Here is a 129,176-nt window from a genome sequence, read left to right on the forward strand (position 1 = left end):
AGAATCACCATCATCAGCAATACCACCAACATCAACAGAATCACCATCATCATCAACAGCAGCGCCATCACCATCAGTGGTAACATCATCAACAGAATCACCATCATCAGCAATGCAATCTACACCAACAACACCATCAAACTCACCACAATCAAAATATACACCATCATCACCATCAAACTCAACACTAACACCATCAATACAACCATCAACAACAAGAACAATTATGGAAACAATAGGTATGCCCAGTAAAAAAAATTATCCGAGATGAATTATGTGATGATGGTGAAGATTACTATTAGTATAGAGAGCTCTTGCTTAATTCTTGTGTTGTTGCTGGTGGTGTTTACAGTCAGTAACAATCTGTATTTTGATACAGAGTGAGTTAGTTTATTTTAGATTTTTGGCTTCTAAAAATAAATAGATTCATGAAATAACTGAATGAATATATTGGTTTGCATGTTAAGGGAAACAAATATAGATCCATAAACCATTTGTTTTTTAACTTTAAAATTTGGTTTCATTCAATAATAATAATAATAAAAAAATGAAATTCATATTTTGGTTTTACTAATTGTTTTTGTACGGTAATATTCAACAGCCTCTGCGACAACATCTGCACATACAGGTAAGTTTTGTGAAACTAAATTTAAAATATTGCACAAAAATATTTCATGTCTAAATTACTGCAAAATGATCTTGGTATTGCATTTTTTTTGGGGGGGGGGGGGGGGTCATTTTGCCTACCTCTAGCAACTAGGTAGAATAAGTATTGAGGATTGTCATTTAAACCTATTGTTACAATAGACATAAATGTTCACTCATTTTACAGTTATTGTAATGTCAATGAAAGTATTTGTTGAGTCATTTGACATCAGTCTTACCGACCGTAATGGCAAGACCTACAAAGATTTATCTGGACAAATTGAGTCAGCAGTGAGTATTACATGTTTCATATTTTAAAGAAATATATTATTTGTGTAATTTGTTGATTTGTGAATATATTGTTTAAATCCTATAAATACAATCAACATTTATATTCTATAACATTGTCAAGTACTCATTTTGCTTTTTACAGATTGACACAAGTTATTCTAATAAGTTAACTGGCTATAGTGTTGGTTCTGCTAAAGTCACTGGTTTCAGGTATGATTTACAATTGATTTTTTTTTTTGGCAAAACTTTTCCATTTATTCACACTTTTTCAAACAAATATAATGTTTATACAGAGTCTTCACACTGATGGGGTTTGTGTTTCACTCTAGGCCTGGTAGTGTTATAGCAGACTACACAATAAATGCAACATCCAACACACTTGATTTTGAATCAGCAAACACACAGGTTTTGGAATTTCTAAGAAGCCAAGGATTATCTTTAGCTAATGATGCTTTTACTCTGAGTGGTAAGGGTAGTCAGTGCCAAATCTAATGATCAACATATTTATTTATTTATTTTTTGTTTACTATTGGGTTATTTGAGCTGTATGGTTTTATTTACAGGTCAAAGGGTCCTGACAACAGATCAGTTATATCCTCTGCAAAAGGTGGATCTGAAATGTGAACAGCCAGGCTTTTTAAAAGGACAAATAAAATGGATAGTGAAAAATGATACTGCACTAGACAACACAAGATACTTAATTTCAAATGACAACAGAACTCTCACTGTAATAAATGCTACTAAAAATGACAGTGGTGAGTGACATGAGTTGTTTTTTTTATTATTTTTTTTGTAATGTCTACTATATTTAAGTGTTTGGTGTATCAGTATTGATATACTATAGCATACAATATGCACTCTTAAGTTCTAAACAGTATCATATTAGGCTTCTCTGGTTTGTAACAATACTGGTCTGGTCTTGTCATATGTTGTCACCTCTATTATGGTTTTAGACTAAACAACAACAACAACAACATGTTGTGCCATTTAGATACTTTTATCTTTGAATGTCTATTTCCAGTGAAGTATCTTCACAATCTTCTATGATGCCTTCAAATCCATAATTAATAAACACAGTCATTTAAGATATTATGGGAGGCAATTATAAAAATAATTTTTAAGTTTTGGTTTGCTGGTTTAAGATTGGTTTGCTGGTTTGTCAGGTAATGCTGTCCCATAGCGTAAAGTTACATGACTTTTTTGATGTAGATGGAGGAATTTATTCGCAAAATGCATTTCCATCTCCCCTTATTTGCATTAACACTTTTTCACACTAGTCAAAATCCACGTCAAGTGAGCATAAAAACTTCTCTGCAAATTGCAAAATATTTTTTTTTTTTTTTTTTTTTTTTTTTTGAAATTTCTGTGAACTCCAGGAAATCAATAGTGAGAGGTGTAATAGAGGTGACATTTTTTTCAGGCTGATATGAACCCAAATAAAACTGTTACTAGGCATAAAAAAACTTTAAAGAACCATGTTTTTTAAACCATATATGGCATGGTGATGCACCAATCAACCAATGAAAATTAACCTACAACTGTATTATTATACACTGTATTAGTATTATTTTGAGAGCAAATAAATCTATACATAATTAGTAAGTATGAATCTTAATATAAATGTTCCTTAAATTGAAAGTAGTGGGTTTGTTTTATAAAATGAAAAAAAAAATCTTTGATTTTTCTTCTCTTTTTTTGCCTTTTTCCCTCTACATGCAGGTCAATACTTATGCATCATACAAGGCAATGTACCGTATGTTCAATGGCAAAACATTGCTATTAAAAAACAGCCCATTATTAATGTGGGTGAAAAGGACCACTATTTTCTCTGTGATGGCAGCACTTTCCAACTGAAATGTTCTGTTGATGTTGGCTACAATATTGAGTGGGTCCAGGATGAAAAAGTATTAGTGTCAGGTTCGACAAAAAATTTTTTGTTCTAGAGTTTATATATATATATATATATATATATATATATATATATATATATATATATAATGCTTTTCATACATTTCTTTTGTTTTACCCGATCAGGAAATGACAGTATCACATACAACCATACAATGCAAAATGGAAATTGTGCAGAGGAAATCTTTACATGTCGTCTCAGGGATCTGCCACAACTACTGATCTATGGATATAGCCAGAGCAGTGTTACAGTTAGGACAATCACAGCACGTATGCCTTCAGTTTCTTATTCTTTTCCACATTAAAGTGCTTTTATCCAACTCTTGTGCAGTTAGATACCATTATTTCAGCTCTCTCATTTGTTTTGTTAATTTTAGTAAACAGTAAAAAAAAGAAAAAAAAATGTTGGTTTTGAATGAGGTATATGAATTGTGATTGTTATTGAACAGTATTATATTGAATGTATTTATTGATATGAATTAGTTTTATGTCAACATTTATTACCAAAATTTTCAAAATATGATATTTTGAGAAAAATCTAATTTCCTTATTTTAATCAGCTGCTTCATCAGATGATTTGTGTCAAAATGGTGAAATTGGAGTGGGCAAAACAAATGATGTGAGGACAGGAGTCTGTGGAACTGGCCTGAAAGGCACCATAACTTACAAATGTGGATCACGTTCTTGGAAACCAATAGAGGACAACTGTGTTGTAGAAGTTATCAACACACTTACAAGTACAGTTGAGGTAATCTATTGATCATGTATATACTTATGTATATATCACCTGTGCATTTTAAATGTTTCTAATACCTTCTAACATTTTTGTACTTTACAATTTAGTCCTTGCTTGTGGTGGAGATTCCAGTGTTTATGGCTAACCTCAGTGTTGCCACACAACAGCAAAATATTAGTGTAATCCAGTCTCCTGCTACTGTCCAAGCAATTGTGGATATACTCTCTAAAATCGCTGATTTGTCACAATCAGTTGTTATCAATAAACCAGTAATGAAGGTATGTATTTTACTTTTAAATGGAATTTAACAAGGTGTTATCTTTTACTCAAGTTGTATTGGTATTGGTGACTTGTAACTTGGAATAAATTTCGCTGTAACGTATCTGTACTTTTACTCAACAGCCAACAACAGCCATTCTCTTTATTTTCATTATTTACATCTGTTGATTGTAGCATAGTATAATACTGTATATTATAGTGCAGTTTATTCCACATTTTGTGGGACAAATTTCATCATCATTTTTTTTTTCAACTTTCAGGATTTCCTAAAAACAGTGGATATTATTGTATCAGATAATGCCATTAACACATGGAGCAAACTGACCAAAAACAACACCAGCATTAAACTTCTGCAGGCTATTGAGGATATAAGTGAACATCTCACAGAAGATTTTAATATTTTTGAAATATCCATTCAGCTAACAAGAAAAACAGTTAATAATTCCTTCACTTTAACATCAAGCCTGTCGAACTCATCTACGGAGATTGTGATACCACAGGTTCCTCAGATGACTATCATAACCATCATAATCTTCACGACTCTTGACAACGTCTTACCTACACACGGTGGTAATGACAGCAGGGAATCAGATGTGAGAATCAATGGAGATGTGGTTGTTGTTAAAGTTAATGAGACTCTTAACAACATTTCTTTTACATATGACATTACTTATCAGTCTTTGGGAAATCCTCAGTGTGTCTTTTGGAATTTCAATCTCAACAGTTGGGATTCCACTGGATGTGAAGTAAAGCGGAACAACATTGGCAACATTACATGTGAATGCAACCACACAACCTCTTTTTCAATCCTAATGTCACCGTTTTCCATTGATAACACAGCCTTAGCCTATATAACTTACATTGGCGTAGCTATTTCGATGGCCAGCTTGATTATATGCCTGATTATTGAGACTATTGTGTGGAGGTCAATGACAAGAAATGACACATCCTACATGCGACATGTCTCCATAGTCAACATTGCCGTGTCTCTGCTGATAGCAAACGTCTGTTTTATCATTGGAGCCGCAGTCGCAGAAAGTGAGCAGCCAACCTCAGTGGGTCGCTGCAGTCCAGTGGTTTTCTTCATGCACTTCTTTTACCTGGCTCTTTTCTTCTGGATGTTAATATCAGCGCTGTTGCTCTTTTACCGTACAGTCATGGTCTTGTCTCAAATGTCAAGGGCTAAAATGATGGCCATTGCCTTCATAGTCGGTTATGGTGCACCTTTGCTCATAGCGACAATTACGGTTGCATCAACAGCTGGACCTCAAAATTATGTTTCCAAAAGAAATGCATGCTGGTTGAACTGGTATGAATCAAAGGCCCTTCTGGCATTTGTGGTTCCAGCTCTCACTATTGTAGCCATAAACCTCGTGGTTTTGATTGTGGTTCTGTATAAGATGTTGAGGAGAGGAGTTGGTGCCACAACTCAACCAGATGAGAAACATGCCCTGGTGGTCATTGCCAGATGTGTGGCCATTTTGACTCCTATCTTTGGTCTTACATGGGGATTTGGAATTGGAACCATGGTGTCACAGGAATTAGGCATTCATGTGGTGTTTGCACTCCTTAATTCTCTGCAGGTATTAATAATTTCAATTTTATAGTAAGATAATTGTATTTTATTATTGCAATTTCATATATATAACGTACATTGAATTATTATAAATGTCCATGGTCTTATGAATTTCATGTATTTGTAATTGTGTTCTTTATTAGGGATTCTTTATTTTGGTGTTTGGAACACTTTTAGACAGCAAGGTATGAGTTTACTTCACTTGCTTTGTAAAGAGCTTAAGGAATGCAATTTAACATTTAATGTTGTATTTAACCTAAAGATCCGGCATTATAGACAGACTGTATTAATGTATATTCCTTAAGCCATAAATATTCACATTTCACGTTTATTTAAACTGTTTTTATTCTGCTTAATACACAGCTGCCCACCACTGATATGAAATGCTGAGTGGAGTTTAAGCTTTTGCAAAGAATATAATGTCCTTTTTGAGTCTTGCTCCAACCTTGATAAAAACTCACTTGGCCTGTAGCTTTCTAGTAAACCTTAGACCTTAATTGATATGCTCAAGTCTGTTTGATTAGGGTTGAAGCAGATCTCCAAAAGCAAAATGACCAAAGCTGGCCACCCCAGGCTTAGACTGACCAAAGAAACATCTCCCCTGCAAATATTTCATCAGCAATTTACACTGAAAGTTATGTTCATGTGCGTTCAAGTTTAAAATATGACATTTCTTACATGATTTGAACTTGAACCACAGTGGTAATTAAGAGACTTAAAATTTTGTTAGAGCTGCAGATTTCCAAGTTGGGTCCTTTCAGTGAGAATACATGTCAGACACAATGGGTGTAGCGAGAAGGAGTGACTGGCAGGAAAGTTTCTGGATAGGGGCAGAAGTATCATATAAAGCATTGCCAAGGATGACTGAATATTAGAAAATATCTGACCGCTGGGTGGCATGATTGAAAAATCAGAATCAACTGTTGTGTATAATAGACAGACATTTAAGAAACTGTAAAAAAAAAATTCTATAAGTTAACTAGAGATTTTTAATTGCAGGTTCGTGAGTCACTACCAGGAAAGATGTTGCTACAGAAACTCACTTCTAACCGTACCAATGTAAATGGCATTTTATAACATAACATAAATGTTTACTTTACTTTGGCTCTTTGTGATTTACTTTGACTCATATCTCCTTGCAGCACACCAGTGCAGGGATATCATCCACATCTGGACTGCCTTTCTTGCGGTGGCGGAGGAGTACGTAAATAACTAAAAAAAATGAATATGTATTATTCATCTCAATATGTATATTATTATAATGCATAAGCTCTATCTATAATTTGGTTAAACACTTGTTACATTAAGACAGTGGACAGTTCTGTCAGTAATATACATTTAACTATTTGCAGATGTGTACAATGTGTCAGAAGCCAACCCTTCCTCAGCAATTACATCTTCAGACGGCTCCAGGGGCTCATATGCTGTTTTGAACGACTAAAAGACACTCACAAAGTGTTTTCTCCAATGCAGTTTGTTTTTTCTTTTTTTTTTGTTGAGGAAATGTTTCTACTCTCTCAGACATTACGGTACAAAACTTTCACTGGGGCAGTACCCTTTCAAAATGTATTAAAATGTATTTTTAAAGTAGTAATGTATCATGTGGGAAAATAAGAATGGCCAAAATATGTCTCATTTAGCTTTTGTACCTTAGGGTACCACAGCTTTGTACATTTTGTTTTTTGAGAGTGTTTACTGATAGGATTAGGCTAAAAATAAGGCTACTTGTTTAATGTGTATATATGTTGTGAATGCAGGGTGTGGACTTTGTATTTGTATGCCTACTTCTCCAGTAATACAACTCAAGAAGTGTTTTCTGTTTCACTTTTGTTTTATATCAGACATTTACATACGTTTTTTTCCCTTGTCTTTATTCTAAATGTTTCCAAAGTTTCTAAATGTTACTTCATCACCAATAATTAAATGCCAATTCATATTACATTTACTCAAGTAGCTGTTTTTATTCAGTTCCTGAATATGCCGTTTAAACATAAAATAGTCAAACAAAAATAGTTGAAACTAAATTGTGAAATAACCTCATTCAAAAATTAAGTACTGTACAGATTTAAAATATTTATCAAATGTTCAGCCGAGTAACTATAGGAAAAAAGTACAGGATGTAAAATCACAGGGGTTGTGAATGAGTATTTAGTTTATGGATCAGGATATCATATCATACATTCACTGTTACGTAGCTCTGAGTGGACAGAAAGGGGGCAGCTACACCCTCGTCATGCCATTTTGATTTGTTTTCCTTTAGAGGTAGTTTGGGCTTAAATGTGTTGTTGATTAAGAAGAAAGAACCGTGGAACACACAGGTCTCATAAAGCTAATGCTGATGACTGCCTGTGAGTCTTCTTTTATAAATATCATTCCATAATAATGGCCTGCATGGAAGAACAGTTGAAATGTTGAACAAAGCAGAGTAGGCTTAAGTTCATAGCAGACAGGGTTTCACAGAGCTGACGCTAGAGATAAATCAGATCATGTTTCCTTTCCAGTGTTATTTGAATATCTTTTGTCAAAAGTTGGCATTGTCATAACACTTAACGAAATACATTTTCTGTATTATTGACTGATAACTGTCTCCAATATAATATAATGTATCTTGCAGGTTTAGCTTAAGAATTGTGTTCTGTTTTGTTTGGCTTTGTAAAGTGTTTGCTTGTGAGTTGGCATGTCGTTGGGTGTAATCCAAATTGTGCGCTGTTATCTGATCAGATGATTTGTTATTATTTAACATCTTCTGTGAAATATATGAATATAAAAATAATGTATCCTAACCATAGGTAACACGCAAAATGCATGCCAGTTTAAACAAAAACTAACATACAAAAAACATCATTAAAATAAATTGTGGTCTTTTTATCTAAGTAAAATAGTTTTGAAATAAGAATGCTGTCAGTCAGTAGATTTGTCATTGTTACAGCTTACAGATAGCACAGATAGTTTATCTCTCCAAGTCTTCACCCCTGATAAAACACACCATCTGGGAGACGTCATAGGAGTGTTCTCTGTCACACCAGCACTCAGGAACAGTTTCTTTCCCTCCGCTTTCAGCCTACTTAACTCTTAATTTAAACTCTGAACACTGTATACTCTGCCCAGCTAACACTATTTACAATAAAGCTGAATCTAATCAATAGATTTTATAATCCGAGGTGCAGGAGACTTCCTTTCCTTTTGTCCATTTGTTTCATTTTAAATCCCTTCACCCATCCTTCCTTCCACTCAGTCTGCTTAAAATGATTACATGAAAATGCTAATGAAAGTGAACTAACAGGTGGTATCATTTGAAACATCTCCATGCAACTGGTACAATGATCTCAGTATCACAAAAGTAGAGACCATTGTACCACCTAAGAGTTATTTAGCTTACTGTAATGGGAGTGCCCTTTCCCAGGGTTTTCCACGTAAAGAACCTACTGTTCCCATTGAGGTGTAAACTACCCCGGTCTGGGACTTGAATTAATGCAAATTCCAATTGTTTGTACATGCCTCCATTCGGGGGATGTTTTATTTTGGTTTTGCCAGCAGAAGGGTCGGGGACTTCTGTAGCCAGAATGAGCCTGTGTTCACACACTTCATTCTATGTATTTTTCTAAAGGTAAGGTATGTATCTTACTTTTAGACTCATTTTGAGAATTTACTGTCTTGTATTGATTTGATATGTTTGAACTGGCTATGTCCTTGGCATGATACATATTTACCTGACTGATAATAATGTAAATGTAATTTGTTACAATTGTAATTAAAATCAAATGTAATTTGATTTTATTCTGTTTTACTCTGTAATTATTGACTCCAGTAGATTACGCTGTATCCTTGTTACTGCATTTCCTGCTTCAGGTTAGTAACAGACTAAATTCAGTTGAGATGGAGCATAGGGTACACCAACGGTATCTTTAGAGATCCGGCTAACACTTGGTATTAGTTCAAGTGTACTTAGATTAAGGGCTTGTAGGATATTTCCGTTTAGGTCAGCTGGATGTAGTTCGACCAAACTTAATAGGATGAGCCTAACCTCTGTTTATTGTAGTATTACTCTAGTGGGGGTTAATTAAATACTTTTAAAATGAGCAAGCATAGGAGCGGCCATCTGAAGTATTAGCCAATTACCTCTGTCTAATAACCAAGACTGACGAGAATGTGACCGTAAGATATGCTAAGGGCAAAAGAAATATCTTTGAGCAACATGAACACACCCAAATGAGCGAGTACAATAATTTTAAAGAATAAATAGAATAATCAAATGTCAGAATAGTAATAATTAAATACATACAAACTACCAATTTGCCTTTCAACCCAAATGCAAGGTCATAATCAAATGGTGTCAGATTAGAACTGACTTTAAATTGAATAGCTTTGCGCACTGAAAAGTCTGAACATGTAAGAAACCTTCGGCCAGCACTGGATACCTCCATTAGTCCAAGTGCGCAGACCTTACATATGTAATTTACTTTTTATAATGAAGCCCACAATGCCTTATACTGTTTCTTTTAAAATGCTGCCAGAGAATGCTGCTCTGTTGTGTTCACACAATAGAACAAGGAAATAATAGAGAGAAATCAAACTGGTCTAGCAGGTGACCCACGCAGTCACATTATTGTGGTGACCTGCACAAAGGCATGCTAATTCCAGGAAGATTTTTTAGGCGGATCATTTGACACAAAAAAAAAAAAAAAAAAATTCAGACCCTGAGGAACAAGTTCGGCATCAAGGTTGTTTCCAGAAGCAAGGTAAGAGTGACAAATCAGCCTGTTTCTTCTTTAAAACATAAAACTGCTGTAAACTGCCTATCCGGATTACATTTATTGAAGGAGATGCTTGCCTTATTTTTGAAATGTGCTGTTCAGTGCTGAATTTTTGAAAGTTGTATGTGCTTGAAAACAACAAGAGTTTGACCTAAATTCAGGTGAGCGATTGCAGTTGACTGGAGTGCAACCAATAATTATTTGTGCTTGCAGTTTCTGTCATTGTCATTTATTATTAAATAGTCCTCAGTAAACTGTCTGATTGGTTACAATGGTCTTCCATAAAAGATTCAGCCCTAATGTAAATATCTGCTGTTAAAATAATAGACGCTTTGTTTAAACATATAGTGCTTCAGATGTTTTAAGGTATTGTATTTTGTGAGTCAGTGGAAAGTAGATTTTTATTAATTTCTGCTAATTTATGACAAACACCTTAAAAGTATGATTATTTTGAGGAGAGGTCATTACAAAAGACTTTAAACATCTTTAATCAAAATGTTATTGATCAATTGTACTCTGATATGTATATGACAGAATTTCCAATTTTACAGATGTAAAGTGTCTGGATGAGCCATATAAATGCCTTTTGTTCTGAAGAAATAGATTGAAGTGATTTTGACGGACATACATCAGAGAGAAACATGGCCGGTCAAGGTATAATAAACTACAAATTATCTTTGATTCAATATAATTACTTTTGTCCCAAAAATTATATAATGCGAGACACTGTACTCATTCATCTCAAAACACTTGAGTCTTGAAATGGTTTTAGTTATGATATAATGACAAATATTTGGTGGCTTGATTTACAACATCTTATTGAAATGGATTACATTTGGTTTTCTTGTCCTTCAAAAATGATCATTGTCAGTTTAGTTTTTTTTTGCATTGAAATCAGACAGAATTCCTTTTCCAAGACCTATAATTTCCAGATTAAGTGCAATTAATGTTTAATTTTATTTGTTCATATCATGTATGTTTAAACTTTCATTTTCTCAAATACAGGACAAATATTAAAGTACTGCGTAGGAATTGTTATGGCTGTCCTGCTGACCCATGAATGTGTTGTGGAAACACTTGATTTTCCAGAAACAAGTATAGATTTAGAGGTAGGTAAAGGTTTATTTATATTGTAGGAGCATAAAAAACAAATGATGAAAAACAAGATTCCTGTCTTTTTATGGTATGGAACCCAACAACCCACATGATAAATGTTTATATGTAAATACATTTGTGTGTGTGTGTGTGTATGTTTTTAATTTCAGTTAAGCTATATAGATGGGCAACTGCATCACAGAATACCAAGAGGCGCAGGTCTGATTCACAGTTACACACTTTCCTAATAATAGTTTAATGTTATGGATATATAAATAAAGATTAATTAATATAATATGCTTTATAGTTTTTTTTCTTTCTGATTTTGTCTGTCAAAAGTTCAATCAGTTAAGCCTGCTTAAAATCTCATCCTTTTCCCCAAAGGTTCGGAGCTGTTGGAGTTCATTGTGGTTATTGAGGTGAATGCATCTCAAGCTGTGGTGATTGAACAGATCAGAGCGTCGTTGGCCTCCATCACGTTTCCTCTTCAACTGGACAACAGCACTGAAGTTACTGCTGCAAACATTACAACAGGTGAGCCTGTTAAACTGGTGTTCAGAAATCAAATATGTCATTCTTACTTCTTAATTTTCTTAAATGTTGTGTCAACATTGTGTTATGTTTACATAAGTGTGCCAACCAAATGTGACCGAATACAAGTGCGTTTGTGAAGATGGATATGCATGGTCATACAACAACTGCCAGACATATGAGGCCTGTGGTGACATCCGTTTTTGCTCATGTGGATGTATCAATGGTGTTCCCAGTGATGGAGAGATGTGTGTGCTGGAGAGTGGTAAGAATGATGACCAAACAAGGCAACACCAATTGTACAAAAAAGAAAAATCTGTAAAAATGTTTGTAAAAAAAGTTTAAAAAGCTGCAGTAGGGTCTATAAATAAATAAATTAGCCTAAATAAATAAATACATTTTAATTTGTTAACTGTAAGTTACCTTATACACATAGCTAAAGTAAAAAGTATATTTATTTGCAGTTATAAAATGGTTAGTTCCAGTCCTTGATTCTGATTGGTCAACAAAATGTTGTATGCTTGATATAGCACAACTATGACTGTTTCACCCAAAGGTTCATCATTTCAACACTATTAGCAACCATCCTTCGCAACATGAACAATCAATACAGGGTTAAAACTATTCAATTTATTACCTATTTCAGCAAAATTCACTGTTTAATATTTAATAAATTAGACTGAAAAAAAAACTGCAAACTGGATTTTTGAAAATGCACATTCATTCTCTGCCAGTAGGAGGTGTTTTTGGAACGTCAGAAATATAGTGGTTTCTCTGTAATGAGAAAAGAGTGAAAAAATATAGCTGATAAGAAAAAAACACTGATAAGTTACCAGCATAAGCCTACATTTAATTTTAGTCATTTTAACTTAGGGCTGTCTATCAATTAAAATATATAATTGTGATTTATCGCATGATTATCATGAGTTAACTTGTGATTTAATTTAATCACACATTTTTATCTGTTCTAAATGTACCTTAAATTAATACTTTGCCCCCGGGTTTCACACACAAGGTTTAAGCTAGTCCGAGGCTAAAATGTATGTTTGAGCTATCTCAACTGAAATTATCTTGCTCTGACATATCTTAAAATATGTCAGTGTCATTGTTCTGGGTCAAGATGCACACCTGTAACATTTTATTCTAAGGCATTTTTGTAAAAGTTGCTTAAATATCTTAATTTAAAGAAGGCCTAGACCTGGCTTAAAATAAGACCTGTTTGTGAAACCAGGCCTTCAAGTTTTTAAACTAATCAATATGGACAAATATGGAAGCTTTATGTAATATATTTTAATTAGTAGTGAAACGTCTTGGTTTCGTATGGTAACCCTCGTTCCCTGAAGGAGGGAACGGAGACGCCACGTCGGTGACCGACGAATATGGGATATCGCTTCGATAGACCAATCTACTTCGAGTGTAAACTAAATGAGCCAATGCACATTGGCATGCAATTATTGCATCCAGCTGCCGCTGATCACTGCATGAGTATAAGAGGGCAGCAGGTGCAATGCATACCAGTTTTTCGCTGAGGAGCCGAGCCGGGGACCCGGCAGCTCAGCGGCGGTACAGCAACCATGGCGACGGGACGTGGCGTCTACGTTCCCTCCTTCAGGGAACGAGGGTTACCATACGTAACCGAGACGTTCCCTTTCAGTCGGTCACTCTCGACGCCACGTCGGTGACCGACGAATATGGGATCCCTATCAAAGCGCCATGGGTGCTGCCCCTTCCAGTGCCCTGTGCGAGCCGCCTGCGCCCCTATTAGGTGTAGGCCGGGGCTCTGAACAAGTAGCTCCACTCACCGTTGTCAAAGCACTACCTCACTGGGTGAGATTGGATAACACTGGGAAAACGTACCCGGTCCGCTTGGAGCCGGGACGCTGCGGAAGCCTTATCCTTCCTGAAGGAGGTCTCGGAGGCAAATACACATATAGCATCCGTTTAGGAGTATACGGAGAAATTTGAGGTGATTAGAACCCTCTTGGGAAGGCAGAAGTCTGCCGGGGAAACACGGGCTCTAAGGCTATACCGTGGACTATACACATATGAGTACCGCTTAGGTCTCAATATGGAACCCACCCTTCCACGGTTCTCACAGATTCATCATGAAGGTCTGGCGCCGGACGTTCCGCTGCGTCCAGCTGCTTAGGGTGATGGAGGATCTCAACAGGGTCTACAATACGGACACTCTGGAGTGGTTTAAGCAAGCCGACACTAACCGGGGCCTCTCAGTGCCACTACCCGTTTGAGGTGAGAACACAGGAGGATACCGGCTCTACACGAAGGCTATAAAACCTAGCGAACGTGTTAGGGGTCGCCCAGCCCGCAGCTCTACAAATATCTGTCAGCGAGGCGCCACGAGCCAGCGCCCAGGAGGATGCAACACTTCTAGTTGAGTGAGCTCGCAACCTGAACAGGCAGGGCACATCCTGAGCCTGATAAGCCAGGGTTATGGCATCCACAATCCAGTGGGCCATCCTCTGCTTAGAGACGGCACTCCCCTTCTGCCGGCCTCCGTAACAGACAAAGAGCTGGTCTGAGGTCCTGAAGCTTTGTGTCCGGTCTACGTAGCACCTTAATGCTCGGACGGGACAAAGCAAAGCCAGGGCTGGGTCTGCCTCCTCCAGGGGCAGCGCTTGCAGGTTCACCACTTGGTCTTTGAAGGGTGTAGTGGGAACCTTGGGCACGTAGCCAGGCCGGGGCCTCAGGATTACCTGGGAGTTTGCCCGGCCCAAACTATAGGCACGAATCGTCGACTGAAAATGCATGCAGGTCCCCTACCCTCTTGATGGAGGCCAGTGCAAGCAGGAGAGTTTTCAATGAAAGAAACTTTAGCTCAACTGAATGCAAAGGCTCGAATGGGCCCTGCTGTAGTGATTTAAGCACTAGAGACAGGTCCCAAGAGGGTATACAGGGGGGGCGGGAAGGATTTAACCTCCTGGCCCCTCTAAGGAACCTGACGATGAGGTCATGCTTACCCATAGACTTCCCATTCACGGGGTCATGGTACGCAGCAATAGCGGTAACCTGGACTTTGAGGGTGGAGGGAGACAGCCTTCGCTCCAACCCTTGCTGCAGAAAGGATAGCACGACCGCAATCGGGCATCTTCGGGGGTCTTCTCGGCGAGAAGAACACCACTCAACGAACAGGTTCCACTTCAAGGTGTAAGCGTGTCTCGTAGACGGTGCTCTCGCCGAAGTGATGGTGTTCACTACCTCTTGGGGTAGGTCACCTAGAACCTCCGCATCCCGTCCAGGGACCAGACATGGAGTTTCCAAAGGTCTGGACGCGGATGCCAAATGGTGCCCCATCTCTGAGTCAGTAGATCCTTTGTCAGAGGAATTGGCCAAGGAGGGGCTGTCGCAAGGAGCACTAGTTCGGGGAACCAGGTCCACATGGGCCAATACGGCGCTACTAGCAAGACTTGCTCCTTGTCCTCCCGGACTCTGCACAGTGTCTGTGCGAGAAGGCTCACTGGGGGAAATGCCTACTTGCGTAGGTCCCGAGGCCAGCTGTGTGCCAGAGCGTCCGTGCCGGGAGTTCCCTCGGTCAGGGAGTAGAACAACTGGCAGTGAGAGGTCTCTGGAGAAGCAAACAGGTCTACCTGAGCGGCTCCGAACCATCTCCAAATCAGCTGGACCGTCAGGGGATGGAGTCGCCATTCTCCCGGGAGCATTGCTCGAGACAGCTCGTCGGCTGTACGACTGAGCAGGCCTGGAATGTGAACGGCACGAAGTGACCTCAGAACCTTCTGACTCCAAAGGAGGAGGTGGCGAGCGGGTTGCGACATGCGACGGAAGCACAGACCACCTTGTCGGTTGATGTACGCAACGGTCGCAGTGTTGTCCGTTCGGACCAGCACATGCTTGCCTCACAAGAGACCTTTGAGACGGTTCAAGGCAAGGTGTACTGCTAGCAACTCTAGGCAATTGATGTGCCACTGCAGCTGCGGGCCCGTCCAAACCCCTGAGACTGCATGCCCGTTGTACGTGGCCCCCCAGTCGGTGGTGGAGGCATCCGTGTAAACCACAGCATGCCTGGAGATCTGCTCTAGGGGCACCCCTGCCCGGAGAAATGCAAGATCTGACCACGGAGTGAGGGTTTGGCGACAGGCCGGTGTAACTTGGACCCGGTGAGTGCCACGCTTCCACGCCCACCTCAGGACTCGGCCATAAAGCCAGTGCTGGAGCGGTCTGATATGTAATAGGCTGAGCGGTGTAAGTGCCGCCACGGCCGCCATATGCCCCAGGAGCCTCTGAAAGAGTTTCAGTGGGACCGCTGTCCTGTTCTTGAACGTATTCAAGCAGCCTAGCACCGACCACGCACGTTCCTCTGTGAGGCGTGCTGTCTGTTCGACCGAATCCAACTCCATATCGAGAAAAGAGATCCTCCACGGGAGTTTGCTCTTTTCCAAGCTGACCTGAAGGCCAACAGGCTCAGGTGCCGGAGCACCACATCCCTGTGCTCGCACAACTGATCTCGAGACTGTGCTAGTATCAGCCAATCGTCTAAGTAGTCGAGAATGCGAACACCCTGCTCTCTGAGAGGAACGAGAGCTGCCTCCGTGACTTTCGTAAAGACACGGGGAGACCGGGACAGCCTGCAGGGCAGGACCTTGTACTGATATGCCAGTCCTTCGAACGCAAACCGCAGAAAAGGTCTGTGGCGCGGAAGGATGGACAAATGAAAGTACACGTCCTTCAGGTCGATCGCTGCAAACCAATCTTGGGGACGGACGCACCCGAAAATGCGTTTCTGTGTCAACATTTTGAATGGTAGCCGATCGAGGGCCCGATTCAACTCGCAGATCCAAGATCGGTCGTAACCCACCGCCTTTCTTGGGTACAATGAAGAACGGGCTGTAAAACCCCATCCTCATATCGGCTGGAGGGACCGGCTCTATCGCGTCCTTCGCCAGTAGGACTGCGATCCCTTCCCGCAGGACAGGGGCAGGGGCATCGGACGCTTTCACTGTAGTGGAGCGGACACCGCAGAGCTTGGGGGGGAGCCGGACGATATGAATCGCATAGCCGAGGCTGATGGTTCGCAGAAGCCAGCGAGATGGGCTGGGTAGCGCTGACCAGGCGCTTAAAAACCGTACAAGCGGGACCAGCGGAACCACAGCCGTACCCGCAGTGGGGCAACGAGGTGGAACACAGGGACCCAACTCGGGCGGCTTGTGAGCAGGCCGGAGTGTGGTGCGAGTGTGGGGTGCAGGGCTCACCTGGTTCCACGGGTTGGCAGAGGGTGCGTGAGTAGGGCCTTTGTTGACGCTCTCGAACCGCCCGCTGCTGCCATCTGGCGAAGGAGGAGGATGAGTGAGGTCCGGAGCTTGGCCGTCCGCAACTCTCCGTGCCCTCCTGGGACCCAGAGAGGAAGAAAACTGCTCTCCTGTCGAGATTTCCAGATTCTCCGCCTGGCCCTCCTCCAGGGGAGGGAGAGGTGCCTTCACCATCCCCCAGAAAGCAGCTACCTCTCTCCGGGTCACCCGTCCCGGGGCCTCTTGCTCTTCTGCTCACCGCCAAGTTTGACGGGGGCCGGGACGGGAGGGGCAGCCTGCCTGGGCCCAGCTCCACGGCACCACTTGGAGGCTGCTGCAGAAGCAGCGCGTGAGCGGATGCAGGGGGCTGCCCTCGGCGACGAGCAGGCTGGGGCACTGCGGCCGGCGGGCGGGTAGAGGCAGCAGCTGCCCGCCAGGTCAGGATGTGTCGGATCGCCTCAGTCTGCTTCTGGGCAGCCGAGACTTGCTGGGCCAAGTTCTCGACTGCGTCGCCAAAGAGGCCGGTCTGGGACACAGGGACATTGAGAAACCGGACCTTGTCGGTGTCCCTCATGTCTGCCAGACCCAGCCAGAGATGGCGCTCCTGGACCACTAATGTGGACATCGCACGACCCAGGGAACTCGCGGTGACCTTCGTCGCTCGGAGCGCGAGGTCAGTGGCGGTTCGGAGCTCCTTTAGAACTTCCGGGTCATGACCACCCTCGTGCAGGTCCTTCAGTGCCTTAGCCTGGTGCACCTGCAGTAACGCCATGGCGTGTAAGGCGGAAGCAGCTTCCCCGCAAGCCGTATAGCCACTGCCGGTCAGACCAGACGAGTGCCTACAGGCCCGGGAAGGAAGCACCGGGTCTTCACGCCAGGAGGAGGCGGACTTAGGACACAATTGCATCACTGGTACGCTCGCTGTAGAGGGCCCAGTGCGTTCCGTGGGTTGCTCCACTGGATCGGAGGAGCAAGAGGAGTGGTGGGCCCCAGAGGGTTGGTTCCCTGCGGGGTTTGCCACCACTGTGACCCTCAAACCATCCGCGCTACTGCCGGAAGTGGTTCTCGTCTGTCGGCCGCCAGAACGAGCCCCAGATCGTGGCCACGGCAGCGGGACTCCGCCCCCCTGAAGGTAGCGGAGCCTGATTCGCAGCTCCGAGATGGTCATATTCCCGCAGTGAGAACATGACTCATCCACGAAAGCCACCTCGACGTGCTCGACGCCCAGACACGTGAGGCAGCGATCGTGACCATCACCCGTTGCCAGGTAACGACCGCACCCAGAAACGCACGGGTGAAACGGCATCCTTACAAGGACGATCCATCGTCTTTACAAAGACGCACCCGTGAAGCTCTTTTAGAGAAATTTGCTCTTTAGGAAATGCTCTTTTAGTGCTGAGGCGCACAGGGGAATTGGCCGTTTGCAACACGACAGGGGTAATGCAGCCTGAAGTGTGCAATCCACTCGACACAGGAACGACCGCCGCTGAAGCGCCGTCTCGCCAACACACGAAGCTTCCGAGAGCGTGCTGAACTCGTAGTTCACAGCAGACACAGTTGAGCAGAGCGATACTAACGCTCGGCTCCGAAGCGAAAAGCTGGTATGCATTGCACCTGCTGCCCTCTTATACTCATGCAGTGATCAGCGGCAGCTGGATGCAATAATTGCATGCCAATGTGCATTGGCTTGTTTAGTTTACACTCGAAGTAGATTGGTCTATCGAAGCGATATCCCATATTCGTCGGTCACCGACGTGGCGTCGAGAGTGACCGACTGAAAGGGAACCATAGTTAACAGAGCATGAAGGGTAGATGTTTCATAGGTCATAGATGTTTTCCAAAGAACTTGTTCATGTCTATTAGACACATAAAATGTGGACATGCCCGTAAGGTGAAATGTCCGGTTCACATAGTTTTGTTGTGGCCATGACATAATAACTCATGAGAACGTGATATTACAAGATCATTTTATCTGGGTAAATACATCCTTATCATGCCGTGACCTCGCGAGAACTTATGTTGAGGGAACAACATATTTTTCTCGTGGCCACGAGTTTAATGCATAAACAAACCTGCGTGACCATAGCAACCCAGGATTGTCAGAGATGGATTCATTAATATTTTATTTTTAATTAAGAAATTATAATATTATTTATTATAGAAATTCTCACATTATTTTATTATTATATTAACCATAGGCATTGGCTACTGGGCTGTATTGCATGCGAAAGTCAGCATTCAAATGAAGTTTATCATGAATCGATGTTACATAAAGTGCATAATATTAAATATGCTTACAATAAAACAAATGTTTCCATCCTACAGTCTTTTAAGTCCATTAACTGATCGCCTTTTTCCAGTAATATTGTTATATTATTATTATTATCATTAGCCTATTATTATTGGTTATATTTTTATTTTAATTTATGTAATTTTTTCCCCTCAATTTCAATCTATTTACTTAATGTTCTGAATACTTTTGTAAATAATTGCCTGCTTGACATACAAATCAAGCTTTGATTATGCTGACTGGAATTTTTGCTGGAATGCAGTTTTAATTTAACATATATTATGATTTCATTTTATTTTGGTTAATTAATAGACCATAATTATAAATACTATAGTATTTCGTTAAGGAATTAATCATTTGCATAGTTTCATTTGAAACTGAAAACACAACATGCACATTTAACATCACACATGGATATAAATTATAAAGTCAAAACTTTATTGGCATAATTGTCAGGTGTTTATTTACAAAATATATGGCAGGCTAGCAAATGCTAGCATAATTATACAAAATGTTAACTAGGAAAAGTGATGAACAAAGTCGTGGCCTAATGGTTAGAGAGTCAGACTCCCAATCGAAAGGTTGTAAGTTCGAGTCCTGGGCCGGCAGGAATTGTGGGTGGGGGGAGTGCATGTACAGTTCTCTCTTCACCTTCAATACCACGACTTAGGTGCCCTTGAGCAAGGCATCGAACCCCCAACTGCTCCCTGGGCGCCGCAGCATAAATGGCTGCCCACAGCTCCGGGTGTGTGCTCACAGTGTGTGTGTGTGTTCACTGCTCTGTGTGTGTGCATTTCGGATGGGTTAAACGCAGAGCACAAATTCTGAGTATGGGTCACCATACTTGGCTGAATGTCACGTCAAATTGAAAGGGGAAATAAGCACATAATAATAATTATTATAAAAATGTAGCTCTAATAAGTTAATATAAAAATAATAATAATAATAATAATATACAAATATTAAATTAAATATTTCATGCTAATAAAAATGTTTTATCTAGTTTTGATAATCCCAGGTTGCTCATGCGCAGGTTTGGTTATGCATTAAACTCGTAGCCAAGAGAAAAATGTCGTTCCCTCAACATAGCATCACGACATTATATTAAGTTAATATGACATTCCCTCAAATTATTATCTCGTGGCCACAACATATTATCACGTTCCCACTAGTTATTATGTTGTGGCCATAACAAAACTAAGTGAACCAGACATGTCACCTTATGGGCACCGTACAAAAATGCACGCAATGAATGCTGATTTTCTATGAATGTTCGAGACTTCGGCTTCAGCTGCTGTAGGTAAATAACTAGAAGAAGAACTAAGTGCAGTAAATGGTAAAACTGTTTAGCTGGAAGTAGATCATGCACCAGAAGCCAGTCTCATAAAATTTACAAATGAGTGCAGGCGCAGCCGCTCTTACAGAAAAAGGTGAATACTAAAATATATATGGGCATCAAAATTCCTCTCATAATGTTTAGAAATGTTGGCAGTTAAATCCTAGCAACCACAGTCACCAGTTTTGCACAGCAAAGTTTTATTATTCGCTTATATTTTAACATCTGATTGACATACTAATGAGCAGTGTTTGTTCATATAATTAATTATAAACATATTTATTGTGAAAAAAATGCAGTATTGTAAATGTACACTCTAATATCAAATGCAATGAAAATACCAAGCTGATGATGTGCTTGTTGATTCTGTCACAGAACTGCCCTTCACAGACTTCTTGTTTGAAATTGAGTTGGAATCAACAAGCATCTCTGTGATCCATGAGATGAGGCGATTTCTGCAGACCATCACCTTTCCACTTCAATTAGATGAGGTGGTTGAAGTTTTAGATGTGGACATCACGACAGGTGAAGAATGACCACCTTCTGAACACAAATACATTAGTGCTGATCTGATCAATATAAGCTTACATTTGCACTATATCCTTTCCTAGTGTGCAATTTCAATGACAGTGGATACAAGTGTGTATGTGAGGACCAGTATTTCTGGCCATGTGATAAATGCAAAGAATATGGGAGCTGTGACGGTATCACTAACAACACATGCAGCTGCATCAATGATATTCCAAGTGACAGACAGTTCTGTCAAACAGTCAGCGAGATAACAAGTAAAACATTTTTTTTTTTTGTTTACATATATTTCCTGTTTTTAATCATACAGAAGATCTCTCAGTTACTGTAACATGAACTGATTTGTTCTAATAAATTCTCTTCCTTTTTCTGGAATATAACACAGAATGTGGGCAACAACCATCAGGTATATAAAACAACTTACTTCAATCTCAGTCTCAAGATCACTACATTATTTCCTGCATTAAAAAAAAGATAGAAAAGAAACTCTTTTTCTCTTTCCACACTGACTCCAGTTCCTGTCGAATATCTAACTGAAATTCAGATAGATGCAGAGAATCCTGCAATCATTGATCAGTTGAGGCAACGTCTGATGTTTTTCAGTTTCCCCTACACAGTCAGTGACAACACTAACATTACAGAAATCAACATAACTACTGGTATGATCTCTGGCTCTGCGTTGTAATGTTGTACTTTATACCTGATAAATACTACCATGAACAATTGATGATTTCGTTGATTCTGTTTTTCAGTGTGTTCTCTGAATGAGACTCAATATCAGTGTAAGTGTGAGGGTCTGTTTGTTTGGCCGAATGATACTTGTCACTCATACGAGGCCTGTGATGACATCACTGATGGTTCATGTACATGTATCAATGCCCTTCCAATCGATGGACAGTTCTGCCAGTTAAAAGAAGGTAAGTGATAACATTCATAAATATAAAAAATAACACCAACATTAAATGCTACAACTCATTAAATTCTTTATATTTCATATTTGATATGTAGCACCCCAGTGCTCTATGCAAATAGAAAATCCATGCAAATTAATTTTTAAAGTTCTTAGCTTTCTTTTTGAAAGCTCACTGGTTGTAATGAGCACTGAGCAATTAGGCATAGCAACCGGCCAAAACAAATATGAAAATTAATTTCAGACCATTTAGATTGCAGAACTTTAAATGAAAACTACAATTAGTTATCTTTTTATTATAACTTAAATAGTCATAATGGAGTTCATGATTTTACTGTTGTAGTCTGATGATCATTCAATTTTTGTGTCAAAAACCATATAATTGAAACTGGTTCAACATATCAGTAATTGGACATTTGAATATAAAAATAATCTGAATAAGTATCAGCCGATCTCTGTTGCAGAGTAAGAGCTTTCATAAAAATCCAGCAACATATCAACATTCCAGAAAAAGACAAAAAGGCATTGGCACCAAGAAAAACCTGTTTTTTTAATATGAGGGTACATAGTTTTACTTTTGTTCTTACCTGAACGGCTTCTGTTTGTTCTTGCAGTACAACCTTCTGACTACGTGATTGACCTTGATGTGAGATTCTTTGACTTGTTCCTGATAAGCTACTTACGAAATCTCTTCACAAACATCAGCCTTCCTCTCACTTTGAGCAACAGCATAAATATCACAGATATCGACATGACTACTGGTGAGATCAGAAAGTGTCCGTGTTTGGTTATGAGTAAAAATTTAATGAGATTATCTTCACATTTTGGGGGAAGTCGTGGCCAAGTGGTTAGAGAGTTTAACTGCTAACTCTGAGGTTGTGGGTTCAAGTCTCGGGCCGGCAATACCACAACTGAGGTGCTCTTCAGCAAGGCACCAAACCCCCAACTGCTCCCCAGGCGCTGCAGCATAAATGGCTGCCCACTGCTCCGTGTGTGTGTTCACTGCTGTGTGTGTGTGTGTGTGTAATTTGGATGGGTTAAATGTAGAACACAAATTCTGAGTATGGGTCACCATACTTGGCTGTATGTCACGTTGCTTTTTTATTATTATTATTTATTCATATTGCTTATCTTCTAAGTTGTAAAATTCCATTCAGTCGTCAGTTTTGGGGACTTGGTCAGCCACACAAGAAGTGTAGTCTGCCTCTGGGTATTAACATGCATATAAACACAAAGTTGCTCCTATAATACATTTTTACAAACAGTATGTAATGTTTCAAAAATACTTTATTAATTTTCCACATAATATGAGTAATTTAAGTGACTTCTATTGATTCTTTGAATTTACGTTAGCCTAAAAGTCTGCTTTTTGTTTTGTTACAGTGTGTGGGTTAAATGGAACAGAATATAAGTGCAACTGTGAGCAGAATCATGTTTGGCCCAATGACACCTGCGGGGCCTATCAGGTGTGTGATGGCATTGTGGGAGGCACTTGTGGATGTATTCAAGCTCTTCCTTCAGAGGGTTCACTTTGCCAGAGAGGTGAGAAATCATATTGTTGAAACCATAGACTGTATAAAAAGGTTGAAACACAGCAAGCAAAAAATAAAATATTGAATTTTAATTCATGTTCACATACTTGATTCACTGTCAATGAATGAATTGTTCATTTTAAATTCCAATTATTATGTTATCGTTTATTATACTCTGTGCAGTTCCATGTTTTATTGTATTTGGGTAACATGATTATGAGGAGCTGTCAATCAAACGAGTATGCAGAATTTATGACATCATTAGCGTATCGTTTTGAAAATGCTGCGTTGAACTGATTGCTTTTGAAACAGAACTACGTTATCTTCTGATTATTTAGGCCTAAAATAGTTTTATACAAGATATACTTGTAAGTATCTTTGATATTTTAAGTGTCTTTTTAAGTGTTGGATGAGGGTGAGGGCAAAAAGCAAAAGCCAAACAAAGCTATATGAACTGATTAGAAAAGTCAGGACGTCTCCCCCTAGTGGACAAAACCAGCACAGCCTAGAATTCTGACGCACTTTGACCAAACTTGTGGTTTGAAAACCTTTGAATTTAGCATTAATATAATAATATATCGCTCTTTTTTTCCCACAGACATCAATGAATGTGAAGATGCAGTGTCAGTGTGTGGTCAGTACTCAGATTGTATTAACATCATTGGGAGTCACATATGTTCATGCTGGAGTGGATTTAATAGCTTCAATAAAGACAGTCCTGTGAGCCGTAACAACTCATGTCAGGGTAAGTGTTATTAACTTTTTTTATCTTATGAATCTGAGTGTAAAGAGCTGCTTTGTTTTACAATTTCAATACTACTGTTAGCTATAGCTGTTCCTGCTTGAGGAGTAATATCACCTAAACAAACATTTTTGGCATCCTATAATAATGATTGTGGTTGAATGTCTTTAGATACCAGAAGTCTTTGATGTCTTTAGGTGTCTTCCTAATTTAAAACTGTAAAATCTAATATTTGTTTTTTGTTTTTTTTTCATAGATATAAATGAATGTCTGTTCAGTCCATCTGTATGTGGTCCAAATTCCATCTGCACAAATCAGCTGGGAAGTTACAATTGCTCATGTCTGGATGGATTCACTGCAACAGTTTCAAGTTTCCCCATCAGCAACGATAACACTTGTACAGGTAAATCCTACAATCATATTATATTGTAAATACAATCATTTTCTTAAATAACCCAGCTTATTTTTTATATGCATTTTACTTTTGTATTTTTTGCCATCTCATCATATTGAACACAATGTATTGCAAAACCAACTATTAATAAGAAACAAAAAAAGTTTCTTCCTGCTGCCTACATAATTTATTTCATCCGCCATTTAAAATTTTAGCAGCCAAAGAGTAAGAAAAACTAGTTTCAACTTATGGTGACTTCCATACTTGAGTGTTCCTAATAGTAACAATATGTATATTTTTATATCTTCTTAATAAAGATGTGAATGAATGTCTTGAGACACCAGAGGTCTGTGGTCCAAACTCTTATTGCACAAACTCAATTGGGAGTTACAACTGTTCCTGCTTGAGTGGATTTACTGTAACAAATAGCAGTGAACCAGTCAGCACCAGTAACCCATGCAATGGTGAGTAGTTTAAGATATATTTCATCATTTTAAAATAAAAAATTGAACAGAAATATTTAAATACCATAATCGTCTGCCATATGAATTGCTGTATGCTATCTTTCATCTTTCATCTATGACTGAAGCTGGTTAAATAGATGCTAGAGTGGTTAAAATAACTGTTCTATTAAGTCTTACAGACTGAAACATCACAATCCATTCATAATTTCCCTTTGTGAACCTGGATTATGTTATTTTTGCTGGTAAAAGGCATAGGCAATTTCTGAATGTTTTTCTCCACTCTTTTTCTACAGTGACTCTACCTTTGACTGAGTATCTGATTGAAATCCAGATCAATAGCATGGACAGTAGCATCACTGATCAGCTGAGGAACCTTCTGATGTTTTTCAGTTTGCCCTACACAATCGGTGACCGCACTAACATTACTGGAATCAACATAACTACTGGTATGATCTCAGGCTTTGCTTTGTTATGTATAGCTAAGAGAAAAATGTATACATCATTAATACTGCCAGAAATTATGAGATTTGGATTTGTTTTACTCTTCCTCTGGTTTTCAGTGTGTTCTCTGAATGAAACTCAATATCAGTGTAAGTGTGAGGGTCTGTTTGTTTGGCCGAATGACACGTGTCACTCATACGAGGCCTGTGATGACATCACTGATGGTTCATGTACATGTATCAATGCCCTTCCAATCGACGGACAGTTCTGCCAAGGTGAGACACTGACGTCATTCTATGACAACACCAGTTTTCTCGATTTAATTGTTTTATTCTGTTTTCCTTTGATTTTACTGCATTTTACTGCTGAGTTGGACTGATCATATGCAGTTTTTTTGTTAACATCCTCTCTATTACAGTATATTGAGTTTTGCCATTAAAATATTTACAACACAGTAATGTTCTTTTAATATAAAGCTCAGTCTTTGAAGACAATTATATAAGATACCTACAATTTTGTCATTATGCGGATCATACTGATTGTTCTGCTAAACCTGCTTCTGTTCGTTCTTTCAGTTCTACCTTCTAAGTACGCGATTGACATTGATGTGAGATTCTTTGACTTGTTCCTGGTGGACTACTTACGGAAAATCGTGAGAAATATCACCCTGCCTTTGACTCTGAGAAACAGCATTAATATCACAGATATTGACATGACTACTGGTGAGATCAGAATGTTTCATCATGTCACACGCTAAGATTAGTTTAGAATTAGGAGAAACTGACAGTTTGAACACAAATAAATGAATCCCATTCTTTTTCAGTGTGTGGGTTAAATGGAACAGAATATAAGTGCAACTGTGAGCAGAATCATGTTTGGCCCAGTGACACCTGCGGGGCCTATCAGGTGTGTGATGGCATTGTGGGAGGCACTTGTGGATGTATTCAAGCTCTTCCTTCAGAGGGGCCACTTTGCCAGAGAGGTGAGAAATCACTTGAGATCACGAATGTTCTGATTGTAATTGTAGTAACATAACCAGTATGAATTTATTTGGTTGAAACTACATATTATTTGAAAACCTTTAATTGTAACATTTATGCAGTATCTTCTCAATCTTGTTTTCAGACATCAATGAATGTGAAGATGCAGTGTCAGTGTGTGGTCAATACTCAGATTGTATTAACATCATTGGGAGTCACATGTGTTCATGCTGGAGTGGATTTAATACCTTCAATAAAGACAGTCCTGTGAGCCGTAACAACTCATGTCAGGGTAAGTGTTATTAACTTTTTTTTATCTTATGAATCTGAGTGTAAAGAGCTGCTTTGTTTTACAATTTCAATACTACTGTTAGCTATAGCTGTTCCTGCTTGAGGAGTAATATCACCCAAACAAATTATTTATTTTTTAATCTTTTTGGCATCCTATAATAATGATTGTGGTTGAATGTCTTTAGATACCAGAAGTCTTTGATGTCTTTAGGTGTCTTCCTAATTTAAAATTAAAATCTAATATTTGTTGTTTTTATTTTTTTATTTTTTCATAGATATAAATGAATGTCTGTTCAGTCCTTCTGTATGTGGTCCAAATTCCATCTGCACAAATCAGCTGGGAAGTTACAATTGCTCATGTCTGGATGGATTCACTGCAACAGTTTCAAGTTTCCCCATCAGCAACGATAACACATGTACAGGTAAATCCTACAATCATTTATATTGTAAATACAATCATTTTCTTAAATAACCCAGCTTATTTTTTATATGCATTTTACTTTTGTATTTTTTCCCATCTCATCATATTGAACACAATGTATTGCAAAACCAACTATTAATAAGAAACAAAGAAAGTTTCTTCCTGCTGCCTACATAATTTTTTTCATCCTCCATTTAAAATTTTAGCAGCCAAAGAGTAAGAAAACTAGATTCAACTTATGGTGACTTCCATACTTGAGTGTTCCTAATAGTAACAATATGCATATTTTTATATCTTCTTAATAAAGATGTGAATGAATGTCTTGAGACACCAGAGGTCTGTGGTCCAAACTCTCGTTGCACAAACTCAATTGGGAGTTACAACTGTTCCTGCTTGAGTGGATTTACTGTAACAAATAGCAGTGAAGCAGTCAGCACCAGTAACCCATGCAATGGTGAGTAGTTTAAGATATATTTCATCATTTTAAAATAAAAAAATTGAACAGAAATATTTAAATACCATAATCATCTGCCATATGAATTGCTGTATGCTATCTTTCATCTTTCATCTATGACTGAAGCTGGTTAAATAGATGCTAGAGTGGTTAAAATAACTGTTCTATTAAGTCTTACAGACTGAAACATCACAATCCATTCATAATTTTCCTTTGTGAACCTGGATTATTTTATTGTTGCTGGTAAAAGGCATAGGCAATTTCTGAATGTTTTTTTCACTCTTTTTCTACAGTGACTCTACCTTTGACTGAGTATCTGATTGAAATCCAGATCAATAGCATGGACAGTAGCATCACTGATCAGCTGAGGAACCTTCTGATGTTTTTCAGTTTGCCCTACACAATCAGTGACAGCACTAACATTACTGAAATCAACATAACTACTGGTATGATCTCAGGCTCTGCTTTGTAATGTATAGCTAAGAGAAAATGTATATTGCCAGAAATTATGAGATTTTGATTTTTTTTTACTCTTCCTGTTTTTCAGTGTGTTCTCTGAATGAAACTCAATATCAGTGTAAGTGTGAGGGTCTGTTTGTTTGGCCGAATGACACGTGTCACTCATACGAGGCCTGTGATGACATCACTGATGGTTCATGTACATGTATCAATGCCCTTCCAATCGACGGACAGTTCTGCCAAGGTGAGACACTGACATCATTCTATGACAACATCAGTTTTCTCGATTTAATTGTTTTATTCTGTTTTCCTTTGATTTTACTGCTGAGTTTGACAGACTGATCATATGCAGTTTTTTTGTTAACATCCTCTCTATTACAGTATATTGAGTTTTGCCATTAAAATATTTACAACACAGTTATGTTCTTTTAATATAAAGCTCAGTCTTTGAAGACAATTATATAAGATACCTACAATTTTGTCATTATGCGGATCATACTGATTGTTCTGCTAAATCTGCTTCTGTTCGTTCTTTCAGTTCTACCTTCTAAGTACGTGATTGACATTGATGTGAGATTCTTTGACTTGTTCCTGGTGGACTACTTACGGAATATCGTCAGAAATATCAGCCTGCCTTTGACTCTGAGAATCAGCATTAATATCACAGATATCGACATGACTACTGGTGAGATCAGGATATTTCATCATGTCACACGCTAAGATTAGTTTAGAATTAGGAGAAACTGACAGTTGAACACAAATAAATGAATCCCATTCTTTTTCAGTGTGTGGGTTAAATGGAACAGAATATAAGTGCAACTGTGAGCAGAATCATGTTTGGCCCAATGACACCTGCGGGGCCTATCAGGTGTGTGATGGCATTGTGGGAGGCACTTGTGGATGTATTCAAGCTCTTCCTTCAGAGGGTACACTTTGCCAGAGAGGTGAGAAATCACTTGAGATCACGAATTTTCTGATTGTAATTGTAGTAACATAACCAGTATGAATTTATTTGCTTGAAACTACATATTATTTGAAAACCTTTAATTGTAACATTTATGCAGTATCTTCTCAATCTTGTTTTCAGACATCAATGAATGTGAAAATGCAGTGTCAGTGTGTGGTCAATACTCAGATTGTATTAACATCATTGGGAGTCACATATGTTCATGCTGGAGTGGATTTAATAGCTTCAATAAAGACAGTCCTGTGAGCCGTAACAACTCATGTCAGGGTAAGTGTTATTAACTTTTTTTATCTTATGAATCTGAGTGTAAAGAGCTGCTTTGTTTTACAATTTCAATACTACTGTTAGCTATAGCTGTTCCTGCTTGAGGAGTAATATCACCCAAACAAATTATTTATTTTTTAATCTTTTTGGCATCCTATAATAATGATTGTGGTTGAATGTCTTTAGATACCAGAAGTCTTTGATGTCTTTAGGTGTCTTCCTAATTTAAAACTGTAAAATCTAATATTTGTTGTTTTTATTTTTTATTTTTTCATAGATATAAATGAATGTCTGTTCAGTCCTTCTGTATGTGGTCCAAATTCCATCTGCACAAATCAGCTGGGAAGTTACAATTGCTCATGTCTGGATGGATTCACTGCAACAGTTTCAAGTTTCCCCATCAGCAACGATAACACATGTACAGGTAAATCCTACAATCATTTATATTATAAATACAATCATTTTCTTAAATAACCCAGCTTATTTTTTATATGCATTTTACTTTTGTATTTTTTCCCATCTCATCATATTGAACACAATGTATTGCAAAACCAACTATTAATAAGAAACAAAAACGTTTCTTCCTGCTGCCTACATAATTTATTTCATCCGCCATTTAAAATTTTAGCAGCCAAAGAGTAAGAAAACTAGATTCAACTTATGGTGACTTCCATACTTGAGTGTTCCTAATAGTAACAATATGCATATTTTTATATCTTCTTAATAAAGATGTGAATGAATGTCTTGAGACACCAGAGGTCTGTGGTCCAAACTCTTATTGCACAAACTCAATTGGGAGTTACAACTGTTCCTGCTTGAGTGGATTTACTGTAACAAATAGCAGTGAAGCAGTCAGCACCAGTAACACATGCAATGGTGAGTAGTTTAAGATATATTTCATCATTTTAAAATAAAAAATTGAACAGAAATATTTAAATACCATAATCATCTGCCATATGAATTGCTGTATGCTATCTTTCATCTTTCATCTATGACTGAAGCTGGTTAAATAGATGCTAGAGTGGTTAAAATAACTGTTCTATTAAGTCTTACAGACTGAAACATCACAATCCATTCATAATTTCCCTTTGTGAACCTGGCTTATGTTATTTTTGCTGGTAAAAGGCATAGGCAATTTCTGAATGTTTTTTTTTCACTCTTTTTCTACAGTGACTCTACCTTTGACTGAGTATCTGATTGAAATCCAGATCAATAGCATGGACAGTAGCATCACTGATCAGCTGAGGAACCTTCTGATGTTTTTCAGTTTGCCCTACACAATCGGTGACAGCACTAACATTACAGAAATCAACATAACTACTGGTATGATCTCTGCTTTGCTTTGTAACGTATAGCTAAGAGAAAATGTATACATCATTAATACTTTTAGAAATTATGAGATTTGGATTTGTTTTACTCTTCCTCTGTTTTTCAGTGTGTTCTCTGAATGAAACTCAATATCAGTGTAAGTGTGAGGGTCTGTTTGTTTGGCTGAATGACACGTGTCACTCATACGAGGCCTGTGATGACATCACTGATGGTTCATGTACATGTATCAATGCCCTTCCAATCGACGGACAGTTCTGCCAAGGTGAGACACTGACATCATTCTATGACAACATCAGTTTTCTCGATTTAATTGTTTTATTCTGTTTTCCTTTGATTTTACTACATTTCACAACTGGGTTTGACAGACTGATTATGTACAGGGTTTCTATTTGCAAATAACTCTGTATAAGACACATGGGGCCAGATTTACTAACAGATTGTGCCAGTGCAAACTGTCTTTTGGTATTAAAATAGTACTGTCAGGATTTACTAAAGATGCGCAGTGAAAAATGAATACTGAAAAATCATGAACATTTACTTTTGCGCCTGACATTGAATATGCATTTGTAGGAGTTTCCTTTCCAAATGCAAAATTGATGGGAGGAGAGCATTGCAATGAATTACGCAATGCAATTCACTAATGTTTGTGTTTGTTAAATTACTGGTATTTTTTGCCATTATGTAACGCCTAAAAAAAATCATGTCTTAAAGCACGTGCTAATTTGTGGTGCTCTTGGTAGATTGTGCAGGTCAATATGGAAATGATCTGGTTGAGTCTGTGTTTTTTAATGTCCGCATTGTCAGTAAATCACACGCATAATTATCCCCATAGGCACTTTTATGGAATTATGCTATAATGCCAATTTGCCCTGTTTAGTAAATTGTGCTCATGGTCTGTTACATTGTATGGGGTTTTATCATTAAAATATATACAACAATGTTCTTTTAATAAAAAGCTTAGGCTTTGAAGAAGATAATTCTACAATATACTGACATTTTTATTATTATGCGGATCATACTGAATGTTCTGCTCAACCTGCTTCTGTTTGTTCTTGCAGTTCTACCTTCTAAGTACGTGATTGACATTGATGTGAGATTCTTTGACTTGTTCCTGGTGGACTACTTACGGAAAATCGTCAGAAATATCAGCCTGCCTTTGACTCTGAGAAACAGCATTAATATCACAGATATCGACATGACTACTGGTGAGATCAGAATATTTCATCATGTCACACGCTAAGATTAGTTTAGAATTAGGAGAAACTGACAGTTTGAACACAAATAAATGAATCCCATTCTTTTTCAGTGTGTGGGTTAAATGGAACAGAATATAAGTGCAACTGTGAGCAGAATCATGTTTGGCCCAGTGACACCTGCCGGGCCTATCAGGTGTGTGATGGCATTGTGGGAGGCACTTGTGGATGTATTCAAGCTCTTCCTTCAGAGGGGCCACTTTGCCAGAGAGGTGAGAAATCACTTGAGATCACGAATTTTTCTGATTGTAATTGTATTAAAATGACCAGTATTATTTTATTTAGTATTAACATATTATTTGAAAACCTTTAATTGTGACATTTATGCAGTATCTTCTCAATCTTGTTTTCAGACATCAATGAATGTGAAGATGCAGTGTCAGTGTGTGGTCAATACTCAGATTGTATTAACATCATTGGGAGTCACATGTGTTCATGCTGGAGTGGATTTAATAGCTTCAATAAAGACAGTCCTGTGAGCCGCAACAATTCCTGTCAGGGTAAGTGTTATTAACTAATTTTGTTTTCTATTTTTATCACATTAAATTGAGTGTACAGGGCTGCTTTGTCTTTACTGTATTTTTATTATGTTTCTTTTGTTTCTTTCATAGATATAAATGAATGTCTGTTCAGTCCATTTGTATGTGGTCCATATTCCGTCTGCATAAATCAGTTGGGAAGTTACAATTGCTCATGTCTGGATGGATTCACTGCAACAAACTCACGTCTCCCCATCAGCATCAATAACACATGTAGAGGTAAATCCTTGAATCAGATGTATATATTACCTAATTTTTGAAAATAACCAAATATATTGTTTTAGTTTTATCTCTCTCATTTTTTTTTTGCTATCAAATTATTTTTTTACCATATTTTCATTATTTAATTAAAATTAAACAACAATTAGTATTTTCCTCTCCATATTAAATTTTCTTTATCTTCTATTATTTAATAAAGTTCGATTTGATTTACAATTACTTGCATGTTTGAATGTTTTTTCTAGTCACATTAATTATGTTTTTTCATCTCTTCCTGTAATAAAGATGTGGATGAATGTCTAGAGACACCAGAGGTCTGTGGTCCAAACTCTCGTTGTAAAAACTCAACCGGGAGTTTCAACTGTTCGTGCTTGAGTGGATTTACTGTAAAAAATAGCAGTGAACCAGTCAGCACCAGTAACCCATGCAATGGTGAGCATGTAGAAGATATATTTCACCATGATATATTTAATTTATATTGCCTGTTAATGTAAGAAAAATATCAATTGAATGTACTCAATTGAATTGCTTAAAGGGATGTTTTTTTTTTCTAGGCTTGATTTGTGTTTATGGCATGCAGTCTAAGAAGTGTTAATGCTTTGTTTAAAAAACACTGCATTATTTTTCACATAATTTACTTTTATTTTACACCGCTCTATCCCTTCTCCTATAAACAAGCTGAAGATTTCCTATTTTAATGAAGCCCCTGCCTCAGAAATAAGCAGTGGGCTCAGATTGGTTACCTGGCCCAGTGGGATACGATTAGCTAAACCACCGTGTGCTAAACCTCACCTCAGTGGCATGTGCTCTGGTTGTATTGTAAACAATAGTGTCATCAATATTGCTTATCAATTTGAGCCCGAATGAGACTCAGAGTATATTAGTGAAGAGGATTGCACAGAACCTTTGTAAGCACTCAGTCTCTTGATGATATGTTTTTTGTTTGTTGTTGTCTCATACTTTTAGATATGCTGTTATTTGTAAATGCTACTGCTTATGTTAGTTTTTAATATTTGTTTTTATCCTGATTAAAGCTTTAATACAGCACAACAGCCGCATGCTTATGTTTAAAGCGCCATGTTTAACGTTTCTCGAAGCTATGTGAAAAATGTCTTTCTGTCTATACCATAAAGTGTAAAATTGTAACACAGTTTATTGGAGCTGATGATCTGAATGAGAGAGAGAGAGAGAGATGCAGAGCATAGGGACACGAGGAACTGGATTAAGAACCGCTAATTTAGGAATTTGTGATCCATTAGAATTGTTAGAAGACAGAATCGCGATTCATAAATGAATAATTTTTTTTGAGCACCCCTAGTTTTAATGGCATGGCTACAACTCTTCCTCTTCTCTAAAGCAGTATAGCATGGCATTGCCCTCTTTGTTGCATGTTCCTGGGGATGGGGTTTATCAGATTTGTAACTGTTACTAACCCGTGAAGTAACTTGTTTTAGCCTCTACCAGCTGTTTTTGTAGGCATTAAACTGCCATAATTTTAATAGACGATATCTCCATTTGAATTGAACTTTCAGCATCATAACTTTGCAGACACTGTATCTGCTCAAACAGCAACATTACACACTAACTTACATTAAAAAGTGAAATCGCAATCAACCACCCCTTTAACTTCTGTTTTCAGCTATGATAAAAGCTGTTTAAATATATGCTGTATTAAATATATGGAGTTTAAAAAAAACAGTTGCATTATATCCTGTAGGCCAAAAAAACAACAAAAAACACTCATTATCTATTAGAAATGTTGTTTATCATATTTGTATATAAAAAGTTTTTCTCCACTCTTTTTCTACAGTGACTCTACCTTTGACTGAGTATCTGATTGAAATCCAGATCAATAGCATGGACAGTAGCATCACCGATCAGCTGAGGAACCTTCTGATGTTTTTCAGTTTGCCCTACACAATCAGTGACAGCACTAACATTACAGAAATCAACATAACTACTGGTATGATCTCAGGCTCTGCTTTGTAATGTATAGCTAAGAGAAAATGTATACATCATTAATACTTCTAGAAATTATGAGATTTGGATTTGTTTTACTCTTCCTCTGGTTTTCAGTGTGTTCTCTGAATGAAACTCAATATCAGTGTAAGTGTGAGGGTCTGTTTGTTTGGCCGAATGACACGTGTCACTTATACGAGGCCTGTGATGACATCACTGATGGTTCATGTACATGTATCAATGCCCTTCCAATCGACGGACAGTTCTGCCAAGGTGAGACGCTGACATCATTCTATGACGACATCAATTCTCTCCCTTCAATTATTTTCTGTTTTTTTGTTGATTTTACTGCATATTACTTCTAGGTTTGACAGACTGATTATGTTGTTGTTTTTTTGTTTGTAAATAACTATATAAGGCACATGGTCTATATGACGTTTTGTTGAAATGTTAACAACTCAGTAAGATACTTTCAACATTAACTTTAGGCTTTTTGTATATTATATCTGAGAAAGAAAATATTTCATATTTGAAATGAATGGAAATAGTAACTTTTTATCATTATGAGGATATAATCATACTGATTGTTCTGCTAAACCTGCTTCTGTTCGTTCTTTCAGTTCTACCTTCTAAGTACGTGATTGACATTGATGTGAGATTCTTTGACTTGTTCCTGGTGGACTACTTACGGAATATCGTCAGAAATATCAGCCTGCCTTTGACTCTGAGAAACAGCATTAATATTACAGATATTGACATGACTACTGGTGAGATCAGGATATTTCATCATGTCACACGCTAAGATTAGTTTAGAATTAGGAGAAACTGACAGTTTAACACAAATAAATGAATCCCATTCTTTTTCAGTGTGTGGGTTAAATGGAACAGAATATAAGTGCAACTGTGAGCAGAATCATGTTTGGCCCAGTGACACCTGCCGGGCCTATCAGGTGTGTGATGGCATTGTGGGAGGCACTTGTGGATGTATTCAAGCTCTTCCTTCAGAGGGTTCACTTTGCCAGAGAGGTGAGAATATACTCATATTAATTATAGCAACATGACCCGTAAGAATTTATTTGGTGGCACATAGTTTGGAAATCTTTAACATTCATGCAATATCTTCTCAATCTTGTTTTCAGACATCAATGAATGTGAAAATGCAGTGTCAGTGTGTGGTCAATACTCAGATTGTATTAACATCATTGGGAGTCACATGTGTTCATGCTGGAGTGGATTTAATACCTTCAATAAAGACAGTCCTGTGAGCCGCAATAATTCCTGTCAGGGTAAGTGTTATTAACTAATTTAGTTTTTTTGTCTTTATCTCATTAAATTGAGTAGGGATGCACGAATCCAGATTTTTGGGGTTCGGGTGAATACCGAATCCACTGTTTAGGATTCGTCCGAATCCGAAACCGAATACCGAATCCTACTCGCATCCTTATTCCATTAACACAGTAAAACACATTAATGAAGTAAACAATGTCCACAGCAATGTATTTTTCGAAAGAATAGGCAACATTATGACAGGATAAGTGAAAAAAACTTTTTTGACAATTACCAAGCTTATGCTTAACCAAGTAAACAACCAAAACCTTTCAATAAAAGTGCAGCAATGCAAAGAAAAGTGTTTTTCTTTTCTTTTTAAAAATCAGAATATGTTTGGTGACTTAACTGATATTAATGTTATTGAACATTAACTCAATAAACATGGATAGTAGGCTGTTTAGTTTTCATTTATAACAGTAGGATAGGCTATGATTAGAACAGTAGCCAAATATTACGAAAAATATTATGGAAGATCACACATCTCCTGCATCATAATTAAATTAACGTAAAACCTCTAATCTTTCACATGAAATGAGAGTTTCATTTAAAAAAAAAAAAAAACAAGACGCTCTGCATTAAAGGGTTAGTTCACCCAGATAGCAAATTTATGTAATAATAACTTACCCTGATGTTGTTTCAACCCCGTAAGACCTCCGTTTATCTTTCGAACACAGATATTTTAGATTTAGTCCGAGAGCTCTCAGTCCCTCCATTGAAGCTGTGTGTACGGAATACTGTCCATGTCCAGAAAGGTAAGAAAAACATCATCAAAGTAGTCCATGTGACATCAGAGGGTCGGTTAGAATTTTTTGAAGCATCGAAAATACATTTTGGTCCAAAAATAGCAAAAACGACGACTTTATTCAGCATTGTCTTCTCTGCCGTGTCTGTTGTGAGAGAGAGTTCAAAACAAAGCAGCTGGATATCCGGTTCGCGAACGAATCATTTAGTTCACCAAATCGAACTGAATCGTTTTAAACGGTTCGCATCTCTAATACGCATTAATCCACAAATGACTTAAGCTGTTAACTTTTTTTTAATGTGGCTGACACTCCCTCTGAGTTCAAACAAACCAATATCCCGGAGTAATGCATGCACTCAAACAGTACACTGACTGAACTGCTGTGAAGAGAGAACTGAAGATGAACACCGAGCCGAGCCAGATAGCGAACAATAGACTGACTCGTTTACCAGTGAAGAACCGGTTGCATCGGTTTTCGGATCACCAGTAGTTCTTTCGGACAGTTTGATTCAATAAACCGGTTGAAGAAAATGGTTCACCGGTGCTTTTGCGCTCGACGTATAATGGCGTCATTTGCGATGATTGCCCTTGATTCAAGCCTTCGGTTTACCCGTGCTCATAACACTAGCACAGAATCAGTTCAGAATCAATCACCAAAAGAATCAGTTCAGTTCAGACGCCCTGTGTGTCGGTCTGCTTCATGCTGAATCACACATGCGCAGTATCATCAGCTCCTCGGTTCACGAATCGGATGCGTCTGACAGAAACGGTTCTTGTCTCGTGAATGAGTCAATGTTTTGTTCGTTATCTGGCTCGGCTCAGTGTTCATCTTCAGTTCTCTCTTCACAGCAGTTCAGTCAGTGTACTGTTTGAGTACATGAATTACTCTGGGATATTGGTTTGTTTGAACTCAGAGGGAGTGTCAGCCACATTAAAAAAGTTAACAACTTAAGTCACTTGTGGATTAATGTGTATTAGAGATGTGAACCGTTTAAAACGATTCAGTTCGATTTGGTGAACTGAATGATTCGTTCGTGAACCGGATATCCAGACTGCTTTGATTTGAACTCTCTCTCACAACAGACACGGAAGAGAAGACAATGCTGAATAAAGTCGTCGTTTTTGCTAATTTTGGACCAAAATGTATTTTCGATGTTTCAAAAAATTCGAACCGACCCTCTGATGTCACATGGACTACTTTGATGATGTTTTTCTTACCTTTCTGGACATGGACAGTATACCGTACACACAGCTTCAATGGAGGGACTGAGAGCTCTTGGACTAAATCTAAAATATTTTAAACTGTGTTCCAAAGATAAACGGAGGTCTTACAGGTTTGAAACAACATGAGGGTAAGTTATTAATTACATAAATTTGCTATCTGGGTGAACTAACCCTTTAACAGATGGCAGCCGGTTGCGAGTGTGGGAACGAATGTCCCCAGCAGTACTGAAAAGTCTTTCTCTGGGCACAGAGGTTTACTGGCGCACAGAGGTAGATTTTTGCCATTTTTGCCAGCAGTGAAAATCGCTGCTGGTTTGTCTTCCACCACTGAAGAGGATCCTCTCTAAGAGGAATCAAAGGCTCACCGAAAAAAACGCTTATCTCCACGTCAGCACCCGATGTGACTGGCTGGCTCTGTATTGCTACGGTACAAATCGTCCCAGCCGCTCAAGATTCCTGAACAGTTTAGTTTAGAGCGAACTGTCGGGCCTTGTTCCTCCTTATGTAAACACCTTCAAGCAATCAACGGCCGCGTGACATCGACCAGCGTAGCGCAAGCCTAGGGTTCAGTTCGGTGAAAAAAAACCCTAAGGTTCGACCGAAACCGAACCACGTCAAAAAGCCCAGTATTCGGCCGAATCCGAATCCTGGATTCGGTGCATCCCTAAAATTGAGTGCACAGAACTGCTTTGTCTTCACAGTATTTTTTATTATGTTTCTTTTGTTTCTTTCATAGATATCAATGAATGTCTGTTCAGTCCATCTATATGTGGTTCAGATTCAATCTGCACAAATCAGTTGGGAAGTTACAATTGCTCATGTCTGGATGGATTCACTGCAACAAACTCACGTCTCCCCATCAGCATCAATAACACATGTAGAGGTAAATCTTGTAAGCAAATTTATATATAGGCTAATTTTGGAAAATCACAAGATATTGTTAAGCATTTCATTTTTTATATCAAATCATTATTAGCACATTTTTTATTAAATTAACAATTAAACAACAATTGGTGTTTTCATTTAATACAAGAATGAATATAAAAATCTTCATCCTCTAATTTTCATGTTTGGTAAGCAAAACATTAATAAATGAGATATGAATTACAATGACTTTCATGTTTGAGTGTTCCTACTAGGAATATTAAGTATATTTTTTCATCTCTTCCTGTAATAAAGATGTGAATGAATGTCTTGAGACACCAGAGGTCTGTGGTCCAAACTCTCGTTGTAAAAACTCAACCGGGAGTTTCAACTGTTCCTGCTTGAGTGGATTTACCGTAACAAATAGCAGTGAACCAGTCAGCACCAGTAACACATGCAATGGTGAGCATTTAGAAGATATATTTCTTCATGATATATTTAATTTTTATTTTGTGTAAATCTAATCAAAATATCAATTCAGTCCATTTCATGGCTTGTTGCATGTTTGATCTATTTCTATTTTCAGCTATGATTAAAGCCATTTAAATACATGCTGGATTTTAAAACAAAACAAGAAAAAAAATTGCATTACATCCTGTTGGCCAGTCTTTGATAATCATATTTGTAGATAAAAGGCATAGTCTTTATTTCAGAATGTTATTTTTCCACTCTTTTTCTACAGTGACTCTACCTTTGACTGAGTATCTGATTGAAATCCAGATCAATAGCATGGACAGTAGCATCACTGACCAGCTGAGGAACCTTCTGATGTTTTTCAGTTTGCCCTACACAATCAGTGACAGCACTAACATTACAGAAATCAACATAACTACTGGTATGATCTCAGGCTTTGTCATGTTGTATAGCTTAGATTAAATTTATTGAACAGACAAGATTATGAATACTGCCAGAAATTATGATCTTTTTTTTCTCTTCTAATCTTTTTCAGTGTGTTCTCTGAATGAAACTCAATATCAGTGTAAGTGTGAGGGTCTGTTTGTTTGGCCGAATGATACGTGTCACTCATACGAGGCCTGTGATGTCATCACTGATGGTTCATGTACATGTATCAATGCCCTTCCAATCGACGGACAGTTCTGCCAAGGTGAGACGCTGACATCATTCTATGACAACATCAGTTTTCTACTGTCGATTAGTTTGACAGACTGATAATATGCTTTTTTATGTTTTTTTTTTTTTTTTGCAAATAACAAATAAATATATAAGGCAGGTGGTCTATTATATGAAGTTTTGTTGAAATGTTAACAACTAAGATACTTTCATCGTTAACCTCAGCATTTATGATATATTTTATCTGAGAAAGAAATGATTTCACATTTGAAATACCTGTAAATAGTAATTTCTTTTGTCATTATAAAAAATACACTGAACAAAATTATAAATGCAATACTTTTGTTTTTGCCCCCATTTTTCATGAGCTGAATTCAAAGATCTAAGACTTTTTCTATGTACACAAAAGACCTATTTCTCTCAATTGTTGTTCACAAATCTGTCTAAATCTGTGTTCGTGAGCACTTCTCCTTTGTAGTGTTCATTTCGTCAGACGAGACGAGACGAAATATGTTCGTCAACAACCTTTTTTTTCATGACTAAGACGAGACGATGACAAGACTGCACCACTGTCCAAAAACGCTGACTAAGACTAAATTAACATGCATTATTGTTGACGAAAAAAGACGAGACGAAAATGTTTTGCATAAAATAAAAACTAAGATAAAATCTCTCTTCATTTTTGTCTACAATCGTCTCTGCTTTTTCATCAACTGTTCCGCCTTTAAAAATTCAGAACGAGTTTGCGGCTTCCCGCTGTTGCTCAAGTTACAGGTCTCATACTCCTGTTGCTGCCAGCCTGTGTCTGCAACACAAAACTGCTGAACGCACAACACCCAAAGCGAACACGAGTGATGAGCGAGCGACGACGACATGCTAGGTCGAAGGAAGAGGCTCGATATTTGTGTGTTATAGTTAGCAGCGGTCTGTTGTCAAGAAATAAAATAGTGTGTGCGTAAAAAGAATTTGTCCACACGCCGCTCAAAAAATACAAAATAAAAAAAAAATCCTGAGCGCAAGTCCACCGTCTAGGCAGGCTTTTTGTGTTAAATTATATCTCCTGTTGCTATGCAGGCTCTTTTATTGTATATGACAGCTTATGTCCCGATGACCGGTCTTTGCATTACGATTAAAAGCAGTATCAATAAAGTAAAAGAAATGTGATCAGGTTAATCATTTGTGAATGTGTCTCCTAAATCAGAATTTGAAAACCAGACACATTTAACATTTGCATCCAACAAAAATCATTCAACAAGTGTATTTTGTCAGGTAATTATGACATTTAACCAATGTTTGAGATATGTAAAACACTTTTTTTACTGAAATGTTTATCAGTAATAATGTGTTATTTTAAACATTAAAATTTTTTGACTAAAACTAGACTAAAATTAAAAGACTTTTAGTCGACTAAGATACCTTGAGTTTTCTTTTGACTAAAACTAGACTAAAATGACGAGACTTTTACTCGACTAAAACTTGACTGACAAAAAAAGATATGTGAATGACTAAATATGACTAAAACTAACAAGGACATTTGGCACAAGACTAAGACTAAAACTAAATTAAAAAAAGGTGACGAAATTAACACTACTCCTTTGCCAATTTAATCCGTCCACCTCACAGGTGTGGCATAACAAGATGCTGATTAGACAACTGTGATTATTGCACAGATGAGCCTTAGGCTGGCCGCAATAAAAGGCCACTCTAAAATGTGCAGTTTTACTGTAATGGGGGGTCTGGGGGGCAGGTCCGAAAACCAGTCAGAATCTGGTGTGACCACCATTTGCCAATTGCCAATTCTGTTACGATCTCCCCTGTCTAGAGTAGAGGAGAAGGAACAGATGAAAAAAAAGAATTCCAAATAAAGTAAACAAATTGTACGCTTTCAGAGCCCCTGTCTCCCGTCCCAGCACTGATTCAACACCCAAACCAAACCATCTACATGGAAGCAATTAAATTCAGGAGGGGGTAATGGCCAAAATAACAAACAAAAATAAGTCTAAATACTTTATTAAACTAAATAAAAATAATGATGCAAACCAAAAGACAATACTAAACCTCCTTACTACCCATAAACAGGAGAAAAGAATATATAAAAATAAATGGCACCAACCTCACTACAGCTTCCTTAGATCAAAATGTAAAGTACTTTGATAATAAAGAAATAAAACATGAAAACAAAACGACAGGAACTCTTCACAAGAGAGACAGAAGGGTAAACCTCCTGTCCCTCCTGCACTTGAGAACTAGCTGGATTTTATGGTAGGAGAACAATCACAAGAGCAAATCAGCAGGGGTTGACACTTAGGAGCATTGATTAACAACAAGTTTTGCTACTTAACCTGGCAAAACAGTAACAAGAGCTACCACAGGCATACACAAAGATACGTACAATTAAGTAGCACCCACTCACTTAAATTTACAACAACATTAACCCTCAAGACTATGCATTCTAGATAAGGCATCTGCCACTACGTTCTCAGAACCCTTTTGATGTCTAATATATTGATTGTATTCCTGGATTATTAAAGACCAGCGCATTAACCGTTGGTTGGTATTATACATTCTGGACAAAAATACAAGTGGATTGTGGTCCGTGTATACAACTACAGGAGTGCTGATACCACCCACATAAACCCTCAAAGTGCTCTAAAGCTAGCATTAAAGCTAGAGCCTCCTACTCAATGGTGCTATAATGAAGTTAGAAATTTTTTCGTGTAATAGGATACAGGATGATCTACACCACCAGCATCCTCCTGCATCAGCAAAATTGCTGATAGCAAATTGCAGATTGCAAATTCACATTTGGCCACATTCAAAGTAAGCAAAGCTTTTTCCAAGCACTGGAAAACATGATCAAGGGACTGTAGATGTTCTTGCCACCCATCCGAATAGATTACAATGTCATCCAGATATGCTGCACAGTTTGGAATGTTAGCCAGTACCTTATGCATCAACCTCTGGAATGTCGCAGGTGCATTTCGCATCCCGAAGGTGAGAACGGGGTACTGTAACAAGTTATCTGGAGTCAAAAATTATCATGCTGCAACATGAGGTGATGCTCATGGATGAATGGCACAACAATGGGCCTCAAGATCTCATGACGGTATCTTAATCATCAATAAAATTCACCTGTGTTCGTTGTCCATAACATATGCCTGCCCATACCATAACCCCACCGCCACTATGGGCCACTCGATCCACAACATTGACATCAGCAAACCACTCACCCACAAGATGCCATACACACTGTCTGCCATCTGCCCTGTACAGTGAAAACCAGGATTCATCTGTGAAGAGAACACCTATCCAAAGTGCCAGACACCATCGAATGTGAGCATTTGCCCACTCAAGTCGGTTAAAACAATGAACTGGAGTCAGGTCGAGACCCCGCTGAGGATGGTGAGCATGCAGATGAGCTTACCTGAGATGGTTTCTGACAGTTTGTGCAGAAATTCTTTGGTTATGCAAACCGATTGCTGCAGCAGCTGTCCAGGTGGCTGATCTCAGACGATCTTGGAAGTGAAGATGCTGGATGTGGAGGTCCTGGGCTGTTGTGGTTACACGTGGTCTCTGGTTGTGAGGCCTGTCGGATGTACTGCCAAATTCTTTGAAACGCCTTTGGAGATGGCTTATAGTAGAGAAATGAAGATTCCATTCATGGGCTACAGCTCTGGTGGACATTCCTGCAGTCAGCATGCCAATTGCAGGCTCCCTTAAAACTTGCGACATTTATGGCATTGTGCTTTGTAGTAAAACTGAACATTTTAGAGTGACCTTTTATTGTGGCCAGCCTAAGGTACATCTGTGCAATATTCATGCTGTCTAATCAGCATCTTGATATGCCACACCTGTGAGGTGGATGGATTATCTCAGCAAAGGAAAAGTGCTCACTAACACAGATTTAGACAGATTTCAGACAGGTACACTTTGGCAAGTTACTTGAGTTTATTGAACACAATTTATCTTTGGCGGTATGGGGGTTCTTGCTCCCAATATAATTGAACATACATGTCTTTAAAAGCAAACAGTAGTAATCATGTAGATGTGGCAGTGGGACGTCTATCCTGTAGCTTGGTTATGAGGATGAGTGTCTCTCAGTGGACCTCAGTCCATGCCAACCAGGACTTGAAAGCCTTATTGATCTGAAACAAAGAGACAACAACCAAAAGGTGCATGGTAATATGCTCATGCTTATAATGGGAAGGGAGGGTTGCGAGCTATTTGTGCAGACTAACCGAGTAGTAGTGCTGTGTCAAAATGTCCCGTGTCTAAATGAAGAATGGTAGTGATTGAAGCTATTTGACAGCTAAGCGCATCAGCTAGTCACAGCCTATGCCTCCATGGCCTGACTGAACTAACGCTGCGCTCGATTTGTGAACAATATTTGAGAGAAATAAGCCTTTTGTGTACATGGAAAAAGTCTCATTCAGCTCATGAAAAATGGTGTGTTCCCTTTATAATTTTGTTCAGTATATAATCATGCTGATTATTCTGCTAAACCTGCTTCTGTTCGTTCTTTCAGTTCTACCTTCTAAGTACGTGATTGACATTGATGTGAGATTCTTTGACTTGTTCCTGGTGGACTACTTACGGATTATCGTAAGAAATATCAGCCTGCCTTTGACTCTGAGAAACAGCATTAATATCACAGATATCGACATGACTACTGGTGAGATCAGAATATTTCATCATGTCACACGCTAAGATTAGTTTAGAATTAGGAGAAACTGACAGTTTAACACAAATAAATGAATCCCATTCTTTTTCAGTGTGTGGGTTAAATGGAACAGAATATAAGTGCAACTGTGAGCAGAATCATGTTTGGCCCAATGACACCTGCGGGGCCTATCAGGTGTGTGATGGCATTGTGGGAGGCACTTGTGGATGTATTCAAGCTCTTCCTTCAGAGGGTTCACTTTGCCAGAGAGGTGAGAAATCACTTGAGATCACGAATGTTCTGATTGTAATTGTATTAACATGACCAGTATTATTTTATTTAGTTGACACAACATATTGTTTGGAAACCTTTAATTGTAACATTTATGCAGTATCTTCTCAATCTTGTTTTCAGACATCAATGAATGTCAAGATGCAGTGTCAGTGTGTGGTCAATACTCAGATTGTATTAACATCATTGGGAGTCACATGTGTTCATGCTGGAGTGGATTTAATAGCTTCAATAAAGACAGTCCTGTGAGCCGCAACAATTCCTGTCAGGGTAAGTGTTATTAACTAATTTTGTTTTCTATTTTTATCACATTAAATTGAGTGTACAGGGCTGCTTTGTCTTTACTGTATTTTTATTATGTTTCTTTTGTTTCTTTCATAGATATCAATGAATGTCTGTTCAGTCCATCTATATGTGGTTCAGATTCAATCTGCTCAAATCAGTTGGGAAGTTACAATTGCTCATGTCTGGATGGATTCACTGCAACAAACTCACGTCTCCCCATCAGCATCAATAACACATGTAGAGGTAAATCTTGTAATCAGATTTATATATATAGGCTAATTTAGGAAAATAACAAGATATTGTTAAGCATTTTATTTTTTATATCAAATCATTCTTTGCACATTTTATATTAAATTAACAATTAACCAACAATTGGTGTTTTCATCTCCTGCAAAAATAACAATAAAATCTTCATCCTCTAATTTTCATGTTTGAAAACATAAAAAAATTAGATTCGAATTACAATGACTTTCATGTTTAAGTGTTCCTAGTAGGAATATTACGGTTTTTTTTTTCATCTCTTCCTGTAATAAAGATGTGAATGAATGTCTTGAGACACCAGAGGTCTGTGGTCCAAACTCTCGTTGTAAAAACTCAACCGGGAGTTTCAACTGTTCCTGCTTGAGTGGATTTACTGTAACAAATAGCAGTGAAGCAGTCAGCACCAGTAACACATGCAATGGTGAGCATGTAGAAGATATATTTCTTCATGATATATTTAATTTATATTTTGTGTAAATGTAACAGAAATATCAAATCAGTCCGTTTCATGGCTTGTTTCATGTTTGATTTACTTCTGTTTTCAGCTATGATTAAAGCCATTTAAATACATGCTGGAGTTTAAAACAAAACAAGAAACAAAAAAACAGTTGTATTACATCCTGTTGGCCAAAAAAAAAATTATTTATTACAATCTTTGATTATCATATTTGTAGATAAAAGGCATTGTTTTCATTTCAGAATGTTATTTTTCCACTCTTTTTCTACAGTGACTCTACCTTTGACTGAGTATCTGATTGAAATCCAGATCAATAGCATGGACAGTGGCATCACTGATCAGCTGAGGAACCTTCTGATGTTTTTCAGTTTGCCCTACACAATCAGTGACAGCACTAACATTACAGAAATCAACATAACTACTGGTATGATCTCAGGCTTTGTCATGTTGTATAGCTAAGATTAAATTTATTGAACAGACAACAGGAATTATGATTTTTTTTTACTCTTCCTCTGGTTTTCAGTGTGTTCTCTGAATGAAACTCAATATCAGTGTAAGTGTGAGGGTCTGTTTGTTTGGCCGAATGACAGGTGTCACTTATACGAGGCCTGTGATGACATCACTGATGGTTCATGTACATGTATCAATGCCCTTCCAATCGACGGACAGTTCTGCCAAGGTGAGACGCTGACATCATTCTATGACAACATCAATTCTCTCCCTTCAATTATTTTCGTTTAGTTATATTAGTTTTCCTGCTTTGATATTATGATGTTTTACCACTAAGTTAGACTTTATATAAGGCACATGGTCTATTATATGAAGTTTTGTTGAAATATGAACAACTCTGTAAGATACTTTCGACATTAAAATCAGGAGTGGTGGTATATAATATCTGAGAAAGAAGTTAATTTATATTTGAAATGAAAGGAAATTGTACAGTATATAATCACACTGATTGTTCTGCTAAACCTGCTTCTGTTCGTTCTTTCAGTTCTACCTTCTAAGTACGTGATTGACATTGATGTGAGATTCTTTGACTCGTTCCTGGTGGACTACTTACGGAATATCGTCAGAAATATCAGCCTGCCTTTGACTCTGAGAAACAGCATTAATATCACAGATATCGACATGACTACTGGTGAGATCAGAATATTTCATCATGTCTCACACTAAGATTAGTTCAGAATTAGGAGAAACTGACAGTTTGAACACAAATAAATGAATCCCATTCTTTTTCAGTGTGTGGGTTAAATGGAACAGAATATAAGTGCAACTGTGAGCAGAATCATGTTTGGCCCAGTGACACCTGCGGGGCCTATCAGGTGTGTGATGGCATTGTGGGAGGCACTTGTGGATGTATTCAAGCTCTTCCTTCAGAGGGGCCACTTTGCCAGAGAGGTGAGAAATCACTTGAGATCACGAACATACTGATTGTAATTTTTGTAACCAGTATGAGTTTACTCAGCAACACTTGCTATAAAATTGCTATAAACTATATATTTAACTTTTTTCAGACATCAATGAATGTGAAGATGCAGTCTCAAGTTGTTTACTAATTTTTTTTTCTAATTTCATCTCATTAGATTTAGTGTACAGAGTTTCTATGTCTTTGCATCTGGTGTATCTTTCCCAACAAATAAATCATTTTTGTAATTTTCTCCTCCTTGTGTATTCTGTAATATTTTGTTTAAGCATGTCTTTAGATAACAGATGAATTTCTTTTAAGATCTTTGCCTAATTTTTAATCTGTAAAAACTAAATATGCTTCTATGCTTTTTTTTTCATTTGTCCCTTCCATAGATATAAATGAGTGATATATTTTTCCTTTAATTGTATTGTTCATAGTTTCAGTATTTCATCATTTGGACATTTTTTTTTAACTTCACATATGATTCAAACTCTTTTTTTTCCCTGTATCTTCCTTTTAATGTAGATGTGGATGAATGTGTTGAGATACCAGACGTCTGTGGTCCAAACTCAATATGTATCAACACTGTTGGGAGTCAAAATTGTTCATGCATGAGTGGATATAATGTAACAGATCCAAACCTCCCTATAAACATCAATAACACATGTGAAGGTATGATTGACAGCTGAAGCTGTGAACAGTTTGTTAGTGTTTTTACTGCCTGAATCTTCCTTCAACTGTAAACTTTCACTTTATTACTTATTTAATTTCAGATATTTATGAATCACCGTTGGTGTGTAATCCAACCCATGTTACAATTAAACTTAAAACTTCTTGTGATCTGTTTGTAATTGTAATTGCATAAAATTAAACTTATTTTTAAATAAATTCTTATTTCAATAATATTTTCCCCCATAGATATAGATGAATGTCTGTTCAGTTCATCTGTATGTGGTCCAAATGCCAACTGCACAAATGAAAAGGGAAGTTACAATTGCTCATGTCTGGATGGATTCACTGCAACAAACTCAAGTCTCCCCATCAGCAATGATAACACATGTAGAGGTAGATTCTTGTAATCATTTACTCTTTCCTTGAATAATTTAGCTAGCATTTATACTTTGGATTTTGGATATTTGTAAAATGAAGTATTCTATTGTAAAGATGTCAAAGATTGAGTTGACCTTAAGATCGAGTGACCCAAACTCTTCTTTTTCCTGTAACTTCCTTTTAATGCAGATGTGGATGAATGTGATGAGATATTAGACATCTGTGGTCCAAACTCAATTTGTAACAACACTGTTGGGAGTCACAATTGTTCGTGCATGAGTGGATATAATGTAACAGATCCAAACCTCCCTATAAACAGCAATAACACATGTGAAGGTATGATAGACTGTTTTTTTTTCAGGATATATTTTTTTAATCTTAGATTTTCTGTTGTTTTTAAAAATGTTGATATTGTACATATTCATTTAAAACACATGTAGATTAATAATTTATATTTGTTTATTCTTACCTTGAATAATAATTTAATGATTATTCATGTGTTATATAAATAACAATAATTGTAATAATTTGTGAAACTATTTTTTTGACTACTACCATCAAATATTTTCCAAGGTTAACCTTAGTCCTTTCTGCCATTTTCAGTGGATCTGAATAGTTTTCAAACTAAACTATCTGTAAGTTTATGTAGTCTTAAACAAAACTGGCTCTCAACATCTTGAAAGTGAAGTGACATTCAGCCAAGTATGGTGACCCATACTCAGAATTTGTGCTCTGCATTTAACCCATCCGAAATGCACACACACAGAGCAGTGAACACACACACACACACTGTGAGCACACACCCGGAGCAGTGGGCAGCCATTTATGCTGCGGCGCCCGGGGAGCAGTTGGGGGTTCGATGCCTTGCTCAAGGGCACCTAAGTCGTGGTATTGAAGGTGGAGAGAGAACTGTACATGCACTCCCCCCACCCACAATTCCTGCCGGCCCGGGACTCGAACTCACAACCTGTCGATTGGGAGACCGACTCTCTAACCATTAGGCCACGACTTCCCCTATCTTGAATTAAACTGTATAAACTCACTCACTAGATTTCAGTGTTGGCATTATTCTCCAGGATAATTGTAAGAAATTTGCTGATAAAAACACCATACAGGAAGTTAGTCGTTATCAAGGCAACAGTTTTGCTCAAGGAATTATATAACCTCCAGATATGTATCTAGATGTATGATTGTTTTTTTTAATGCAGATGTGGATGAATGTATTGAGATACCAGACATCTGTGGTCCAAACTCAATCTGTAACAACACTGTTGGGAGTCACAATTGTTCGTGCATGAGTGGATATAATGTAACAGATCCAAACCTCCCTATAAACAGCTATAACACATGTGAAGGTATGATTGACAGCTAATATTTATAGTACAAAATCATGACAAAAAAAGTCACAAGATGCTTATTTGTTTTTCTTTTTTTTTTTAGTATGTTTCTTCCCCCATTAAAAACAACAAAATTTACACAAGATCTTGTACTAATGTTAACAATTGATTTTGATTTTTATGTACAGTTTGGACTTGCAAATCTAAGCCTAAAATATACCCGTTTTTCTTTGGTGTTTCGAAATATTGATATTGTACATTCTCAGTTCTTAGTCTCTTTGTGTAGATGTCGATAAATGATTAGAGAAACTACATGTATTTTCATGTTCTTAGATGTTTTTATTTGTATGTTAAATTTGTCTCTCTACAGATATAAATGAATGTCTGTTCAGTTCATCTGTATGTGGTCCAAATGCTAACTGCACAAATGAAATGGGAAGTTACAATTGCTCATGTCTGGATGGATTCACTGCAACAAACTCAAGTCTCCCCATCAGCAATGATAACACATGTAGAGGTACATTTTATATTTGTTTACCATTACTTTTAATAATTAGATAGAATTTATCAATATGTTTTATACTTTGTATTTCATTTTTTTAAATCAAGCATACTGTTGAACAGATGTCATAGATTGATTTGACCTTCAAATACAGTATATATGAGTGACCCAAACTCTTCTTTTTCTTATAACTTTTTAAAATGTAGATGTGGATGAATGTGTTGAGATATTAGACATCTGTGGTCCAAACTCAATCTGTAACAACACTGTTGGGAGTCACAATTGTTCGTGCATGAGTGGATATAATGTAACAGATCCAAACCTCCCTATAAACATCAATAACACATGTGAAGGTATGATTGACAGCTGAAACCCTGAACAGTTTTTAATTATTTGTACTGTTTGAGTCCTCCATCAACTGTAACCTTTCCCTTTACCAGTTATTTTATTTCAAATATTTATCTTGACTCACCATCAGTGTGAGACGAACTCTCTAAAATGAAACCTTCTAAAAATAATTGCTGATTGTAATATCTCTTTTTCCATAGATGTAGATGAATGTCTGTTCAGTCCATCTGTATGTGGTCCAAATTCCATCTGCATGAATGAAATGGGAAGTTATAATTGCTCATGTCTGGATGGATTCACTGCAACAAACTCAAGTCTCCCCATCAGTACTGATAACTCATGTAGAGGTACATTCTTTATATAATCAGATCTTAAATACTGCAGTTTTGGAATAATTAAGTTTTATTTATTTTTATTTTTTTACTTCATGGTTTCCTTATAATCAGTATTTTTCTCATGTAATCAGGACACCTAGTCGTTTTAGGTTCTTGCCATTTTGCATGCTTCTCAAAAGTTCTTCAAAGTATTTTTTTTATATATATATTTTACATCCATTTGTGTGGAAATCAACACCAATGATATTATAAAGGAATTGAAGCGATATCTTTCCAATTATTTGATTTATAAAGATTCAACATTTTTAAGGTATCATTGGGTCATTGCAAATAATGATCTAAATTCATGCTTAATGCCTTCATATTGTTGTAGAATAGTACTATAATGATTTTTCCAAGGGTTAACTTTGTTCCTTTCTGCCATTTTAAGTGAATCCGTACAGTTTTTTTTTTTTTTTTTTTCACTACACTATCTGTAAGTTTGTATAATCTTTACCACAACTGGCTCATAACATCTTTAAACAAATTCTATAAATTTAGATTTAAGTGTTAACCCTGTTTTTCTAATAAATCTGCTGGTGAAGACCATACAGTCAGTTAATAATTATCTGTTCTGCCCACTGACACCAAAATTTTTTAGTATCATTGACATATATATACATATAAAAAGTAATTAAGATGAATTCATTTAAAAACATTTGTGTTCATAATTTTAACTTTTTTCTTTTGAGATACCAGAATTGACCTTCACATATGCATACTCCTCTTTTCTTCTGTAACTTCCTTTTAATGTAGATGTGGATGAATGTGATGAGATATTAGACATCTGTGGTCCGAACTCAATCTGCAACAATACTGTTGGAAGTCACAATTGCTCATGCATGAGTGGATATAATGTAACAGATCCAAACCTCCCTATAAACAGCAATAACACATGTGAAGGTATGATACACTCTTTTTTCTGACATTTTTTTTATTTTATTTTATTTTTTCTTCTGTTTTTAAAAATGTTGATATTATACATACTCATTTCTTACTGTCCTTGTAGATTATAAAGATGAATGAAAATAGACACCAGGGGGCTGTTTCATAAAAGACACTAAGAAAAGTGGGGATTAAAGTCCAGAACCTGACTTAAAATAACCTAACAAATAAATCAGGACTAAAGTGATTTCATAAACAACAATTTAAGTTAACACAATCTCACTAATGTTTTAATGTTCTACTGATAACCATAAAGTACAGCTGTCATTAAACCATAGAGAAAGGCTGCATGGCTAGAAACTGCTGATCAACTGAATACGCATGTAGCAGCATATTAAAATGGTTTCAAATATCTTAAAGTCCACATGAAATCAAAATTGACTTTATTTACTTTACTAGCGCACATTTCATAGTCTTGATGTAAACAATTACTGTGCAAATTAATCTGCTGAAAAAAAAATTGTCTTTGTAATCTTTAATCAAAATATGGACATTTACTTCTGCTCTGGAATGGCATTCCTTTTCTGATGATGTCATTTTGACGGCTTGGGCAGAATATTCTTAAACACACCCCTCCAACCATTAGATTGCAGTGAGTGAGCGACAGAGAGGAGGAGCGCAAACATAAAATCATGCCCCCTAGTCAATAGTCAGTTTCAGATGGAAATACGTCACTACACTGAAATAAAGCTGGCAGCAACTTCTGGTTCACGCAGACTTTAAAACAAAGTCAGTGTTGAGCTCAGTTTAGCCTGACAGTTAATCTGCTCTGGACCAAGCTGGGTTTCCCTGCATAAAGTGCCAGAGTGACTGAGCTTGAGCTATGGTAATTTTGCTTTATGGAACCAAATCAAGTGAAAATAAGTCAGACTAACCTAAAAAGCCTGGCTTATTTAGTAAACTTGTTTTATGAAACAGCCCTTAGATGTCTTTCGTGTTTATATTTTAGTTTTCCTTCAGGAAAATTGTTTCAAAATCTTATTTTTCTTTAGTGTTTTAAAATGTTATTACTTTGTCAGACATTATTTTCTCTCTATCCACCTTTTTCCTCAATGCAGAAGTAAGCCTATGAGTGAGACTTCCGTTTCATTAGCCGCTATAGATAAATAATGAGGAAAATAACAATGTGCAGTAAATGGTAAAACTGTTTGCAGTACAGACCAGTGTGTTCTTAATTATGATAACAGATTAAAATAATATGATAGGACACATCAATTGTCAGTATCAAGCAGCAAAACAAACTGTTTTGTACAGCTTAAAATAGCTGGATGCAAATGAGACCGGAAGCTAGACCCATAGAATTTACAAATGGTGTCACCCATTTTTTATGTCAGGAAAAAGGTGGATAGATGTAGATGAATAAAAAGAGGTACCATTCTTTTATGTATTTATTGGTTTATATTTGTATGTATACATTACCATCAGCATCAATAACACATGTAGATGAATATTTGATAACAAGAATTGTAATAACTTTTTTATTAAATTGTAATAATTTTTTTTAGACTACTACCATCATATATTTTCCAAGGTTAACCTTAGTCCTTTCTGCCATTTTCAGTGGATCTGAATAGTTTTCAAACTAAACTATCTGTAAGTTTATGTAGTCTTAAACAAAACTGGCTCTCAACATCTTGAATTAAACTGTATAAACTCACTCACTAGATTTCAGTGTTGGCATTATTCTCCAGGATAATTGTAAGAAATTTGCTGATAAAAACACCATACAGGAAGTTAGTCGTTATCAAGGCAACAGTTTTGCTCAAGGAATTATATAACCTCCAGATATGTATCTAGATGTATGATTATTTTTTTTAATGCAGATGTGGATGAATGTATTGAGATACCAGACATCTGTGGTCCAAACTCAATCTGTATCAACACTGTTGGGAGTCACAATTGTTCGTGCATGAGTGGATATAATGTAACAGATCCAAACCTCCCTATAAACAGCTATAACACATGTGAAGGTATGAGTGACAGCTAATATTTATAGTACAAAATCATGACAAAAAAAGTCACAAGATGCTTATTTGTTTTTCTTTTTTTTTAGTATGTTTCTTCCCCCATTAAAAACAACAACAATTTACACAAGATCTTGTACTAATGTTAACAATTGATTTTGATTTTTATGTACAGTTTGGACTTGCAAATCTAAGCCTAAAATATACCCGTTTTTCTTTGGTGTTTCGAAATATTGATATTGTACATTCTCAGTTCTTAGTCTCTTTGTGTAGATGTCGATAAATGATTAGAGAAACTACATGTATTTTCATGTTCTTAGATGTTTTTATTTGTATGTTAAATTTGTCTCTCTACAGATATAAATGAATGTCTGTTCAGTCCATCTGTATGTGGTCCAAATGCCAACTGCACAAATGAAAAGGGAAGTTACAATTGCTCATGTCTGGATGGATTCACTGCAACAAACTCAAGTCTCCCCATCAGCAATGATAACACATGTAGAGGTACATTTTATATTTGTTTACCATTACCTTTAATAATTAGATAGAATTTATCAATATGTTTTATACTTTGTATTTAATTTTTTTAAATCAAGCATACTGTTGAACAGATGTCATAGATTGATTTGACCTTCAAATACAGTATATATGAGCGACCCAAACTCTTCTTTTTCTTATAACTTTTTAAAATGTAGATGTGGATGAATGTGTTGAGATATTAGACATCTGTGGTCCAAACTCAATCTGTAACAACACTGTTGGGAGTCACAATTGTTCGTGCATGAGTGGATATAATGTAACAGATCCAAACCTCCCTATAAACATCAATAACACATGTGAAGGTATGATTGACAGCTGAAACCCTGAACAGTTTTTAATTATTTGTACTGTTTGAGTCCTCCATCAACTGTAACCTTTCCCTTTACCAGTTATTTTATTTCAAATATTTATCTTGACTCACCATCAGTGTGAGACGAACTCTCTAAAATGAAACCTTCTAAAAATAATTGCTGATTGTAATATCTCTTTTTCCATAGATGTAGATGAATGTCTGTTCAGTCCATCTGTATGTGGTCCAAATTCCATCTGCATGAATGAAATGGGAAGTTATAATTGCTCATGTCTGGATGGATTCACTGCAACAAACTCAAGTCTCCCCATCAGTACTGATAACTCATGTAGAGGTACATTCTTTATATAATCAGATCTTAAATACTGCAGTTTTGGAATAATTAAGTTTTATTTATTTTTATTTTTTTACTTCATGGTTTTCTTATAATCAGTATTTTTCTCATGTAATCAGGACACCTAGTCGTTTTAGGTTCTTGCCATTTTGCATGCTTCTCAAAAGTTCTTCAAAGTATTTTTTTATATATATATTTTACATCCATTTGTGTGGAAATCAACACCAATGATATTATAAAGGAATTGAAGCGATATCTTTCCAATTATTTGATTTATAAAGATTCAACTTTTTTAAGGTATCATTGGGTCATTGCAAATACTGATCTAAATTCATGCTTAATGCCTTCATATTGTTGTAGAATAGTACAATAATGATTTTTCCAAGGGTTAACTTTGCTCCTTTCTGCCATTTTAAGTGAATCCGTACAGTTGTTTTTTTTTTTTTTTCACTACACTATCTGTAAGTTTGTATAATCTTTACCACAACTGGCTCATAACATCTTTAAACAAATTCTATAAATTTAGATTTAAGTGTTAACCCTGTTTTTCTAATAAATCTGCTGGTGAAGACCATACAGTCAGTTAATAATTATCTGTTCTGCCCACTGACACCAAAATTTTTTAGTATCATTGACATATATATACATATAAAAAGTAATTAAGATGAATTCATTTAAGAACATTTGTGTTCATAATTTTAACTTTTTTCTTTTGAGATACCAGAATTGACCTTCACATATGCATACTCCTCTTTTCTTCTGTAACTTTCTTTTAATGTAGATGTGGATGAATGTGATGAGATATTAGACATCTGTGGTCCAAACTCAATCTGTAACAACACTGTTGGGAGTCACAATTGTTCGTGCATGAGTGGATATAATGTAACAGATCCGAACCTCCCTATAAACAGCAATAACACATGTGAAGGTATGATACACTCTTTTTTCTGAAATTTTTTTCATTTTATTTTATTTTTTCTTCTGTTTTTAAAAATGTTGATATTATACATACTCATTTCTTACTGTCCTTGTAGATTATATAGATGAATGAAAATAGACACCAGGGGGCTGCTTCATAAAAGACACTAAGAAAAGTGGGGATTAAAGTCCAGAACCTGACTTAAAATAACCTAACAAATAAATCAGGGCTAAAGTGATTTCATAAACAACAATTTAAGTTAACACAATCTCACTAATGTTTTAATGTTCTACTGATAACCATAAAGTACAGCTGTCATTAAACCATAGAGAAAGGCTGCATGGCTAGAAACTGCTGATCAACTGAATACGCATGTAGCAGCATATTAAAATGGTTTCAAATATCTTAAAGTCCACATGAAATCAAAATTGACTTTATTTACTTTACTAGCGCACATTTCATAGTCTTGATGTAAACAATTACTGTGCAAATTAATCTGCTGAAAAAAAAATTGTCTTTGTAATCTTTAATCAAAATATGGACATTTACTTCTGCTCTGGAATGGCATTCCTTTTCTGATGATGTCATTTTGACGGCTTGGGCAGAATATTCTTAAACACACCCCTCCAACCATTAGATTGCAGTGAGTGAGCGACAGAGAGGAGGAGCGCAAACATAAAATCATGCCCCCTAGTCAATAGTCAGTTTCAGATGGAAATACGTCACTACACTGAAATAAAGCTGGCAGCAACTTCTGGTTCACGCAGACTTTAAAACAAAGTCAGTGTTGAGCTCAGTTTAGCCTGACAGTTAATCTGCTCTGGACCAAGCTGGGTTTCCCTGCATAAAGTGCCAGAGTGACTGAGCTTGAGCTATGGTAATTTTGCTTTATGGAACCAAATCAAGTGAAAATAAGTCAGACTAACCTAAAAAGCCTGGCTTATTTAGTAAACTTGTTTTATGAAACAGCCCTTAGATGTCTTTCGTGTTTATATTTTAGTTTTCCTTCAGGAAAATTGTTTCAAAATCTTATTTTTCTTTAGTGTTTTAAAATGTTATTACTTTGTCAGACATTATTTTCTCTCTATCCACCTTTTTCCTCAATGCAGAAGTAAGCCTATGAGTGAGACTTCCGTTTCATTAGCCGCTATAGATAAATAATGAGGAAAATAACAATGTGCAGTAAATGGTAAAACTGTTTGCAGTACAGACCAGTGTGTTCTTAATTATGATAACAGATTAAAATAATATGATAGGACACATCAATTGTCAGTATCAAGCAGCAAAACAAACTGTTTTGTACAGCTTAAAATAGCTGGATGCAAATGAGACCGGAAGCTAGACCCATAGAATTTACAAATGGTGTCACCCATTTTTTATGTCAGGAAAAAGGTGGATAGATGTAGATGAATAAAAAGAGGTACCATTCTTTTATGTATTTATTGGTTTATATTTGTATGTATACATTACCATCAGCATCAATAACACATGTAGATGAATATTTGATAACAAGAATTGTAATAACTTTTTTATTAAATTGTAATAATTTTTTTTAGACTACTACCATCATATATTTTCCAAGGTTAACCTTAGTCCTTTCTGCCATTTTCAGTGGATCTGAATAGTTTTCAAACTAAACTATCTGTAAGTTTATGTAGTCTTAAACAAAACTGGCTCTCAACATCTTGAATTAAACTGTATAAACTCACTCACTAGATTTCAGTGTTGGCATTATTCTCCAGGATAATTGTAAGAAATTTGCTGATAAAAACACCATACAGGAAGTTAGTCGTTATCAAGGCAACAGTTTTGCTCAAGGAATTATATAACCTCCAGATATGTATCTAGATGTATGATTATTTTTTTTAATGCAGATGTGGATGAATGTATTGAGATACCAGACATCTGTGGTCCAAACTCAATCTGTATCAACACTGTTGGGAGTCACAATTGTTCGTGCATGAGTGGATATAATGTAACAGATCCAAACCTCCCTATAAACAGCTATAACACATGTGAAGGTATGAGTGACAGCTAATATTTATAGTACAAAATCATGACAAAAAAAGTCACAAGATGCTTATTTGTTTTTCTTTTTTTTTAGTATGTTTCTTCCCCCATTAAAAACAACAACAATTTACACAAGATCTTGTACTAATGTTAACAATTGATTTTTATGTACAGTTTGGACTTGCAAATCTAAGCCTAAAATATACCCGTTTTTCTTTGGTGTTTCGAAATATTGATATTGTACATTCTCAGTTCTTAGTCTCTTTGTGTAGATGTCGATAAATGATTAGAGAAACTACATGTATTTTCATGTTCTTAGATGTTTTTATTTGTATGTTAAATTTGTCTCTCTACAGATATAAATGAATGTCTGTTCAGTCCATCTGTATGTGGTCCAAATGCCAACTGCACAAATGAAAAGGGAAGTTACAATTGCTCATGTCTGGATGGATTCACTGCAACAAACTCAAGTCTCCCCATCAGCAATGATAACACATGTAGAGGTACATTTTATATTTGTTTACCATTACCTTTAATAATTAGATAGAATTTATCAATATGTTTTATACTTTGTATTTAATTTTTTTAAATCAAGCATACTGTTGAACAGATGTCATAGATTGATTTGACCTTCAAATACAGTATATATGAGCGACCCAAACTCTTCTTTTTCTTATAACTTTTTAAAATGTAGATGTGGATGAATGTGTTGAGATATTAGACATCTGTGGTCCAAACTCAATCTGTAACAACACTGTTGGGAGTCACAATTGTTCGTGCATGAGTGGATATAATGTAACAGATCCAAACCTCCCTATAAACATCAATAACACATGTGAAGGTATGATTGACAGCTGAAACCCTGAACAGTTTTTAATTATTTGTACTGTTTGAGTCCTCCATCAACTGTAACCTTTCCCTTTACCAGTTATTTTATTTCAAATATTTATCTTGACTCACCATCAGTGTGAGACGAACTCTCTAAAATGAAACCTTCTAAAAATAATTGCTGATTGTAATATCTCTTTTTCCATAGATGTAGATGAATGTCTGTTCAGTCCATCTGTATGTGGTCCAAATTCCATCTGCATGAATGAAATGGGAAGTTATAATTGCTCATGTCTGGATGGATTCACTGCAACAAACTCAAGTCTCCCCATCAGTACTGATAACTCATGTAGAGGTACATTCTTTATATAATCAGATCTTAAATACTGCAGTTTTGGAATAATTAAGTTTTATTTATTTTTATTTTTTTACTTCATGGTTTTCTTATAATCAGTATTTTTCTCATGTAATCAGGACACCTAGTCGTTTTAGGTTCTTGCCATTTTGCATGCTTCTCAAAAGTTCTTCAAAGTATTTTTTTATATATATATTTTACATCCATTTGTGTGGAAATCAACACCAATGATATTATAAAGGAATTGAAGCGATATCTTTCCAATTATTTGATTTATAAAGATTCAACTTTTTTAAGGTATCATTGGGTCATTGCAAATACTGATCTAAATTCATGCTTAATGCCTTCATATTGTTGTAGAATAGTACAATAATGATTTTTCCAAGGGTTAACTTTGCTCCTTTCTGCCATTTTAAGTGAATCCGTACAGTTGTTTTTTTTTTTTTTTCACTACACTATCTGTAAGTTTGTATAATCTTTACCACAACTGGCTCATAACATCTTTAAACAAATTCTATAAATTTAGATTTAAGTGTTAACCCTGTTTTTCTAATAAATCTGCTGGTGAAGACCATACAGTCAGTTAATAATTATCTGTTCTGCCCACTGACACCAAAATTTTTTAGTATCATTGACATATATATACATATAAAAAGTAATTAAGATGAATTCATTTAAGAACATTTGTGTTCATAATTTTAACTTTTTTCTTTTGAGATACCAGAATTGACCTTCACATATGCATACTCCTCTTTTCTTCTGTAACTTTCTTTTAATGTAGATGTGGATGAATGTGATGAGATATTAGACATCTGTGGTCCAAACTCAATCTGTAACAACACTGTTGGGAGTCACAATTGTTCGTGCATGAGTGGATATAATGTAACAGATCCGAACCTCCCTATAAACAGCAATAACACATGTGAAGGTATGATACACTCTTTTTTCTGAAATTTTTTTCATTTTATTTTATTTTTTCTTCTGTTTTTAAAAATGTTGATATTATACATACTCATTTCTTACTGTCCTTGTAGATTATATAGATGAATGAAAATAGACACCAGGGGGCTGCTTCATAAAAGACACTAAGAAAAGTGGGGATTAAAGTCCAGAACCTGACTTAAAATAACCTAACAAATAAATCAGGGCTAAAGTGATTTCATAAACAACAATTTAAGTTAACACAATCTCACTAATGTTTTAATGTTCTACTGATAACCATAAAGTACAGCTGTCATTAAACCATAGAGAAAGGCTGCATGGCTAGAAACTGCTGATCAACTGAATACGCATGTAGCAGCATATTAAAATGGTTTCAAATATCTTAAAGTCCACATGAAATCAAAATTGACTTTATTTACTTTACTAGCGCACATTTCATAGTCTTGATGTAAACAATTACTGTGCAAATTAATCTGCTGAAAAAAAAATTGTCTTTGTAATCTTTAATCAAAATATGGACATTTACTTCTGCTCTGGAATGGCATTCCTTTTCTGATGATGTCATTTTGACGGCTTGGGCAGAATATTCTTAAACACACCCCTCCAACCATTAGATTGCAGTGAGTGAGCGACAGAGAGGAGGAGCGCAAACATAAAATCATGCCCCCTAGTCAATAGTCAGTTTCAGATGGAAATACGTCACTACACTGAAATAAAGCTGGCAGCAACTTCTGGTTCACGCAGACTTTAAAACAAAGTCAGTGTTGAGCTCAGTTTAGCCTGACAGTTAATCTGCTCTGGACCAAGCTGGGTTTCCCTGCATAAAGTGCCAGAGTGACTGAGCTTGAGCTATGGTAATTTTGCTTTATGGAACCAAATCAAGAGAAAATAAGTCAGACTAACCTAAAAAGCCTGGCTTATTTAGTAAACTTGTTTTATGAAACAGCCCCTAGATGTCTTTCGTGTTTATATTTTAGTTTTCCTTCAGGAAAATTGTTTCAAAATCTTATTTTTCTTTAGTGTTTTAAAATGTTATTACTTTGTCAGACATTATTTTCTCTCTATCCACCTTTTTCCTCAATGCAGAAGTAAGCCTATGAGTGAGACTTCCGTTTCATTAGCCGCTATAGATAAATAATGAGGAAAATAACAATGTGCAGTAAATGGTAAAACTGTTTGCAGTACAGACCAGTGTGTTCTTAATTATGATAACAGATTAAAATAATATGATAGGACACATCAATTGTCAGTATCAAGCAGCAAAACAAACTGTTTTGTACAGCTTAAAATAGCTGGATGCAAATGAGACCGGAAGCTAGACCCATAGAATTTACAAATGGTGTCACCCATTTTTTATGTCAGGAAAAAGGTGGATAGATGTAGATGAATAAAAAGAGGTACCATTCTTTTATGTATTTATTGGTTTATATTTGTATGTATACATTACCATCAGCATCAATAACACATGTAGATGAATATTTGATAACAAGAATTGTAATAACTTTTTTATTAAATTGTAATAATTTTTTTTAGACTACTACCATCATATATTTTCCAAGGTTAACCTTAGTCCTTTCTGCCATTTTCAGTGGATCTGAATAGTTTTCAAACTAAACTATCTGTAAGTTTATGTAGTCTTAAACAAAACTGGCTCTCAACATCTTGAATTAAACTGTATAAACTCACTCACTAGATTTCAGTGTTGGCATTATTCTCCAGGATAATTGTAAGAAATTTGCTGATAAAAACACCATACAGGAAGTTAGTCGTTATCAAGGCAACAGTTTTGCTCAAGGAATTATATAACCTCCAGATATGTATCTAGATGTATGATTGTTTTTTTTAATGCAGATGTGGATGAATGTATTGAGATACCAGACATCTGTGGTCAAAACTCAATCTGTATCAACACTGTTGGGAGTCACAATTGTTCGTGCATGAGTGGATATAATGTAACAGATCCAAACCTCCCTATAAACAGCTATAACACATGTGAAGGTATGAGTGACAGCTAATATTTATAGTACAAAATCATGACAAAAGAAGTCACAAGATGCTTATTTGTTTTTCTTTTTTTTTAGTATGTTTCTTCCCCCATTAAAAACAACAACAATTTACACAAGATCTTGTACTAATGTTAACAATTGATTTTGATTTTTATGTACAGTTTGGACTTGCAAATCTAAGCCTAAAATATACCCGTTTTTCTTTGGTGTTTCGAAATATTGATATTGTACATTCTCAGTTCTTAGTCTCTTTGTGTAGATGTCGATAAATGATTAGAGAAACTACATGTATTTTCATGTTCTTAGATGTTTTTATTTGTATGTTAAATTTGTCTCTCTACAGATATAAATGAATGTCTGTTCAGTCCATCTGTATGTGGTCCAAATGCCAACTGCACAAATGAAAAGGGAAGTTACAATTGCTCATGTCTGGATGGATTCACTGCAACAAACTCAAGTCTCCCCATCAGCAATGATAACACATGTGGAGGTACATTTTATATTTGTTTACCATTACCTTTAATAATTAGATAGAATTTATCAATATGTTTTATACTTTGTATTTAATTTTTTTAAATCAAGCATACTGTTGAACAGATGTCATAGATTGATTTGACCTTCAAATACAGTATATATGAGTGACCCAAACTCTTCTTTTTCTTATAACTTTTTAAAATGTAGATGTGGATGAATGTGTTGAGATATTAGACATCTGTGGTCCAAACTTAATCTGTAACAACACTGTTGGGAGTCACAATTGTTCGTGCATGAGTGGATATAATGTAACAGATCCAAACCTCCCTATAAACATCAATAACACATGTGAAGGTATGATTGACAGCTGAAACCCTGAACAGTTTTTAATTATTTGTACTGTTTGAGTCCTCCATCAACTGTAACCTTTCCCTTTACCAGTTATTTTATTTCAAATATTTATCTTGACTCACCATCAGTGTGAGACGAACTCTCTAAAATGAAACCTTCTAAAAGTAATTGCTTATTATAATATCTCTTTTTCCATAGATGTAGATGAATGTCTGTTCAGTCCATCTGTATGTGGTCCAAATTCCATCTGCATGAATGAAATGGGAAGTTATAATTGCCCATGTCTGGATGGATTCACTGCAACAAACTCAAGTCTCCCCATCAGTACTGATAACTCATGTAGAGGTACATTCTTTATATAATCAGATCTTAAATACTGCAGTTTTGGAATAATTAAGTTTTATTTATTTTTATTTTTTTACTTCATGGTTTTCTTATAATCAGTATTTTTCTCATGTAATCAGGACACCTAGTCGTTTTAGGTTCTTGCCATTTTGCATGCTTCTCAAAAGTTCTTCAAAGTATTTTTTTATATATATATTTTACATCCATTTGTGTGGAAATCAACACCAATGATATTATAAAGGAATTGAAGCGATATCTTTCCAATTATTTGATTTATAAAGATTCAACTTTTTTAAGGTATCATTGGGTCATTGCAAATACTGATCTAAAATCATGCTTAATGCCTTCATATTGTTGTAGAATAGTACAATAATGATTTTTCCAAGGGTTAACTTTGCTCCTTTCTGCCATTTTAAGTGAATCCGTACAGTTGTTTTTTTTGTTTTTTTTTCACTACACTATCTGTAAGTTTGTATAATCTTTACCACAACTGGCTCATAACATCTTTAAACAAATTCTATAAATTTAGATTTAAGTGTTAACCCTGTTTTTCTAATAAATCTGCTGGTGAAGACCATACAGTCAGTTAATAATTATCTGTTCTGCCCACTGACACCAACATTTTTTAGTATCATTGACATATATATACATATAAAAAGTAATTAAGATGAATTCATTTAAGAACATTTGTGTTCATAATTTTAACTTTTTTCTTTTGAGATACCAGAATTGACCTTCACATATGCATACTCCTCTTTTCTTCTGTAACTTTCTTTTAATGTAGATGTGGATGAATGTGTTGAGATATTAGACATCTGTGGTCCAAACTCAATCTGTAACAACACTGTTGGGAGTCACAATTGTTCGTGCATGAGTGGATATAATGTAACAGATCCGAACCTCCCTATAAACAGCAATAACACATGTGAAGGTATGATACACTCTTTTTTCTGAAATTTTTTTCATTTTATTTTATTTTTTCTTCTGTTTTTAAAAATGTTGATATTATACATACTCATTTCTTACTGTCCTTGTAGATTATATAGATGAATGAAAATAGACACCAGGGGGCTGCTTCATAAAAGACACTAAGAAAAGCAGGGATTAAAGTCCAGAACCTGACTTAAAATAACCTAACAAATAAATCAGGACTAAAGTGATTTCATAAACAACAATTTAAGTTAACACAATCTCACTAATGTTTTAATGTTCTACTGATAACCATAAAGTACAGCTGTCATTAAACCATAGAGAAAGGCTGCATGGCTAGAAACTGCTGATCAACTGAATACGCATGTAGCAGCATATTAAAATGGTTTCAAATATCTTAAAGTCCACATGAAATCAAAATTGACTTTATTTACTTTACTAGCGCACATTTCATAGTCTTGATGTAAACAATTACTGTGCAAATTAATCTGCTGAAAAAAAAATTGTCTTTGTAATCTTTAATCAAAATATGGACATTTACTTCTGCTCTGGAATGGCATTCCTTTTCTGATGATGTCATTTTGACGGCTTGGGCAGAATATTCTTAAACACACCCCTCCAACCATTAGATTGCAGTGAGTGAGCGACAGAGAGGAGGAGCGCAAACATAAAATCATGCCCCCTAGTCAATAGTCAGTTTCAGATGGAAATACGTCACTACACTGAAATAAAGCTGGCAGCAACTTCTGGTTCACGCAGACTTTAAAACAAAGTCAATGTTGAGCTCAGTTTAGCCTGACAGTTAATCTGCTCTGGACCAAGCTGGGTTTCCCTGCATAAAGTGCCAGAGTGACTGAGCTTGAGCTATGGTAATTTTGCTTTATGGAACCAAATCAAGTGAAAATAAGTCAGACTAACCTAAAAAGCCTGGCTTATTTAGTAAACTTGTTTTATGAAACAGCCCCTAGATGTCTTTCGTGTTTATATTTTAGTTTTCCTTCAGGAAAATTGTTTCAAAATCTTATTTTTCTTTAGTGTTTTAAAATGTTATTACTTTGTCAGACATTATTTTCTCTCTATCCACCTTTTTCCTCAATGCAGAAGTAAGCCTATGAGTGAGACTTCCGTTTCATTAGCCGCTATAAATAAATAATGAGGAAAATAACAATGTGCAGTAAATGGTAAAACTGTTTGCAGTACAGACCAGTGTGTTCTTAATTATGATAACAGATTAAAATAATATGATAGGACACATCAATTGTCAGTATCAAGCAGCAAAACAAACTGTTTTGTACAGCTTAAAATAGCTGGATGCAAATGAGACCGGAAGCTAGACCCATAGAATTTACAAATGGTGTCACCCATTTTTTATGTCAGGAAAAAGGTGGATAGATGTAGATGAATAAAAAGAGGTACCATTCTTTTATGTATTTATTGGTTTATATTTGTATGTATACATTACCATCAGCATCAATAACACATGTAGATGAATATTTGATAACAAGAATTGTAATAACTTTTTTATTAAATTGTAATAATTTTTTTTAGACTACTACCATCATATATTTTCCAAGGTTAACCTTAGTCCTTTCTGCCATTTTCAGTGGATCTGAATAGTTTTCAAACTAAACTATCTGTAAGTTTATGTAGTCTTAAACAAAACTGGCTCTCAACATCTTGAATTAAACTGTATAAACTCACTCACTAGATTTCAGTGTTGGCATTATTCTCCAGGATAATTGTAAGAAATTTGCTGATAAAAACACCATACAGGAAGTTAGTCGTTATCAAGGCAACAGTTTTGCTCAAGGAGTTATATAACCTCCAGATATGTATCTAGATGTATGATTATTTTTTTTAATGCAGATGTGGATGAATGTATTGAGATACCAGACATCTGTGGTCCAAACTCAATCTGTATCAACACTGTTGGGAGTCACAATTGTTCGTGCATGAGTGGATATAATGTAACAGATCCAAACCTCCCTATAAACAGCTATAACACATGTGAAGGTATGAGTGACAGCTAATATTTATAGTACAAAATCATGACAAAAAAAGTCACAAGATGCTTATTTGTTTTTCTTTTTTTTTAGTATGTTTCTTCCCCCATTAAAAACAACAACAATTTACACAAGATCTTGTACTAATGTTAACAATTGATTTTGATTTTTATGTACAGTTTGGACTTGCAAATCTAAGCCTAAAATATACCCGTTTTTCTTTGGTGTTTCGAAATATTGATATTGTACATTCTCAGTTCTTAGTCTCTTTGTGTAGATGTCGATAAATGATTAGAGAAACTACATGTATTTTCATGTTCTTAGGTGTTTTTATTTGTATGTTAAATTTGTCTCTCTACAGATATAAATGAATGTCTGTTCAGTCCATCTGTATGTGGTCCAAATGCCAACTGCACAAATGAAAAGGGAAGTTACAATTGCTCATGTCTGGATGGATTCACTGCAACAAACTCAAGTCTCCCCATCAGTACTGATAACTCATGTAGAGGTACATTCTTTATATAATCAGATCTTAAATACTGCAGTTTTGAAATAATTAAGTTTTATTTATTTTTATTTTTTTACTTCATGGTTTTCTTATAATCAGTATTTTTCTCATGTAATCAGGACACCTAGTCGTTTTAGGTTCTTGCCATTTTGCATGCTTCTCAAAAGTTCTTCAAAGTATTTTTTTATATATGTATTTTACATCCATTTGTGTGGAAATCAACACCAATGATATTATAAAGGAATTGAAGCTATATCTTTCCAATTATTTGATTTATAAAGATTCAACTTTTTTAAGGTATCATTGGGTCATTGCAAATAATGATCTAAATTCATGCTTCATGCCTTCATATTGTTGTAGAATAGTACAATAATGATTTTTCCAAGGGTTAACTTTGCTCCTTTCTGCCATTTTAAGTGAATCCGTACAGTTGTTTTTTTTTGTTTTTTTTTCACTACACTATCTGTAAGTTTGTATAATCTTTACCACAACTGGCTCATAACATCTTTAAACAAATTCTATAAACTCAGATTTAAGTGTTAACCCTGTTTTTCTAATAAATCTGCTGGTGAAGACCATACAGTCAGTTAATAATTATCTGTTCTGCCCACTGACACCAAAATTTTTTAGTATCATTGACATATACATATAAAAAGTAATTAAGATGAATTAATTTAAGAACATTTGTGTTCATAATGTTAACTTTTTTCTTTTGAGATACCAGAATTGACCTATACATATGCATACTCCTCTTTTTTTCTGTAACTTCCTTTAAATGTAGATGTGGATGAATGTGATGAGATATTAGACATCTGTGGTCCAAACTCAATCTGTAACAACACTGTTGGAAGTCACAATTGCTCATGCATGAGTGGATATAATGTAACAGACCCAATCCTCCCTATAAACAGCAATAACACATGCAAAGGTATTATTGACAGCTAAGTTTTTGAACAGTAACTGTTTATACTGCCTTAATACTCAACTGTCATGTAATGTCAACTGTAACCTGTCCCCTTATCAATTATTTTACTTCAGATATTTATGAATGTCTTGACTCAGTATCAGTGTGTGGACTGAACTCTTACTGTTACCATTACAACGGAAGCTTCTCGTGCTTTTGTTGGGAAGGATATAATGTTTCAGATGTAAATAAAGATGTTTCCAAAAGTAACCCATGCATTGGTAAGTTTTCTCTGATTAATGTTCTGGGTCATGATCTTCAAGTACTATTTATTGGAAACTGCTCTAAAAGATGAGCAGTTGTGCTTTAAATATATTCCTTTTTATAGTTGACTGCTGTAAGATAACAAATGTGTTTCATGTATTTAGGTGTTTGTTAATGAAAACTGTTGATGACTAAAAAATTAACTTAACTTTTTTTTTCATAGATATAAATGAATGTCTGTTCAGTTCATCTGTATGTGGTCCAAATGCCAACTGCACGAATGAAATAGGAAGTTACAATTGCTCATGTTTGGATGGATTCACTGCAACAAATTCAATTCTCCGCATCAACATCAATAACACTTGTAGAGGTATGTTCAGCTAAATAAATAAAAAACTATGTTTTTACACGCCATTAGTCCAATCAGTATGAAGTTTGAGTGTTTCTTTTCCTACTTTGGACATAATATTCTAAATGGAACATTGGATTATAGGAATACTCAAAGTATGTGTTGACCATCTTATATGAATGTGTGACCCTGTTTTTTTTCCCTGTAATGTCTTTTAATCTAGATGTGGATGAATGTGTTGAGATATCAGATGTCTGTGGTCCAAACTCAATCTGTAACAACACTGTTGGGAGTCACAATTGTTCATGCATGAGAGGATATAATGTAACAGATCCAAACCTTCCTATAAACAGCTATAACCCATGCAAAGGTATGAGTGACAACTAATAATTAAAACAATTAATAATTTGTTACTATTTGTTCTGCACAAATCTCCCTTCAGCTATAACCTGTTAGTTTATCAAATTGAATTTTATTTCAGATATTTATGAATGTCTTGATTCAGTATCAGTGTGTGGGCCAAACTCTCACTGTTACAATTACAATGGAAGCTACTCATGCTTTTGTTGGGATGGATATAATGTCCGTGATGGAAATACAGCTATTAGTGAAGACAACCCATGCACTGGTCAGTTTTTCATTATATGATATTGTGCATCACAGTTTGAAAGTCATTTTCAAGTTTTGGTTATTAAATAATTAACAAATTTCTTTCATCATTATTTTGCAAATTTTTGAAGATTCTCATTAAGGATATAACATTTCAGGATCCAGCTATTATTATTGGAAATGCTGACATTTCAACCTAATTTATGTACTACTTCTATAGAGATATTTCTTGTTTTTATAAGTAATCACTTTTTCAAACATATGTATATTTTTGTAGATATAAATGAATGTCTGTTCAGTCCATCTGTATGTGGTCCAAATGCCAACTGCACAAATGAAAAGGGAAGTTACAATTGCTCATGTCTGGATGGATTCACTGCAACAAACTCAAGTCTCACCATCAGCGTCAATAACACATGCACAGGTACATTGTGTTTTCAGATCTGTGAATATTATTTTTTACATGGGTAGTTCTTGTCTTGACTTCTTATTGGCCATTACAGTGTTTAGTCATGCTGAAATCTATGTATTCCATATGTGATTTTTGTTGCATTGCTGCATTCTGTTGTGTCATGTAAATTGTTATTGTAAAGATACACAGATTCATATAGTTGTGTGTGTGTATACTTGTAAATACTACATTCTGGCCCAAATGTCCCTTCAATGATGGTAAAATCTGAAATTTTTGACATTGTGCGGACTGGCCTGTGGTCCCCACGAGGGGGAAATATATTAAAAATAGTAAATGATGGTTATCTGAAAGTGTAACAATGCAAAAAGTTTTTCTGTAAGGGGTAGGTTTAGGATTATGGTTGGGTCATATAAAAAAAATAAGTTTGGGCAGTATAAAAGTAATAGAAGTCTATGGAAAGTCTACACAATTCACAGAAACAGATATGTGTGTGTTTGTGTGTGTGTTTAGAAATTTGTAGCTAAAGTATTAGATTGTAAGGATAGCAACAGAAAGAATATGTTGACATTCATACTGTCACAAATGACTAAAGGTGTTGTTGAGGTTTTCTTCTTTTTTTAATCTAGATGTGGATGAATGCTTTAAGATACCAGACATCTGTGGTCCAAACTCAATCTGTAACAACACTGTTGGGAGTCACAATTGTTCGTGCATGAGTGGATATAATGTAACAGATCCAAACCTCCCTATAAACATCAATAACACATGTGAAGGTATGATTGACAACTGAAGCCCTGAACAGTTTGTTACTATTTTTACTGTCTGAATTCTGTCAACTGTAATCTTCCACTTTATCAATTATTTGATTTTAGATATTCACAAAAGTTCTGACTCATCACTGTTACAATTACATTACTATTACAATGAAAGCTTCTTGTACTCTGTTGTAATTACATTAAATTGAAGTATATTTGTATATTTCTTAATTGTTTCCTCCCCATAGATATAAATGAATGTCTGTTCAGTCCATCTGTATGTGGTCCAAATTCAAACTGCACAAATGAAATGGGATGTTTCAATTGCTCATGTCTGGATGGATTCACTGCAACAAACTCAAGTCTATCCATCAGCAACGATAACACATGCACAGGTACTGGTGTAATTTGTAGGATTATAACATTTTTAAATTTAGCCCTTAAAACATTGTTTATTTTTCCAAAATCTTATTTTTCTTTTGTTTAAAAATGTTTATATAGTTTTTTTCTTATTTCTTGTTCTCCTTGTATATATTTATATTACTGATAAGAGATGCCAGATGTCTTCATGTTTTAGGTGTTGAAATTTATACATAAATATTAAAATAATTTTTTTTCTTCTAGATATAAATGAATGTCTGTTCAGTTCATCTGTTTGTGGTCCAAATGCCAACTGCACAAATGAAAAGGGAAGTTACAATTGCTCATGTCTGGATGGATTCACTGCAACAAACTCAAGTCTCCCCATCAGCAATGATAACACATGTAGAGGTACATTATATATTTGTTTACTATTACTTTTAATAATTAGTTAGAATTTATCAATATGTTTAATACTTGGTATTTAAATCAAGCATACTGTTGAACAGATGTCATAGATTGAGTTGACCTTCACATATGTACAAGTGACCCAAACTCTTTTCTTCTGTAACTTTTTTAAAATATAGATGTGGATGAATGTGTTGAGATACCAGACGTCTGTGGTCCAAACTCAATCTGTAACAACACTGTTGGGAGTCACAATTGTTCGTGCATGAGTGGATATAATGTAACAGACCCAAACCTCCCTATAAACAGCTATAACCCATGTGAAGGTATGATTGACAGCTGAAGCAATGAACAGTTTCACCATCAGTGTGAGGGCCAAACTCTCAATGTTAAAATTACAACGGAAGCATCCTGCGCTGTTATAATTAAAACATTTTTTTTTTAAATTGAACGCTTTTCAATAGATGTAAATGAATGTCTGTTCAGTCCATCTGTATGTGGTCCAAATGCCAACTGCACAAATGAAAGCTCTTACTGTTTTACTGTTTGATTTGCCTTAATCCTCCGTCAACTGTAACCGTTCACTGTCAATTATTTTATAATAGATATTCATTTATGTTTTGATTCACCATTAGTATGCAGGCCGGAGTCCTACTGTAATAAATCCATTAAATTATACTGTTTTTAAATAATTGCTTATCTTTAAAAATATTGTGTTCTTCCATACAGATATAATTGAATGTCTGTCCAGTCCATCTGTATGTGGTCCAAATGCCAACTGCACAAATGAAAAGGGAAGTTACAATTGCTCATGTCTGGATGGATTCACTGCAAAAAACTCAAGTCTCCCCATCAGCATCAAAAACCCATGTAGAGGTACATTTTACATTTAGATCTGTGTGTACTTTCACCATGAATAATTAGCTAGACTTTATTGTTGTGATTTTTACTTTGCCTTTCAATTTTTTGACTAAAGCATTCTATTGTCAAGATTTTAAAGAATGAGCTGATTTTATATGGGTGACACAAACTGTTATTTTTCCTGTAACTTCCTTTTAATCTAGATGTGGATGAATGTGTTGAGATACCAGACATCTGTGGTCCAAACTCAATCTGTAACAACACTGTTGGGAGTCACAATTGTTCGTGCATGAGTGGATATAATGTAACAGATCCGAACCTCCCTATAAACAGCAATAACACATGCAAAGGTAAGACTGACAGCTATTGCTCATAGTACAAATACATGACAAAGAAAGTGAGGAATGTGAGGCAAAACATGTTTCCCTTTCGAGAGTACTCTCGTACTGCGTAAGCTAGCTTACGCTATGGGAAAAGGTCCCCTTTTCTCGAGAATATGAAGCCAAAAATTATCCTTAATTTTTAAATAATGTAAAACGCAGTGCTGCAGCACAGCAGACCCAAGCGAAGCGGCTCGCGCGCTTATTGGCTGTGCTGCGGCAACTGCAGCAACCTATGGTGAGGCGGCGGAGAGTAACGAACCAATGGGGGCGCTTCGCGCCCATTGGACGTCAGAGCGCGCCAAAATAGGCGTGGCTGGAACTGTATAAGCCACCGCTTCACCATAGGGATCAGATTTCATCTCCTTCAGCGATCTCACCTGCACTTCGCTGTCTTCTCCGGAGAAGCCTCTACACGCCGTCGAAAAGCCTCTCAGCGGGATAGCACTGCAACGCAGATCTGAGGACGCCGGCTCGTGCTTCATCTCGACGCCGCCTTCAGCACTCGCTTCCTGCTGCGCCATCCGGCGTGACTATATCCTTTTCAAAGCTAGTGTGTTTGCCGCCGCATCACACTTTTTTCCTCCAGAATTCGAGGCGTTGTTTCAAATGCCTCGGGCCTGCGCTTCCTGCCGAGGCCCTCTGCCCAGCGAGGACCGCCACATCATCTGTGTCTCCTGCCTGGGCCGCGAGCATGCTGAGAGCGCACTCTTCAAGGGCGGCTGCCCTGAGTGCGACGACATGGCTATATCGACCCTGCGGGCTCGATTAGCTCAAACCAGCCACGATGCTCCACCCGCTCCGCCTCTTCTCTCTCAAGTGCCGCGTAAGAAACGCCGCGATCAGAGAATGCCTGAGCATACTGTTACACGCGAGCTCACGCCGGAACACTCCCCGCATGCCTCGCCCGCTCTCGCTCCTTCGCCTGTCCTCTTCGTGGACGAGCAGCGCCAGTCCCTGCTCACCAGCGCCCCCTTCTCCTTCGGAGCGCCTGAGGCGGAAGAGGACAGACACGACAGCCTTTCTCTCGCCGCGTCCAGTAGTGAGGAATGGTCGGGCTCCATTGCGGACCCCCCCCCCTCTACAGCACCCAGCTGCACCGGACAACGCGCCGATATCGACGAGGAGCTTACTCGCGTGCTTACAAGGGCTGTCAGCGACCTTCAGCTCGACTGGTCTCCTCCAGACGAGCCCGCTAAAAGCAGGCTGGATGAATGGTTCCTGCAGGGGCGCCCTTCGGCCCCTCCGCAAAGAAACGCCCCCTTCTTCCCGGAAGTTCACAATGAACTCACGAAGTCGTGGAAAGCCCCATTCTCCGCACGCTTGAAGACTTCTGTCTCGTCAGCGCTCTCCTCTGTCGACGGCGCCCGAGACCACGGTTACGAGTGCCTCCCCCCTCTCGAGGAGGCTATTGCTGCACACCTCTGCCCGCCCTCAGCCGCTGGATGGCGGTCGAAGCCTGTGCATCCATCCAAGCCGTGCCGCACCACCTCAGCTCTCGCTGGCCGAGCTCACACCTCCGCTGGTCAAGCCGCTTCGGCTCTACACACCATGGCTGTGCTGCAGGTTTTTCAGGCCAGACTTCTCCGTAACCTGGACGAGTCTGCCCCAGATACCTATGACTTTAAAGATCTCCGCAGCGCTACTGATCTAGCCCTGCGTGCGACAAAGACCACAGCACAAGCGATCGGCCGAAGCATGGCAACCCTCGCTGTTTTAGAGCAACACCTCTGGCTCACGCTCACGGAGATGAAAGACGCCGACAAATCCGCCTTTCTCGACTCTCCTATCTCGCCTTCCGGCCTCTTTGGCCAGTCGGTTAAGGGTTTCGCTGAACGCTTCACTGAGGCTCAGAAAACGTCGCAGGCAATGAGACACTTCCTGCCGAAACGCTCTAGCTCTGCTGCGGGACGCCGTAGAAACGCGCCGCCCCCTCAGACCTCGAAGCCATCGCAGCCAGACTTACAGTCTCGCCCAGCGACCAAAACCCAGCACCGCTCTCGCTCTACGAGCCGCAAACTGCCAGAGAGACGGGGACCTCGGCCCAGGATTGTGCTGAACCCCGAGCCTCCGAAGCCCTCCTGACCTTCGGGCTGAAAAGACCGTGGTTAAGTCCCGCTGCGGCCGGACCACCACACAAGAAACCTCACATGCTTCCTCCAATCCCCTCACTAAAGGCGGTTGGAGATGTCTATACTGCAGTAAACGAGCCTGTTACAATGCACGCACGCCTGCACACAAACGCCGTTTTTACGGCGACCTCAATAAAGCACAAAAAGAGCTTTTTCTATGTAGGCAGTGTGCCCACTACACAGTACGCACCCCTACATGTATACACACTCCCCCAAGTGTCACAAAGACTCACTCGGGTCTCCTTTCATGCCCATCTTCCCGCTCGCGCCGGAGGTGCTCTAAATGTAGCGCGCGTGCCCACTTCTCAGTGCGCAACCCTACAAATAAGCGCTGTCACCACAGTGTCACAAGCACAGCATACTCGAGCTACTGGTCCCCTCATAACAGGCGGCCAGTGCCCGAAGCACATTCAACCCATAGCCGCACGAGCCGCTGCATGGCAGGCCATCCCCGGCATATCAGATTGGGTTTTGAATATAATAAAACGAGGTTACTCGCTGCAGTTCGCTCGCAGACCGCCGCGCTTTCGCGCCGTGGTCGAAACGAAAGTGAAAAGCGAAATGACACACGTCCTTCGCGCCGAACTGATAAACCTTCTTGCAAAAGGGGCGATAGAAACTGTCCCCCCTGCGCAGCGCGAGTCAGGCTTTTACAGCCGCTACTTCCTCGTACCAAAAAAGGATGGCGGTCTCAGACCCATCCTAGATCTCAGACGTTTGAACAAAGCGCTTATGACGCGATCGTTCAAAATGTTAACTACCAAACAAATACTCGCGCAAATTCGCCCGAGGGATTGGTTTTTCTCAGTGGATCTGAAAGACGCTTACTTTCACATTCAAATAGCACCCCATCACAGGCCATTCTTGAGATTCGCCTTCGAGGGGCAGACTTATCAGTACATGGTTCTTCCATTCGGCCTCTCCGTAGCGCCCCGTACGTTTACGCGGTGCATGGATGCCGCTCTCGCACCCCTGAGAATGCGGGGAGTGCGAGTATTGAACTACCTCGACGACTGGCTAGTCTTAGCCCATTCCGAGGAACTACTGACGACACACAGATCCTGGATCCTCAGCCATTTAGAATGCCTGGGTCTCACGATCAACACTGTCAAGAGCGCTCTGTCTCCCAGCCAGAGGATTTCCTTTTTGGGGATAGACATAGACTCTGTGACATGTACAGCGCGTCTGACGTCACAGCGCGCTCTCACTATTCAGCATTTAGCCGTGTCGTTCAAAGCCGGGTCTCTTTACCCGCTCAAACGATTTCAGGAAATGCTAGGTCTGATGGCATCAGCCTCTGCGGTTCTCAAACTGGGCCTGCTGCGCATGCGCCCACTACAGCGCTGGCTGAGAGACCGTGTTCCAGCGCGCGCCTGGATTTCCGACCGCGCGCGCATCAGGGTGACCCACGGCTGCATCGCAGCTCTGGCCCCTTGGAAAATAGCCAACTGGTATCAGTTAGGCGTAAGCACGGGCGCTGTCTCGAAATGGAAAGTAGTCTCAACAGATGCATCCAACCTCGGTTGGGGCGCCCTGTACGAGGGCAGGTCTGCCTCCGGCCTCTGGTCGAGCCCGGAGCGACTGTTACACATAAACTGTCTGGAGATGATAGCGGTCGAACTATCCCTGAAAGCTTTCCTCCCATTTTTAAAGGGCCATCACGTTCTAGTCAGATCAGACAGCATGTCAGTGGTGGCCTACATAAATCGCCAGGGTGGTGTCAGGTCAGAAACCTTGCACACCCTGACCGAGCGTCTTCTGACATGGGCACATTGCAATCTGCGCTCGCTAAAGGCAGCGCATGTACCTGGCATCCTGAACCGGGGCCCGGACATGCTTTCCAGGGCGAATGTTCCCCCTGGGGAGTGGTCTCTTCACCCACAGACAGTTCAGTTGCTGTGGAGCATCTTCGGCAGGGCAGAGGTCGACCTCTTCGCCTCAGAAGACAACGCTCATTGCCCAATATATTTTTCAAAGAGCAGGGACGCGCTGGCCCTCGATTGGCCCAGACGCCCGCTTTATGCCTTCCCACCGGTCGCGATGCTGCCGCAGGTCATCGATCGGGTCAGGAAGAGCAGATGTGCTATGCTGCTAGTAGCCCCACTCTGGACGACCCAACCTTGGTTCTCCGAGCTGATGCAGCTGTCCAGTACAGCCCCATGGCCAATACCGCTGCGGAAAGATCTCCTCACGCAGCTGAAGGGCGCGCTCTGGCATCCCCACCCCGAACTTTGGGCCCTTCATGTATGGCCCCTCAACGGGTACCCGGGAACCTCCCTGAGGGAGTGTTAAAGACCATTACGGAAGCCAGAGCGCCCTCAACCAGGCGCCTATACGCGCAGAAATGGTCAGTGTTCTCCACCTGGTGCGGGACACGGAACCTAGACCCTCACTTATGTGACGTGTCGGAGATACTCTCCTTCCTACAGGAGCGTTTAGATGCGGGCAGATCCCCGTCTACGCTCAAAGTGTATGTGGCAGCCATTGCAGCTTCTCATGCTCCGGTGGCCGGCCTATCACTGGGAAAAAACGAACTGGTCATTCGTTTCCTTAAGGGAGCTCGTCGGATGAACCCTCCCCGACCCCCTTCAATCCCTTCCTGGGACCTGTCTACGGACCTAGAGGCCTTAAAGGGCCCCCCTTTTGAACCACTTCAGTCTGTCGATATGAAGCTTCTTTCGTTCAAAACCGCTTTTCTACTGGCTCTGGCCTCAGTCAAGCGAGTGGGGGATTTACATGCGCTATCTGTAAGCGCTGACTGTCTCGAGTTTGGGCCTAATGACTCCAGAGTCATTCTCAGACCAAGACACGGCTATGTCCCCAAGGTGCTCTCAACACCGTTCAGAGCGCAGGTCATCTCGCTGTCAGCCCTTTCCTCGCAAAGCGACGAAAGCAACGCGAGCTTCATCTGCCCCGTCAGGGCTCTTAAAACCTATATTGCGCGCTCCGCCTTATTCAGGAGGTCGGACCAGCTCTTCATATGCTTTGGTGGGCGCACCCGAGGTCTCGCCACCACGAAGCAAAGCCTATCGCGATGGATAGTAGACACTATCTCGCTGGCTTACAAATCTAAGGGCCTTCACTGCCCGTTCGGCATCAGAGCCCATTCCACCCGAGGTATGGCCTCGTCATGGGCGTGGTCCTGCGGGATACCACTGGATGATATCTGTGCGGCGGCAGGCTGGGCCTCTCCGTCCACATTTATTAGATTCTATAATCTGCAAGTCCCTGCCCTGCAGGCCAGGGTACTTTCTATATAGACGTGCTAAGCCTTATCACGTCCCCCTTTTTTCGTTCCCTATATAAAGCTCACTAAGGTTGGCTGTTGGGACTGGGATTTCTCCTGCTATAAAGCCCCGAGCTCTCGCCTTGGGCTGTGACAGGTCGAAGTTCCCGAGCACGCACGGCGTTTTACATTGTGTTCCCATAGCGTAAGCTAGCTTACGCAGTACGAGAGTACTCTCGAAAGGGAACGTACTCGGTTACTAACGTAACCTCGGTTCCCTGAGATGAGGGAACGAGTACTGCGTAACCTGCCGTGCTATGTGCTCGGACCGGGTGATCGCTTCAGTCGATTTAAAACCTGATCCCTATGGTGAAGCGGTGGCTTATATAGTTCCAGCCACGCCTATTTTGGCGCACTCTGACGTCCAATGGGCGCGAAGCGCCCCCATTGGTTCGTTACTCTCCGCCGCCTCACCATAGGTTGCTGCAGTTGCCGCAGCACAGCCAATAAGCGCGCGAGCCGCTTCGCTTGGATCTGCTGTGCTGCAGCACTGCGTTTTACATTATTTAAAAATTAAGGATAATTTTTGGCTTCATATTCTCGAGAAAAGGGGACCTTTTCCCATAGCGTAAGCTAGCTTACGCAGTACTCGTTCCCTCATCTCAGGGAACCGAGGTTACGTTAGTAACCGAGTACGATTTCTTGTTAAATCCAAAATCTTGGATTTCTGGTCTTTTGCGTTAAATAAAGTTGATCTTTCTTAGTTTCAAATTATTGTTGCTATTCATTCCAATGATGTTGCTACTGATGACGTATGAGTGTTTTTCACTCACTTCCATGACAAGCATAAGTGATACACTGTAAGCAGGTAGATTTTGATTTTGATTTGTGCATACTTTAAACATTAATAATTAACTAGAGCTTGTTGTTTTGATTTTTACTTTGGATTTCATTTTTGTAAATAACGTATACTATTGTAAAGAAGTCAAAGAATGATTTGACCTTCACATATGAGTGACGCAGACTGTTCTTTTCCCTGTAACTTTCTTTTAATGTAGATGTGAATGAATGTGTTGAGATACCAGACATCTGTGGTCCAAACTCAATCTGTAACAACACTGTTGGGAGTCACAATTGTTCGTGCATGAGTGGATATAATGTAACAGATCCAAACCTCCCTATAAACAGCAATAATACATGTGAAGGTATGATTGACAGCTGAATCTCTGAAGCTCTTACTGTTTTACTGTTTGATTTACCTTAATCCTCCGTCAACTGTAACCGTTCACTGTCAATTATTTTATAATAGATATTAATTTATGTTTTGATTCACCATTAGTATGCAGGCCGGAGTCCTACTGTAATAATTCCATTAAATTATACTGTTGTTAAATAATTGCTTATCTTTAAAAATATTGTGTTCTTCCATACAGATATAATTGAATGTCTGTTCAGTCCATCTGTATGTGGTCCAAATGCCAACTGCACAAATGAAAAGGGAAGTTACAATTGCTCATGTCTGGATGGATTCGCTGCAAAAAACTCAAGTCTCCCCATCAGCATCAAAAACCCATGTAGAGGTACATTTTACATTTAGATCTGTGTGTACTTTCACCATGAATAATTAGCTAGACTTTATTATTGTGATTTTTACTTTGCATTAAAATATTTGACTAAAGCATTCTATAGTGAAGATTTTAAAGAATGAGCTGATTTTATATGGGTGACACAAACTGTTATTTTTCCTGTAACTTCCTTTTAATCTAGATTTGGATGAATGTGTTGAGATACCAGATGTCTGTGGTCCAAACTCAATCTGTAACAACACTGTTGGGAGTCACAATTGTTCGTGCATGAGTGGATATAATATAACAGTTCTGAACCTCCCTATAAACAGCAATAACACATGCAAAGGTAAGACTGACAGATATTGCTCATAGTACAAATACATGACAAAGAAACTGAGGAATGAGAGGCAAAACATGTATTTATTGTTAAATCCAAAATCTTGGATTTCTGATATTTTGCATAAAAAAAAGTTGATCTTTCTTAGTTCCAATTTGTTGTTGCTATTCATTCCAATGATGTTGCTACTGATGACGTATGAATGTTTTTCACTCACTTCCATGACAAGCATAAGTGATACACTGTAAGCAGGTAGATTTTGATTTTGATTTGTGTGTACTTTAAACATTAATAATTAACTAGAGCTTGTTGTTGTGATTTTTACTTTGGATTTCATTTTTATAAATGACGTATACTATTGTAAAGAAGTCAAAGAATGACTTGACCTTCACATATGAGTGACACAGACTGTTCTTTTCCCTGTAACTTTCTTTTAATGTAGATGTGAATGAATGTGTTGAGATACCAGACATCTGTGGTCCAAACTCAATCTGTAACAACACTGTTGGGAGTCACAATTGTTCGTGCATGAGTGGATATAATATAACAGATCCGAACCTCCCTATAAACAGCAATAACACATGCAAAGGTAAGACTGACAGATATTGCTCATAGTACAAATACATGACAAAGAAACTGAGGAATGAGAGGCAAAACATGTATTTATTGTTAAATCCAAAATCTTGGATTTCTGGTATTTTGCATAAAAAAAAGTTGATCTTTCTTAGTTCCAATTTGTTGTTGCTATTCATTCCAATGATGTTGCTACTGATGACGTATGAATGTTTTTCACTCACTTCCATGACAAGCATAAGTGATACACTGTAAGCAGGTATATTTTGATTTTGATTTGTGCGTACTTTAAACATGAATAATTAACTAGAGCTTGTTGTTGTGATTTTTACTTTGGATTTCATTTTTATAAATGACGTATACTATTGTAAAGATGTCAAAGAATGACTTGACCTTCACATATGAGTGACACAGACTGTTCTTTTCCCTGTAACTTTCTTTTAATGTAGATGTGAATGAATGTGTTGAGATACCAGACATCTGTGGTCCAAACTCAATCTGTAACAACACTGTTGGGAGTCACAATTGTTCGTGCATGAGTGGATATAATGTAACAGATCCAAACTTCCCTATAAACAGCAATAACACATGTGAAGGTATGATTGTCAACAGAATCTCTGAAGCTCTTACTGTTTTACTATTACTGTTTGAATAATAAGATAATTCCCTCCAACATGTTCTCTCTGCCAAAACCCTTTATCCTTGAACCATGTTTTATTAGATTGTGCTGGTTTTAACTTTGTGAGATAATTTTTATTGAGTTAATTATTTTGAATAGATATTTAACAGAGTTAAACCAAATACAGTTTTTAGCACAAATAAATTGTAAAAACATGATCAAATTCATCCAAATATTTTCTCGCCATAAAAGTAGCCAAAGAAGCTGACATGGCATTAAACACAAACAATCATCAAATAAATTGTATGTATTGCCTTAATCTTCTGTCAACTGAGACTCACCAGTGTGTGTTGGCCAGACTCCCTCTGTTATAATTCCATGAAATTAAACTATTTTTAAATAATTTATTGTAAAAGTATTGTGTTCTTCCTTACAGATATAAATGAATGTCTTTTCAGTCCTTCTGTATGTGGTCCAAAAGCCAACTGCACAAATGAAAAGGGAAGTTACAATTGCTCATGTCTGGATGGATTCACTGGAACAAATTCAAGCCTCAAAATCAGCATCAATAACACTTGTAGAGGTACATTTTACATTTAGATCTGTGTGTGCTTTAACCATGAATAATTAGCTAGACTTTTATTGATGTGATTATTATTTTGGTAAATGAAGCATTCTGTTGAAAGATATCAAAGAATGAGTTGACCTTTACATACCCTTTTAGTATTTCACAACTTATACTATGTCTAAGAAACAATTTCTCATTACAAATGTTAAAGTCTAGCTGTTGTCATTAGACACTAGATTCATTAAAATTGAATCTGATGCCTGGTTACTGCAAAAAGTGTGAATAGAGGGTATGCACATACCATTTTACTTTAAATCTAAATAGAAATGTAATCTCAAATGAATGGACAAATTGAGGGGCAAATCAAAGAATAACAAAATAATACCACTGCAGAGATGGCCACTCAATTTTCTGTTGCTATGTTATGACATTGCTATGCATAATGGTCGGCAGCTCTACACTGATAAGCAACAATGAAATGCACTAGTTGTGTGGGGAATAAGATACGTTTCTGCAGTTAGTCTACTTTTGCTTTTTTGAAAAAACTGTGTCCCTCACTGACACTGTAAAAGCTGTGCCACTAACAGACTGAGCTCATTACAGCCATTGTGTAACACAGTGCTTTTGAATAAACATCTTTTTTTTTTTTCTAAATGAACAGTTAATGTAATCGATGCTTGATGGGTATTTAAACATGACTGCAAGTGTAGGACACATGGTATGTACACATGGTGTTCATACCAGGGGATTTGATGAGGTAATTGTATATGTCTGGATACTCGAGCCTGGGCCATGCCTTTGGGTTGTTCTCCCAGGACTCAGCTGGATGTCGATAGGGACAAGATTGTAACGTTAAACCTACAAGTGACAGCTTTCTGTGGTACCTGGTCAATGCAGGCGCAAGTAGACTTTCTATATATTGACAGAGGTGGAAAGAGTACAAAAATATTCTACTCAAGTAAAAGTACCATTACATTAATGAAATTTTACTTAAGTACAAGTAAAAGTACCAGTCTAAAAATCAACTCAAGTAAAAGTAAAAAGTAGCTCATTTAAAATTTACTCAGAGTAAAAATTACTTAGTTACATTTTAACAGTGGGAGGGAGTCAAAATGGGACAGGCCAAGAGTATCAAACTCAGTTCCTGGAGGGCCACAGTCCTGCACAGTTTAGATATAACCCTAATTAAACACACCTGATCCAGCTAATCTAATCATTTAGGTTTATTTGAAAACTACATGTCATGATATGTGTGCTGGAGCAGGGTTAGAACTAAACTCTGCAGGGCTATGGCCCTCCAGGAACTGAGTTTGACAGCCCTGGGATAGATCTATTAATCTCAAACTAGTTGTTTTTAATTAAAGAAATCAGTTATTTAGAATAATAAAACATTTGGGCTGTTACCAGGCAAATCAGTATCAACAAACTCATCTTTTAATGCAGAGGAAATGCAGAAGATTCATTGGAAGTGGCATTTAGATGTATTACACTGTTTAGTGCAGGACAAGAATGCATTTAACCTGCAGTTACAAATGCATGAATAATGTTTTGAAATACAAGACATAAAATGTTGAATTCTCATTTGAAATGATAAGAAATTAATTATTTAAAAAAAATCAAAAGATACTTTAAATGTGAAATTAAAATGGCCAGTATGTGTCAGCAAGTCACTGTTAATAAGTGAGTCATTGCGACTGAACCGAATCATTTAAACGGTTGATTCATTCAGGAACGAAACACTGTCACGTTGCTCAGAGACGCAAAACTGTGCTTTGGTGGCTGTGTTTGGAATTATTTTCTGTTGTAGAAATAGAGCTAAAAAAGGCAATATAATGTCTAAAACCCAAGTCTCTTAATTAACTTGTTTACTGAACTGTTATATATATGTATGTATATATTCATGATGATTTTTGGAGGAAAAGATGGCATTCTTTGTGTGATTTTGATTTAATATATGAAATTATATAAATATGTGAATTTTCTGCCCCTATATCTTCAATTTTGTGATCATTCTAAATGCATTTTAGGAGACTGAATCACACAGTGAAAGAACGCACTATAAATGCGCGTGCACATCATTAAAACAAAAATAGCACACTCCTCACCACTGTCTTTTTGGCTAATTTGTGCAAAACCTCTTGCTAAAATGTCAAAGCTTCATTTTAACCACCAATGCAGCGATGCAATTATTTAGCTTACCTCTACATTCTTGCGAAGGGTTGATGTCTTGTCGAGATTTTATAAGCTGCTAGTTTGGTCTTCCTAGGCAAGTACAGCTTACACTGCATAATAGAGCATACATATGGCCAGGGGTTCACTTCATTTCCTTCGAGTTCAACTTCAGAATATGACGGGGTTTCGTTTTCAGCGGTGTCTGCACCACTAACGCCTGTTTTGTCCGTCTGCATCTTTCTTGTGATTTTAGCGCCAGTTTGCCCTCCTGCTCATTATTTACTGCCGTAGTTTCCAGGGAGCGATTTATTTTTTTTATTTTTTGTTTTTTTTTACTCAGTAATTAATGTGTTTTAAAATGTAGCGAAGTACAATACTTCAATCAAAATATACTTAAGTAAAAGTAAAATTACAGATTAAAAAAATTACTTTAAAAAGTATTAGTACACAAAAAAGCTACTCAATTACAGTAACGCGAGTAAATGTAATTCGTTACTTTCCACCTCTCTATATTGATAAGACATTCTGTAATAGAAGAAAGAAGATCTGTATTTGTATAGCTGCTAGCGCCTTTCACATACATGTGACGTTAGCTAACGTTAGTCACAAAGCGCTTTACATGAGTGTTTTATTACATTCACTTCACTTCTCACCACCGACATACATTCGCATACACAGATATCATTCATCATTAATACAAAGTAGTCCGTTAGTATCCATAACTGACATAATCCACAACAAAACTTCTGTGAATAGATACCTTTTTGATTTTCCTCGGGCTTTGCCTTGATTGCCTTCGGTTTGTTTTACCTTTCAAACACGTTGGCGGCTTGTTGCTATGCAGGTCACATGATTTGTGACGTAACGCCGACCAAGAGAATGGCGCTGTGCAAGAAAATTCGGAAATTTCAGTAATGGATAAATGGATTTGCAGCACTAAAAATCACTTGCAGTAGCTCTGCTACTAAATTAATTTAAAAATGGCCATCCATATACAACTATGACCAGCTGTTCCTTCATCTTGGCGGAGCATTCAACGTTGTTACGGGAAAGGATTAAGCTGATTAAGCTGGTGCCCTTGCGGCATTCTGAAAGGTTGAGATGTTTTTAGGTCGATGCAGCCTGGAAAAAACGAGCGCGTCGCACCGCGTTCGCGTCGCTTCCATTCCATACCGCGCGCCCACATTTGAAATAACGAACTTGAGCGCGCAAAAGACACGATATGTGAACGGCCCCTTAGTCTTCTGTCGGCAGTAACCTTTCACTATCAATTATTTTATATTAGATATTCATAAATGTTTTGACTCACCATCAGTCTCCGGGCCGGAGTCCTACTGTTATAATTTCATTAAATTAGACCGTTGCTTATTGTAATAATCTTGTTCTTGTTGATCTTCCCTATAGATATAGATGAATGTCTGTTCAGTTCATCTGTATGTGGTCCAAATGCCAACTGCACAAATGAAAAGGGAAGTTACAATTGCTCATGTCTGGATGGATTTACTGCATCAAACTCAAGTCTCCCCATCAGCAACGATAACACATGTACAGGTAGATATTTTATTCAGATTTGTGTTTACTGTGTGTTCATGTGATTGTGGATTTCGTTTTTGTAAATGAAGCACTCTATTGTAAAAATGAAATGCAAAGAATGAGTTAAAGCTAATGCTTATAGGAGCCAAGTCATGACAAAGAAATAGTAGCGTGAGAGGTTTGTTTTTGCTTTTGGTTAATTCAGTGTCAGCAATAACATTACCAGTATGTGTTTTCGAAAACAAAATCTGAAGTGTTGCTCAAAAATGTAAATGTTAGTATTAAGTCTATTAAGGTTTGATGCTTAAAGATGCACATTATTTTCAAAATTTCACATTTTTCCATTAATTGTTTTTAATTTAACTGTATGTGTTTTATCATGAAAAAGCTTTACAAGTGTTTATTTTTATGTAGAGCCAAATAAAATACTAATGACCAGTAACCATTAAAAACAGGGTTGGTTACATTCTCCTTTTTGACCATCTTTGCATTGATTTGCAGTTTTAATCAAGTTAATAACACAAACTTCAGACAGACTTACCTGAAACTTTGCCTTTGCCCTAATATTATCTTGTTTTGTTTTGCATCACATAAATCATCGGTTTATGTAAATGTAACATACATTACATAAACACTAAGGCTGCTTTAGAGCTTGTAAACAAAAAATAGAAAAAATTTCTTTGTACTGTATTTTTTTTCCGTATCGTATTTAGCATGCTTAAATAACAGAACTCCCTACTCTGCTGTGTGGAGTATGTTTTTGTCAAGGGGAGCAGTGCATGTTTTTAAAACACATGCCAGTCAGAGAAATACTTAATTCAGTATTAACTTGTGTAACTTAATGTAATATGTAATAACATTTATGTAATAAATGTAATAAAAATTGCAATTATGTAATACATTTTACAGTTAACATCATACACTTCAAGTATTTATATAATAGAGATATTAATGGATTTATTGTTACCATTTGCAGAAAAAAAACTATAATAGATACAACTATGACCCTCTTTTTCTGCCTGTTTCTTGTATAAAATAATGTTGAGAAATATCAGATATTTTTTTAATTTTTGGTGTTTCCATACATCAAAAAAAAAAAAGTTTTTTTTTTTTTTATCATTTGGGTTTTCTGCTAGATGAATGTCTGTTCATCCATCTGCCATTGTGATACTAATGTTAAGTGTTCATATGAAACAATATTCTTTTCTTTTTTGTTTTGATTGATTTGATCGTTTTTGTTTTCATTGCCAGCAGAACCACCAACACCAACTACCACAACCACTACGGCTGCAACACCTAATACAACAATCATTACATCTGCAACACCTAATACAACAATCATTACAGCTGCAACACCTAATACAACAGCCTCTACAACTGCAACACCTAATACAACAATCGTTACAGCTGCAACACCTACTACAACAATCGTTACAACTGCAACACCTAATACAACAATCGTTACAGCTGCAACACCTAATATAACAATCATTACAGCTGCAACACCTAATACAACAACCACTACAGCTGCGACACCTAATATGACAATCATTACAGCTGCAACACCTACTACAACAACCACTACAGCTGCAACACCTACTACAACAACCACTACAGCTGCAACACCTAATACAACAATCATTACAGCTGCAACACCTACTACAACAACCACTACAGCTGCAACACCTAATACAACAATCATTACAGCTGCAACACCTACTACAACAACCACTAAAGCTGCAACACCTAATACAACAATTATTACAGCTGCAACACCTAATACAACAACCACTACAGCTGCAACACCTACTACAACAACCACTACTACTACTACAAAAAAAGTTCCCATCATAACAGGTATGTACTGTTAAAAAATTATATACCACATAATGTATTTATTTAGGAGGACAATACAGTGCACAGCAAAAATGAGTACACCTCCTCTGATTAAATATAAAATATGTATTTTCTTAATGATCGCTAATATAATTCATAGAATAAATGTTAAAATTTAAATTTATTTGACATATTCATAATAAAAACTGAGAAATATATGCCATTAAAATCTGTTAAACAAGTAATTTAGTCAATTTTGTTTAAATGAGCGATTGCAGAAATAAGAAGTACAGATTTAATTAAACAAATTGTAATATTCTAGTACATGTCCTCCATAACTCTGTACACTGCTCTGAACCTTCTTGGCACTTAGTGTACTGTTAAACTCCTGGAGGATGACCTCCTTAAATGCCCTGGTCTTTAGTGGGGAGTGTTGCTCAGCTCATCTCTACAGAATCCCCTACAGCTGCTCAAGAGTGTTAAGATTGATGAAATACATGTCCACTGAAGGATTTTCACCTTGGGAAAATGAATATCTTAATTGTCATGTTTACAACGACCAACCATGCAGGGAGTAAGGAGAGGGTTGCATCCTCTGTTTCAGGTTTTTGTATTACATCACACAGTGGTGTGTAAATCCGATGACAACATAAAGCGAGAGGCCAAAAATGAAAATTAGTCCATATTTACGTTTTCAGATGGATCCAATCGGAGTTATAATACAATTTGTCCTTGCTCTTCCAAGCTTTATAATGGCATGGGTGGGTGTTTTTGTTCAACAGTGCAAATGCAGTCAAATAAATGCCATCCATATTAAAACATGCCTTACACAGCTCTGGAGGGTGTAAAAAGGCCTCCTGTAGCGAATTAATGTGTTTTTGTAAGAACACCTTTCGCTTCTGCTAACTGTCAAAATTGCAGACGTTCCAGGGGAAGGACGTATGCATAGCACATGTGCCGGTAATTAGTGACAATGTACATTGGAGAGAGATCAAAACAAAACGCAGGTCACAAATTAGAAGTATAAAATGTCGGAGGATTTTGATATAAGCCAAGGGGAGGGGTTTTCTTTTGGTAAAGTAAAGAGACATTGCTTCCTTTGCTCCTCTAAACAAACTTTGGTTTTTGCATCCTACACCCTCCAATGAAAAGGCAGTCTCTTGTGAACATGTGTACAACAGTTAGCAGAAGTTACACAAACACAAAACTGTTTATATAGATTTAAATATGGATTTTTTTTTTTATGGTTTTTTATAAAAAAAAAATGATTTGCTACAGCATTTTGCTGCAGATTTGCCACAGGCCTTTATTCTTCTCCTGGAGCCATGTGAGGCACATTTTAATATGGATGGAAGCACTTTATTTGACTGCTTTTGGACTTTTGAACAAAAACACCCACTCATGTCTATATGGCTAATTTTCATTTTTGGGCGAACTATCCCTTTAAAGTGAAGACCTAATTATTTCAAGGGCCTTTTCAGAAGCCCATTGTTTTTTAATTTCTATGTTACTTTTGCTATATTTTAACACCTTAAACAATAATTTGGTATTCCTCTTGTACCATTGTCCTCTTTTATGCTAAGAAATAAATCTCCTGACAGTTCTCTCTCAAATTAAGTCTGAGTATGATTCAGTGGGCTATATAACACTTTTAATTGTAAAGAAATTACCTATCTTTAACAGTTTTGGTTCAAAATACTCTACTTCTCTGTTGATCAAAACTTGCCTTACCTTTACACCAGAAAAGTTTATTTAGTAACTTTCAGGAGGGAGTAGTCATTTTTGCACCCGCCAAAGCCTGGAGCTCTAAGAGTGGAGGTCTCAGCATAACGACTCTCTAAACTGAGAGGAGACCTAGCTACACTCAACGGCAGAGGCAGTTACCAAGGCTCAAAATAAAAGAACCTACACTCCTTTTACTGCCTAGGCGGAGCTCTGGGGAGCGGAGGTTTCAGCAGAATAACCCTCTTAATAAGAGGAAGCCTAACAACGCTCAGTCCTTGTAGCAGTTTATCAAGGCGGCCTCGAGAGGCCGAACACTTGATTACACTATCTAGCTAGCTCTGATGAGCGGAGGCCTCAAGAATGACTCTCTCAAGTGAGAGGAGGCCAAACCTACTCAACAAGAATGTCTAACAAGTTGGCCCCACAGAGGGCCGAACACTTGATTACAAGTTTACAGTAGCTAGAGCTCAGGTGAGCGAAGGCCTCAGCAGAATGACTCTCTTAAATGAGAGGAAACTTACACACTCAATCCTAGTTTGAGCTCTTAAGAGTGGAGGCCTTAGCATAACAACTCTCTAAACCAAGAGGAGGCCTGACAACACTCAGCGCCAAAGGCAGTTAGCGAGGGTCACAAAGAGGAGCCTACATACCAATAGTAGCTCTGGGAATCTCCGGTGTCATGCTCCTAATTGTCGTAGTCGGCACGAAGGCCCTCAGGTGTGGGGAGTTACGCGCAGGAGGCCCACAAGAGCCCAACAACCTAGTAGGCACAGAGCTCTGTTGAAATAATTAGGAACTGTGATCTCAGCACAGCAACCCCAAGGGAGGGGAGCAACAGGCTCAAGAACAGCTGAGAGGAAGAGGAGGCTCAGAGGAGGCTCAAACAAGAGCCTAACAATTGTATTTTAAAAACTTTTCTGTTCAGTCTGCTCTATTAACGCACTTATAATTTTATAATTTATAAAAGTCATAGTTAAGAAGGAATACAAGGTTTATAATTTATTTATTTATTTTATTTTGCTGAAATATTATAAACTTGCAACAGCAAGTATGTACAGCAAGTCTTAAATATTTTATATTGAATTATTATTCATATGCTGTATTATTATAAATTGTTCTATAAAACCATTACAGTCATATGACTTTTCCATACATTCTTTTCCATTCCAACATATTAATGAACATAAGCAAAGCAAAATAATGGCAGTGAATTATTAATATAATACAATAATATAATAAATACAAACATAAATGCAAAAAAACCTTTTTCGTATCTACCTTGCACCACTTGTTGCTCATAAATATGGCAGAAGAATTAAAAAAAAATGAATAAATGTACTTGTTTTGTTTGTTTGTTTCATGGGGTGGGGGGGATTTACAGTTATTCAAATCTCAATGAAAATCGATGACGTTTTTGATACCAGTCTCAACAACCCAAATAATGAGAAGTTCAAACTCCTTGCCAGCATAATTGAGTCAGCAGTAAGTAGTTTCATATTTTGTTAATGAAAAGTATTGATTGTTTATGCTTAACTTAAAAAAAATACTGTTCAAATGATAAATATGGTTTTTAATACCGATTGTACCTTTTCAGTATTTTTTTTTTTTGGAAAATATGTTTATTTTACTGAAAATGTCTTCAGTATATTTGGTTCTTGCCATAGAGTCTTGAAAATGAAATTTTGGTAAAGTATGATAAACTCCCTAATTTATATTTGTTACTTTGTACAGATTGAAAAAATGTACAAAAATGTGCTTGCCTACAGAAAAGGTTCAATAAAAGTCATTCGTTTCAGGTAAGGTCTACAATCTAAACATTCACTCCAAAGGTCCATTTTAATTTTCCTCTTGTGTTCAAACAGTGTGAACTCGTTGTTGTGGTTTATGTGTTGCTCCATAGGCCTGGTAGCATTATAGCAGACTATCAAATTGAATCAACAGACAGCAGCCCCAACAGCCCTGCATATGCAGAAGCAAACACACAGCTCATCAGTGTTCTCAAAGATCAAGGAATCACTGTAGCTCCGAATGCTTTTGCTCAAAGTGGTAAGGGTAGTCAGTATCTAATCTTAAAAACATTTGTTCTTAATTTTATTATTATTATTATTAACGATTGATTACAGTCTGTTGCTTAAAAAAATACTGGTTTGTATTTCTTGTAAAAATGTTGAAAGGACCAGCAAAGCCATGTTAAATATAAACAAGGTATAATAAGGTTTGTGAACTTTACTTTCAGAACAAAAGAACTTGTCCACTGCAAAAAATTGGTATCCAGAGCAAAATATGATGCTGAAATGTGAACGCCTAGACTCAGGTACAATGAGATGGACAGTGAATGACCAAGATCCTGCACTAAACAAAGTTAAATACGTCATTTCAGATGACAATACCACTCTCACTGTGAACAAAGTCAATGAGAATGACAAAGGTGAGCCAAAAATATCTTTGTCCTATCAATGACATCTTACATGTCGACTGTCCATGTAAGGTCAAGAGTAAAGTTATTTGGTAAATACGCAAAGCTATGTGTCAACCTTATTCATATTCATTGTGTATTGTATATATAATTAGCATTACTTCATTCATATTTGATTAAATCTGTTTGGTTACTCAGTGTAATGTTGATTAGTTTATTTATTTTTTATTCCTTTTTTATTTTTTTATTTTATTTTTTTTAAGGGTAAATTTTTCGAAATTGGGATTTATACATCATCTGAAAGCTGAATAAATAAACTTTCCATTGATGTATGGTTTGTAAGGATGTGACAATATTTGGCTGGGATACTATTGAAAATCTGGAATCTGAGGGTGCAAAAAAATTTAAATATTGTAAAAATCGCCTTACATTTGTCCAAATGAAGTTCTTAGCCATGCATATTACTAAACAAAGTTTTGATATATTTATAGTAGGAATTATACAAAATATCTACATGAACCATGATCTTTACTTAATATCCTAATGATTTTTGGCATAAAATAAAAATCAATTATTTTTAACCATATAATGTATTTTTGGCTAATGCTACAAATAATTTTTTAATTAAAAAAATTAATCTCAGCATGTGCCATGTGATTAAAATAAAAAGAGAAAAGAGATAAGGAAATTTTGTTGCATCAAATAAATTAAGCTTTGTGTGATGAGCAGAACAAAATGTAAAGACTTCAATTAAATGAGGTAGGAATTTTAGAACATAGTACACAAGTCATTGGGACTACTTTGATTAAAATGTAATAGTCTCTATTGTGACATTTTGGATTACATTCACTTAATTTTTATGGAAAAGTGTGGCCTGGCCAGTAAAAATTTTTTTAGTATGTTTGCTATTATTAATATATTTTTTTTCTTGCAGGTCGATATGCATGTATCATAGACAGGACAATACCTTACATTCAATGGCAAGATATAGTTATTGAACCACTTCCCAATATCATAGTGGGTGAAAATGTAAGAAAGTTTCAGTGTGTTGACCAGATTGTTTCACTGAAATGCTGTGAAGAGACGTACAGTGTGGAGTTGACCCAGATAACCTCTGATGAAGTAGTGACTTCAGGTTGTACTGTACATACTGACTGGCAATATATTCTTATAAAATTTACTAACTGGAGTTTTCAGTTGCAGTGAATTGCTTTGATCAATTCACCATGTTTTAATATGTTTTTAATTATTTGTATTTACTGTACTTGTTTCATGCAATCAGAGGACAAATGCATCACATTAAGACATACAATCAAAACTGGAAATTGTGGGAGTAAAACCTTTACATGTCGACTCAAGAACCCAGTGCTTCAAGGTTTCACCTACAGCAGTAAAAGTGTTATTGTTAATAAAGTCGACGCAGGTAAATCTTATTTACTTTTTTTTATCCTTTAATGTTGCCACGTGTTTTTTTTTTGTTGTTTATTTGTTTGTTTCAGCTGTCTAAAAGAGAATAAATAGTTTTTAATATTTTTCTGAAACTCAATCAAATATTTACTCTAGTGTTCAGCTGTAAAGATGGAACACTTGGGGCTGGACAGGAAGGTGATACTTTGACAGGACTCTGTGAAAAAGGCAAGGAAGGCACAATAAAATATAGATGTAGATCAGGTATATGGGTGCCTGAAGAGACAAACTGTATACTTCAAGTTATCAAAAACCTTGAAAAGGATGCTGCGGTAATTACCATCATCTGTTTATAAAAATACATAATCAACCATCCATTTAAAATATTCCTGATATTCACATTTCTTCTCTACTTTGTAACTTAGGTCTTGGTGGTGCAGGACATACCAGTATTTGTGGCTCAGCTGAGTACTGCTACAGAGAATAATACACAAGTGATAACACAGTCTGCTGTGACTGTCCAAACCATTGTTGGAATACTTGTGAAAGTTTCTGGTGTTTCACAAAACATTATCATCAATCAGCCGGTGATGGAGGTATGTACAATACAGTGTGTGTCTATATGCATAGTTAAATTGTGGCTTATCAAAACTTTATCAAGATAAAATATTTGTTCATTATCTTTTCCCATCTGATGAAAAATAGTTTCTGCTAAACATTGTGTTCTGTGTCATTTCCAGAATTTCCTTAAAACAGTGGATATCCTTGTTTCGACATCTGCCGTTGAAACCTGGAAGAATTTAAACAATAACAACAGGACAGATAACACCAGCACAGCACTTCTGAAAGCTATTGAGGATATAAGTAACCGTCTCACAAATGCCAATTTTAGGATTAATGCAACATCTATTGAGTTGAATAGAACTGTAACAAACAGCACCTTTTATAATGGAATATCGAGCCTGCCAAACTCAACTACTGAGATCCAGATACCAGAGATTCCTGTATCCACTCCTATAACCATCATAGTCTTCACAACTCTTGACAGTATCCTACCTACTCGAGATACTAGTAAGAACGGCAGTAGCAAATCAGATGTGCGCATCAATGGAGATGTGGTTGTGGTAAAAGTTGACAACAAAACGATTAACAACATATCTTTTGCGTTTGACATTACTAATCAGTCGTTGGGAAATCCTCAGTGTGTCTTTTGGAACTTTTATCTCGATGCATGGGATTCCACTGGATGTAAAGCAAAGTCCTATAAAAGTGAAGGGAACGGAACTGGCAAGATTAAATGTGAATGCAACCACACAACCTCTTTTTCAATCCTAATGTCACCGTTTTCCATTGATAACACAGCCTTAGCCTATATAACTTACATTGGCGTAGCTATTTCGATGGCCAGTTTGATTATATGCCTGATTATTGAGACTATTGTGTGGAGGTCAATGACAAGAAATGACACATCCTACATGCGACATGTCTCCATAGTCAACATTGCCGTGTCTCTGCTGATAGCAAACGTCTGTTTTATCATTGGAGCCGCAGTCGCAGAAAGTGAGCAGCCAACCTCAGTGGGTCGCTGCAGTCCAGTGGTTTTCTTCATGCATTTCTTTTACCTGGCTCTTTTCTTCTGGATGTTAATGTCAGCACTGTTGCTCTTTTACCGTACAGTCATGGTCTTGTCTCAAATGTCAAGGGCTAAAATGATGGCCATTGCCTTCATAGTTGGTTATGGTGCACCTTTGCTCATAGCGGCCATTACAGTTGCATCAACAGCTGGACCTCAAAATTATGTTTCCAAAAGAAATGCATGCTGGCTGAACTGGTTAGAATCAAAGGCCCTTCTGGCATTTGTGGTTCCAGCTCTCACTATTGTAGCCATAAACCTCGTGGTTTTGATTGTGGTTCTGTATAAGATGTTGAGGAGAGGAGTTGGTGCCACAACTCAACCAGATGAGAAACATGCCCTGGTGGTCATTGCCAGATGTGTGGCCATTTTGACTCCTATTTTTGGTCTTACATGGGGATTTGGAATTGGAACCATGGTGTCACAGGAATTAGGCATTCATGTGGTGTTTGCACTCCTCAATTCACTGCAGGTACTACTTTACTTTACTTTACTTTACTTACTACTTCACTTTTTATTTTGACTTTGTCATGTTTATATTTTGTGTGCTTTATTTAAGTGCAGTAATTGTAATGCAAATAATGCAATAATTATGATATAATAACTATCATTGTAACAATACATTATAAAACCTTACAACATATTATCATGCACAATAAGTTACTTCCTTTGTTGTTATTAAAAGTTGAACACCAACTAGTATTTTACTCATAACATTTTCCTCATGTATGTATTTCACTTGTGCAGGGGTTCTTTATTTTGGTGTTTGGAACGCTTTTAGACAGCAAGGTATAAATTGATTTTTGTCCTCTTATATTATGAAAACAATTGTCAGAATAATTTTATTAAAATGGATTTAGAGTCATTCAGCACTTCTTCAGTGCTTTAACTCATTTTGTCATACATGGTTGCAGATCCGTGAGGCTCTGGCAGGAAGACTGTCACTAAGGAACCTTACCAGCTCTAACCAAACCAGGGTAAGTGACAGCAAAACTATGCATATGATCCATGAGATCTTACATTTGGCTTTTACTCTTTCAGTTATGTTACCAGATGATAGATGTGCTCAGTTTACAGCTGATATCTTAAATCTTTAAATTACAGAGTACTAGTGCAGGACCGTCATCTTCAGGCATACAGAGTTTATTTCAAAGGATGCGGAGAAGAAGTAAGTCTTCCTATTTAAATATATACTATTGCTTACATATTTTGACAGACTTCTATTTAGTCAAAATAGCTTTAGTAGATCAACATTATTGATAAAAGGCCAATATTTTAAATAATGTGTGAATATCTATTTGCAGATGTGTACAACGTTTCTGAAGCCAGTGCTTTCTCAGCAGCTACATCTTCACACAACTCCAGTGGCACAGATACTTTTGTGAATGCATAATCAGCTAACTTCATTAAAACTATAGTCTACTTTCTTAAATTTTAAACAGCCTTTTCCAAACAAGTTTTCTACCTTGCTAGTATATGTAAACTGTATTATCAGTTACTGATTTCTGGGATGAAGTATTTCTATGTTCTGATATATTAATAATAATTTCTTACAATCAACAGATCTAATATTTAATCAAGAATATGTTTAATATGATGGTGCAGTAGGCATGATTGCATAAATTTCTGGAAAAAAAAAAGTATTTGCCTTTTGTCATACTGTTCTGTGCTGATTATTTAAATAAATAAATAAATAAATATAATAATAGTTTTAAAGCTTCACCAAAAATGAAAAGCCTTTTTATTTTACATTTATTTGATAGTAGTAATCATGTCCAACTACAGAGAGTGGATCTCCCATCCAATGTTTTAATGCAAATATACTTGACTTTACATTTATATATGGCCAGATATTGAGGAAGCAAGCCCAGTGTGAGGTGGACTGCCTAAAGGTCTCTCTGTTAAAGAGGGTACAAAAAAGTTGCTGTCAGATAATAGGTATCCTAACTTATTCTCTCCATTAAGCGAAAGGCGTAATGAGGCTGCCTTACAATTCATTGCACAGTTTCTTGTTTATAGCTCCAGCACCTACTTATTCACTTTGTCAAAATAGGGAACATTTTGTGCCCAAAAGCAAAGCTAAAAGAAGTGAACTTTCTTTTATTCTTTATTTTATTTCCAATTTGTGGTGTTTGATTATGTGTTGTTTTTGAGGCATTTCAGGTTGTGCTGCTAAAACAAAAAGTAATTGATTTTTTTTGTGCTGCAATAACCTTAAACTTTAAATAATACTAACTAACTAAGCATGGCAAGGTAGTTCTTTAGTATTTTATTCATTTTCATAGCTTGAGAAATATATGCAAAGTCATGCTGCTGAAAGTTTAGTTCAAACTGAGATTTTGGCAGTTGCCTACAAAAATGGCTCATAGGGACTATTTTTTTTTTTTTTTTTTTTTTTTTTTTTTTTTATTGAACACAGAACAAATAACATACATAGTACAGAGCATAACATAGGACATTCAGTGTAATATAAAATGACATTAATTAGTTACAGGGGATCTAAAGAAAATTTCATAATATTTTAAACATGTTAATGACTTTTTGTTTTTTATCAATTTCAATGAAGATATAAAACAATCAAATTCAATTAAAAATACGTTAAATATAGGGGATGAGTTTAAACATTTTTGTTTGTGTATATAGAATTTCGCCAGCAATATGAATAAATTAACAATGTATTCAAGACCTTTGTTTACATTATTTTCATAGTACATAATAATATCCTTTAAAGAAAAATAGTATTTATCCTTTACAAGAGAAAAAATGAAATCTGCCAATTCCTTCCAAAACTTTTGGGAAATTTTACAATCAAAAAAACAAATGTGTTAACACCTCTTTCTCATTTTTACAAAAAGAACATAAATCATCAATATCAGAGTATCTTGAAATTATTGATTTAACAGGGTAGATGGTATGCAAAATTTTAAAATGTATTTCTTTAGTTTTGTTATTAATACAATATTTAAATGGGATTAACCAAGCAGTCTTCCAATTAATATTATCAATAATAGAGTTCCAGAAACATTTTCCTCTAGGTGTTATTTTATTTTGTTTTTGGAAAATACTGTAAATATGCTTGTTATTGCATTTTTTACCAATCAGTTCAAGACTGTTTAAAATTAATTTTGGTTTTGTCCTTACTATAGAGTTGTAATGAATATGACTTTTAACCAGATGTACAAGAGTAGGAGGAATAGCTTTAATGACCAAATTAAATTCCTTAAAATGCACAGGGAAATTGTGGATTCGCATAAATTGTTCATAAGTTAAAAGATTTCCAAAATTATCAAACATATTAATCAGATGATTAATATCCCTGTTAAACCAATTCCTTAAAAATAAAGATCTATTGGCACTAGTTATATTGATATTATTCCATATGTAGGCAGTGTGAGGAGAGAAATTGTGTGAGTAGCAAATTTTCCATGCTAAAAGCACTTGCTGGTGGAATTTTGACAATTTAAGAGGGAGTTTAGAAATATTAAAGTCACAAGTTAACAGAAATTCTAAGCCACCTATTTGGTCAAAGAGACTGTGTGGGATGTGGTTCCAAAGGGAGAAACGATTAATCAAACATTTTTTAATCCAATTGATTTTAAAAGTTCTATTAACATCTTCAAAATAGAGTATTTCCAGACCCCCTTCAGCTCTCTTGTTAGTAAGAACCCTTTTCTTCAGTCTTTGGGATTTGTTTTTCCAAATAAAAGAATAAAACAGATTATTGATATCTTTAGAATAAGAATCTTTAACATATAAAGATAAGGCGGGATAGACAAATCGAGATAAGCCTTCTGCTTTACATAATAGGACACGACCATAAACAGAGAGATCACGTTGTAACCAACAGTTTAATAATGCTTTGGTCTTTTTTAATCTAGAGGAGAAATTTAAGCTTTGTCTTTCTGTAACATCCTTTGTTGCAATAATTCCTAGGTATTTGACAGAGGATTTCACTGGAATATCACTTATAACTTTATCATTTAAATTGTGTAAAGGAAGGATTTCACATTTGGATAAATTTAGAATTAGGCCAGAAGCCTTAGAGAAAATGCTGATGAAAGAGATAGCAGTAGGAATAAGAGATGAGCTCTTTAAAAATAAGGTTGTGTCATCCGCCAATTGTGGAATTTTAATTTCTTTACCAAAAATTTGGAGACCTTGAATTTGTTTATTATTAGCAATACCAATGGATAATAACTCGACAACCAACAAAAATAAAAAGGGGGAAATTGGACAACCTTGACGTACTCCTCGGTTAATGTTAAATCTTTTAGAGGTGGAAGTATTAAGTATAACAGAACTATTAATATCATTGTAAAACATTTTAACTACATTCAAAAATGTATTTCCGAATCCAAAAAGTGTTATAGTTTTAAATAAAAATTCATGTTCAATTGTATCGAATGCCTTATAAAAGTCTAAAAAGAAAATAACGGCTCCTTCATCAACATTCTCAGCATAATCCAAAAGGTCAAGCACAAGTCTAATATTGTTAGTTATATGTCGTCCTTTCAAAAAACCTGATTGGCATTCACTAATAATTTTATTTAAACCTTCTCGTAATCTGTTAGCAAATACTAAAGTAATTAATTTATAATCAATTGTTAGAAGAGATATTGGTCTCCAATTTTCTATCAAATTTGGATCTTTATCCGGTTTAGCAATTAATGAAATTATACCTTGTTTCATAGTATTAGTCATTTCACCACTGTTAATACATTCATTATACATATTATAAAGAGGTATTTTGATCAGTTCCCAAAAATGTAAGTAAAATTCTACTGTCAACCCATCTATACCTGGTGCTTTCCCTTTTTTCATTCTTAACAGGGCATCTTTGATCTCAAAAGAAGTTATATTGGATTCACAAAAATCATGAAAATCTTTATCAATAATAGGAGTATGTTGATGGACTATTTGAATGAATTCTTCACAATTATATAAATCAAATTTGGAATCATATAGTTCTTTATAAAAAGAGTAAACAAAGTCAGAAATTGTTTTCTGATCCATACAATGATTCCCGTTAATATTTAAAGCAGTTAAAGCATTTCTTTTAACATTTCTTTTCTCAAGTGCGAAAAAATAACTTGAATTTTTTTCTCCCTCTTCAAGCCATTTCGCCCTAGAACGAATAAAAGCACCTTTAGCCAGGTCTAAATAGATCAAATCTAACTGGGATTGAATTGCAACCAGTTCAGCTTCTTCCTCCTTAGTAAGATTGTGCTTCTGTTCCAGTATCCCTAATTTATTAATTAACTCTATCTCATTTTGTCTATTAATTTTTTTTAATTCTTTACTACGTTTAACTGCAATCTTTCTGACGTTATATTTAAAAAATTCCCATTTACATTTAAATCCTGCCTTTACACCTCCCAAAATGTCATTTGCAATTTTTTTAACACTATTATTAAAGTATTCATCCTTAAGAAGATTATTATTAAATTTCCAGTACCCTCTAAGACTAGAATTCTCTTTTGTGCCTATAAGCGTTAAAGAAATAAGCTTATGATCAGTTAAAGGGGCATACTTTTGATCGATTTCCTTGACATATTGCAAAGCAGATGTAGAAATAAAAAACATATCAATTCTAGATTGCAAAGATTTGTCTTTGTTAGACCAAGTATATTCGGATATTTCAGGGTTGTAGAATCGCCAAGCATCAGTAAGAGATAAATTGGCACATAAAGAAGCTAAATTTGATTGTGCATCACGTTGAGAAGAACGAGGTGGATATCTATCACACAGATTATCCACGCATTCATTAAAGTCGCCTGAAAATATAACATATGAAGCTTGGAATGCATCAAGTTTGCATTGAATAATATCAGAAACCTTTGCAAATAAGGACTTATTCAACGTATTGGAATTGTGACCATAAATATTACAAAGTATAAATATACTATTGTCTAATTTCACAGTCAAAATAACCCATCTTCCGTTTTCACACGTCACAGAGTTCAGAACGTCTCCTTTAAATCGGTTAATCAAAACCAAAACTCCCGCTGAATGCGAAGTGCCGTGACTGAAAAAAATAGATTTTCCCCATTGAGATTTCCAAAATTTTTCATCCAAGTCTGTAGAATGTGTTTCTTGACAAAAAATAATGTCAGCATCTGTCCGTTTTAAAAAAAGAAATAAAGCCTTTCGTAATTTCACGAATGCCCCTTACATTCAGTGATGCTATGCTCAGAGAATTAAACTTAAAGTCCATTCCGAAAGAACTAGAACAAGAAAAAGAAAAAAGAAAGAAAAATGTAATTCACAAATTCCCAAGCTTCAAGACCTAATGTCTTGAAGCTGAAATGTACTATTTAAATTAGAAGCCCCGGAGATGCAACAGGCAGTAAACAATTATTTGAAAAAAAAATAATAATAATAATTCGCCCGGCATGTAAGAAAATTTGAAGATGCCTTTAATGGGTTTTCAATCAGAAATCAATCAGTCATTAGTGTCAATCCTTTTCCCCTCGATGTATGCATGTGGACCACGAAATATAGCCCTTTTGCCTTCCTCTCTAGCCTTCTTCACCCTCGGCCACAGTTTTTCTCTTGCCGCTTTGTCTTCAGGCGATAGCAACTCAGAGATGCGTAGCGCGTTGTCCAGTAAATATCTGGAGTTTTTGGCTGCCCTCCAAATCTCGTCCCGGTAACGGCGCATCGAGAAGAGAGCGATAATGGGACGCTTATTTGGTGGCGCTGATTTGCGACCAACACGGTGAACTACGTCCACCACCCGATCAAGCTGGTCTTGAACATCTGGAGCAACCTTCGCAAGAGCATCAATAGTTATCCGTCTGACATTTTCACCATCAGCCTCCTTCAAGCCATGCAATTTGAGAGACCATCGTCGAGTGTAACGTTGAGCCTCTGCTATATTAGACTTCAAAGTCGCGTTTTCGTCCTTTAAAGTTTGCATTTCTTTCTCCATCAGGGATAACCGTTCGTCGTGAGAGTTAACTTCGACGATGAGTTTTTGCACAGAGGTTGCTAAACTGTCCACCTTGGTCGAAGTGAGCTCCGTGGTTTTCTCAATCGCCGAAACCTTTAAGTGCATTTGATCAAGTTTCAAGCCAAGTGCATGAATAGCTTCAAGTACTTCCGAAGTGTTCTCAAAATCAGGTTTTGCACCAACTCGATTCCTTTTTTTTGGCCGGAGAATCATTTTTTTGGGGTGTTTCAGGCAGACTAGGAAAATCGGCCAGGCAACAGGTCTCCATAACAGACTCACAAGGAAGTTCCATCTCGTTTGCAACAGCGTTGTGATGAGAGGAGTGTTTCCTACTTCTCCTTTTGCCCATCCAAAACGTTTATTCCTTCAATACCATTGAGACGTAAGAGGTATCTTCGTATTAAATAAAGTTAAATAGAAGCTGGGACGTAATTTCCAGCTGCAAACTCCGCGTCTACCAAGGACGGAGATAAAGCATGTCTGATTAGAAGGACGCCATCTTGGCCCCCCTTCGGCTCATAGGGACTACAACAAGTTACTTTCTGGGTTTGTGACATCACAAAACCCTGAAATTTACATAAACTCCACCCCAGTAACATGCAACAAAGGAGGGAAGGCCATGTTGCACTGCTTTTGAGAAGAGGAAGAGTTGCCATGCTGTCAAAACTAAATGTGCACAAAAAATCTTCATATATGAATCACTAATCTGTCTTCTAATGATTCTAATGGATTCACAAGTTTCAAAATCAGTGTTCTAAAGCAACGGTTCTTAACCATTTTCCTCACGTCTCTCTGCTCTTCACACACTCTGTTCTGCATCTCGCTCTCTCTGTTCCAATTATACACTATATGTGTATGGATAGACAGACAGATATTTTCACATAGGCCTGGGTATGAAAAGCATTAAACATGGATGCACATGCAGTTGCCGTGGTAGCAAGCAATACTTGCTGGCAAACCCTTCTTACTGTTACAAAATAAACAATAACTTTACAAAAATGCTTCAACACAATCATGTATTTAGCTGTATTAAAGCTTTAATATCAATAAAACTATATATAAGAAGATAACATAAGCAGTAGCTTTTACAAATAAATCTAAATTTAAAACTTTTAAAGTATGAGACAACAACAAAAAACATACCATTCTGAAATGTCATGTAAGAGTCGTGGTTGCAAAGGTTCTGCATGATTTGTAAAATGTCCCATGACTGAAAATGCTTTTCAAAGAAAACCCACCACTTCAGGTTGACTTTGCACCAGGCCACTCTCAGCAGACTTATTTAAATATTGCACGGGAAAGACAGATCCGATCGGCTATCCAGATTGAAAAGTCAGCTGATGCTCTCAAGTTTAAACGCACCCTGTTCTGATCGACTGATGATCCAATCTGCTTAATCGGATCACGGGGATCGCATGTTATGGCCAAGTGTAAACGCAGCCCATGTTTCACTGTCTGAAAATCCATTTATTTCTGTGAATGGGCTAGTTGCACAAGATGGCGCCGGTGAGCTTCAGCGATGCGAGTGTGTGCATACTTACTTCCGGTCTTGCGACGCTCGCATTGACTGTAAGGGAAACTTACAAACGAAACTTGGCTAGATGTATATAATTAATGTTTTTCAAATTTAACAGCGGATAGTGGTATATCAAAAACATGGGGAAACATCCTCCCTACATTTTGCGTACCTCTGTGTGGAAATTCATCAAGATACAACGCAGAGATTGCGTTATTCTTCTGTTGATTATGCGATCAGCGTCAGGTCAGGTCCACGGGGATTTCTTCTTTCAAACACAAACCACTCAAATATGCAATACTTTTCATTTTCGAAGAGCTGGTTTTGTTCTGACTGTTATGTAAGATCAATGTTTCTGACTGTCAAACAAGACGCACAGAGATTTCTGATAAAGCATGTTTTATTAACTTTATTTGTTAACAATTTATAACTAACTGTACAATTGAACGTAATATAATTATGGTAGGTTTGCATTAAATAAAAGATCGCTGTTTGCATTCATGTGTATTTTTATCTACGTTTATTTGTTTTGTGAAAGATCTGCGGCATAAATCATTATCTGTCTATGAGCAGCCATGTATATTGTTATTCTTTTGCATTAATTATCAGATTAAACACATATTAAAATTAGTCATGTATTTTTTACTGTGTAAATAAAATATGTTGTGAAAATAACAATGAAACAGACTGATGTATGTGTACAACTGAGAAATGGATACTTCTGAAGATACATTGCAGCCCACGTCTCACGAGGTAAATATTTCATAAAAAAAAAAAAAAGAAATAAGAAATAAGTAATTTGTACATTTACATATTTGGTAAGATAAAAATACATTATGTAGCGGTGTATACACACCATGAGTTCAACTTTCATCTCGTGAACAGTATTGAACATTAGTGTATTTAATTCATTCACCAGACCCAAACATGCACAAGTTTCAAATCCACTGGCTCAGTTAACATTTATAGTATAGTAATAATAGCAGTGTATATCTTATTTGCATTTGAAGTGATATTATAAATCCTGTAAACATATAGAAAGTAATATTTGGACTTCTCCGTTTCTCTGCACTGACGTTTAGCACAACCGGAAGTATCTACGCACACACTCGCAAGACTGGAAATCCAAGATGGCGGAGATATGCAACTAGCCCATTGAATTGATTGATTTGCTTCTCTTGCTTCTTTAACTTTCAGTAGTCTATATAAATATCAGATTTCTTGGCAAATCTATTTCTCGTTAATATGTGTTTTGTGTGTTCTGTCACAACTAGTGATGTGTATTTCGTGAACGAATCGTTCTTTTTGAACATTCGTTCACGTAATCCACTGACTCATTTCTCGTTCACTAAATATTCCTCTCTTCACAGCGCATGCGCAGCTCGGTGAACCGGGTATCTGATATGTTTCATCCTGTCAAAGCATTACTTAACCTCGAGCCAATAGCCTTCGAGTATGAGATGTAGCGGAGCATGTGATTTGTTGAATGTAGTGAACGAATACGCCCTTCACTGAATGCGTTTCATACGAGTCTGAACAAGATCTAGAGATCTTATCGTTCATGAACGAAATGACTGAACTGGTACACATATCGTTTGAGTTGAATGAAATGACACATGTTGTTTGTGAATGAAATGACTGATCTGATACCCATGTCGTTCGTGAACAAGCTGAATGATTTAGTAAATCTTGTTCGTGAATGAAATGACTGAACTGGTACACATGTCGTTCGTGAATGAAATTAACTGGTACATATGATCTGGTTCGAGAGCGAAATGAATGAGAGTAAACTGGGTCAGTTGGCAAATTAGCATGTCAATCTCTCAAAATGCAAAGCACAGTTATAGGTACTGTGCACATACGCTTGTTTTCATATTTAGCATACAGAACATAACTAAATGTTTAATCCCCGATTTATGAATGTGAATATATAATATACGAACTGTCTGACCAAACAATTAAATTGCTAATTATGCAATAAAACCTCGTGCTTTGTTCATCTGAACAACTTAATTAGACTTAATATAATGAATGCGATTATACACACATTTTAATAAAGCCAAATCAGTTTTTGTCACAAGTGAATACGTTCCTTGACTTAAGACATAACACATCACACAACACTCTTTTTGCCACCTGCTGGCATATTTTGTGTAATACTGAACGAATCAGTGAACGAATCTGAACTAATTATTTTGGTGAACGAACTGAAAATGAACGAATCTCTTGAAAGAATCATAATTTCCACCACTACAACATTCATGCTGAAACGGTGACATTGCGTGCTGGAGGACATTCCAAGGTAAGGAGACTAGCATTTCTGCACCTGCACTAGGCAATTTAGTGAATCACAACACAGTGGGCCAGCTAACTAATCTGAACCAATTACGTATTTCTAATGTTAGACATGTTAGACTGCACTCCATAAACACAATCGAGTCTAAAAGAAAAAACAAACAAATCAACCACCCCTTTAAGGAAAATGATCCAAGAATTGATGTGTTAGTTGGATGTGAAGCTTTGAATAAGTCTTGTTTCCCCTTTTTTCAATGCCTTTGAAAATAAGCTTTGTGACCAAAGAACAGTTATTTTATTAATTTATTTGGAGCCACCTTCTTTGGTGAAATAGAAAACAAGTGTTGAAAATTGTGCATAGAATGTAATTTACTTCAAGTGTCATCACATCAAGTGTTTACTGAACGTTTTTGTAGCTCCCTTGTTCATGTGATATTTAGAATTGTATGAATTTTATGCATCTCTTTTTTTTTACACTTATCTTTCAACCAGCTTTCCAAGACCAAGACTGGTCTTGTTACTTTTTGATCAGTGCAGTAAAGAAAGTTTTAAAGATTAGTTTACTTCCAGAATTGACTTGAATTGACTGATAATTTACTCACCCCTATGTCATTCAAGATGTTTTTTTAATTTTTGACCCGCAAAGAGAGTATTACAATAGTCCAGTCTGGAGAGAACAAGAACTTGGACAAGAAGTTGGGTGGCTTGCTCTGACAGGAAGGGTCTAATCTTCCTAATGTTGTACAAGGCAAATCTGCAGGACCGGGTCATCTTAACTGATGATCCATCACAACTCCTAGGTTTCTGGCTGTCCTGGAAGGAGTTATGGTTGACGAACCCAGCTTTATAGAGAAGTTGTGTGTGAAACAATGGGTTAGCTGGAACCACCAGCAGTTCTGTCTTAGTAAGGTTGAGCTGAAGGTGATGGTCATTCATCCAGCTAGAAATATCACTCAGACAGGCTGAAATGCAAGCAACTACCATTGCGTCATCTGGTTGGAATGAGAAGTAGAGGTGAGTGTCATCAGCGTAGCAGTGATAGGCAAAGCCATGCTTCTGAATGACAGATCCTGACGTCATGTAGATGGATAAGAGAAGTGGTTCAAGTACTGAGCCTTGAGGAACCCCAGTAGAAAGTTGTTGTGACTTAGAAACTTCACCCCTCCAAGAAACCCTGAAAGATCCATCAGAGAGGTAGGACTTAAAGCACAGGAGTGTGGTTCCAGAGATGCCCATCTTTCTGAGGGTGGACAGGAGAATCTGGTGATTGACGGTGTCAAAAGCAACAGACAGATCCAGCAAGATGAGTACTGTGGATTTTGAAGCTTCTCTTGCCAGTCTCAGGGCTTCAGTAACCAAGAGCAGGGCAGTCTCAGTTGAGTGGCCACTTTTGGTTGCTCTCCAGGAGGTGTTATGAATGCACACACAAAACAAGGGATCCAGTTGCAGTGTTTAATGGGAAATCCAAAAATCAAATCCAAAACAGGCAAGAAGTCAATAACAACGAAAGCAGTCCAAAAACAAAAAACATGAAAAACACTGGGGAACACGAGAAAGCAGGGTGACATGAAACAAGGACTCCATGAAACAGATAGAAACAAACCGGGTTTATATGGACCAGTGAAAATGATGAAAGTGGGGACAGGTGAGTGCAATTAACAGATGAATGGGACAAAGACTTGTGGGAAATGTAGTGCCTGCAGTTGGGTGACACTTTGGGGATGTGAGACCACTAGTGGACACCCAGGGAAACACAGACCAGACACTGTGACATTACCAACCCCCACCCCCCTCTGAGGAGCAGCTACCAGATGCTCCAACGAAAACAAGAACAAACCAAAGAACAAAGAGACCAGGAGGGAGGTGGACTGGTGGAGGATCAGGGGGAGGGACAGAGGGCCAGGTCCATAGAGGGGAACAGAGACAGGAAGTGGAATAAACAACAACAACACAAAGAGACCAGGGCGGATCGGAGAGTTCCGGGGCCCAGGGCAGTGCCAACAGGGCAGGAATCCAGGGTGGAGCAGGTGGAACTGGAGCCCACCGGGACGGTGCAGGCGGAACCGGAGCCCACCACAGCTGTGCGGACGAGGCAGAAGCCCACCAGGGTGGCGCAGAGGACCACCACAGCTGTGCGGTCGAGACAGAGGCCCACCAGAGTGGCGCAGTGGACCACCACAGCCGAGCAGACGAGAAAGAAACCCCCAGGACAGAGCAAAGGACCACCACAGGCGTGTGGACGAGACAGAAGCCCCCCAGGGCGGAGCAGAAGACCACCACAGTGGGATCGAGGTTAAGGGTGGCCTCTCTGGCCATGATGATATGGTAGATGGCCTCCATGACAGGGCAGGCGGTGAGTTCATGGATGGCCTCCATGGCCATGACAGGATAGGACGAGTACTCTGGAAGCTCGGCTGAGACGTGACGAGGCTCTGGAAGTTCAGCTGAGACGTGACGAGGCTCTGGAAGATCAGCTGAGACGTGACGAGGCTCTGGTAGATCCGTGGTGATTGGACTGGTTTCAGGAATATCAGCTGTGGCTTTACTTCGTTCAGGAAGATCAACTTTGGCTTGACTTGACTCATGCAAGTTAATGGTGACCTGACCCTGTTCAGGAATATCAACTGTGGCTTGACTTCGTTCAGGAAGATCAACTGTGGCTTGACTTGACTCATGAAGATCATTGGTGACTTGACCTTGCTCATGAACATCATTGGTGACTTGACTTTGCCCATGAAGATCATTGGTGACTTGACTTTGCCCATGAAGATCATTGGTGACTTGACTTTGCCCATGAAGATCATTGGTGACTTGACCTTGCCCATGAAGATCATTAGTGACTTGACCTTGCTCAGGACGGTCAATGGTGATCTGACTAGACTCTGGGAAATCAGCAGGGACCTGGTCAGTGGGGACCTGACTCGACTCTAGAGCGTCCACGGGGACCTGACTCGACTCTGGAGCGTCCATGGGGACCTGACTTGACTCTGGAAGGTCAATGGGGACCTGATCAACGGGGACCTGACTCGACTCTGGAGCATCCACTGGGACCTGACTTGACTCTGGAAGGTCAACGGGGACCTGATCAACTCGCGCTGTCGATGAATTTTACCACACCAGACTGTGTTTACTCGTTTGGTTGTTTGGATCCATTTAATAATGAGGAATTACAAGAGTCATTTATCTAACTACGAGAAGTTAGATATATAATTTTTTATTCTTGATATGAATCTTACCATGCTAGACCATGTATGCTTGTCTGCTTGTTTACCTGCATTTAATTCTGAGGAATTGAATTCAGTATTAATCTGAATATGAGAAGTTAGATATATCACTTCGATATGAATTGTATCACAAGCCAGACCGTGTTTACTCATCTGATTGTTTGATGGCATTTAATTCTGAGGAATATAATGACACTCGGCAGGGGCCGAGGCCCGGGAAATGGAAGCTTCACCCAGAGGTGGTGAAGCAGATTTGGAGAATATTTTGTCAGGTGGATCTGCTTGCGACTCAGATGACATCGCGCTGTCCCCTTTGATTTTCTCTGACTCATCTGGCTCCACTGGGGCTTTAAATGGGAAATGTTTTTGGAATGAATGTTCTCACTTAGAATCATGATTTGTAACCCTACCCTCCTGACCAGCTCATAAAACTTTATGATCCCACTGGGAAAACAGGACAGTTAGGTTAACTCTTAGAAAAGAGAATAGTACCCTTTTATTTTCTCAATGTATTCTTAATGTATTGAGTATTGCCTTTTTGTGCAGTAGATGTTTCCCCATATAAATTAGAGTATCTGCAGTTTTATCGTGTGTTAATCAAACTTAAATGTGTGTAATTCTGCATATGAATGTAACGTCGTGTTTCTATCAGTTATATATGTCATTTATGGTATCTTTATAATCGTAAAAATCAGACTGTGTCAAATCTCGACGACAAATTAAAAAAAAATGCATCGTTTTAGAAATACAATCTTTCTTAAGAAAAATGTTCAATTCTGTCAGCTATAACTCACGCGAGGGGGTGTTTCCCCAGAGACAAAGGAACGTTTTTCCCGCTTCAGATCGTGGACGTTCATTGGTTGTTCACGCAAACAGAGACGTGAACCAGTCAAGCCATAAAGACTGAAACCAGGAAGTTCCTCCCTCTCTTGCTCTCTTGTAGTTCTTGCTCTTTTTCGCTCTCTTGTCCCTGTCTGGTCCCTCTCAGCACGGCGGCTGAGAGAACAGCCGTTCTCATGGCTCCTTCGGGAGCTTTCATCTCCATTTTTTTTTCATTTCTTTTACTTACTAAGTTCCTCTCTACACGAGGAAGACGAATTCTGAATCATTACGTTTGTTGGAACTTTCAAATAACGTGCGATTCCGCAGCAGCCCCGGAAGACACGAAAGAACACGCCTAGCTACAAAGGACCACGCTCACACGCACGCTGGTCTGGCGAGTCACAAAGTGACCACATGCAAGTATCATTCTCTTTGGAGATTTAAATGCTGCTTAAAGTTTGTCTATTACCTTTTCAAGGTGATTTGATTCGTTGTTGTCTTTCAAGGGTTACTGTCTGTGAGTTTGCATAACTGAGCGTAATTCTGTGATCGCTCCTAATTCTCTCACCTCTCTCTCTCATCCTCTCTCACTCATTCTCTCTCTCTCTCTCTCCCTCATTTGGATTCCGTTATGTCTTGTACAAAGTTTACTGTCTGTATTGTCGTACACGTATTTACTCTTGTGTGATTTGTAGTTTGATGTATTATTAGTTCAATTATTAAAAACCAATATATATTCATGATTGCCTCTGTCTGAAACGCTCACATCACGAGTCAATGAAATGTCTGATCTTTAGCTATAAGCTCTTTACTTTTTAGTAACCGAAATTTCATAATGATAGGATAATGTTTTCATGGCCAGATATTTTTCCTTGAATTATAAGAAGTGATAACTTTATTGAAAGTTGATAAGTTAATCTTACGGCCGTTTGCTGGACAAACCACTGTTTGATTTGCGGTATTAGGAGATATCACTATAATTGATATGAAGAATGGAATATTGACATATTAATGAGTAAATTACAGTGCCTTCCTTGTAATGAGTTATTGATATATACAATTGACCTATTTTTCATCTTCAATAATTTTAATATAACTGTCATATGAGATATATATATTAATCATATTCCTGATTAATTATTAAAATTCCCTATATATCATTTGAGTTAATTATAATTTACAACCCAGTGCGGCTACAGAAGACTACCAGCTCGACCCAGTTATCTGCCCAGTTGGGACATTTCTGTAGTTCCTGCAGGCCCTTCTATCTGCAGGGTTGACCCACTCCACCCTGAGGGTCTACGTGGCTGCCACTACAGCCTACCATGCCCCTCTTGGTGGCCATTCATTGGGCAGACACCCTCTGGTTACATGTTTCCTCTGCAGTGCACTGAGGCTGAGGCTTCCGGCCAGAAGAAGCTTATGCTAAGTGGTTGATCAGGATGCTATCCTAAAACCTTAAGTCCTATGATCTCCCTCACCATTGGGTGGCTCACTTGAACCGAAGTATGGCAGCCTCCAAGGCATTCTTGTCAGGTCTGTCTATACAGGACATCTGCAACGCAGCTAGACGGTCCACACCCCTCACATTCATCAGATTTTAAGGTTTAGATCTGCAAGCCACTCACGACTCTTCTTTCATTTGCCTTAGCTGTGCTCCTTGTATACACACTAGGCAGGGACTAGCAAGTCTGGCGGCGTGGGCATTCTCGTTCCCATAGCGTTTTCGGATGCAGCTCGAGTTCCTGAATGGGAACGTCCCAGGTAGACTTGTGCCGGTATTCGGTAATGCGATATATTGCAGTGATTAATATGCACAATATTGTTATCGTGGGCACTTCTAAATACCGTGAATAAATATACATTACAAATTATTCAGAATTTGGAATGCATTTTAAGAATATTATTCCCATCAGCTGCTTTAAATGCACAACATCGCTGTATGCTGCTTGAAAGAGCGCATGTGCTCTGATGTAAACAAGCGCGCATGAGAAGCACATGGAGGAACACGTGAGAGACGCGCTGAATGAAAGCACATTCACTCTCTGACAGCAGATGGCCTAAATGCAGCCCTTACCCTGTAAACATAAAAATAATCTTAAAGGAACACTCCGACTTTTTGGGACTTTATCCCCCAGAGTTAGATAAGTCCATACATACCTTTTTCATTTCTGTGCGTTCTGTAAGTGTTATTTGACGCACCCACCGCTAGCCTAGCTTAGCACAAAGACTGGATGTAAATGGATAATGGTAGCATAGTAATCCCAATAAGTGGCAAAATAATGCAAACATTTTCCTATTTACATGTTGTGATCTGTATAGTCACAGCGTGTACAAATAACAAGGCTATATGAGACAGAGACCATTTTTATTCTGAACATTCATTAATCTTAGGTATTCCAATATTTAATAACACATTGTTAAATTGAAAGTTGCAACTGTGTTATTTAATGAGCTAACATGAACTAAGACTTGTATTTTTTAACAAATATTAATAACTTCTATAGTAAATTTAGCTATTGCTCATTGTTTACTGTAGCTGTGCATTTATTGAATAAGCACTATGCGATGTGCGAACTGATTACACTATATTTTATGTATTGCACTGTATTTTATATAAAATCATTTTCTATTTTTAAACAATTTTTAAATCATTTTCATTTTCAAGTTCTTCAATTGCTTGTTTTATTTTTGTGATTATTTTTCTTCATGACTTTTTTTTTTACTTTCTTTTTGAATTACCATTGTGTACGAAATGTGCTATATAAATAAACTTGCCTTGCCTTGCCTTGAATGTTAATGCATTAACTAAGGTTAACTAATGAGGTCTTACTGTAAAGTGATACCTATTGGTTTTTATAGTTCTTTTGCACTTTAATGTGTAAAACATTTAACTTTTATATATTTTTCTGTATTGCTTTATTGTTTTAAATGTTTAGTTATTTTTGTTATAAGAAAAAAAAGTTATTTAACCTGTTATACTTTATTATGACCACTTTTTAGAACAAAATTTCAATACCGTGATAATACCGTATACCGTGATAAAAGCATGATCAATTAACCGCAACAGGAAAATTTGATACCGGCATATCCCTAGTCCCAGGTTACGTATGTAACCATGGTTACCTGAAGGGAACAAGACGCTGTGTCTCAAAGCCATACTTCTGGCATCCCTGCCAGAGTTCGCTTCATTCCTAGAAGCTGACGCTCATTCCACCTCACGTGCTTTTTTATAGCTTCCTGGTTGCTACGTCACCCGCCTATGATGTCATGCCCATTCATGAGACTGATTTCACATATTAATCAGAGCTGGTCATGCTGGAGGGCGTTCCCATGGCGTTTGCAGATGCAGTGTCTCGTTCCCTTCGGGGGAACCATGGTTACATACGTAACCTGGGACATTTTCACTGGTACAGGTACCAAATACTGAAACTTTGGTACCATGACAACACTTTGCAAAACCAAGCTCCACTTCAGCACATATTTACCACAGTAAGAAACAGTAAATAAACCAGTTTCCTAGCAACTAGTTTCCTAGACAAGATGGTAATATCTTTCTTTCTTCAGTCAAAAATAAATTACTGTATTTTCCACACTATAATGTGCACCGTATTATAAGGTGCACCTTCAATGAATGGCCTATTTTAGAACTATATCTCACCGGATTATAAGGTGCATAGAATAGAAGATACTGCAGTCAAACATTTGACTGGGTTCGCGTTATGCATCCACTAGATGGAGCTGTGCTAAAGGGAATGTTTACAAAACCTTGATTCATATATAAGGCGCCCCGGTTTATAGGGCGCACTGGCATTTTTTGAGAAAATTAAAGGCTTTTAAGTGCGCCTTATAGTGCGGAAAATACGGTAATACATTTTTCCATATAGTAGACTTCAATGGTGGCCAATGGGTTGGAAGAGCAAATTACAGTTTCAGTGCTGCTTCAAAGGGCTCTACACGATCCCAGCCGAGGAAAAGGTGTCTTATCTAGTGAAACAATTGGTTATTTTTCTAAAAAAAAAAAATATATATATATGTATATATATATATATATATATATATATATATATATATTATATATTATTTTTAACCCTTACATAATCATGCAGGTGGATATACAAACCCAGTCTTACAAAGCAAAAGTGCAAAGTGCTTTTAAAAACTAAAGATAAAACAATGTTGTGTGACAATTTTGAAGTTAGAGGAGAAACTTAGATTGGAGTTTTTCGACCTACCCTACCTTTTTGAACACAAAGAACTAACCACGCTATTTTTTAATGACCGATCATTTCACTAGATAAGACCCTTGGATTCCTCAGTTGGGATCGTGTAGTCTTTTGAAATTGCAATGAAACTGTAGTTTGAACCTTCCACCTGTTGGCCACCATTGAAGTCCACTATGGAGTAAAAGCCTGGAATCCTTTCCTCAAAAAAACCTTGATTTCCTTTCAACTGAAGAAAGAAATGCATGAACATATTAAATGACATGGGGGTGAGTAAATTAAAGAAACTATTCCTTTAAGATTCTGTATTTCTTTATATGCATGTTGTGTGACTGCATCACTTGATTATCAAAAGCAATTTTAATCCTGTTTCATCATTTATAACAGAATTTTCTGCTGCATATAAAAAGTACTTGCCTCTTTTTTAGCAGTACTTTTTAGGGATATTTCTGAGGTCATTGCACCTTTAGCATAGCAGATAATGATGCAGCAACCACCTTAAATCATGCTCGAATTGATTTGATTTTGACACAATATTTACTGAAGCTGGCAGGCGGCTATGGTAAGGGGCATGACATTTCCCGACCAGGCGCCGAGTGTTGCCAGTCATAACACACACTGGCCCAGTTAACCAATAACAGCACATTTCGTATTTTAGAAGGCGGGCATTCATTTGATACAGGAACTATTCAAGCCAAGTGTGGGATTAATAAAGTATCAAATCAAAACCATATCAAAGGAGAGGTATTGTAATAATGTAAAATATGAGAAAAATCATGTGTAATGAGAGTATGTTCTAGTAAACCCCCAAAACAAAATCAAGACTTTGTTAAAAGCCATAATAATAGGACCCCTTTAAAAGTTTGACTGAATTTACTAGGATGTCTTTCCTTGAAAATTAATCACTCCATGTTTTTGCATAGAATTTGACTGAGATCAATTTTTCTTGCTGTAAACCAATAGATATTCTCCAGTTGTACTTCCTTTTTATTTAACAAACAAACTACCCTTTCCATTAAATTCTGAATCTGCCTTCTGCATTGAAGCAATATCAAAGTGTGCTTCTATAAACACGTTATAGTAAATGTTTTATTGTAAACATTAGTGCCACCTAAACAAGTGTGTCGAAGGGTGTCCAAAGTAACTAAAACAAATCATGACTTTGAGGGTCTGAAACCAAGACCAGAACAGCATTTCTCAGATTTAATTGAAGGGAAATCTTGATAAAATAATAATGTCATTTACACTGCAATTACAATTGCATAATCTACGTTATGAGATTAATGTTTTAAATGTAACGTTTTTAACAAAGATATATGATGGAGAAAAAATATACAAATAAAATAAAACTTTCAAATATGAAACTAAAACCACCAGTAGGTGGTGGCAAAGAGAATGAGCGAGTCCCAGAACCACTTATACAAGCAATTATACAAGCAAAAGGAAGCAGCTATGCTGCTCATGAATGCAGAACAGTTCTTATATGGAAACGTGTTGAAAAGTATGTGTAAAATTTAAGTCACTTATTATCAAGTGTTATTCTGTATTGCTAACACATTGTAACTTATCAATTTGACCCAATTTCCCAAACCATTCATTCAGTTATTAAAAACTTTTACTTCATTTTATCTGTTTTCACAGAGTCCAACTTTCAGAAAACCAAGTAGCCTACACAAATAATTACCTCAAGCATCACAATATGAACACAAATATAACTTATTTATTCATGTGTAAACATTAAGCAACAAAACTGATGTCGGGGTCACCACTTTGTAAGGTCCAGGCACTCAGCCCAAGGAAGGTATCCGGTGCTGGATGAAGGTTTCCGGCGTGTTCGGTCTTTCAGCGTGTAGAGTTATTCAATTTAGGTTAAACTCAAATATGACTCCATTTTATTATTTAATCTGACTCCATTGTATTATTATTTAATCTGACTCCATTTTAATATGACTTCGAATTTAGGTTGGAATGCAAATTGGTTGTACGTCTGTTTCTAATTAGTAGGCCTATTCTTCTGACATTTGATTATTCTGGTTAAACTCTTTAGTTTATATTAACTTGTTCATTCGGGTGCTCATGTCGCTAACAAGGATTCAACGTAATCTACTATAGTCAATAATTACAGAGTAAAACAGAATAAAATCAAATGTAACAATTTAATATTAGTCAGGTAAATATGTATTCTGCCAGTTACATATCCAATTGAAACACATCAAATCATAGCAATACAAAACATAAAATTTTCAAAGATGAATCTAAAAGTAAAATATGCATACCTGACCTTAGAAAATATGGATGGAGACAGGAACTAACAATTGGAATTTGCATTAAATCAGGTCCCAAGCCTGGGTGGTTTTACAACTCAAAGGGAATAAAGGGTAATTTACATGGAGGACCCTAAAGGGCACTCGCATCACAGTAATCAAGATATCTCTTGACTCTTCGGATCTGTATTATCTTCTTATCTACTTTTGTAAGATTGAGACCATTGTACCAGTTGCACTAAGACATTTCCAATGATACTAGACATGAGTGTTAGTTCACTTGCATTGACATTTTCATGTAATCATTTTGAGCAGACTGAGTAGAAGGAAGAATGGGTGAAGGGGTTTAAAATTAAACAAATGGCCAGAAGGGGAGGAAGTCTCCTGCTCCTCAACTCTGTGGGGTGTCTCGAAGATGCCCGTGTATGGTTGTATTGTCTGTTTCTCAGGAGATCAAAGTATCTCAGGTTCTTTCATCCTTACAACACACTAATCGTTGGATAATATAAACAGGAGCACGGGCGATTATGTACTGTGAAAAATGGATCCTAGTGGTGGGAGACAAAGTGGAAGAGGAGGGGGGAAGAAAAATTAAGAGGAAAGGATCAAAGGACATTAGTTCCTCATGAACTTCAAAGCACTGACCATGATGCATGGAATTACCATAAAGGTTTCGTTCAGGGTTTCTATAACTTACATACAGTATAATTACAATAAACAGTAGCAGTGCTTTGATGAGAGCACTTTTATTACTTTATGTACAGTAAATACTGTCGCACATATTGTACACCCTCAAACTCATCAAACCATTGATGAACTTCTTACGTGTACTGTATTTTTGTAGTACGACTGTCAAGAGGAGGTAGAGAAAGTCTTTTGTCAGAAAACTAAGAAACTGCTATAGCATATGTTTGTAGTTGTGTGGAAATTAATTCATTAACTGTCTGCTAGCAATCAAGAAAATCTGTATTTAATGCATTTTCCTAACATGTATACAAATACACCCAAAATTGAAAATATGCTGTTAATTTATGCACCCTCAGGCCATCCAAGATGAAGGTTTTTTTTTTTTTTTTCTAGAATACTAAAGAAATTTTTTTTTGCTCAGCCCCCCTAAAAAAAAGTCACGTACACCTTTGAAGCAAATTTTCATTTTGGGTGAACTACTCCTTTTAAATGTATAATTTCTGTGAAGATATGGTACTGTTTTGCTTTTTTGCTCTGTCTAAACTTCAGAGACAAGTCTGATAATGAGTGTATTATAACAGGCCTGCTCCATATACCAATGAGTGATTTATTTTTTATTTTTTATATTTATGTAGCCTATATATAATTTCTAATTTACACTAAGTCCTTACACAATTTCTTTTGAAATACTGTACTGCCATCTTCTCTGTTCTCGTCTCACAAGTGTTCAAGGAAATAATGAAGAGAATTGAACTTGTTTAGCAGGTTAAAGTCACATTATTGTCGTGAACTGAACAAAGACATGTTAATTCCAGGAAGATTTTGTAGGCAGATCATCTGAGAATGAAAACAAAATCTCAGACACTGAAAAACAAGACATCTCTTCATGGTTATTTCCAGAACGGTAAAAGAAAAGGTAAAAACGTGTTTATTCTTTTTGAATATGAAACAGTTGCAAAGTAATTTTTGCAGTGAAAATAATAGAAAGAAATTCTTACTTTTTAAATTTAAATGTGCTGTTCAATTTCCGTACTTTTAAAGTTGACCTTTCTCGTCATAACTGAAGTGAAAAATGTGCAGGACTTGACCTAAATGGTTGAAGTTGACTAGTGTGCTATTCTTATTTGTGCTTTCAGTTTGTGGCATTGCAATTTATTATGAAATAATCCCATTTTATTTTATTGACCCTAATGTTCCCTAATATTTGTTTTTAAAAATGAATGGCTGTAGTGTTCAAACAAATGGATAAAGGATAAATGATGGATGCATGGATTGATGGAAGGTCCGAACATGTTTTATTTGTTGTAGGCTACTTCAACAGCAACAAAACAGCTAAACAAAAAAGTTATCAAACAGAATAAACTAACAATTATTAGGCTATGCACTATTGCCTTTGTGTGTGCGTGTTTGTGTGTGTTGACTATTACCCGGTCGAGACGAAGTCGAAAACGGGAATATCTGAGTTGAAATGTCATACTTTCGAATTCACTCAGTTCCAGTAAATCACATGTGATGTTAACACATTGACCACATGATGTCGCCATTTGTGTCAATTATGGCAAAAAGGGGAAGAAAAACAAAAAAGACAGCTGCCGTTCAATAATTATGGTATAATTTTATAAACTTAAGTTTGACATTAGCTCCACGCTATTGATGCGTTCCAGAAAAACGACCTGATGGCATTTGAACGGACTGCTCCTTTTATTTTATTTTTTGTTGCATGATGCTTTTTTCCTCCTTGTTGACCGACATGATAATTTGCCTTGATCATCAGCTGTTTCTAACAATTCTACAATTTTTCAACAATTTTATCATTGTTTTGAAAGAATTTCATTGTTGTAACATACTGTTTTTCCAGATTTAATGTCTAGAGGAGCCATATAGTTGCCTTTTGTTCTGAAGAAATATGTTGAAGTGATTTTAATTGACATAAATCAGTGAGAAACATGGCTGGTCAAGGTACATTAAAATCACATTTTTCTTGTTTCACTATAACTACTTACTCATTCATCTCAAACCACTTAAACCCTAAAAGAGGTTTTGGTTCTAAAACAGTGACAAATATTTTCTGCGTTTGTATACCTAACTTATACCTAAATTTGTTTATACTGAGACCTTTAATTTCTATAATAAATGCTAATAGATGTGTGGTTTTCCTGATATCTGTTTATATTATAGTATGTTTATATGTATAGGCCTATCTTTAATTTCTAATCTTCTTAGATACAGGACAAATATTAAGTTACTGCATAGCAATCATCACGGTTGTCCTGCTGACCTATGAAAGTGTTGTGGAAACACTTGATTCCCCAGAAACAAGTGTAGATTTACAGGTAGTTGAAGGTTTATTTATACTGAAGGAACATAATAACAAATTCATAATTCCTGTCTTTTTTTAAGTTCTAATATATTTTTTAAAGAATTAAATAGTCACACAAGAAAAGCATGTTTAAATAGCCTATTTAACAGGCTATTTTACATTTATAATAATAAATCAATGTCGCCTTGATCACAATATCATCTAACATAATAAAATAAATGAATTAATTTTTGTCTTCATTTATTTCAGTTTAGCAACATGAATGTGCACCTGCATCAAAGAAGACCCATAATCATAGGTAAGAAGAGTCACAGTTTTGTCCTCTAACTTTTCAGCTAAATGTCCTAATAATAGTTTGCCACATTAACTTAATATACTTTATTTATTTATATTTTTTTATTTTTTTATTTAGGAGGACAATACAGTGCACAGCAAAAATGAGTACACATCCTCTGATAAAAAATTAAAAGATGTATTTTCTTAATGACCGCTAATATAATTCATATGGTAAAATTTAAATGTATTAAACATATTCTTAATAAAAACAGAGACATATATGCCATTAATATTTGTTAAACAAGTAATTTAATTACTCCATATTTTTGCATAGCATTTGACTGAGATCAGTATGATAATCCCAGGCAAAGCAAGACTCCAAGTGAAAATTTTTTTTTGAAAAGTAGACGTCACTTCCTGTTTGTTGTTGGCGGCTGTACTGCGTTTGAGCTCCGTCACTATATTCTTTTCATTGACTATTTTTAACTCAAAAATCAATTGTATACATCATCGTTTCCGTTTATATAACATGTGAATATATCCTCTATTGTATTCTACAACAAAAACAATCAGAGCGCCTCGCTATCACTAGTTTTATTTTGATCTCCCGGGTCCGCTATTAGCTTTTAGCCCATTAGCATCAGCGGCGTGGTTGCAGCTAACTGCGCTAACATTGCTAATACTCTATTCACACACATTACCACTGCTGTACTCACTGTTACTTGCTTTAATGGCGGATGAATGTCTCCACTCTGTGCAGCTCGAGCTCGAGGCCGTGGGAAAGCAGATTCGCGACCTGGAGGTGAGGCAGGCCCAGCTGAGAGAGCGGAGAACCGCACTGGAATCATCCCGGGCTGACGCTCACAAGTCCGGGGTAAGTATACAGCGATCTGTTAACAGTCCCACCACGTCTACTCCGTGTGTTTCTCTGCACAGGCCCGGTGCACCCAGGACGCGATCTTCCCAGATGTCCTTCACTGCGACGCCGGGACACCACGGACCCTGGGTGCATCCACAGCGGAGGACGCGAGCCGGGTCCCGGGCGACGACTTCTCCCCCTCCTGCCTTCGACATCTCCATCCGGAACCGCTTCGCTCCCCTCCGCGAGACAGGACGCGACGCTGTGATCATCGGAGACTCCATCGTCCGACACGTAAGTGCTACGTTAGCCGAAGGTAAAGTGCACACTCATTGTTTGCCTGGTGCTCGTGTTCTCGATGTTTCTGCGCAGATACCCGCGATCCTGAAGGTCGACGAGAGCCCCAGAGCGGTCGTGCTTCACGCCGGGGTTAACGACACCACGCTGCGGCAGACGGAGACGCTGAAGAGGGACTTCAGCAGCCTGATCGAGACAGTTCGCAGCACGACGCCCGCGGCGACGATCGTCGTGTCAGGACCACTGCCCACGTATCGACGAGGACACGAAAGGTTCAGTAGACTTTTTGCTTTAAATGAATGGTTGTTGTCATGGTGTAAAGAACAGAAACTGCTATTTGTTAATAACTGGAATCTTTTCTGGGAGCGTCCTAGGCTGTTTCGCGCTGATGGATTACACCCCAGCAGAATCGGAGCGGAGCTGCTCTCTGACAACATCTCCAGGACACTTCGCTCCATGTGACTAGTAAGACAATTCTCTAATAACTATTATGATGAGTTTTGTTCCACCCGCTTAAATGATAAAAGTACTTGTGCTGTAAAAACTATTAAGACTGTGTCTGTTCCCCGAATAGTGAGGTCAAAATATAATGTAGGATCTAGAAAAAATCTTATCGTAATTAAACCAGAAAAATGTAAAGTAAATGAACAAAAACAATTTTTAAAGTTTGGGCTCATAAATATTAGATCACTCACACCCAAAGCAGGTATTGTAAATGAAATGATCACAGAAAATAGTTTTGATGTACTCTGCTTGACTGAAACCTGGCTAAAACCAAATGATTATTTTGGTCTAAATGAGTCTACTCCACCAAACTACTGTTATAAGCATGAGCCCCGTCAGACTGGTCGTGGAGGAGGTGTTGCAACAATATATAGTGATATTCTCAATGTTACCCAGAAAACAGGATACAGGTTTAACTCTTTTGAAATACTTCTGCTAAATGTTACACTGTCAGACATGCAAAAGAAATCTAATGTATCTCTTGCTCTGGCTACTGTGTATAGACCACCAGGGCCGTATACAGAATTCCTAAAAGAATTTGCAGATTTCCTCTCAGACCTTCTAGTTACAGTTGATAAGGCGCTAATCATGGGAGATTTTAATATTCACGTTGATAATGCAAATGATACATTAGGACTTGCGTTTACTGACCTAATAAACTCCTTTGGAGTCAAGCAAAATGTCACCGGGCCCACTCATCGTTTTAATCATACACTAGATCTAATTATATCGCATGGAATCGATCTTACTGCTATAGATATTGTACCCCAATGTGATGATATTACAGACCATTTCCTTGTATCGTGCATGCTGCGTATAACTGATATTAACTATATGTCTCAGCGTTACCGTCTGGGCAGAACTATTGTTCCAGCCACCAAAGACAGATTCGCAAATAACCTGCCTGATCTATCTCAACTGCTATTTGTACCCAAAAATACACATGAATTAGACGAAATTACTGACAACATGGGCACTATTTTCTCTAATACATTAGAAGCTGTTGCCCCCATCAAATTGAAAAAGGTTAGAGAAAAACGTACTGTGCCATGGTATAACAGTAATACTCACTCTCTCAAGAAAGTAACTCGTAGTCTTGAACGCAAATGGAGAAAAACTAACTTGGAAGTTTTTAAAATTGCATGGAAAAACAGTATGTCCAGCTATAGACAGGCTCTAAAAACTGCTAGGGCAGAGCATATCCACAAACTCATTGAAAATAACCAAAACAATCCAAGGTTTTTATTTAGCACAGTGGCTAAATTAACAAATTACCAGACGCCACCTGATTCAAATATTCCACCAACGTTAAATAGTAATGACTTTATGAATTTCTTCACTGATAAAATAGATAACATTAGAAATACAATAGCGAATGTAGATTCTACAGCGTCTAACACTTCAGTTTCATCCATCGCACCCAAAAATAAACTGCAGTGCTTTACAAATATAGGACAGGAAGAGCTAAATAAACTTATCACTGTATCTAAACCAACAACATGTTTATTAGATCCTGTACCCACTAAATTACTAAAAGAGCTGTTACCTGTAGCCGAAGAACCGCTTCTCAATATCATTAACTCGTCGTTATCTTTAGGTCACGTCCCAAAACCATTCAAGCTGGCGGTTATCAAGCCTCTTATTAAGAAACCAAAACTAGATCCTAGTGTACTGGCAAATTATAGGCCTATTTCAAATCTTCCATTTATGTCTAAAATTTTAGAAAAAGTTGTGTCTGCTCAATTGAGCACCTTCCTGCATAAAAATGATCTGTATGAAGAATTTCAGTCAGGTTTTAGGCCCCACCATAGCACAGAAACTGCACTTGTTAAAATTACAAATGACCTGCTTCTTGCGTCAGATCAAGGCTGCATCTCATTTCTAGTCTTACTTGATCTTAGTGCTGCGTTCGACACCATAGATCATGACATACTCATAGATCGATTACAAAACTATACAGGTATTCAAGGGCAGGCTCTAAGATGGTTTAGATCCTACCTGTCCGATCGCTACCATTTTGTTTACTTAAATGGGGTGTCATCTCATTTATCATCAGTAAAATATGGAGTGCCACAAGGATCCGTCCTAGGTCCCCTTCTATTTTCAATATACATGTTGCCCCTTGGTAATATTATTAGAAAATACGGAATTAGCTTCCACTGTTATGCTGATGATACTCAGCTATATATTTCAACGAGACCAGATGAAACTTCCCAATTATCTAAGCTAACAGAGTGTGTTAAAAATGTAAAAGATTGGATGACAAATAATTTTCTCCAATTAAATTCGGATAAGACAGAGATATTAATTATTGGACCAAAAAACACCACACAGAATCTTGTAGATTACAATCTGCAACTAGACGGATGTACTGTTACTTCCTCTACAGTCAGAAATCTGGGTGTTATATTAGACAGCAATTTGTCTTTTGAAAATCATATTTCCAATGTTACAAAAACCGCATTCTTCCATCTTAGAAACATTGCCAAGCTACGAAACATGTTATCTGTTTCTGATGCAGAAAAGCTAGTTCATGCTTTCATGACCTCTAGACTGGACTATTGTAATGGACTTCTAGGTGGTTGTCCTGCTTCGTCAATAAACAAGCTACAGGTAGTCCAAAATGCAGCAGCTAGAGTCCTTACCAGGTCAAGAAAATATGATCATATTACCCCAATTTTACAGTCTCTGCACTGGCTACCTATTAAGTTCCGTATCTGTTACAAATTATCATTACTTACCTATAAGGCCCTAAATGGTTTAGCTCCTGCGTACCTAACTAGCCTTCTACCACGCTACAACCCATCACGCACCCTAAGGTCACAAAACGCTGGACTTTTGGTAGTTCCTAGGATAGCAAAGTCCACTAAAGGAGGTAGAGCTTTTTCACATTTGGCTCCCAAACTCTGGAATAGCCTTCCTGATAATGTTCGGGGTTCAGACACACTCTCTCTGTTTAAATCTAGATTAAAAACGCATCTCTTTCGCCAAGCATTCGAATAATGTATCTCTTAAATTGTGAGTGTAGTTGCATCTGCATTTTTATTCTTTAGCTTGGGTTAAACTAATTTTACTTTGTTGGATCAGCAGCTATGCTAATGATGTCTCTATTTTGTTTCTATGTTTTGCCACGGGATTTACATCCCGTGGTAACTAGGATTTACACAAGCTCCAGTCTGGATCCAGAACACCTGAGAAGAGATGATGCTGACCCTCAGAGGACCCCAGATGATCCTAACCTTGAATCAACAAACAGAACTAACAATTATTGCTACATGTGTGACTGCATCCTATAATTACTATTAATTAATAATATTGATAGTTCATCATCTAGCTGACTACGTCTTGTATTATTATTATTATTTTTATTTTTCTAAAATCCTGTCAAACGTGCACAAACTACTAGCTACTACTAAATATTGTAGAAACATAATTTTCTGTAAAGTTGCTTTGTAATGATTTGTATTGTAAAAAGCGCTATACAAATAAACAAAGTAAATGAAAAATTCTGCATAGATATTAAATTTGTGCATATCCGCTTATTTAAGGTATGTGTTTACATATCTCTATTTATTCCATACATCAAGATAAACACATCCAGTCTTTTTTAGTAGTTGAATCAACTTCCTGAGTACAAACATGTCAAGTTTCAAAGCTCTCAGAGCTTGTGTGATTGATCTGCATTAGTTTATATGCCTTAACTCCCATACGGACAGGCTATATTTTAGTCTTTTATTGGTTTTGGGATGTATAACAATATCAGTTAATTTAACAATCTAAGCAGTAAAATATTTTTAGCCAAGAATCCATTTCATATGGGAGACCTTAGAGATGAGAAAAAACATTGTTGGATTTAGTTCTACCCCCCGGTAGGGGTATCTCAAAAACTAAAGCACTTTTTGACTATTTGTCACTAGCCTATAAAGCCATTACATGTTGACCGTCCATGTAATGTCAAGATTAAAACTGTTTGGTAAAGCTATGTAATATTCTACTTTTGTGTATCCAGCTGGCTGCAATTTAATATTAATGTTATGCTCATTGTCTAGCATTATCATAACTTTATCTTTTTTGATAAAAAGCAATTTATTGGATTATAAGAAATAAGCTTTAAGATCACGTGACCCACCGATAACAATGGCGGTGTAGTTCGATTGCTTCATGACTATGTATCCTTAATCTTCTTTTTCTCAGTAAAACGACCAACATTTAGTTAGTTTTTGACAGTTATTCTAACAGAGTTATTCTATGAAGATGGCAAAACGTCAATTTACACTGGCTTCGCCCAAGAAAATGCGAGTTAAAAACGTCCCAAGGTTACGTATGTAACCCTAGTTCCTTGAAGGAACGAGACGCTGCGTCGAAACGCTTTTGGGGAACGTCCCTGACGAGACCGACTCTGAATATCGTATGCAATCAGTCCATCGGAAAGGCGTGACGTCAGGGGCGGGGTGACGTAGCGACCAGGAAGCTATAAAAGCACGTGCCGTGCAGCTGGCTTCAGCTTCGAGTAGGGAAGCAAGCGCCGGCAGGGGTGCCGGGAGTATGGCTCTGCGACGCAGCGTCTCGTTCCTTCAAGGAACTAGGGTTACATACGTAACCTTGGGACGTTCCTTTTCAGGAACTCGAGCTGCGTCGAAATGCTTTTGGGGAACGATGTGCCCATGCTGCCAGACTTCCAAATCCCTGCCTAGTGTGTATTCAAAGAGCACAGCTAAGACGAGAGAACAGAAGAGCCCGGCGTGGCTCGCATGTCAAGATCGTAAAATCGGACAAATGTAGAGGGCGTGGACCACCCCGCAGCGTTGCAGATGTCCAAGAGGGACACACCTGCTGAGAAGGCCTTGGAGGCCGCCATAGCCCGAGTAGAGTGAGCCTTGGCCCCCAAAGGAGGGGGAAGACCAGAGGACTCATAGGAGATGTTGATAGCCTCGACTATCCAACGACTAAGGGTCTGCTTGGTGGCAGGAGAACCCTTGTTAGAAGGATTTTCTCCAAAGGGCAGCTCTGTGGACGTATGCGTCCAGTGCTCGCACTGGACACATACAGTTTAGCTTCTCTTGGTCTGGCTCCCGAAAGGGAGGAGGACAGAAGGCCTGCAGTACGATAGGTTGTGGTGTAACAGAGGGAACCTTCGGAACATAACCCGCTCGAGGGTATAAGAATGCTTTGGCCATACCAGGGGCAAAGTCTAGATAGGTAGGGGCCACCAAAAGGGCCTGAAGATCTCCAACTCTCTTTAGTGAGGTGATTGCCAGTAACAGGGCAGTTTTAAGTGTCAGATGTCTATCTGAGATATCTTGTATTGGCTCGAATGGAGCTTTACAAAGAGCCTCTAAAACCACAACCAAATCCCAGGGGGGAACACGGGATCGTACTGGAGGTCTCAGCCTCAGCGCACTGCGGAGGAAACGTGTAACTAGGGGGTGTCTACCCACTGACTAATCATTGAAAGGGACATGGAAAGCAGCTATGGCCGCCACGTAAACCTTTAAGGTGGAGTGGGATAACCCCGCAGAGAGCCTGGCTTGTAAAAACTCCAGAACTGTACCAACTGGGCAGTCTGCTGGGTCAAGCTGGCGGTCTCTGCACCATGAAGTGAAGAGCTTCCACTTCAGGGCGTACAGTTTCCTCGTAGAGGGAGCTCTGGATTGGAGTAGGGTCTCAACAACCTCGGTTGAGAGACCAGCTGCTAACAGCTGCGCCCCCTCAGGGGCCACACCCACAGCTTCCACAACTCCGGGCGAGGGTGAATTATCGTGCCCTGCGCCTGTGAGAGTAGGTCTGTCCTGATCGGTATCTCCCACAGAGAGCCGTCGAGGAGCGAGACTAGATCTGAGAACCATACTCAGCCCGGCCAGAACGGGGCTACTAGTAGTAGACGGGCCCCGTCCCGGCGTACTCTCGCCAGAACTCCCGGGAGCAGAGCAATAGGGGGAAATGCGTACAGACGAAGCCTCAGCCAGGTCTGTACCATAGCGTCCTGTCCCAGAGGAGCTGGATGAACTAGAGAGAACCAGAGGGGACATTGTGATGTCTCCTGAGTCGCAAAGAGGTCCACCTGGGCTGTGCCAAATACTCTCCATATCTGCTTCACCACCTCGGGGTGAAGCATCCATTCCCCGGGCCTCTGCTCCTGTCTCGACAGTATGTCTGCTTCCACATTCAATCTCCCAGGAATATACACTGCTCTGATCGAGAGGAGTTTGCCCTGAGACCACAGAAGGATCTGGTGTGCCAGCTTGTACAAGGGGCGCGAACGCAGACCCCCCTGGTGATTGATATAAGAGACCACTGATGTGTTGTCGGTGCGCACCAACACATGGTGACCTCTCAGGTCTGGGAGGAAATATTTCAATGCTCGATAGACTGCTAGTATCTCTAGGCAATTTATGTGCCATGTCAGATGGCGACCACTCCACAGACCTTGATAACTCGAAGTGGATTTCCCCTCGGGGAAAAGCCCTTGGACTTGAGCCACCACTGTAGGGGTCTCATGTGCAGCAGGCCAAAAGGTATCATGTTGGACGCAGCTGCCATCAGCCCTAACAATCTCTGGAATTGTTTGACAGTGAGTGACTGGCCTTCTTTGACTCTCTCGACTGATGTGAGGATCGACTCGATCCGAGCAGGAGACAAACGTGCCTGCATCGTGGTCGAATTCCACACTACGCCTAGATAGGTGGTTCTCTGAACTGGAGAAAGTACACTCTTCTTGGCGTTTAGTCTCAAACCCAGCTCCCCCATGTGTGCGAGAACGACATCTCGATGCAGAGCCGCCATCTGCTCTGATTGAGCTAGGATCAACCAATCGTCGATATAATTTAAAATGCGGATGCCCTGCATACGGAGGGATACCAGAGCCGCATCCATACATTTCGTGAACGTGCGGGGTGAGAGTGCGAGGCCAAAGGGAAGTACTCGATATTGATAAGCTTTGCCCCCGAAAGCGAACCTCAGAAACTTCCTGTGTTGTGGAAGGATGGATATGTGGAAGTATGCGTCTTTGAGATCTATTGTGACAAACCAGTCCTCGGATCTGATTTGAGCTACAACCTGGTTGACAGTGAGCATTTTGAACTTCAGCGACATAACTGAGCGGTTCAGGTGACGTAAGTCTAAGATCGGATGCAACCCCCCATCCTTCTTTGGAACTATGAAATACCGGCTGTAAAATCCGGATTCCCTGTCTAGAGGAGGGACCACCTCGATGGCCTCCTTCCTTAAAAGGGTATTCACTTCTTGTTCCATAACCAGAGCCTGCTGGGGGCCGACCACAGTCGGTGTAACCCCGTTGAACTTCGGTGGTGGATGACCGAACTGAATGCAATAGCCTCTTTCTATTGTACGCAGGACCCACTGAGATACATATGGCAGTAGCTTCCACGCTGCTAAATAATCTACTAAGGGAATCAGTCTCTCGAGACTGACCTCTGGTGTAAGAGGCCCCCGAAGGGGCGGCGAGCATCCCAGCTCCGCTACGCTCACGGGCGGAAGTAACTGGGAGTGGCGCTCGCTGGAGGCCGCTGCGCTCTGAAACTCTGGCAGGGTTGGCAGACCGACCTCCTGAGGGTACTGAGGTGAGACGGGCACCGTATAATGAGGTGGACCGCGCTCTACCCCAGCAGGGGCTACCCTCTGGATCCTGGCGTCAGGATCTTTTCGTCGAGGACTTCCGGGCTTCGATGACAGATCTTAAATCGGTTTTTGCCCTAGAAGCCCCCGACTCAGAGCGTCGTTGCCCTCGGTCCCGACGGGGGGGAGCACGAGCGGCGACGCTCTGTTTTTGCGCTTCCCGGTGTGAGGAGGCGGTATGTGGCGTGGTCATCTCCCGCCCAGATGCACCACGAGAGCGACGAGGGAGGAAACTCTGGAACGCCGCTGCCTGCTTGTGTGCCTCCTGGAACCTGTCGACGACAGTGTTGACTGTGTCGCCGAACAGGCCCGAGGCTTGAAGCGGGGTGTCCAGGAGGCAGACCCTGTCTCGTTCTTTTATTTCTGACAGGGTCAGCCACAAATGCCTCTCCGCGGCCACTAAGGCTGCCATAGACCGCCCAATTGCGCGAGCGGTCTCCTTAGTGGCGCGGAGGGAGAGATCAGCGGTCTTTCTTAGTTCTTCTACATCTTCAGACTTGATCCCCTCTCCCTCATCAATATCTCTCAGCAGGTCAGCCTGATAAGCTTGCAGGACTGCCATAGTATGAAGGCACGCCCCAGCCTGACCTGCTGCCACATAACCTTTGCCCACTAGCAATGATGTAACTCGAAGCGGCTTAGTGGGCAATGTCGGAGCCTTTAGAGACGAAGCCGAACCGGGTGACAGATAGCCCGCGAGCGTCTGTTCGACCCGTGGCATCGCTCTATAACCACGCTCTCCCAGCCCCATCACGTTGCCATAATATAGTGAATCGGGGCCAAAGAGGCGGGTCGAATACGGGTGGTTCCACGATCTTGATAACTCATCATGGAGATCGGGAAAATACGGAAGGCTCCGACGTGGAGGTGGTTGCCTCGGCCGCAGAAAGCGTTCATCTAATTTGCTTCTCTGCGGCTCAGTTTGTTTCTCAGCAGGCCAGTCGATTTTTAATTTATCTACTGCTCGCGTGACCACCTCCAATAGCTCCTCATACTGGGGCGACAGGGGTGGCGAATCCCCAGCAACAGTCTCCACATCGACCTCCTCGGAGGATGAGAGGTGAAGAGCTGATCCCTCACCCTGGGGGGAAGAAACCGACGAGCGTGCTTCCGAACCCAGGGTTTGGGCGCCGGATCTGGCAGATGAGGAAGGAGATAAGGACTGGCCAGTCTCCATTCCTTCTGACAGATCCACCTGCGAACCCCATGAGTGCAGCAGCCGATCTGCCTCGGCAGAAGCGGGGCCAGCACCGCGAGGAACGCTGGTGAAGGCTCCCTCCTCGAAGAGAGCCCTCCGGGATAGAAGCGTCCGCATTGGCAATCGCTCGCAATGCGGACAGTCGGCCCCCTCGAGAGCCAACTCAGCGTGCTTCGATC

General features: G+C 37.8%; 7 protein-coding genes across 7 annotated transcripts; all 7 read left to right on the forward strand.

Annotated features, from left to right (window-relative positions):
* Window positions 1–3,852: 3,852 nt before the first annotated feature.
* Window positions 3,853–5,626, forward strand: LOC132107394 (adhesion G-protein coupled receptor F1-like). The gene is made up of 3 exons (XM_059513612.1): window positions 3,853–3,858; window positions 4,120–5,442; window positions 5,579–5,626. The coding sequence occupies exons 1-3, from the start codon at window positions 3,853–3,855 to the stop codon at window positions 5,624–5,626; spliced, it is 1,377 nt and encodes a 458-aa protein (XP_059369595.1).
* Window positions 5,627–9,604: 3,978 nt separating this feature from the next.
* On the forward strand, window positions 9,605–29,315 carry LOC132107395 (fibrillin-1-like). Its single transcript, XM_059513613.1, has 21 exons — window positions 9,605–10,174; window positions 10,741–10,843; window positions 11,195–11,298; window positions 11,455–11,503; window positions 11,669–11,818; window positions 11,916–12,080; window positions 21,078–21,227; window positions 21,314–21,487; window positions 21,616–21,636; window positions 21,746–21,889; window positions 21,983–22,147; window positions 22,755–22,901; window positions 26,537–26,695; window positions 26,839–26,985; window positions 27,260–27,406; window positions 27,713–27,859; window positions 28,153–28,305; window positions 28,407–28,562; window positions 28,857–29,003; window positions 29,104–29,262; window positions 29,308–29,315. Exons 2-21 carry the CDS (start codon window positions 10,831–10,833, stop codon window positions 29,313–29,315), a joined length of 2,505 nt encoding a protein of 834 aa, XP_059369596.1. The 5' UTR covers window positions 9,605–10,174; window positions 10,741–10,830.
* Window positions 29,316–29,433: 118 nt separating this feature from the next.
* On the forward strand, window positions 29,434–48,192 carry LOC132107397 (fibrillin-1-like). Its single transcript, XM_059513614.1, has 29 exons — window positions 29,434–29,552; window positions 29,827–29,973; window positions 30,279–30,425; window positions 30,720–30,872; window positions 30,985–31,140; window positions 31,937–32,083; window positions 32,185–32,343; window positions 32,485–32,631; window positions 32,743–32,889; window positions 33,175–33,321; window positions 34,700–34,852; window positions 34,966–35,121; window positions 35,469–35,615; window positions 35,716–35,874; window positions 35,988–36,134; window positions 38,880–39,026; window positions 39,323–39,469; window positions 39,750–39,902; window positions 40,017–40,172; window positions 44,664–44,810; window positions 44,911–45,069; window positions 45,213–45,359; window positions 45,471–45,617; window positions 45,910–46,056; window positions 46,364–46,516; window positions 46,616–46,771; window positions 47,087–47,233; window positions 47,335–47,493; window positions 48,137–48,192. The coding sequence occupies exons 4-29, from the start codon at window positions 30,767–30,769 to the stop codon at window positions 48,190–48,192; spliced, it is 3,792 nt and encodes a 1,263-aa protein (XP_059369597.1). The 5' UTR covers window positions 29,434–29,552; window positions 29,827–29,973; window positions 30,279–30,425; window positions 30,720–30,766.
* A 19,546-nt stretch (window positions 48,193–67,738) lies between these two features.
* Window positions 67,739–70,206, forward strand: LOC132107398 (adhesion G protein-coupled receptor E2-like). Its single transcript, XM_059513615.1, has 7 exons — window positions 67,739–67,806; window positions 67,917–68,063; window positions 68,270–68,416; window positions 68,619–68,765; window positions 68,877–69,023; window positions 69,282–69,428; window positions 70,043–70,206. The coding sequence occupies exons 1-7, from the start codon at window positions 67,746–67,748 to the stop codon at window positions 70,204–70,206; spliced, it is 960 nt and encodes a 319-aa protein (XP_059369598.1). The 5' UTR covers window positions 67,739–67,745.
* A 10,308-nt stretch (window positions 70,207–80,514) lies between these two features.
* Window positions 80,515–87,227, forward strand: LOC132107399 (uncharacterized). Its single transcript, XM_059513616.1, has 4 exons — window positions 80,515–80,612; window positions 84,780–84,926; window positions 86,160–86,765; window positions 87,169–87,227. The coding sequence occupies exons 1-4, from the start codon at window positions 80,552–80,554 to the stop codon at window positions 87,225–87,227; spliced, it is 873 nt and encodes a 290-aa protein (XP_059369599.1). The 5' UTR covers window positions 80,515–80,551.
* A 2,617-nt stretch (window positions 87,228–89,844) lies between these two features.
* LOC132106617 (adhesion G protein-coupled receptor F5-like) lies at window positions 89,845–95,792 on the forward strand. Its single transcript, XM_059512476.1, has 13 exons — window positions 89,845–89,951; window positions 90,201–90,265; window positions 90,370–90,515; window positions 90,706–90,897; window positions 91,820–92,020; window positions 92,168–92,308; window positions 92,449–92,624; window positions 92,718–92,888; window positions 93,033–94,397; window positions 94,673–94,714; window positions 94,840–94,902; window positions 95,030–95,093; window positions 95,230–95,792. Exons 1-13 carry the CDS (start codon window positions 89,865–89,867, stop codon window positions 95,316–95,318), a joined length of 2,802 nt encoding a protein of 933 aa, XP_059368459.1. The 5' UTR covers window positions 89,845–89,864; the 3' UTR covers window positions 95,319–95,792.
* A 23,553-nt stretch (window positions 95,793–119,345) lies between these two features.
* LOC132106624 (uncharacterized) lies at window positions 119,346–123,449 on the forward strand. The gene is made up of 2 exons (XM_059512495.1): window positions 119,346–120,125; window positions 123,322–123,449. The coding sequence occupies exon 1, from the start codon at window positions 119,472–119,474 to the stop codon at window positions 120,120–120,122; it is 651 nt and encodes a 216-aa protein (XP_059368478.1). The 5' UTR covers window positions 119,346–119,471; the 3' UTR covers window positions 120,123–120,125; window positions 123,322–123,449.
* Window positions 123,450–129,176: the final 5,727 nt, after the last annotated feature.

This window comes from Carassius carassius, chromosome 27 (assembly GCF_963082965.1).
Source record: "Carassius carassius chromosome 27, fCarCar2.1, whole genome shotgun sequence".
In the NCBI taxonomy this organism is placed as follows: Eukaryota; Metazoa; Chordata; class Actinopteri; order Cypriniformes; family Cyprinidae; genus Carassius; species Carassius carassius.

Excerpts from the sequence above, each read along its gene's own strand:
- LOC132107394 (XM_059513612.1), top strand. Across the intron at positions 5,443-5,578 it reads CACTCCTTAATTCTCTGCAG|GGATTCTTTATTTTGGTGTT; the intron begins GTATTAATAATT and ends GTTCTTTATTAG.
- LOC132107395 (XM_059513613.1), top strand. Across the intron at positions 26,696-26,838 it reads GGGGCCACTTTGCCAGAGAG|ACATCAATGAATGTGAAGAT; the intron begins GTGAGAAATCAC and ends TCTTGTTTTCAG. Across the intron at positions 26,986-27,259 it reads CCGTAACAACTCATGTCAGG|ATATAAATGAATGTCTGTTC; the intron begins GTAAGTGTTATT and ends ATTTTTTCATAG.
- LOC132107399 (XM_059513616.1), top strand. The coding sequence starts at position 80,552 with ATGAGTGGATATAATGTAACAGATCCAAACTTCCCTATAAACAGCAAT. Across the intron at positions 80,613-84,779 it reads CAGCAATAACACATGTGAAG|ATATAGATGAATGTCTGTTC; the intron begins GTATGATTGTCA and ends TCTTCCCTATAG. Across the intron at positions 84,927-86,159 it reads CAACGATAACACATGTACAG|CAGAACCACCAACACCAACT; the intron begins GTAGATATTTTA and ends TTTCATTGCCAG.
- LOC132107398 (XM_059513615.1), top strand. The coding sequence starts at position 67,746 with ATGAGTGGATATAATGTAACAGACCCAATCCTCCCTATAAACAGCAAT. Across the intron at positions 68,064-68,269 it reads CAAAAGTAACCCATGCATTG|ATATAAATGAATGTCTGTTC; the intron begins GTAAGTTTTCTC and ends TTTTTTTCATAG. Across the intron at positions 68,417-68,618 it reads CATCAATAACACTTGTAGAG|ATGTGGATGAATGTGTTGAG; the intron begins GTATGTTCAGCT and ends CTTTTAATCTAG.
- LOC132107397 (XM_059513614.1), top strand. The coding sequence starts at position 30,767 with ATGGACAGTAGCATCACTGATCAGCTGAGGAACCTTCTGATGTTTTTC. Across the intron at positions 31,141-31,936 it reads CGACGGACAGTTCTGCCAAG|TTCTACCTTCTAAGTACGTG; the intron begins GTGAGACACTGA and ends TTGTTCTTGCAG. Across the intron at positions 34,853-34,965 it reads AGAAATCAACATAACTACTG|TGTGTTCTCTGAATGAAACT; the intron begins GTATGATCTCAG and ends TCTGGTTTTCAG.
- LOC132106624 (XM_059512495.1), top strand. The coding sequence starts at position 119,472 with ATGTCCTTCACTGCGACGCCGGGACACCACGGACCCTGGGTGCATCCA.
- LOC132106617 (XM_059512476.1), top strand. The coding sequence starts at position 89,865 with ATGAAAATCGATGACGTTTTTGATACCAGTCTCAACAACCCAAATAAT. Across the intron at positions 92,889-93,032 it reads TCAATCAGCCGGTGATGGAG|AATTTCCTTAAAACAGTGGA; the intron begins GTATGTACAATA and ends TGTCATTTCCAG. Across the intron at positions 95,094-95,229 it reads TCAAAGGATGCGGAGAAGAA|ATGTGTACAACGTTTCTGAA; the intron begins GTAAGTCTTCCT and ends ATCTATTTGCAG.